We start from the raw sequence: 142,793 nt of genomic DNA, 5'->3' as shown, positions 1-142,793 counted from the left end.
CCACATGAGGAAGAATTATTTCAATGTGTGGCCTCCTTTGCAATGGTGAGACCTTATGTAGAATGGGGAACCACTTCGTCAAACACTGTTGCATCATCCATCACAAAAATTGGGATTTCCCTATAGCCACCCATTTCAATTTCATTTTCTATTTCCATCCTGACATGTTATTCCATGGCCTCGGTGAGGACATTCTTATGCTGGAGGAGCAACACTTCATACTCCATCAGGATAGCCTCCAGCCTAATAGCTAGAGTATTGATTTCTCCCCCATCTCTCTTATTCCATTTCCCACTCTGGTTCTCCTCCCACCTCCTCACTTCTCCTCACCTGCTCTTCGCCTCCCTCTTGTGCCCCTTCTCCTTTCCATTCTCCCATGGTCCACTGTCATGTTCTATCGGATTCTTTCTTCTTCAGCCTCTTCCACCTATCACTTCCCAGCTTCTCATTTCAAACCCCATCCCACCCACCTATCTTTCCCCTTATCTGGTTTTGCCAACTTGTACTCCCCCTCCCCCACCTTCTAATTCTGGTTCGTTTACCTTTCCTTTGCAGTTCCGATGAAGGATCTTGGCCCGAATTTTCGACTGCTTATTCCCCTCCATAGATGCTTCCTGACTTACAGAGTTCCTGCAGTGTTGCTCAAGATTTCTAGTATCTGCAGAATCTCTTGTGATTGTTATTTTAATGTGCCCAGTTTTGACTCAAGGATGCATTCACAGCTCACCTTTTCAGTCTGTGTGTTGGATAGGAAAGTCTGAACAGCTACCAAAGTGTTGAAGTTACGTGGTCACATGCTTCAAGCAGCAAGCTTTGCCAGAGTCAGGTCATGGTTACCTATAACCTGCAACGCAGTGCAAAGGTGTACAGCTTCTCGCTGGTGATTGTTGTACTGTGGGTAATGTGATTTGTAGTTGCTTGGAGAAAGGAGAACTGCTTTTGCACTGGATTTTCTATGAACTCTTCAACTGGGACTATTGATTATGTATCACATAATTCAATTATAACCATGGATTTGCTTTTAATTAAAGAGAGCAAAACAACTAATGCTCTGGTTGGAACCAGCTTCTGCTGAATACTACAGTGTTCCAAATTCTTATCAGGACATTGAATTAGGACACTGAAATAGGCAGACCTAATTGTAAAACAGCATGGTTTCTGATTTCAGCCATTCAGAAATTTATTTAAAATGTAAAACTACAAATCTTTCTCATTATACTGAATTTGTGTCTGTTAGCCAGTTTTGATTGCTCGGCCTGTAAACTGATTGAAATTAGAAAATGATAGAACAAAGATTGAAAAACCAGTTTAGACCATGTCCCTCAAGTAGTCTTGAAAATTCCAGACCTCGGGGGAAGGGATCCAGCCAAGTACAGGGGCCTGGTTTCGAGCATAGAACATAGAGCAGTATGGCACAGAAACAGACTCTTCGGCCCACAATGTTGTACTGAGCCAATCAAATTAGTGATCAAGAGGCCAACTGAACTAATTCCTTCTCCCTACACAATGTCTATATCCTTCCAGTTCCCTCACATTCCTGTGCCTATCTAAATGTCTCCTAAAAGTCCCTAACGTGTCTGCCTCTACCACCACTCCAGACACCCACAACTCTTTCTGTAAAAAAAACTTGCCCCTCACATCTTTTTTGAACTTACCTCCTCTCATCTTAAATAAATACCCTCCGGTATGAGGCACTTCAACCCCGGGAAAGAGATACTGTCTGTCTACTCTATCTATGCCTTCATAATCTTATAAACCTCAATTAGCCTCATGTGAGAAAGACACGTCTGGGGAAAGGATGGGGCCGCAAGCACTGTGAACAAGGCAGAGCTGGGAATGAAGTGCCACTCAGTGAGCTGTATTGGGCCTGGGCTGAGTAACACTGGAAATCAGGTAAATGACTGCGACAAGCAGGGAGTGGAGATCTAATGGTAGTAAACAGGAGCTGAACGCCTGGCCTCCATCACGGGCCTTGGGCATTCAGCAATATTGTCTGAGATAAAGAATGTGGGCATCAGGGGTTTAGTGAGGTTGGACTGGAAAACGCCAAGATCAGTGGGTCAGGTGGGGAGGGTGGATGGTGGCTGTGACGTTGGTGATGTGTAGGTAAAGGGAATGAGATCCCAATCCAGTGCCATAATGTAAATAACCTACTAGCCCTGTCAGTGGCAATGATGGTCACTTCCTGAAACAACTGGTTTAATTTCTCCAACAATGGTCCAAGTGTACTATTACCCTAGGACTGATGTTGATGCGTGATTGACCCAGGAATCTCGTCAGGCAGTAATGTTAAAGTACGACAGGAAGTGTCCATTCAGTGCTAAAGTTTGATCCTGAAATAGGCACAACTGCTTTTCACTCTGGAAACTGTCAGCTCAGACATGCAGTTCAAGACAAAAAAGTGCCGAGCTGTGATCTCCGTCGAAGTCATGTCTCAGACTTAGCTTTTTCAAGTTTGTAGGGATGTTTTTAGGGACAAAGAGTGGAGTTAGGGGTCAGGTGAAGGTTTAGGGACAGGGATATAGGAGAGTTAACAGTCAGATTAGGGTGGGGACAAGGAAGAGTTAGAGGTCTCCACTCCACACTCGCTTTCAAAGACCAGCAGCGTGGACGGATGATGTTCAGAGCCTGTGCCTCTGCTCTGCACTCCATGCTTGATGGTCAGCAATGTGCATATGGGACGAAGGACATCCAAAGACTAGGCCTCCTCTCCATGTTTGAAAGCTCTCCTTGTTGTGTTCTGTTTTGATGAGTTCTCTATTGCTCTGACAAGCATCATGGGGGTGAAATTTTACCGCCAGAATGTCTAGCGACATTTGTGGGCTGCCCCGGCGTATCCTTAGGTTGTGCTGGCTATTAACACAAACAAGGCATTTCACGGTATGTTTCCATGTGCAGGTGATAAATAAATAAATGAATTCATCTCATCTGAGTTCTTCAGTTGTAATGTGCTTTCCATTTAAAATTGTCCGTATCTTTTATCCTTCATGGCTTGAATCATATTGAGATTATTTTCCTTAACTAGCCTTTGGCAAACCATTTTTATTGGTTTGCCCAAACCGCCATGTGATTCTGTGATTTGTTCAGCGTGTGTAACTTGAGTAATTAGCCCCTACAAAAGAAATGAGGAGAAACAAACACACACAGCATCTCATCTACATTCATTACACTTTAAATGATAAAGACAACTAAAAGCTAAAATTGAACTTATTATGTTTTGTAACTTCAAAAGCTATCAAAGGTAAAAAGGGATATGTGTTTACTTAGCTTTACTTTCCTCTTCTTTAGTGAGGTGCTCACACATGGCGTGGTGGCGTAATTCTTACATATAACCCATAAGGAATTATGCAAATACAAAAAGAAGGTTTAATCAAACAGTATTACTGAAATATTAAATACACTACACTGCTCCTTGCTTAGCTATAAACTCCAACTCAATCTAGTGGTTCTGACAGCTCAAGACACATTGCTTCTGGATGTATTGGCGTGGCAAGCTCTGCTATCTGCTGATCGATCCAAGGCCACCAGAGAAAGCTTCGAGCCAATGCTTTCATGTTGACCACACCTAGATGACTAACGTAGCTCCGTCAACACTTTAGCCTTCGTGCTTAATGGAACACCCTTCTAGGAATTGAAAATGGACACTTGTGGTTAATGATCAGTAATGAGGGTAAACTCTCTCCCACAAAAGCAATTGTTGAAATGTTTTACCCCCAAACCATATTCAAGGCCTCTATGTCGATCTGCGCATAATTTTTCTCTACAGCGGTAAGGGAACGTGATGTAAAACTATGGGGCTTTCACTTCCATCACTCATAATATGGGACATAACTGCCCCCGTACCATCAGGCCAGGCATCATAGGCAAGCTTCACTGGATGACGTGGACCACAAAGTGTGAATACAGGGTCTGACCTCACCCTTCTTTCAGAGAGCTGGCTTTGTCCATTGCTATTTCTTCCCATTCTGTAGTAATGAGCTCAAGAGGTGGAGCAGAGTAGCCAGGTTTGGCAGGAACCTTTTACAGTAGTTGACAAATCCTAAAAAGTACCACAACTGTGACAAATCCTTTGGTCTTGGGAAATCCAACACTGCTTGAACTTTCTCAGAACACCTGTGCAAATTCTAGTGAACCAATGGTGTGACCACAGTAAATGGTGCTTGGTTTGAAGAATTCACACCGATTGCATCATGCTGTGAGCCCATAATCTTCTAATCTTTTTTACACTGTCTTGAGATGAAGGAGATGTTCCTTGCCATCCTTACCGGTAACAATGACGTCATCTAGGTAACACTGAGTGCCTGGGCAGCCATGCAGCTCCTGGTCCATAGCTTTCTGCACAAATGCAGGTGCAGATGCTCATCCAAATATAAGCCTATTATAGTGATAGAGCCCTTTGTGAGTGCCTATTGTGAGAATCACTTTGGACTCTTCTTCTATCTACATCTACAGGTAGGCCTCAGCTAAGTCCATTTTGCTGAAATGTTTTCCTTCAGAAAGGTTTGCAAAGATATCCCCTACCCTGGGCAGAGAGTATTGATCTACTTTCAGTACTGGGTTGATGGTGACTTTAAAATCACCACAAATCCTGACAGACCCATTGTTCCTGGCTACTGGGACCACTGGTGTTGCCCATGGGCTCCACTCAACCTTGGAAAGAATTCCTTCAGCCTCCTTGCAACCTAGCTCAACAGCTACTCTTTCACAGATGGTATGAAGAAATGGATTGACTTTGTAGAACCTGGGTGTAGCATTTTCATTTGACACTATTTTATCCTTAATATGTTTGAATTTTCCAAAGCCATCCTTGAACATTGTTGTTGCATCATCCAATAACTTTTTTAATTCGCTTTCAGTTGATGCTCTTGCAGGGGGTGTGGCATGCAAGTGGTAGATGGATCTCCAATTGAGTTGTAGTTGTCTCAGCCAATCACCATCCCACAATGCTATGATTTGACCGTACACAAGCTCAATATTTTAAATATCATTCCCACAGGGGTTATCTTTTCTGCAGCATAAGTTCTTAGTTGGACATCAGCAGACTTCAGATCAATACCTTTGAAATTACATTCAAACGCATTTTGTGGTGGGACTGAAACAGCCAAAACAGTGCCCTTTTAATTAATTTGCCATTCATTTCTGGTGTAAGCTATACTGTTTGTCTATTGTTAGTTTTCACATTGTAAATCTCTAGGCTCCCAGTCCTGTGTCAATCTCACCATTATAAGATTTCTCATCAACTGCATGTGGATTAGTGCTCTTTTTGAAATAGCTTGACTTTTTTTTTTACCTTTTTCTCTTCCAAGTGCAGTCCACTTATTTTTATGTGGACCCCCGCCACAGCAGTAACACAATTTGCTCAGCCATGCAGGTTTCTGTTTCACACAGGGGAAACACACGTAGTCACATGGGGAGAACATACAAACTCCTGGCGAACAGTGGCAGGAATTGAACCCCAATCACTGACCACTGGCACTGTCAAGCAATTGCCCAAGCCACTATGTTACTGTGTCGCCCAGTCATCCTCCATCTGCTTCTGATAAACTCAAACAGACTGATTTGAAGGTTAGTTTCTTTCTCACCCCCAAAGCATTCACTTCATAGTGACACTTAAAACTAAATGAAGAAAGGTTTCAAAGTCACAAACAAGAGAAGATCTGCAGATGCTGGAAATCCGAGCAACACACTCAAAATGCTGAACTCAGCAGGCCAGGCAGCACCTAGGAAAAGAGTACAGTGGACGTTTTGGGCTGAAACCCTTTGGCAGGACTGGAGAAAAAAGATGAGGAGCAGACTTAAAAGGTGGGAGGAGGGGAGAGGGAAACACAAGGTGATAGGCAAAACCTGGAGAGGGAAGGGATGAAGTAAAGAGCTGGGAAGTTGACTGGTGAAAGAGGCAGAAGCCCAGACTCTCACAGCTGTCTGGACTAAACCTCGTCCCACCCTGTTACTTGTAAAAACACGATCCCCTTCTCTCAATTCCTCCATCTCTGCCACATCTGCTCTCAGGATGAGGCTTTTCATTCCAGAATGAAAGAGATGTCCTCCTTTTTCAAAGAAAGGGGCTTCCCTTCCTCCACCATCAACACTGCCCTCAACCACATCTCTTCTATTTCACACTCATCTGCTCTTACCCCATCCTCCTGCCACCCTATCAGGGATAGGGCTGTCCTTGTCCTCACCTACCACTCCACCAACCTCTGCACCCAACATATAATTCCCTGAAACCTCTGCCACTTACAACAGGATCCCATCAACAAACACATCTTTCCCTCCCCCCCACTTTCTGCTTTCCACAGGAATCACTGCCTACGCAATTCCCTTGTCCATTCGTCCCTCCCTACTGATCTTTCTCCTGGCACTTATCCTTGCAAGTGGAACAAATGCTACACCTGCCTCAACACCTCCTCCTCACTACCATTCAGGGCCCCAAACAGTCCTTCCAGGTGAGGTGACGCTTCTTCTATGAGTCTGTTGGGGTCATACACTCTGTCTGGTGCTCCTGATGTGACCTCCTGTATATCAGTGAGACCCGAAGTAGATTGGGAGCATCTACACCCCATCCGCCAGAACAAGTGGGATCTCCCAGTGGTCACCTATTTTAATTCCACTTCCTATTCCCATTCCGATATGTCCATCCATGGCTTCCTCCACTGTCGTGATGAGGCTACATTTAGGTTGGAGGAACAACATCTTATATTCTGTCTGGGTAGTCTCCAACCTGACGGCATGAACATCGATTTCTCAAACCTCCAGTAATGCCTCCATCTCTCCGTCTCCCCCCAACTTCACCATTTCCCTTCCCCTTTTCCCTCTCTCATGTTACCTCCTTGCCCGCCAATTGCCTCCCCCTGGTTCCCTCTCCCCCCTCCCATTTCTTTCTTCTATGGCCTTCTGTCTCTTTCACCCATCAACTTCCCAGCTCTTTACTTTATCCTTCCCCCTCCAGGTCTGACCTATCACCTTATGTTTCTCTCCCGCATCACCCCACCTTTTAAATTTACTCCTCAGCTTTTTTTCTCCAGTTCTGCCGGAGGGTTTTGGGAGACATCGACTGTTTACTCTTTTCCTAGATGCTGCCTGGCCTACTGAGTTCCTCCAGCATTTTGTGTGTGTTGGAAAGATTTCTAGTTCAAAGTTAGAAGTAAATTTTATTTACAAATTACATAATTCATTTTCTTCTGGACATACACAATAAATCTAAGGAACAATAGTCATAACAGAACTAATGAAAGGCCACCCAACCAGGGTGCTCAACTAGAGTGCAGAAGAGAACAAACTGTGCAAATACAAAAGGAAGAAATAATAATAATAATATAAGCAATAAATATCATGAGATGACGATTCCTTGAAAGTGAGTCTATTGGTTGTGGGAACAGTTCAACGATGGGGCAAGTGAAGTTGAGTGAAGTTATTCCCTTTGGTTAAAAAACTTAATGGTTGAGGAGTGGTAACTGTCCCTGAACCTGGTGGTTGTTTCTGATGTAGATAAGTGATTTTTAAAAGTTTTTTTAACAATTTTGCAATCATGTTTAATGGGCCATAAATCTCTGGTGAAGCTCATTCATAACTATCTTGTCATTGAATATTGACACATTTGAAGAATATCAGTTTCATTCATATGGATAAAATTCTGCCTAATGGAAATTGCCAGAATGTTCGCTTTTGTCTTTTAATTGTTTACTAGCTAACAAAATGATTCTTAAAAATAGTTAATTTCAATACTGTAAATTCCCAGTGAAGGAGAAGGTTAAATCCATTACTAATCCTAGCCCATAAATATGTGTCTGTTAGCAATGTTAGTCAATGAAAAGTATTTCAGCAACAATTTTGTTGATAAGAAGGTAGAACAAGTTTGCTTTTATTAGCTCCAGTCATGCAAAGGAGTCAGCCAGAGGGCTGAAAAATAAGGGAGTGAATCAAGTTATAGAGTGTTACTCTTGTTAAAACTGGTTATTCCGGGTAGCTTAGTGAGGCAATACTTTGAAAAGCACAGCTCTGATTCAGCTCATTAAATGAAAGACATAAAAATGATTGCCAGAATGAGTATTCCAAAATCCAGAAATTCTTGTTAAGAAGAGGTCTTGTGGTCATGGGTTAAGGGTGAAAGGTGAAAAGTTTAAGGGGAACATGACGGGGAAACTCCTTCACTCAGAGTGTTGTGTGGGTGTGGAATGAGCTGCCAGCGCAAGTGGAGCATGCGAGCTCAATTTCAATGATTGAGAGAAGTTTGGATAGGTACATGGGTGGTAGGGTATGAAGGGCTGTGGTTCCAGTGCAGGGTGATGGGAGTAAACAGCTTAAATGGCTCAGCATGGACTAGTTGGGCCCAAGGGCCAGTTTCTGTGCTGTACTTTTCTATGACTCTGTGACTCAAAATGTGGTCAAAATCTCAGGCATAAGACAATAAGAGGCATAAATGAGTGGACAGCCATAAACTCTATCCCAGGGCGGAAATGGCTAATACAAGGGACTATAATTTTAATGTGATTGGAGGAAAAGTATGGGGGGAATGTCAGAGGTAAATTCTCTATGCAGAGACCAGAGAGTGTGTGGAACACCCTGCCAAGGGTGATGGTCAAGGCAGATATATAACAGGTAATTAAGAAACTCTTAGCTGGGCACATGGATGATAGAACAATGGAAAATTAAGTAAGAGGGAAGGGTTAGATTGATCTTACAGTAGGTTAAACAGTTGTCACAACATCGTGGGCTGAAGGGACTGTACTGTGCTGTAGTGTTCAACATTCTATGTTCTAAAATTGTTGGTCCATGGTACCAAAGATTACCAAAGATTACTCCCAAGGTTTTGACCTCAACTATGTTTGACTGTTTGTGCGCTAACTGTTTTGTGATTATCATTATGTATTGGTTATGAATGCAAGGACAGATTGTCAGAGGGTCTTTGTCCTGCCAGTGTTGAGTGTAGGATCCACACCTTCATATGCATCAGACTTGGACCTGACTTCAATGCAATTGTCTATGGACTGCAAGAGGATGTTTAAGGCTGGGTATCCTTGGCTCTGGGGTGCAATACTGTTTGCATTGTTTCTGAAGACCAGCTACTCCCGAAGGAAGTGTGTTAGGTCAGGAATGAAACGCTGCGGCAAGGAAAAGTTAGAAAGTGTTCTGGCGTCATTGTTTGACCTAGTCTTCACTAAGAATGCAGCACACACACAATGCTGGAGGAACTCAGCAGGTCAGGCAGCATCTACAGAGAAGAGTAAGCAGTCGACATTTTGGGCCAAGACCCTTCTTCAGGACTGGAAAGGAAGGGGGGAAGATGCCAGAACAAAAAGGTGGGGGGGAGGGGAATGAGGCTAACTGGAAGGTGGTAGGTGAGGCCAGGTGGATGCAAAAGGTCAAGGGCTGGAGAAGAAGGAATCGATAGGAGAGGAGAGTGGACCATAGGAGAAAGGGAAAGAGGAGGAGCCCCAGGGGGAAGTGATAGGTAGGTGAGAAGAAGTGAAAGTTCAAAGTGGAGAATAGAGGAAGGGTGGGAAGGGGAAATTTGTTCACCGGAAGGTGAAATCGATATTGGGGAGGTACCCAGACAGAATATATGTTGCTCCTCCTCCCTGAGGGAGGTCTCACTAAGAATGGTTCTGTTGTAGATCCAAGGACTACGATCACAATGACTGCGTGACAACACAGTACAAGCAGAAGTTATGGCCAGATTGTCTTAAGAAGCCAGATCTGAGAATGTAGAACATAGAACAGTGAAACGCAGAAACAGGCCCTTCAGCCCATTGTGTATCTACTGACCAGGATGCCAATCTAAATCATCCCATCTGCCAGTACATGGTCTAAATCCCTTTATTCTCTTCCTAGTTGTTTGCCTTTTTCAATCCCTCTTAAATGTTGTTTTAATATCTGTTTCTGCCAATTCCCCTGCTGTGCATGCCAGACACCCACCCTTTACTGTTTAAAAAAAATCCTACCTTGCATATCTCCTTTAAACTTTACTCCTCTTACCATAACCCCATGGCCATAGTATGTGATGTTTTCATTCCGGCTAAAGGACTCTGACTCTTTGTCTCCCATAACCTGACATACTTGCATTAGACCACAGCCTGTTCCAGTGGGAGATCTGCAGGGCGGCTGCCACACAACTCCAGTGATCCACATTCAAAGTTCAAAGTATATTTGTTTTAGAACTATGTATACATTATACAACCTTGAGATTTGTTTCCTCACATGCAGCCACAAAGCACAGAAACCCAAAAGAACCCATGGGAAAAAAACAACAAGCACTCAATGCGCAGAGAGAAAAAAAACTAAATCACTCAAACAATAAAAGTAAGGAAATGGCATTTAAAATGAAAGGGAATCCTCAGACACAAAGCCCGGAGCAACCGGAGCAAGCCCACAGCCTCAGTGCAGCGAGGAGTGGGGTAAACCTCACAGAACAGCGAGCAGAACCAGCCTTGCCTCTGGTCCCAACACCCAGTCTTTTCAATCCATATAGCCCGGTGCTTCACTTCTCCAAACATTGAGTCGTACCTCACTCTAGGACCTGGGTCTTGTTACATTGATATGCTCTGGGCCTGGACCCCACTGCCACCTTTCGGCCTCTACCTGACCTTTCCAAATCGGCCTGGTGCTTAGATCAATCAAACCTTGCTCTCAGTTTAGGTGGACGGGCCTCAAATCTGCCTCTCGTCCGCTCCGACTTTGCCCTGCTCCAGTGGCCCCATCTTTGTCTCGAATGTGCTTTTACCTCGTCTCTACTTCAGCACACACCCACACGGTTCGACCCTCAGCTCAGCCTTGCCTTCGATCGCCTCTCCATCATTCGCGGTGATTGCTTACCATAGTTTTTTTTTAACAGAAAAAGTGTTATTAATAAAGTATTTAGCTGTATTCCTTGTTTTGATAGTAAGCCACTGGCATTCAGCAGCACCACCTTAAATCAATCCTGACCCTCTGTACTGTCCGTGCGCACTTTGCACATTCTTCCTGTGACTGAGTGGGTTTCCTCTGTATGCTCTGGTTTACACTCACATAGCAAAACCTGGTCAGTTGGCTACTGGAAGTCACCCTTCCCTTAACTGGTATGTCACATTACTGTAGATACTAGATTAACAACTTATAGCACCAGTGACTGGGGTTCAATTTCCATCACTGTCCGTAAGGTACATACACCCCATGGGATTATAACACTGAAAGCATAGTGACAATTGCATGCTGGCCCCAACACATCCTCGGACTGTGCTGGTCATTGATGCAAACAATGTTTTTCACTGCATGGTTCAGTGTAAATGTGACAACTAAAGCTAATCTTTGAGCACCTGGGTCTTAAAAGAATTAGGGTGGTGTTCATAGTCATGTGAAAAAGAATAGGTTACATGAATCAAGAAATGTTATTAATGGGAGCTAGCATACCAGCACTGGGCTGAATGGCCTCCTTTATGACATAAGGAAAGATTAGAAATGTGAGAATAATGGAGTCCAAAGTTTGGTAGGATTGAGAAAGGTTAAATGTAGAGAAAGAACTAAATCTATGATTCTGTTTAAAGCCTAATGGAACAGTCAGACCTTGAGTGCAGTTAAATCATTCTGGGATTTAAGCTGTGGCTGAATAGGACGTACATCGTCCGCTAAAGGCTAGATCTGTGGCATTCAACTCCGGCAACCCAGGCCTGTACCAGAGAACCAGGTATGATTTGCGGAGGGCTATTTCAAGGGCGAAGAGACAATTTCGAACGAGGTTGGAGGTGATATCAGATGCACGGCAACTCTGGCAGGGATGACAAGACATTACTTCCTGCAAAGCGAAACCCAATAGTATGAATGGCTGTGATGCTTCACTACCGGATGAACTCAACGCCTTCTATGCACGCTTTGAAAGGGAGAACACAACTACAGCTGTGAAGATCCCTGCTGCACCTGAGGACCCTGTGATCTCCGTCTCAGAGGCCGATGTTAGACTGTTTTTAAAGAGAGTGAACCCACGCAAGGCAGAAGGTCCTGATGGAGTACCTGGTAAGGCTCTGAAAACCTGTGCCCACCAGCTAGCGGGAGTATTTAAGGACATTTTTGACCTCTCACTGCTATGGGCAGAAATTCCCACTTGCTTTAAAAAGGCAACAACTATACCAGTGCCTAAGAAGAATAATGTGGGCTGCCTTAACGACTATCGCCCTGTAGCACTCACATTGACAGTGATGAAATGCTTTGACAGGTTGATTATGACTAGACTGAACTCCTGCCTCAGCAAGGACCTGGACCCATTGCAATTTGCCTATTGTCACAACAGGTCAATGGCAGATGCAATCTCCACGGCTCTTCACATTGCTTTAGACCACCTAGACAACACAAACACCTACGTCAGGATGCTGTTCATCGACTATAGCTCAGCATTTAATACCATCATTCCCACAATCCTAACTGAGAAGTTGCAGAACCTGGGCTTATGTACCTCCCTCTGTAACTAGATCCTCAACTTCCTAACCGGAAGACCACAGTCTTTGCAGATTGGTGATAACATATCCTCTTTGCTGACGATCAACACTGGTGCACCTCAGGGGTGTGTGCTTAGCCCACTGCTCTACTCTCTATATACACATGACTGTGCGGCTAGGCATAGCTCGAATACCATCTACAAATTTTCTAACGATACAACCATTGTTGGTAGAATCTCAGGTGGTGACGAGAGGGCATACAGGAGTGAGATATGCCAACTAGTGGAATGGTGCCACAGCAACAACCTGGCACTCAACGTCAGTAAGACAAAAGAGCTGATTGTGGACTTCAGGAAGGAAGACGAAGGAACACATACCAATCCTCATAGAGGGATCAGAATTAGAGAGAGTGAACTGCTTCAAGTTCCTGGGTGTCAAGATCTATGAAGATCTAACCTGGTCCCAACATATCGATGTAGTCATAAAGAAGGCAAGACAGTGGCTATACTTTATTAGGAGTTTGAAGCGATTTGGCATGTCAACAAATACGCTCAAAAACTTCTTTTGTTGCACCGTGGAGAGCATTCTGACAGGCTGCATCACTGTCTGGTATGGAGGGGCTACTGCACAGGACCAAAAGAAGCTACAGAAGGTTGTAAGTCTAGTCAGCTCCACTTTGGGTACTAGCCTACAAAGTACCCAGGACATTTTTAGGAAATGGTGTCTCAGGAAAGCAGTGTCCACTATTAAGGACCTCCAGCACCCAGGGTATGCCCTTTTCTCACTGTTACCATCAGGTCAGAGATACAGAAGCCTGAAGTCACACACTCAGCGATTCAGGAACAGCTTCTTCCCCTCTGCCATCTGATTCCTAAATGGACATTGAAGCTTTGGATACTACCTCACTTTTTTAATATACAGTATTTCTGTTTTTGCACATTTTTTAAATAATCTATTCAATATATGTAATTGATTTACTTGTTTATTATAATTTATTTTATTAATTTTTTTTTCTCTCCCTCTGCTAGATTATGTATTGTATTGAACTGCTGCTGCTAAAGTTAACGAATTTCATGTCACATGCTGGTGATAATAAACCTGATTCTAATTCTGATTGTGGATCAGGATAAAAAAAACCTTAACTGAGGAAAGAAAACCAACAAATCTGTCAGCCCAACAACATGAAGGAGAAAAATGAAGAAAGGTAAAGTATGCAGGGATATACCCAGACATTTACGGTACCACCATCCAGGCCATGCTCTCTTCTCACAACTACCAGCTGACAGGAGGCACAGGAGCCTTTGATCCCACACCACCAGGTTCAGGAACAGTTATTACCCTTCAACCACCAGGCTCCTGAACTGACGTGGGCAACTTCACTCATCTCGTCACTGAACTGACTCCATAGGCTATAGAAGCACTTTCAAGTACTTTGCAAGTCACTGTCAGGAAATGCGGAGGAGGCTTGGCCCAAAAGCAGAGCCGTGGAGGCGATTTAGCAGTGAACAATATTTTACTAATAAACTGCAAAATCAAAAGACACGAGGGGTCACAAAACAAAAGAGAACAGATAATTAACACAACAAGGTATCTGAAGGTTACAAGTAAATGTTTTGTGTACTCTTTTTCTACCCTTGCTTGATAACTGTAAAATAGAAAGCAGTTAATAGGACTGTGAATTAACACTTAATACTTCTGCCAAAGATCAAAGGAGCAGAGGAAAAGTGATGTCTCACGCATAACTCACATTGACAAAGCTTATTAAAGTATGTGACCCTGCAACTTTGTTTCACATTAAGTAACACAAAACTTTGCCTTTAGTCACATCCTATTCCTGATACCTAATCAGTGTTGACAGAGCAAAGACTTAACAAATACCTAGTAATCTTTTCACCTCCTTTCTCTCTCCCACATGCACTCTCTCCCTCTGTAAATTTCAAATAAAACAGTTCAAAACTTGGAAACCCGAATCCATCATTTAAAAAAAATCATTCATACATTCTAATTAATCAGAAATTTGCTCTAAATGATTAACCAGAATCAGAAGATGCAATCACACACGCTAACGTTTTAAGGCTTTTGAGCAAAGGAATGCTAGGAGTTACTAACACATATATTTAGACACCCTCACCTTAACCAAACCTCCAAAAGTTTCCAAGACCTCAAGCTTTATAATCTCAGATCCTACAATTTTGGTCAATGGGCTTGGTCTTGCCATAATTATAACATGTTGCTGACCTGCTAAGGGGTGGAACAGACAAAAATATGCTGGGTCCTTCCACCAGGCTTACAGCTTTCCCTGATTTTGACTTTTAGCCTAGGGCAGTCTGTAAACAGGCTGTATCTTCTTAAGAAAAAATATCTTACAAGCAGTTTTATTTTTCCCCTGTGTCGAGTCTCACCAAGGTGTTTCTGCAACACCTTATAGATAGGAACATAGAAACATAGAAAACCTACAGCACAATACAGGCCCTTTGGCCCACAAAGCTGTGCCAAACATGTCCCTACCTTAGAACTACCTCAGATTACCCATAGCTCTCTATTTTTCTAAGCTCCGTGTACCTATCCAGGAGTCTCTTAAAACACCCTTTCGTATCCGCCTCCACCACTGTCGCCAGCAGCCCATTCCACACACTTACTATTCTCTGTGTAAAAAACTGACACCTGTACCTACTTCCAAGCACTTTAAAACTCTGCCCTCTCGTGCTAGCCATTTCAGCCCTGGGAAAAAGTCTCTGACTACCCACGCGATCAATGCCTCTCATCATCTTATACGCCTCTATCAGGTCACCTCTCATCCTTCATCGCTCCAAGGAAAATAGGCCGAGTTCACTCAACCTGTCCTCATAAGTTATGCTCCCCAATCTAGGCAACATCCTTGTAAATCTCCTTTGCACCCTTTCTATGGCTTCCACGTCCGTCTCTGTAGTGAGGCGATCAGAACTGAGCACAGTACTCCAAGTGGGATCTGACCAGGGTTCTATATAGCTGTAACATTACCTCTCGGCTCTTAAACTTAATCTCACGATTGATGAAGGCCAATGCACTGTATGCCTTCTTAACCACAGAGTCAACCTGCGCAGCAGCTTTAAGTGTCCTATGGACTCGAACCTCAAGATACCTCTGTTCCTCCACACTGCCAAGAGTCTTGCCATTAATACTATATTGTGGATGCACAACACGTTGAACTTTGCCGTGGATGAGTATAACAGCAGGTGAGCACAAACATACACTCTGTGATCGCTTCATTAGGTACAAAGGTATCTAATAAATTGTCCACTGAGTTAATACCACTGGTGTATATCACAGTGGCCTGGGCCTAATGACATTATATTAGCATAATCTCATATTCATGTTGTTTGCCCGTCAAGTTTAATGCCAGTTCTGAATGCAATCCGATCAGTTTCTTCCCCTGCCATCCATTCTATCAACTCCACACTGACGCTCCAATCTGCCATTCACCCTAAGGGTAATGTACAACTAATTGCCGATTTACCAGCCAAGCAGCAGACCTTTAGAATGAGGGAGGGAAGCACAGCACCTCTGGAAAACCATACCACAACACGGAGAACGCACAAATTCCGCACAGACAGCACCAGAGGTCGAAATCAAACTCTGCTCACTGGAACCACCAGGCAGCAACACTAGATGCTCTGCCACTTGATATCTTTTCAGCCTGCGCATAGATTTAAGAGTCAGCAGCTTTAAATTCTTCGGCACGATCATTTCAGAGCATCTGTCCTGGGGCCAGCACAAAGAAGGCACGGCATCGCCTCTACTTACGTCGAAGTTTACACAGATTCGGCACGTCATCTAAAATTTCTCTAGATGTACAGTGGAGAGTATCCTGACTGGATGCATCATAACCTGGTATGGAAACACCAATGGACAAGAATGGAAAAGCTTACAAAAATTAATGAATATAGCCCAGTCCATCACTAGAAAAGCCCTCCATATTGAGCATATCTACAAGGAGTGCTACCATAAGAAAATAGTACCTACCATCAAGAATCTCTATCATCCAGACCATGCTCTCTTCACGCTGCTGCTACTAAGGAGGAGGTACAGGACCCTCACGACCCACCCCGCCAGGTTCAAGAACAATTATCGCCTTTCAAACTCAAGCTCCTGAACCAGTATGGATAATCTCACTCAACTCAATGCTGAACTGATTCCACACCGATGGACTCACTTTCAAGGGCTCTACAATTCATCTTTTCAGTAATATCTATTTACTATTTATTTACTTTTATTATTGCATTTTTATATTCGCACAGTTTTGTCTTCTTTTGCACATTGCCCGTTTGCTAGTCCTTGTTGGAGTGTAGTTTTTCATTGATTCTAGTGTGTTTCTTTGTTCTAGTGTGAATGCCAGCAAGAAAATGAATCTCAGGGTAGTACATGGTGACATATACAGTATGTGTTTTGATAATAAATTTGCCTTGGCAATCAATGCAATCAGTGTGACTCCCCCATCCAGCTTGCACGTCTTATCCTGAACCTGTTTTCCTGTTATCTCGGAAAGATTAATTAAGACACTCCTTTAACTTTGGTATACGTGCACATACACAAGCTTCGTTTTCATACTGTCTTTAAAATTTCCCTGAAGGCATCTTATGTAGATACTCTGAAGAATCCTTTGGGTTTTACCTGTTAATCAAGGGCATCTGATATGCACGGTCATTTTTTTCCCCCAATTCATGCTATTTAATGTAATCTAACCTGAGGACTTGTTCATGAACAAGGATAAAGCATCAAATTTATGTATTATTATTATTATGTATTATTATTATTGTTATTATTACTATTGCATTTTTGTATTCGCAGTTTTGTCTTCTTTTGCACATTGCCTGTTAGTCTTTGTTGAAGTGTAGTTTTTCATTGATTCTATTGTATTTTTTGTTCTACTGTGAATGCCCACAAGAAAATGGGAATTTCAGTTTTGTGTATGGTGATATATATGTGCTTTGATAATAAGTGTACCTTTTTTGCATTAGCATTCAGACCCCAACCCTTTGTTCACAGAAATAAGTATTACAATCAGGGATTTTGATCAATTTAACCGATAATTTTTATTGCTGAACCATGTGCACCTTTTTTTACAGTGGAGCCCAAAAACAGGGCAAAATTGTAAAGCACGAAATGCTAAAGGCTCAAAAACTGTAATGTCAGCATTTTAGAAGTATTCATCCCCCTTTGCTCAGTACCTAGTTGAACCTCCTCTCGCAACTATTACAGCCAGTAGTCTTTTTGAATGAGTCTCTATTAGCTTTGCACAACGTGATGGAGCAAGATTTGCCCATTCCTCCTTACAAAATTGCTCAAGCTGTGTCAGGTTAGTTGAGGAGTGATGGTAGACAGCAGTCTTGAGGTCTTGAGATATTCAGTTGGGTTAAGGCCAGGACTCTGATTGGGCCACTCAAGGACATCAATTTTCTTCATTTGAAGCCACACCATGGTTGCTCTGTCAATGAGCTTTGGGTCATTGTCCTTTTGAAAGGTGAACTTCCTCCCCAGTTTAAGCTTTCTGGCAGAGGCTAGCAAGTTTTTATCCAGGATCTCTCTGTACTTAGCAATTTTCATCTTCCCATCAATCCTGACCAAATTTCCAGTCCCTGCTGCTTAACAGCACCCCCATTGCATGATGCTACCTCTACCACTCTTTGCAGTAGGGAGGGTGGGTGGGTGTTACCGAGCTAATGCACAGTATTAGATTTACTCCACAGATACCTCCTGGTGTTGTGGCCAAAAAGTTTCACTTTAGTCTCATCCGGCCACAAGACTTCTTCCACATCTTTACAGAATCTTCTCAGTGACACTTTGCAAAATCTTTATGGGCAAAGATATGCTTTTTTTTTTTAGCTTGGGCTTCTTCTTGTCAGTCTTCCATAAATACCCTTTTTGTACAAGGGCTTAGAGATTGTGGATCCATGAACTTCATCTCTAGTTGCTGCTACTGACTTCTGTAGCTCACTCAGAGTGATTGTTGATGGCACAAGTTCCATTCTTCTAAACTAAGTTTAGAGAGATGGCCGGACCCAGGCAGTGTGGCTGTGGTTTCACAGTGGACTGCACTGAGCTCTGAGTTATGTTCAGTGCCTTTGAGATGGTCCTTTACCCTTCCCCAGATTTCTGCTTCTCTATTATCATTTCTCCGGCTTGTCTTGAATGTTGTTTTGTCTTCATTTTGGTTTGGTCTGTTGAAAGTATATCATTCTGTTGGACCTTACAGAGAGGGTGGGTATTTATTCTTATAAATTCATTGAAAACAGCTGATCCTCCAATTTTCTACATCGCCAAATTGGGTAACTTGGTAAGGTAATATTATTTATTGCCTTTGAGGAAAATTAGTGTGCTAATTAAAAAGGAGATGAATACTTTTTTAGCCTCACAATTTTGGTTTTTAATTTTTAGTAAATTGTTTATTTGACATGCTTTGTAGATTAACTCAAAAAAATCCTACTTCAATCTATTTTAAATTTAGAAAATGAGAGAGGAAAATGTGAAAATAGCTGTGAGGGCTGAAGATGGCACCAGTGAACAATGCTACCAAGGGAGATATTCTCGGGGCAGTTTATGAAACTACTCCTTTCACCGCTTTTGTGTCTTCCTTTTATTTCAAATGTGGTTCTGGTACTGTTGGAGCCCATGATCTACTGTTCAAAACCTGTGATCTACATTCTGGTGTTGTGTTTTCGGGCTGATCGAGTGATCTGGTGCTTTGCTGTCTCCGAGAGGGTTTTTCCGAGGCAGCGAGCGAAACGTGTGGAGTGAAGGCCCAGAAGCCTGGAGACAGGGTGCGGGCCCATGATCAACTCCATCTCTCACCCATCTTGCTGAGTGAAGTGCCAATGAAGACTGAAGTCGTTGAGAAGAGCGTGGAGGACAAGCGAGTGCTTAGCAGCATGCTCTAGGAAGAGGTGCAGTCGACGCTTCGGGCCGGGACCCTTCATCTGCTGCGTTCACCAGCAACTTTGATGTGTGTTGCTTGAATTTCCAGCATCTGCAGAATTCCTGTTGTTTGCGCTGTTGAAAGCTGAGGTGTCTTGTGAGTTAGAACAGAACAAATTCCAGAACACCAGGAATCATTAAAAAAAATTCAAGTAGATTCAAGTAGTGAAGATATTTGAAATAAAAGCATATTAACAAAAATTATAACATATACTGAAAAACATTAAATAGTTTATTGTTGGCATGGTAGCATAATGGTTAGTGTTATGCTGTTACGTTATCACTGCCTCTGGGAAGGGAGTACGGCAAATGTCCTACACCATCAGGCTCAGGAACAGTTATTATGCTTCAACCATCAGGTTCCTGAAACAGTGAGGATAACGTTTCTCATATCAACACTGAACTGATGGATTCAGTTTCAAGGATTCTACAACTTACGTTCTCAGTATTAATTAATCAATTAAATCATTGTCTTATTTCTGTTTCCACAGTTTATCTTCTTTTGCACATTGGTTGTTTGTCAGTCTTTGTTTGCGTGTAGTATTTCTTCAGTTCTGTTGTATTTCTTTGTTCTACTGTGAACGTCTGCAAGAAAATGAAATAAAATATGAAATAAAGCTAATCTTTAATGTTCATCCAGCCTCTGACTTTCCCCACAAGGACAGCAACTCCCATCCTGCTGAATGTCTCTCGGCTAAACCAGATGAGACAGATACAAAGTGCAAACTGCGCAAAGTGTTGAACTGTTGGGTGCAATGATGAACCCAGAGGCAGAGACAGTGGAAGTACAGATGAACTAGCAGTTCCAAGCACACTATTTTCCAGCCCTGATGGTGTGGATCAGAGCCCTGATCCTGAAACGGGGCTCTGCTGGTTGTGACTGCCCCCAAGCTTCAGTGATGGGTTTCTTCAGGGATAATAACAGAACAGTGCGATCTGCTGAAATCTTCCAGCCCTCCAGCTGGTTGCTCTATCCCTGAGCATGTTCTGGGTTAATCCTGATCAAGTGCAGTGGCTGCTACTCACCTGAATGGAACAAAATTATCCTGGGAGAACAGTAAGTATGATTGTAGAATTTATTTTAAATGGTCTCAATGATTTCTTTTGATTTTTAGCATGGACATGTACTTACAGCTTTATCAATGCAAAGTGATTTTTAAATCAGAGTTTCACAATTTTACACTTTCAGATACGAGCATGAAAAATGCTTGCAAGGTTGCATTGACAGCTTTAACAGCCCCATGAAAGAGGGGGTTCTCGCTGGCCCTAAAGGAGTTCTGAGAGTCCAGCCGAGTGTCTGTGCTGAGACAATCTCTCTGCCATTCTGTGGACGGCTGTGCCAGCGACTAAGCATTTGCTCATTGGTTATTTGTCAGTCTGTGTGTCTAGTTTTTCACTGATTCTATTGTGTTTCTTTGTTCTACTGTGAATGCCTAAAAGAAAGCGAATCTCAGGGTGGTATTTGGTGACCTATATGTACATTGATAATACATGTACTTAGAACTTTTTGAAAATCAGAAACTTTCTGAGTGACACACAATAAGCTAACACATCTTTTGTGCCTGGATTTCCTGCAGCAATCAATATCCTGTTGCACAAAACAAGCAGGACACAGATCACAGGGAGAGGCTCCAAGGGAGGGGGCAGGGAAAGACAAAACTTCAATCAGGGTAGAGGAGGTGGGGCTGAGATAGGATGTAGATCCTGGATGATGAAACAGTATCAATAGGTGACAGAGGAGTTGAGTTCCAGTCAAGGGATTCAGAAGGGGACTAACTGCAGGGATAAAGTGGCATCAAGGTCTGAATGCAATAGTTAAAAAGGACCTACATTTTTGAGGATGCAAGGGTAGATTTCCTTGCCAGAGGCTGGTTAGGAAAGTCCCCTATGAAGTTGGGCAGCAACATGCCTCATTTGCCTTATGAAGGCCGACCTTTACACGAGCGGCTTAAACTGCTCACATCTGGGCCAATGAATGTGGCAGAACATGAGCTGAATGATGGTTGATCCCATTGTGCAGGTCCTGATCCCCCTCATGTGAACTAAAGCCTTTAACGAAACCGGCATCCTGCAAAAATCCTGCTTTTATTGTTTGCATGATCTGTGTTTTTTTTCTCTTTCTGTGCATTGGGTGTTTGTTAGTCTTCTTTTAATGGGTTCTTTCAAGTTCTTGTTTTGTGGCTGCCTGTAAGGAGATGAATCTCAAGGTTGTATATTTTATATATACTTTGATAATAAATGTACTTTGAACTTCGAAAATCATCGTAAGGTTCCAATCAGCTTTCATGATCAGCTTTCAGTTACATTTCTTTGCATTAGGTACCAAACAATAGCACTATATCATGGAATTTCCAAACCAGGGTACTTTTTTTCATGAGATCAAAGCAGTTAGAGGCTCTATTTTGCCTGGCTGGGAGGACTCCTGGTGTAATCTTCGTTGGTTCCTTGTGGTGTGGGAGCAGCTGGGAGACTGTTCAGGAGCTCCCTCTAGTGTTGGCTTGTTATTGGTGACATGGTAATAATCTTTACTATTACTCTGTTTGGGAACAAGCTCTTTAAATAGCAATAATAAAATTCATGCCAAATACAAATTACGAATTATTAACAATTAGATTCACAAATTTATCAGAGCTCTTAAGAACATTTTTCAGCATTGTAGATTAATATTCTGTATTGGCAGAGACACTGCAGCTTTGGAGATATCTGTTTGGAATTTCTATGAAGTTTCATCACACTTATATTATTTGTCCAGTATTTACATTAATCTTCCTGAGTTCAGTTTTACATTGAACATAGAACATTACAGCACAGTACAGATCCTTCAGCCCATGATGTTGTGTCGACCTTTTAACCTATTCTAAGATCAGTCTAACCCTCCCCTGTTTCATAGCCCTCCATTTTTCTATCATCCATGTGCCTGTCTAAGAGTTCATTAAATGCCCCTAATGTATCTGCCTCTACCCCACCACCCTGGCAGGATGTTCCATGTATCCACTACTTTCTGTGTAAAGAACTTACAGTATCTCCCTTATACTTTTCTCCAATCACTGACAATGATTCCCCCTTGTATTAGCCATTTCCACCCTGGGAAGTAGTCTCTGGCTGCCACTCAATCTATGCCTCTTCTCATATTGTACATCTCCATCAAGTCACCTCCTATCCACCTTCGCTCCAAAGAGAAAATCCCCAGTTTGTCTAATTTATCTTCACAAGACATGATTTCTGGTCAAGGCAGCACCCTGGTAAATCGACTCCATTTCTCGCTAATCTTGGCAACTAATACATCAAGGAAGATTGAAGTCAACAAGGATTCGTGTTTGTTTCCACTGGCCCATAAGTGACCAGTCTCTCTCTCGCTGCTCCTGGAAGAAGGTGCCTGCATTTGATCAGTTTCTCTCTCCCTCTCGCTCATTGCTCTTGGAGGATGGTGCCGGCGTCTTGTGTCTTGGACAAGGTTTAATCAATGGGGTTTGTGGATTGGATTCTGCAGTTCATGCTGTGATATGTTTCTGGTTTCTGATTGCTCCCTTTTTTGTTGCTATTTTGTGTGATTTTGATCGGGGCAGACTGGCTTTGCAGCCTGCAGTCAACGAGCAACACCGCGTTAGATTGAACTGAACTGAACTGAGCTGGAACTGAACATTCCTGGACTGTTTTGTGACTTTGTGGTTTGATGGTTTGTATTCTGTGTTTTTCACTCTTTTTTGCCATTTGCACAATTTGATCTATTTTTGTGTGTTGAGGGTTTGATGCTTTTCTTTGAACAGGTTCCATGGTTTTCTTTGTTTCGTGGCTGTCTATAGGAAGATGAATCTCGGGGTTAGATACATACTTTGATCACAGATGTACTTTGAATCTAAATCTCCTCTGTATCCTTTCTAGAGCCTTTTGTTGCATCTATCTGTGTGAATTGTTCTACTACCAGTACATCCAGTCTAAAACTGTTCTCCTTGTTTCTGTAATTAGGGAAAGCCCCTACTGCAGACTCAGATTTATTTGTCACATGTACATTGAAACATATAGTGAAATGCATCATTAGCATTAACAACCAATACACCCAAGAATATGCTGGGGCATATTGTTAGTAGGGAAGTGGTGTTAGGTAAATTGAAGGGATTGAAGGCAGATAAATCCCCAGGGCCAGATGGTCTGCATCCCAGGGTGCTTAAGGAAGTAGCCCAAGAAATAGTGGATGCATTAGTGATAATTTTTCAAAACTCGTTAGATTCTGGACTAGTTCCTGAGGATTGGAGGGTGGCTAATGTAACCCCACTTTTTAAAAAAGGAGGGACAGAGAAACCGGGGAATTATAGACCGGTTAGCCTAACGTCGGTGGTGGGGAAACTGCTGGAGTCAGTTATCAAAGATGTGATAACAGCACATTTGGAAAGCGGTGAAATGATCGGACAAAGTCAACATGGATTTGTGAAAGGAAAATCATGTCTGACGAATCTCATTGAATTTTTTGAGGATGTAACTAGTAGAGTGGATAGGGGAGAACCAGTGGATGTGGTATATTTGGATTTTCAAAAGGCTTTTGACAAGGTCCCACACAGGAGATTAGTGTGCAAACTTAAAGCACATGGTATTGGGGGTAAGGTATTAATGTGGTTGGAGAATTGGTTAGCAGACAGGAAGCAAAGAGTGGGAATAAACGGGACCTTTTCAGAATGGCAGGCGGTGACTAGTGGGGTACCGCAAGGCTCAGTGCTGGGACCCCAGTTGTTTACAATATATATTAATAACTTGGATGAGGGAATTAAATGCAGCATCTCCAAGTTTGCGGATGACACAAAGCTGGGTGGCAGTGTTAGCTGTGAGGAGGATGCTAAGAGGATGCAGAGTGACTTGGATAGGTTGGGTGAGTGGGCAAATTCATGGCAGATGCAATTTAATGTGGATAAATGTGAAGTTATCCACTTTGGTAACAAAAATAGGAAAACAGATTATTATCTGAATGGTGGCAGATTAGGAAAAGGGGAGGTGCAACGAGACCTGGGTGTCATTATACACCAGTCATTGAAAGTGGGCATGCAGGTACAGCAGGCGGTGAAAAAGGTGAATGGTATGATGGCATTTATAGCGAGAGGATTTGAGTACAGGAGCAGGGAGGTACTATTGCAATTGTACAAGGCCTTGGTGAGACCACACCTGGAGTATTGTGTGCAGTTTTGGTCCCCTAATCTGAGGAAAGACATCCTTGCCATAGAGGGAGTACAAAGAAGGTTCACCAGATTGATTCCTGGGATGGCAGGACTTTCATATGAAGAAAGACTGGATGAACTGGGCTTGTACTCGTTGGAATTTAGAAGATTGAGGAGGGATCTGATTGAAACGTATAAAATCCTAAAGGGATTGGACAGGCTAGATGCAGGAAGATTGTCCCCGATGTTGGGGAACTCCAGAACAAGGGGTCACAGTTTGAGGATATAGGGGAAGCCTTTTAGGACCGAGATTAGGAAAAACTTCTTCACTCAGAGGGTGGTGAATCTGTGGAATTCTCTGCCACAGGAAGCAGTTGAGGCCAGTACATTGGCTATATTTAAGAGGGAGTTAGATATGGCCCTTGTGGCTATGGGGATCAGGGGGCATGGAGGGAAGGCTGGGGCGGGGTTCTGAGTTGGATGATCAGCCATGATCATAATAAATGGCGGTGCAGGCTCGAAGGGCCGAAGGGCCTACTCCTGCATCTATTTTCTATGTTTCTATGTGTCGCCACACATTCAGGCACCAATGTAACATGCCCACAGTGTTTAGCAGACACAAGAACAAGGACAAACCAAACAATAGCAAAACAAGTTCCTTTCCCATTCCTCCTACCCACCCACCCACTCACACACACAAACAGGCCTGTGGGTTTGCTGTCCTTGGCCTCGGATTCTCAGACTTATAGGCATCAAGCCTTAACCGTCTGACTTCACCCTAGAGTTTGCTGATGACAGACAGGATTAACCTTCGGATACACATGGATTTTTGACCCCAATGACCTGGGTCCTCATGACTCCTTTGGGCCTCTGCATTTGGTCTTCTATTGATGTAACTGTGAGCAAAATCACCAGAGAGAAGCAGCTAGTGGATAGAAAAGTCTTTAGTTTGGACACACACACAAGCTGGCAGCCTTTGGAGTCGAGAGAGAGAGAGATGACAGCACATTTTTATATGTTAAAGAACAAAGTTAACAGGACCATTGCTGTAGTTACAATGTCCTCATAATGTTTTTTTTAAGTTACATGCCTTTTTTCCCACCAACCCATACAAAATGAATGTTAATTACTGTGGTCTTGTATTCATGCTATGGGGTGTTAATTGCATTAATCTCTATGCAGATATCTCAAGTCAATTGAATATCTCCTGTTCTGAGCTGCATTTTGAATTCAATCTACAATCCATATTTAGGTCTGAAGGCTGGTTGCTGTCAAAGTTGAATTAATATTTCTTATATTGCATCTCCAAAATATGCCCCAACAGTAGTTCAGGTTTCTACTGCCGGACTCACCATTCTCTGGCCTTTGACCTTTGATCTCTGGACTTCACAGGGTTTGACCTTTGAGTCTCAACTCTGACCCTGATAACCTTGGTGGGGGGGGATGTGATCAGTGTTCCTCGTGCCTTATGCCCATACCTGTGACTCGCCGCACATACAGATCTCCAAACTGGGACCAGTCTCTGACCTGGGAAATGCTGGTGTCCTCAGCACGTGCCAACAAGACTTCTGGGATTGCTGATGGTTTGACCACGGAGTACTTTGACCTGGACTCAAAGTCCTGACAAATTCTTCATTTTCTATCCCTGACATCTAACACCCCAGATTAACTAGCAATACAACCGACCAAGGAAATATTATAAAGAAATTGAAAAACAAATCAGCTCTTCACAACCAGCTTCAATAGGGTACATTCTAAAGAATATGTGGATGTTGGCTTAAGATTAGGTAGGGGTTTTTAAACCATGGAAATTGAAAGCACAACAGCAACAGCTCAAATTCATTGAGTTCGCAAATTTGCAACAGGTTTGTATCTGCATAGGTAAATTGCGCAATAGAATTGGGCTGCTGATTTACATATATTAACAATTCTGTTATTAACATGGCTTGTTAATTATAGTTCTTGCTCCACCCATATCCTTGCAATGATTGAGGAGTTGAAACCATGATGGGGAAATATGCCCATAAGTGTCAGTAATGGTAGCACATGGATACTGCAGAGATAAGGATTAGTACACAATACCTGTGCTGACAGCCTGTTTTGCCCATTTTGATGGCATCACCTCCACTATAGAAATTTGGTAGTCATTGTCAGTTCATAAATCTGATGGTGGAGGGGAAGAAGCTGTTCCTAAAATATTGGTCTAAAACAGGAGTCTTCAGGCTTTAGTACCTCCTCTCTGCTGGTTGTCATAAGAAGATGTCATGGCCTGGGTGGTAGGAGTCCTTAATAATAGATGCCAACTTTTTGAGGCATCACCTTTTAAAGATGTCCTTGATGGTGGGGTGGGGTGATGGAGCTGGCTGAATTTACAACCCTCTGCAACTTTATTTCAATCCTGTGCAGTGGCCCCTGCATACCAGGCAGTGAAGCAAACAGTTAGATTACTCAGGTGGCATGGATGCTACTTGTACTGAACTACACTGGACATCAGATAAAAATCAGAAGAATGAACAACTTGAGCTCACGGACCTGTAACCCCACAGGGCATGGAGAGAAGCAGCAGAGAAACTTACCTGCAGCAGCGTCACACTCACATGCTGTAGCATCAGAAACACGACATTCACAAAGAAGCATAGATTAAATTAAAATTATTCACACTTTTAGGGCTAAGGACATCATCATTGATTTTCTGGGCTAGAATGCTTGACCCCTACCAACCACAGTGCACACGCACACCAATTGTAGCCGACACCCCCACACCAACCGCATTCCCCCCATCTCAAAGCAATCCCCTACCAACCCCGGGCAATATCCCCATTAACAGTAAGTATCCCCACCAAACACATCCACTACATTCCCACATATTCACAATTCTAAACAAGCCCCTTACCCCAAAGCTCCTGCCCATTTCACCACCCTCCCCAACCTTGCACACACAAACATATAACAGTACCTGGCACTGCCACCCACTCTTAATAAGATAGATGATTAATTAACATAGATTCCAAGAAGGCAAGTGGAATGGGACCAGGCTAATCAAGGCATTGGCCAGGTCAAAGTGGCAGAGTCCAGCAATTTTGTAGTCATAGTTACATGATGATCCTCTGGCAACAATTCCAAAGCATTGTAGCTCACAAATTCTGAATAATGATTAGTTGTTTGCTAAGCCCCTAGTTATGCTAGGGTCTCAGGTTTGTGGCACTGGCTGGTTTTCCACAGGCTTAGGATGTTTGACATCACTAGAATATAAATAAATGGCAATTAAGGCACCATAGATGCCCCAGAAATGATTGTTAATTGCAAAGACCTCCACTCAATCGATGTGCACTGCAACTGACAACAAATTTACATATTCAGGAACTCTGAATCACCACCAGAAATATCATTGCACAAGACAATAGCAAACTAAAGATATATTTCAGGTGGCTGGATAGACTGAGAGATTCTTTGCAGTATGTATCAGGCATTTTTTTTTCTGTGCATTACCCATGCGCAAGGTTTTGCCCTGCAGGAGGACAAACATACAGAGCATTGAGTTTCTGCACAAAATGATTGTGCTCAATGTTGCTCATAACAGAGAGAAACACAAACTGACATTAACATTCTAGATTTGAGTAAGACTGACTTTAAGGCAGCTGTAGAAAATTCAGGAGGAGGAGGATGAGAGCAGTTCTGGAAGTAACTACTAAGCACTGGAAAGCTGCATCATGTTCAACACAGTGTAAACCCAGTAACTACAAACCAACCATTTTAACCTTGCTGATGGGGACAGTTGAATAAACAATAATGGGAACAGAATTAAAACACTCCCCTGGGCAAGTGTGCATTGAAATGGAAAACCAAGCAGGGAATTGTTAAAGTGAGATCTTGCTTCGCTAACTTGATAGAGATTTTTGATGAAGTTATAGTCTAGGAAATGCACTTGGTGAGGAATATATTCACTTCCAAAGGAGATTTGATAAGGTGCCCCTTCATTAGCCTTGTCATCGAGATTGAAAGACAACAGAATTACAGAAGCTGTAACAGGATGGTTAAAATGGCACAGTAGTGTAGTGATTAGCCCAAGGCTCTACCATACAGGCAACGTGGGTTCAGTTCCCACCGCTGCTTGTAAGAAGCAAGAACATTCTCCCCATGACCATGTGGGTTTCCTCCAGGTGCCCCAGTTTCTTCCCACAGTCCAAAGACCTACCTACTGGTTTGTAGGTTTATTGGTCATTGTAAATTTTGCTGTGGTTAGGCCAGGATTAAATTGGAGGATTGCTGGTCAGCACGGCTTGAAGGGCTGGAAGGGCCTATTGACTGACTGTGGGGTTTCCTAGGAATCCATTCTAGCACCCGATGCTAATGAAGAGAGAAAAAGAGTCAATATTTACAGATGAAACACCTACACCTATTGGAATTGGCCAGTTCTATTACAAACAGCGAGGGAAACCTGAAGTTTTTGAAATCGGTGCTAAATCCTGCGTCGATTATTATTATTATTCCTCTCCACACCTTGTGGCGCATCAGGCATCAACCTTGTCGTTGCTAAGCATTTTGTCTGTTTTTTTTTACAAGGCCAAATTGCTAGTTCGATGCTCAATCCAGCATGGCCAGATTCGAACCCGGGACCCCTCGCCTTGAAGTCCAGTGCTGATGCCACTACACCACTGGTTGGCTAAGTCCTGTCTTGAATATGACAAAACAAATGATGAGGTGCCACAACTAGACTTCCATTGGACTTGGTTATAATGGAGTCGTTGGCAAAGACCTCATTTTTATCTCTCTAACGTTCTTTAACTTCCCTCATTATCATCCAGATCGTTTAATTAACTGCTCGGCAGCACAACAACCCTAGTCTCACACTATCAGGAATATTCCCTTTGTTCCATCCTAGGAGTGGCAAATCTTTGTGAAAGCATATGCCCAAATTGGAGATAATCTTCTGAAAGCTTCTCTCATGTGCCATTGAGAGTTAGAGCTGAGATTATTAATGAATTACTAACAATAATTATGGACTTTTATTTAAAGGAGAAAGGACAAGCCCCATTTTACTATTAGTACATCTCACTGCTCCTGGGTTGTTAAAAAAAATCATTTGCTGATTCATTTGGCATTAATGATAATCATTACGTATCTTTTTATTTTGGGTGGGGTTTAAAGAATCGGGAGGTGGCACTGCATGCCACATGCCAGCAAAGATTTTGCATGTACCATCTTGGGCACACATGCCATAGGTTCACCAAACATTTTGTGTCCAATGCCCCTTTTCCTTTCTGCAACTTAAAACCAATCTATTTTCTCACTTCCCAGACCTGACCAAAAAATTTGATCTGTTTCTTTCTGCATCAATGTTCCTCGATTTGCTTTTTCCAGCATTTTCAGTTTTTATTTCAGATTTCCAATCTTTTGATTTTTTACAAAGATCTAAGAATTGTAAAACTTCTTTGTACCTCTTTTCTAGTCTTTGCTTCCTCTGATTTACACATGTATTGCTTTGCATTTCTATAGTTATAACAAATCCAAGTTTATGGTCATAGACATACGTAAAAATGTCATGAAAATTAGCTTTTCACAACAGCAGCACAATACATTACAAATATAACAGACATAAACTTAAATTAACATAAAATGCACAAAACTTAAATGACAAAATAAATGTAATGACATTATTTCAAGGTGAGTAGAGAAAAAAATATATAGTCCAAGGTAGTATTAGAGTTTTTTAGGTCAGTTCAAAAGCCCGGTGCATTTTGGAAGAAGCTGTTGTTGAATTTTGAAGTCTGGATCTTAGGACATCTGTACCTCCTCTTGATGGCAGCATTGAGAAGAAGGCTTAGCCCAGATGATAGGGGCTCTTAATCATGGAGATTGCCTTCCTGAGATATCACTTCTCGTAGATTCTTCAATGGTGGAGAGAGATGACAGAAATGGCCAAGTCCAATTTTCTTTTATTTATAAAACTCTCAACTTTCACATTAAATTTTTTCCCTTTTGAAATTGCTGGCAGTTTCTTATCCCTTGTTTAAGCTTTCCCTAATGGCACTAGAAAACCTTTTAGCTAGAATATTGTTCTTAGGACTGCAGAGGTAGTGTAATCTATTTAGTGTATGTAGGTCTCACTTTCCACCTCATTTGTAGAAGGATCGACAGATATTGACTGGTATTTTTAAAATCATTCAATGATATCATTGACGCTGGAACCAGGGAGGCCACATACCATCCTGGCTTCCTGTCTTTAGCCATTGAAGCACCTGTGTAACATCCTAACCATTGCTTCCCCTATTATTGTAGCTATGATTTCACAACCTCTTCATAAGCGCACAGACTAGCTGGATTTTCCTGTCACTTTGTCCAAAAATAAGTATATTCACTTAGACTTCAGTTTCTGCCCCACCTCATACCCCTCCCACAACACTCTCACTCCTTGTTCTGCCTAGTTGGCATCTATTCTGCCTCTGTTTTCAAGTTCTTAATTACAAAAGGTTTTCCTCCTGAGACATACTCTTCATGTAAACTCAGTGTCTCAAGTACACAGGCAATGGCTGGTCAATCCTGAACTCTTGTAGTTAGCAAAATTTTCTGAATATGTGGAAGTCAAGAATGTAAAAAGTAATAAGAACGTAAAAAGATCTCATCATTTTTTTCTTCAGTCCTGAGGAAGGGTCTCAGCCCAAAATGACAACTGTACTCCTTTCCATAGATGCTGCCCAGCCTGCTGATTTCCTCTAGCACGTAGTATGTGTTGCTTGGATTTCCAGCATGTGCAGATTTTCTCTTGTATGTAATAAGTATTCTCCGTTTTCCACACAGCATAAGATGCATTCTCTCATTCTCCCCTAACTTCAAGCAATCTCCTGATCACCAACCAATCCTGTACCATCCAATATTCTTTAACTCACTCCCAATCACCATCTCACTCTTCTCTCTCCCATCATCCATTTAGACTCTCATCTGGCAGATCCTCAGCCAAATCTCTATCAGCTATTCCAGACTTCAGTCACCATCACTCTAGGTGTCAATCTCGCTGATGGCGATGGTTGGTGTTTCCAAGTCAAAGGTTCCTTTTTAAGAAGACAGCGTGGCAATACTTGGGGTATTGGCAAGAGGGGTCCTGATAAAGTGATAAATTTTAAAGACAGTTTGGTTTATTCAATGAAATTTCTAAACATGACTAGCAGAATTTCGAGATGAATTTTCTACTCCCTGCAGCATTATCACCATAGAGGCATCTTCCCTCATCAATGTCATATTAGCAATATAGTGGAAAAGACTTTCTCTCTAAAAATGAAGAAAATTCAACATCCAGAACCTTGTGATTTTATACTGGATAATTGAGAAATTATTCCAATATTCCTTTTTTAAAATGAATTAATTATCAGAAACTTTTGTGAGCGTGCCTGTGATTTTCCGATAAAAAGCTCTCAGTGGCTATAACTTTTACCCCACTTTACTGTCATGAAGAGTAAATGCAAAACTTGAAGCAACTTCAATCTGATTTTTATCAATGGATTAGATTTAAAACAGATAATTAGAGGTATCAACAAATTTCCACAGGTATTTTTTAAACTTTGTGCTCTAGTCAACAGTGAAAGCCATGAGACTAAAATAAGAGAACAATTAATTGATTCCAAATGGTTCCAGACAAGGAAAAACTGATGCGAAAGAATTATCTCTAACTAAAGTAAGTGCAAGAACAGCTGCTAAAAGGGGGATCCCTATCAATAAATTAAGGTGATCACAGATTATAAACCCCTTTTTGTACTGATTACTATACACATAAACTGAGCTTTAATGTATTTCTGCACCACAGGTATAACAAACATAAATGGCTCCCTGTTGCTCAGCATGAGAAATTTAGATTGAACTTGCTAAGATCTTCCAAAAGCAAATATTCCACTCTACCCTTTTCTCCCTTTGAAGTGTTATGGTGGTTCAGATGTAGCAACCTCAATCTCCAGGTCAAAACTTCCTGGTTTCAGATTCCTATCCTGAGATTTGAATTTGGTCTGTACCTCACCACAGCACTTTAATGATCTATGTATATAGAACTCTTTGGACCTACACTGCAACAAACATTTTAGCTAGCACTTATATATTTAGGTATAATATGATTGCACTGAAATTTGTTTGCTTCAATTTTTCTGTTCATTTAATGAATTAATGTTAATTTTTAATATAAAATTTCCATCTGTTCTGTTTACAATTTAACCTCTTGGAATTATCAGCAAAATGAACTAGCCGCATGTTTTTTTACCCTAACATCTATTTCAGATCTTGACATCTACAGTGCTTCAGCTTTAGGTTCCACACCACCAAGTTCAGGAACAGCTCAACAATTAGGCTCCTGAGCTAGCATGTACTTCCTCAGTACTGAACTAATCACTGAGCACAACCCATGGACTCATTTTCAAGGACTTTACAACTCATATTCTGAGTATTTTTTTTTACAATTTATTATTATTATTTGTTTTTGTATTTGCACAGTTTGTCTTCTTTTGCACATTAGCTGTTTGTCAGTATTTGTGAATAGTTTTTTATTGATTCTATAGTGTTTCTTTGTTCTATTATGAACGTCTGCAAGAAAATGAATGTCAGGGTAGTATATGGTTATATATACATACTTGGATAATAAAATTTCCTGGAACTTCAAACTCTGATTTACCAATGAGTCTTTATGTCATTTATCAATAGTGCCCTATGGGTCACATCATGGCCAGTAGTCTCCTTTGTATCTGTAGCCAGTTTCATTTCATGACCTTCAGCTTAAATCCTCTCTTATGAAGGACTTGATAAAATGTTAACTGAGAGGCTACATTAACTTAAATGAGCCTGAAATCTGTGGATTTGAGACACTTGAGGAGAATATTCTCACATATGGTAAAGACCGATGAATAATAAGAAATTTCTCTCCCATATTTATAAAATATTTTAAAGTTGAGTTCAATATTGTCTGAGATTTTTCTCTACTCCTATACAACTTTTCTTAACTTACTCCTGTACCTCACATATGTGCAGTCACACAAGTTGATTTACTGGGCTAACAGTCAAAGATCTTGATTCAGAACTCAACTTTGAACCCGAGAAACAGAGTCAGCATTTAAGAATACTGAAGAAAGACCATCATTGACATTATTTCAATCTACAGATGCTGTCTGACCAGTTGATTTTCTTTTCCAGCACTTTCTGTTTTTATGTTTGATTTCCAGCATCTGCCTTTTGTTCAGGATTTCAAACACTGACTCATTTCTTGTTGGAATGAAGCCTGAAGTTCTGTTATTCATGTGTCATTGGTCTCTCCATTTGCCCATCATAGCATTAAGATTTTTCAACTTTGCTTTGAAGTAAAATCTACCAATATTTCCCCTGTATTTTTATCACTACCTTTGAAATTTTTATCGTTTTCTCACCTAATGTTTCTCAGTGTTTGGAGCTCAACACAATTCCAGTTTAGATGAATACTCCTATACAATGTTTTTCCAAATGAGGACAGAGTTGAACTTGGAGCAAAATCATGTGTCTGCTGCCTTTGTCCTTGATTGTAAGCTAGGCTTCAAATTTTAGAAATGTTTCTGGAGTAGGCTAGGCAATTAAGACTTCATCTGAATGACTTCACCTCTAACTATGTAGCACTGGAGTATAATCCTAGATGTCCTAATACTGGAGCATGGTAGCAACTTTCAGTGGGGCCTGGTAAATAAGCCTCAAGTGCAATCATGTTTGGCCTCTGCCCTCAGAATACTCTTTCAGCTTTAGACAGATAGCAAAGTTAGCAGTGCAACAGTACCCTCAGTCAAAGACTTTAAGGATTCAAAGAGTTTTTAAATGTATGTAGTAATTACAGGCAATCAAAACTATTCAATTAGTTACTAAATAATAATAGTTAACATTAGATATAATAGATATGAAATTATTTCATATATTTATCAAAATAACAATTACTAAATTCTAATCTCACTCAAGTAGTGGAAAAAGTCTGCTGGCATTTAACCTTTCTATACCCCTCATAGTTTTCAATACCACTATCAAATCTCCCCTCATTCTCCTATGCTCCAAGGAATAAGGTCCTAATCTATTCAACCTTTCCTTATAACTCAGGTCCACAAATCCTGGCAACATCCTTGTAAATTTTCTCCGTACTCCTTCAATCTTATTGATGTATTTCCTGTGGGCAGGTGACCAGAACTGCAAACAATACTTCAATTTAGGGCTTACCAACATCATATACAACTTCAACATAACATTCCAACTCCTGTACTTTGATTTATGAAGGCCAATTTGCCTATCTACCTGATTAAGAAGCCATTTTCAAGGGATTATGGATCTGTATTCCCAGATCCCTCTGTTCTACTGCACTCCTCAGTGCCCTACCGCTCACTGTGTAAGTCCTGGCTTGTCCTTCCAAAGTGCAACACTTCACATTAAATTTGCCTTTAAAGAAAAAAACTGGTTTCATTGGACTCTGTTGAGGAATAATTATTACAATTTACAATGTGCTGCTGACATTATTATTTCCCAGTGTCAACTTGTTTTATTTTAATAGAATTTAAACCTTTCTCCAGTTTTAGTTGATTCCAAGTGACCTGTAAAATTAAAAACATCTGAATTAGTTAAAGCCTTAGTACTGCAGAAATCCAGAAGGAAATTAAACTGCCTGTTCTATTCACAGTAGCTCTTCTTCTATTCCAACAGTATTTATGTAACTTTGACTGCTGTTGTAGTTTTTCCTTTAACAAAATATATCTGAAGCACAAAGTGTACACAGTTCTTGTAGCCATATGTATCCCTTTACTTGCTCATATGTTCAGAAGCTCCACAGTGTAAGAATAAGCTTAAAAAGCAGGTAGGATTCATGTGCATTTCACTCAAACAATGTCAATAAAATTATTTCTCCCTGAAAAAGAGCTCTAAAAACCATAAGATTTAGGAGCAGAAGTAGGCCATTCGGCCCATCGAGTCGAGTCTACCATTCAATCATGGGCTGATCCACTTCATCCAGTCATCCCCACTTCCCTGCTTTCACCTCATACCCTTTGATGCCCTGGCTAATCAAGAACCTATTTATCTGTGCCTTAAATACACCCAATGACTTGGCCTCCACAGCCACTCATGGCAACAAATTCCACAGATTTACCACCCTCTGACTAAAGTAATTTCTCCACATCTCAGTTCTAAAAGGACGCCCTTCAATTCTGAAGTCGTGCCCTCTTGTCCTAGAATCCCCTACCATGGGAAATAACTTTGCCATATCTATTCTGTTCAGGCCTTTTAACATTTGTAATGTTTCTGTGAAATTCCCTCTCATTCTCCTGAACTCCAGGGAATACAGCCCAAGAGATGCCAGATGTGCCTCATACGGTAACCCTCTCATTCCTGGAATCATTCTCCTGAATCTTCTCTGAACCCTCTCCAATATACTGTAGCCAGCAGTTTTCATGAGAAATGGCTGTTTGCAATGTTTTGACTGATAAAAGCAACTACTAATTTTAACCATGGATATCTTAAGTAGTTCAATGCACACTTCTAATCATTGAATCATACAAGTGTTTGAAGGAATAACTAACAGTATTAAGTCTTAAACGTGTTCTCATGAAATTAAAATAAGTCTTAGTCTTTCAGATTAATCTACCAAGAAGACATGGTATCCTCTGTACAAAGCTAAGTTACCAATCAATCCGTCATTAGATCATGCTTTTCTGTATGAGTAGATCTTCCCCTCATAATCTTCTCCAGTAACGTCAATACCTCTGATGTGGGGCTCGCCAGTTTCCTGGTTTGTCTCTGTTGCTCTTCTTAAATAAAGGAACAACACTGGTTATTCTCAAGTGCGCTGTGGCAAAAAAAGATCTATGAAAGCCTGACCATTCTCTTCTCTTGCCTCAGTCAATAATCTGGAATAGATTGCTTCAGGGCCTGGAGACTTTTCCATATTAATGTTCCTCAGCAGATCCTACATGTCCTCCTTAATATCAACATGCCATAGCTTATCAGCATAACCCTCCATGTTCTCAATATGCTCAATGTCCTTCTCCTTGTGAACACCAATAAGAAGTACTTGTTTGGTATTTTGGCTTCTTTCTCTGTTTCCAGACATAATTAATTCCCTCCTTTGCACTTCAGTGGTCTGACCTTCTCCCTAGTTATCTTCCTGCTTTTAAGGCATGTATGAAATGCCTTAACATTACACTCACCAAGCTACATTTCCACATCACACTAAGTCATTGAACTAAACAAACATAAAATATTGTCTGTATTAAAAGAACTGTAGGAGACCAATGGAATTTTCTGAGCTTTAGCTTTATGTACATTTTATGTAGCTTTATGTAATTCTGTTCATAGAAGCTCTGTATCGAGGGCAAATATTAATTTCATTCCTAAGTAAATCCATTTTAAAGGTACATTTTCTATTTTTTGTTACTTGTGCTTTTTTGTGACTCAAGTTGGTTTGCTCTGTGAAGTGTAATTATAGCTACTCATTTTTTAAGGTAGAACAAGCAGTAGTGGAACAAAACAAAGCCTGAGTAACTAAGTTATGTTACAGGACAGTTATCTAAATTATATAAATATGTAATGATGAACATCTTTGAAGAATGAGAATAGGTTGAAGGTTGCTTATGCTGTATGTCAAGCTGATTTGTAGTCAAATCCCAAAACAGGAAATATGTAAGTAAAGTTGAAAGAGTACAGAAAAAATTTACAAGGATGTTGCCAGGTCTGGAGGACCTGAGTTATAATGAAAGATTGAATAGTTAAGACTTTATTCCTTGGAATGTAGAAGATTGAGAGGAGATTTTATAGAGGTATACAAAATTATGAGGGGTATAGATAGGGTAAATGCAAACAGGCTTTTTCCACTGAGGTTGGGTGGTACTACAACCAGAGGTCATGGGTTAAGGGTGATAGGTGAGAAGTTTAAGGGGAACATGAGGGGAAGCTTCTTCACTCAGAAGGCGTGAGAGTGTGGAACGAGCTGTTAGTACAAATGGTGTATGTGAGCTAAATTTCAATGTTTAAGAGAAGTTTGGATAGGTACATGGATGGTAGGGGCATGGTGGGCTATGGTCCCACTGCTGGTCGATGGGAGCGGGCAGTTTGAATGGTTTGGCATGGACTAGATAGGCCGAAGGGCCTGTTTCTGTTCTGTACTTATCTATGACATGTATTGCACTGCTCATGCCTACCATCCACAGCTTTATTTATTTTCATCTAATAAATTTCTGGAATCATTTTTATGACCCAAAGGAAGGGAAAACCTAACTGAATGTAAAATGACCTGTCAATTTGTTTATCGCCTATTTCGATCTAGTGGAACCTGTTAAAATTGACATCAATATTAATTAAATTGTTCATTGTAATTTTGTCTGTGTATATTACATCTTTAATTTCAGACTATGAAAATAAATGGTCAGTAAATAGAAACATGTTAAAATAAATCTTTAATTTAAATTGAATTGAAAACATATCAAATTATACTTACAACCATTTCTATGTACATCACTTTAACAATCATAAGTTTATTAATTACTTAATAATATACAGCCTATGAGAGTTTTCACTGGCTTGGCATCAAACTTAACAATAAAGATTAGAGAATGATTACCAATGAATTGCACAACAGTTACCATAACTGGGTACAAAGTCATTGAATAACTTACTGCCAGATAACATTAATTTATTAACTACTTTTGTCAAATTCTGAATAAATTTGATGGCAACTGGATATAATAGCCAACAGCAGGACAAGTAGCATATGCTAAAACTTACTGACAGTCAGAAATGAACAAAATATGTAACTTATACTATTCTACTCTATGTAGAGCATCCAGTGGACAGATATTTCCAAATTCATTCTGTGGACCTCTGATGAATTCCATAATTTTGGAAACCAGCTGCTCCTTTTTGTCCCTCGTTCTCACAGAAACACCACGACACTTTAGCCAAGATTGAAGAGTGGCACTATTTACTTTAAACAGCTGTAGAGACAAATAAACTGAGATGACCAAAACTACTTTTCCAGTTTTTAAATCATGATCTAATTGTTCAATTGTATAAGATAATAAAATTTCAGAAAGGATAAAATAATTTTGCAAAATTTACATTAAGTAGCTTAAAGAACCTTCAGCGCTCATTATTACCACATATTAAATGGACACTCCACAATATCTAACTTGAAGCATCCATTTACCAGAGTAAGTCACTTTTATTTCTCCTCTTTACATTAGTACAGCAAGTTTAAAAGTATTTTTTCCACATCTAATATTGAATGTTGATGGAAACTCAAGAAGCTTCCATTGATGTTTTGCTGATTTTGTGATAGAAGTTCCACTTTAATATCAAAACTCCTTGCATTCTACAATGACCTTCAATCACATCCATCACTCTCCATACAATCCCCTCTCTGACATACTAGTCATTGTTTCACATTAGAATTATAAAAACATTACTCATCCAAGAAAGCAAAGCAGCTGTAGCAGCAACAGAAATGAACGAACTTTAACCATGCTTTGCCATCTAACATCTTGTTGTATCATGTGTTCAATGCAGTTTTTCACACAATTCTCATTCTTTCGAATTCCTTCTCAACCCCATTCCCCTGCTTTTTTCCTGTAACCTGTCAATCTCTGCCTTAAATATACCCAATGATTTGACCTTATTGTCCAAAGATGTTTATTTCCCCACCTTAAATGTACTTTTTATGCTTTAAATCAGTCTGGATTTATAAACCGCAATCCTATTCACTTAACACAAGTGAATAAATATATAAACATGCCCTTGCATAAAATCAGATAATTTTTACCATAGTTAAATATGAAAAAGAACATGTTTTCCACTGCTTTGATATTTTTACTGAAACAAAACAAAATCAGTAAGCTAAATAGAACAGATAACCTACTGCCCTTGTAGTGTATATGTACAAGGTTATAGAAACATAGAAACATAGAAAATAGGTGCAGGAGTAGGCCATTCGGCCCTTCGAGCCTGCACCGCCATTTATTATGATCATGGCTGATCATCCAACTCAGAATCCCGCCCCAGCCTTCCCTCCATACCCCCTGACCCCCGTAGCCACAAGGGCCATATCTAACTCCCTCTTAAGTATAGCCAATGAACTGGCCTCAACTGTTTCCTGTGGCAGAGAATTCCACAGATTCACCACTCTCTGTGTGAAGAAGTTTTTCCTAATCTCGGTCCTAAAAGGCTTCCCTTCTATCCTCAAACTGTGGCCCCTCGTTCTGGACTTCCCCAACATCGGGAACAATCTTCCTGCATCTAGCCTGTCCAATCCCTTTAGGATTTTATACGTTTCAATTTGATCCCCCCTCAATCTTCTAAATTCCAACGAGTACAAGCCCAGTTCATCCAGTCTTTCTTCATATGAAAGTCCTGCCATCCCAGGAATCAATCTGGTGAACCTTCTTTGTACTCCCTCTATGGCAAGGATGTCTTTCCTCAGATTAGGGGACCAAAACTGCACACAATACTCCAGGTGTGGTCTCACCAAGGCCTTGTACAACTGCAGTAGTACCTCCCTGCTCCTGTACTCGAATCCTCTCGCTATAAATGCCATCATACCATTCGCCTTTTTCACCGCCTGCTGTACCTGCATGCCCACTTTCAATGATTGGTGTATAATGACACCCAGGTCTCGTTGCACCTCCCCTTTTCCTAATCTGCCACCATTCAGATAATAATCTGTTTTCCTATTTTTGCCACCAAAGTGGATAACTTCACATTTATCCACATTAAATTGCATCTGCCATGAATTTGCCCACTCACCCAACCTATCCAAGTCACCCTGCATCCTCTTAGCATCTTCCTCACAGCTAACACTGCCACCCAGCTTCGTGTCATCTGCAAACTTGGAGATGCTGTATTTAATTCCCTCATCCAAGTCATTAATATATATTGTAAACAACTGGGGTCCCAGCACTGAGCCTTGCGGTACCCCACTAGTCACCGCCTGCCATTCTGAAAAGGTCCCGTTTATTCCACTCTTTGCTTCCTGTCTGCTAACCAATTCTCCACCCACACCAATACCTTACCCCCAATACCGTGTGCTTTAAGTTTGCACACTAATCTCCTGTGTGGGACCTTGTCAAAAGCCTTTTGAAAATCCAAATATACCACATCCACTGGTTCTCCCCTATCCACTCTACTAGTTACATCCTCAAAAAATTCTATGAGATTCGTCAGACATGATTTTCCCTTCACAAATCCATGCTGACTTTGTCCAATGATTTCACCGCTTTCCAAATGTGCTGTTATCACATCCTTGATAACTGACTCAGCAGTTTCCCCACCACCGACGTTAGGCTAACTGGTCTATAATTCCCTGGTTTCTCTCTCCCTCCTTTTTTAAAAAGTGGAGTTACATTGGCCACCCTCCAATCCTCAGGAACTAGTCCAGAATCTAACGAGTTTTGAAAAATTATCACTAATGCATCCACTATTTCTTGGGCTACTTCCTTAAGCACTGTAGGATGCAGACCATCTGGCCCTGGGGATTTATCTGCCTTCAATCCCTTCAATTTACCTAACACCACTTCCCTACTAACATGTATTTCGCTCAGTTCCTCCATCTCACTGGACCCTTTGTCCCCTACTATTTCTGGAAGATTATTTATGTCCTCCTTAGTGAAGACAGAACCAAAGTAATTATTCAATTGGTGTGCCATGTCCTTGCTCCCCATAATCAATTCACCTGTTTCTGTCTGCAGGGGACCTACATTTGTCTTTACCAGTCTTTTCCTTTTTACATATCTATAAAAGCTTTTATAGTCAGTTTTTATGTTCCCTGCCAGTTTTCTCTCAATCTTTTTTCCCCTTCCTAATTAAGCCCTTTGTCCTCCTCTGCTGAACTCTGAATTTCTCCCAGTCCTCAGGTGAGCCACTTTCTCTGGCTAATTTGTATGCTTCTTCTTTGGAATTGATACTATCCCTAATTTCTCTTGTCAGCCACGGGTGCACTACTTTCCTTGATTTATTCTTTTGCCAAACTGGGATGAACAATTGTTGTAGTTCATCCATGCAACCTTTAAATGCTTGCCATTGCATATCCACCGTCAATCCTTTAAGTGTCATTTGCCAGTCTATCTCAGCTAATTCACGTCTCATACCTTCAAAGTTACCCCTCTTTGAGGTCAGAACCTTTGTTTCTGAATTAACTATGTCACTCTCCATCTTAATGAAGAATTCCACCATATTATGGTCACTCTTACCCAAGGGGCCTCTCATGACAAGATTGCTAATTAACCCTTCCTCATTGCTCAAAACCCAGTCCAGAATAGCCTGCTCTCTAGTCGGTTCCTCAACATGTTGGTTCAAAAACCCATCCCGCATACGTTCCAAGAAATCCTCTTCCTCAGCACCTTTACCAATTTGGTTCACCCAATCTACATGTACATTGAAGTCACCCATTATAACTGCTGTTCCTTTATTGCACACATTTCTAATTTCCTGTTTAATACCATCTCCGACCTCACTACTACTGTTAGGTGGCCTGTACACAACTCCCACCAGCGTCTTCTGCCCCTTAGTGTTACGCAGCTCTACCCATATCGATTCCACATTTTCCCGGCTAATGTCCTTCCTTTCTATTGCGTTAATCTCTTCTTTAACCAGCAACGCCACCCCACCTCCCCTTCCTTCATGTCTATCCCTCCTGAATATTGAATATCCCTGAACGTCGAGCTCCCATCCCTGGTCACCCTGGAGCCATGTCTCCGTGATCCCAACTATATCATAATCATTAATAACAATCTGCACTTTCAATTCATCCACCTTATTACGAATGCTCCTTGCATTGACACACAAAGCCTTCAGGCGCTCTTTTACAACTCTCTTAGCCCTTATACAACTATGTTGAAAAGTGGCCCTTTTTAATGCTTGCCTTGGATTTGTCGGCCTGCCACTTTTACTTTTCTTCTTACTACTTTTTGCTTCTACCTTCACTTTACACCCCTCTGTCTCTCTGTTATGCAGTGAGTTAAACTCTTTCTCAAGAAGCATTCAAGACAGAAGCTTTCTTCAGGATTTTTAATGAGATCTATCTTGTGAAACTGCAGAATTCAATATAGGATAGTCACACACCTGAATATATTAATACTGTTGATTATTCTCACAATTGGTGTGAACCAAGGTGATACACACACACACACACACACACTCTTCAAAATTATGCTGTGTAAACAAGAGTAAACTAAAAACGCAACAATATCTTAATAACAATAAGCGATAAACACAATATTTCCTTCAAAATATATCTACTATATGTTTACTAGTATTAGCAAAGCTTAAGACTCACAGATATTAACTAAGAACATAGGAAATAGGAGCAGGAGTAGGCCATCTGGCTTGTCAAGTCTGCTCTGCCATTCAATAAGATCATGGCTGATCTGGCGATGGACTCATCTCCACCTACCTTCCTTTTCCACATAACTCTTAACCCTACTATGCAAAATTCTACCCAACCTTGTCTTATGTATATTTACTGAGGTAGCCTCCACTGCTTCATTAGGCTGAGAACTCCACAGATTCACCACTCTCTGGGAAAAGCAGTTCCTCCTCATCTATGTCCTAAATCTACTCTGCCAAATCTTGAGGCTATGTCCCCTAGTGCTAGTCTCACCTACCAGTGTAAACAACTTTGCTCCCTCTAGCTTACCTATCCCTTTCATAATATTATTTGTTTCTATAAGATCTCCTCTCATTCTTCTGAATTCCAGCAAGTACAGTCCCAGGCAACTCAATCTCTCCTCTTAGTCTAACCCCTTTATCTCTGGAACCATCCAGGTGAACCTCCTCTGCATTGACTCCAAAGCCAGTATATCGTTCCTCAAGTATGGAGACCAGAACTGCACACAGTACTCCAGTTGCAGCATAGCCTCCCTGCTCTTAAATTAAATCCCTCTAGCAATGAACATTCCATTTGTCTTCTTGATAGTTGCACTTGAAAACCAGCCTTTTGCGATTCATGCACAATCACTCCCAAGTCCCTCTGCACAGCAGCATGCTGCAATTTTGTTACCATTTAAATAACAATCTGCTCTTCCATTTTCCTTCCGGTGGATGACTTTGCATTTACCAACATTGTACTCCATCTGCCAGACCCTTGCCCACTCACTTAACCTATCTATATCTCTCTTCAGACTCTGTATTTTCTTCACAATTTGCTTTTCCACTCAATTTAGTATCATCAGCAAACTTCAATACATTACACTCAGTCACTATTGGTACACTACTGCTGTTTTAAGGGCAATTGAAGAAAGAATGGAGATCGATGTCTTTCCACCAGGTGCTTTAAAAATTAATCCAAATTAACCTGCGCAGGCAATGATTTTAAAACAGCTTATGTACCAGAAGTGATATTCATACAAAACAAACTGCTCCTCTGGAGGACATAACAACTCCATTTCCCCTCCCCATCTGGCATCCATAGGATGTCAAGCTTAACGACTGAAATATTGAAAGTAAAAGTCAAAGGATCTTTTGATTAAGTTTTTGATAAAGATGGATAGTTTCAAAGGCTAGCCTTGAAATCAGTCTTACTGCTTAACTGTTTTCACATCGAAAATACCAGCTTTGATATTGTTCCTGGTAGATATCAGCAAGAAATGTGGGGCCAGTTAACCATGAAAAGAGAGTGAGCTGATCAGCCAGGTTGAGATCAGTAGGAACATAGCTTCATTTGCTCTTCTAAGTTGATCGTCTGATACATTGGAACCTATTATGTACATGAACATAGTATCTCCTTGTTTCATTAAATATATAATCGAGCACAACCTTGTTGTTGGTAAAGAACTTGAATTCATCTACTTGTGTGTCCAGATCTTCGGTTATCATCTCTGTCATCTCAACTGCTAGAACAGCAGCACCAAGTTCAAGCCTTGGTTTGAGATCTGGTTTGGAGCAAGCTTTGCCTTGCCCAGGATCCAACTTAACTATATCCAGCAGCATCTGTGACCTTCAGATGTGCAACAACACTAACAGCTTTAATTGATGCATCATAGGAAGTGCTGACCTCTTTCTTTTGAGCTGCAGATAGCAGAATTGTTGTGTGGGTTCTTGGAATCTTCAAGCTTTTAAGATCCTTAAGGGAAGAACACCACTACTGCCACTGTCCATGCTTCTCTTTAGGGAGTGGGACATCTCATCCACAAATGTCCAAGGTCAACTCTCTTAACATGAAACATCCCTGGATACTGACTGGAGCAGAAAATCCAAAAGGGTCAAATAGATTGTTGGTAGTCGATAGCACACCACAATGCATAAAGAGTATTTCAGTATCAGTGACCTTTAAAGTAAAGGCTTCAGTAATGAGGTCCCATCCAAGGCCCAGACTATGCCGCATAGGAGGGAGGTACTATTAAAATCAAGATTCTGTAGACTTTTGACCAGGTCTTCAGGTGGGAAATATTACATGGTTGGATACAATCTTATACTGCTAAGATCAGACTGCAGCAACACGTTCTGTGCAGCTTTCAGCATACTCACAGCTTCTTCTGCACTAGAAAATTACTTAAGACCATAAGACAAAGGAGCAGAAGTCGGCCATTCGGCCTATCGAGTCTGCTCCGCCATTTTATCACGAGCTGATCCATTCTCCCATTTAGTCCCACTCCCCCGCCTTCTCACCATAACCTTTGATGCCCTGGCTACTCAGATACCTATCAATCTCTGCCTTAAATACACCCAATGACTTGGTCTCCACTGCTGCCTGTGGCAACAAATTCCATAGATTCACCACCCTCTGACTAAAAAAATTTCTTCGCATTTCTGTTCTGAATGGACGCCCTTCAATCCTTAAGTCATGCCCTCTCGTACTAGACTCCCCCATCATGGGAAACAACTTTGCCACATTCACTCTGTCCATGCCTTTCAACATTCAAAATGTTTCTATGAGGTCTCCCCTCATTCTTCTAAACTCCAAGGAATACAGTCCAAGAGTGGACCAACGCTCCTCATATGTTAACCCTCTCATTCCCGGAAATATTCTAGTGAATCTTCTCTGTACCCTCTCCAACGTCAGCACATCCTTTTTTAAATAAGGAGACCAAAACTGCCCACAGTACTCCAAGTGAGGTCTCACCAGCGCCTTATAGAGCCTCAACATCACATCCCTGCTCCTATACATCAATATAGAAATGGCTCTCTATGTACCTCCACGCTTCAGTCTTGAACTCTTTATCTTCCTCGAAAGCTGTCTTAAGGCCATAGCTTGCCACAGATAGTGAGGGAATACATAAACTCTCATGTGATACTGCAGAATCTCGTTACTCAGTTGGTGGTCACGAATCCACAAAAACCTGAGGTTGTCTCGCTGATCTTCTCTCACTAGGAAGCTGTGGAACATTTGCTTGATGTCTGCCATTACTGTGAGGGACTAAGTTCTGTTGCGCAAAAGGACCCCAAGCAAACTGTTATTGATGTCTGGACCCTGCAAGTGCGCATTTTTCAGTGATACACCTTTGAAATGTTACTTTACTGTCGCCAAACAATTGATACTGGAGCGATACTGAATCATCACAGCGATACTTGATTCTGTGCTTCATGTGTACTTAAATCAAAGACATTTCATATTTGTGCAGGTTTCTGGGTGTGGTAAACACCAAAGGTGGGCAAATACTAGTTATCTTTACTGGGATCGGGTGGAGTCACTAACTCTGCTTGATTGAAGAGTCACTCTATGAACTCTGCATAATGACCTTCCATTTCTGGTTTCCTTCTCAATGTGTGACTGAGGGACATGAGGGCCTGCTCTCTGTTGTTTCGTTGGAGTTGTTGTGGAAAGCAGAAAGGAAGGGGAACTACCAAACTGTTTGACTTCTTTGCTAAACTCTGTTCATGATTTGAAGGAAGACCTCATTTTTGATGGAAGGTGCCATCTTAAAATTATCTTCTAAGTGACAGAAGATCAGCTTGGTTGAGCAGAGGCAAGTATATCAGAGCACTTGGCTTGCATATTCACAATCTTCTCTTTCATCCAGATTCTATCTTTGCAGAGTTTGAAATGCCCTGTTCTCTGGGACTTTACTCTTAAATGTGCTGACAGTGGGCTGATGGCACCATTGAGGCAGACCACCCACTATAACCCAACCCAGGTCATGTCATTGGGCATAAGGTGCACTGTGTCAACCATTGTGCTGTTCACATACCTCATGTGCATGGATGATGTCTCTGCTAAGTAACAGTAGTATCTCACCAAGAGTCAAGTGAGGGAGTCTTGTCAGTTATAGACTTAAGATAGGAATGACCCCGTGCAGCTTCAGGAATTGGGATTTCATCTCTGTTGTTGAGAATATGGTCGCTTTCAATGAGGGTTGGCAAGGGTGAGCAGACCTCCCCTCCTGTTGACTTCATGACAAATCCACTGACTTTTCTTCCAGCATTTTCAGATATTCCAGAACGTCTTTAGATTGTATGGGGAAACAAAATTTTGTTTACCGAATGTCAAAGAACGTTGATGATGGGAACGTTGTGATGGGAACACTTTGCACCTAGTGATGCCATTAGTTTCAACAATCTGGATGATAATGTAGTAAACTGGATCAGCAAGTTTGTGGTTGACATCAGGCTTGGGGGTGTAATGGACAGTCAAGGATTGTCAGAGGTGACAGAGAGGCCAAGGAAGCAGATTTGTTCCTTGCTGCTTGCACTCATAAAAATGACAACACGAGGGAACAGTAAAAGCAATGCTGCTTTAAATCAAATGTAGCAAGCAGCTTTGAATAAGTTAGCATCCTGGCTCACAGCATGATCACTGCACTGTTAAAATATGCTTTAACCTTTTTGATTGACCTGATTCTCGATCCCTTATACACAAGAGATATCAATTGTGATTAGAAAATTCTGAGATATTTAATTACTACAATTGTCTTACTGATTATATGCAAAAGTCTCTTCCGATCTACATATACTTTCATATTTGATTAAAGTTTCAATGGAAATTTTAAGTTTCAAAGTATTTCTCAGAAACCTGATCATTTTTTGCATGCTTTTCCACATCAACATCCTGGATAACTGGCTTGGTCTTGGGTTTCTTAGGTTTTGAATCGGATGCTTTCTCCTGTTTTTGAGAAGCCACAAAGAAGAAAGAGTTTTTTAATGCGGGGGTGGGGGTGAACACATGATGGTTGCTCCGTTTAAAGTTAAACAATACCAGAGCTAACAGAAGTGCTGCTTTAATGAGGTTTCAGACTTTATTTCAAGTTAGGACCAACACAAACTATCAGAACACTAGAATGTAGGTCTGCTAGCCAAAAAAAAAGTTTATTTTCCTGTGTTAGACACAAATTAGATTTGTAGAGCAAGCCAAGCAGAGTTAGGGCTGGGAGCATAAGAGAATCTGGTGGAAACAGAGGAGTCTGGCAACCGACAGTAATCAGTGCTGCCAGTTTCAGCAGCGTCGTCAGCTCTCTTAGAGTGTGACGGCAGTGTCAGCAATAACAGGAGATGCACGCAGATGGTTGAGATGCTTATAGCAATGACCTACTATACATTATCCTTTTGTAAATCTAACAATAGGATCAAGTGACACTACGGCAAGTATGAGCTCATAATCATTATCAACACAACATCATGAGTTGAATGGCTTGTTCAGTGCTGTACTATTTTGTGTTTTATTGTCAGTTGAGATGCTTTTGGAAAAGTAATCTCAATTTTGAAATGACATGCAGGATTGTAAACATCAATCCATGCTTCATGTCCACCTACTTGAGAAATGTCTGCCATTCAAGATATCGTTGGGATAAGAATTTCATAAGATTAGAGATAGACATATCTGCTTATCTAGCAGATTGTTACTAAGTATAATGTATCTCTTTAATACAGGCTTTGTGTAAACATTATGACTCATATGAGGTATCAAAATTTAATCTTAGGTTTCTAATTTTACAGACTGATTTGCCAAATGGACTACAATGTTGAGGTTCAATTGCAATTTTAAATTAAACCAATGAGTACATTTCTTCATCATTGACATCTACTGCCTAAGTATCCCAAGAAGAGATTTGAAGTGTTCTTCTGACCTAATTGAACAGCCCTGCTATTTCATTTTATTCTGTTCATTAGTATCCACATTAACTGCATTTGGCAATTAGCTGAGCACCTGCAATTTTGCAAATGGGATGAACTGTTTGCCATGAAGGTATTTAGCCCATGAGATGGCATGAAAACAAAAGTTTTTCAATTATCTCAGAACATGTGACAATGATAAACCAATTACCAAATGTTAATTCAAGCTATGACAAGAGTTTATTTGTCTTGAAAAGTGAAGGCAATACATAGACAATGAGGAATTACGTTCATATCTTGGCAAGCCTTGATGTTGATGAAAATCCTGACTAATTATCTGGTTCTAAATAAGCCCTATTTTCAACATCTGCCTGACACCGACAACTAAAATGAGAGTTTCAGCCTGCGACAGCGCAGTGTTTGTGGTCATTTTAAACTTAACTTACTTTCAGTAAACAATAATAGTTTCATTAACACACACAAAATGCTGGAGGAACTCAGCAGGCCGAGCAGCGTCTATGGAAAAGAGTAAACAGTTGACATTTCAGGCTGAGACCCTTCATCAGTTTCATTAAGACTGCTCTATAAAGATAAAAAGTAATTAAATTGTATCATATTAACTGAAGACTATGATACTGCAGTGATTTAAATGACTGAACAAGTGTGATTGAGTTTAGAATGGATATGCAAAAGTAGATGGATATTATGGGGCTCAAGTAAAACATCAAAGAAATGAAAACAATTTCTTTTGGATTTAACAGGAAAGGTTATCTGATATTATGCAAGTGGGTGTCTATTTATATATCCATTTGTGTAATGCAAGAAAATAAAATTAAGGAGAAATATGATACAGAATGACTTAAAAACTGATAAGGATGAACATACTCTATACTGTTGGGCAATAAGGGAATCTTCACAGAATTTAGAACGGCATGGTAATGTAGTGGTTAGCGCACTGCTTCACTGCGTCAGCGATCACTAATCAGGGTTCAATTCCCACCACTGCCTGTAAGGAGTTTGTACGTTCTCCCCATGACTACATGAGTTTCCTCTGGGTGTTCCTGTTTCCTCCCGCATTCCAAAGACATAAGGTTAGGGGTAGTGGGCTGTGCGTATGCCCTGTTGGCACTGGAAATCTGGTGACACTTGTGGGCTGCCCATTACAATCCTCACCGATTTGATTTGATTCAAATTACTCATTTCACACCATGTTTCAATGTACATGTGACAAATAAAGCCACACTCACAACATGCTGGAGGAACTCAGCAGGTCAGGCAGCATCTATGGAAACGATGAGTCGACGTTTTGGGCCGGAACCCTTCGTCAGGACTGTAGAGGGAAGGGGCAGAGGCCCTATAAAGAAGGTGGGGGGAGGGTGGGAAGGAGAAGTCTGGTAGGTACCAGGTGAAAAACCAGTAAGGGGAAAGATAAAGGGGTGGGGAAGGGGAAGCAGGGAGATGATAGGCAGGAAAGGTGAAGAAGGAATAGGGGAAAACACAATGGGTAGTAGAAGGAGGCAGAACCATGAGGGAGGTGATGGGCAGCTGGGGGAGGGGGCAGAGTGAAACTGGGATGAGGGAAGGGAGGGGGAGGGAATTACCGGAAGTTGGAGAATTCGACATAGGGATAGAGGAAGGGAGGGGGACATAGGGATAGAGGAAGGGAGGGGGACATAGGGATAGAGGAAGGGAGGGGACATAGGGATAGAGGAAGGGAGGGGGCATAGGGATAGAGGAAGGGAGGGGGCATAGGGATAGAGGAAGGGAGGGGACACAGGGATAGAGGCAGCTGCCCATCACCTCCCTCATGGTTCTGCCTCCTTCTACTACCCATTGTATACCCCTTTGGATACTGTTGAGGAGGATGACCTACCTGGGCAAGGCAGCAGCAGCCAGACCAATAGCACTGTTTTTGGCTCTGAGCCTCAGAAGGGAAGGGTGAAGTCAGGTGGAGCAATAGTCATAGGGGACTCGATAGTTAGGGAGACAGATAGGAGATTCTGCGGCAGCAAAAGAGATGCCAAGATAGTGTGTTGCCTCTCGGGTGCTAGGGTCAGGGATGTCTCTGAGCGATTGTAGAATATATTCTTGAAGGGAAAGGTGAGCAGCTGGAGGTCATGGTACATGTTGATACCAATGCCATAAGGAGGAGAGGTCCTGTATAGTAAGTTTAGGGAATTAGAAAGGAGGCTGAAGAGCAGCACCTCCAGGGAGGTAATCTCCAGATTACTGCCGGTGCCACGAGCTAGGGAAGGTCATAACAGTAAGATAGCACAGATGAATGAGTGGCTGAGGAGATGGTGCAGGGGGCAGGGTTTCAAGCTGTTGGATCATTAGAACCTTCTCTGGGGAAGGAGCGATCTGTACAAGTGGGACAGGTTGCACCTGAACTGGAGGGGAACCAATATCTCAGGATGGAGTTTTGCTAATGCTGTTGGGGACTGTTTAAACTATATCTGCAGCGGGGTGGGAACCAAAGTGAGGAGGCAGAGGACAGGGCGGTTGGCACACAAGTACAGACAGCTTGTAGGGAGGTTGTGAGGAAGGGTAGGCAAATGATAGAGCAAAGTTGCACTCAGCCTGATGGTTTGAGATGTGTCTATTTTAATGTAATGAGTATCATAAACAAGGCGGATGAACATAGAGCGTGAATCAATACCTGAAACTATGATGTTGTGGCCATTACAGAGACTAGGATGTCTCAGGAGCAGGAAAGGCTGCTGAATGTGTCGGGCTTTAGATGTTTCAAAAAGGATAGGGAGGGAGGCAAAAGAGGTGGGGGATTAGCATTGCTAATCAAGGATACTATCAGGGCTGCAGAAAAGGAGGAAGTCAAGAAGGGATTGTGGGTCATTGTGGGTGGCAGTCAGAAACAAAAAGGGGAAATAACTCTATTATGTGTTCTTATAGAACCCCCTCCCCCCCAGAATAGTAATAGAGACATTGAGGAGCAGATAGGGAGGCAGACTCTGGAACGGTGCCATAATAATAGGGTTGTTGTGGTGGGTGATTTTAACCTTCCTAATATTGACTGGCATTTCCTTAGAGCAAGGGGTGTAGATGGTGTGGAGTTTGTTAGGTACGTTCAGGAAGATTTCCTGACATAATATGTAGATAAGCCAACTAGAGGAGAGGCTGTACTTGATCTGGTATTGGGAAATGAACCTGGTCAGGTGTCAGATCTCTCGGTGCGAGAACATTTTGGAGGTAATGATATCAACTCTATCGCCTTTACCATAGCGCTAGAGAGGTACAGGAGCAGAAAATTTGGGAAAACATTTAATTGGGGTAGGGGGTAATATGATACTATTAGGTGGGAACATGGGAACATAAATTGGTAGCAGATATTTTCTGGGAAATGCACGGCAGAAATGTGGCAAATGTTCAGGGTACACCTGCATAGCATTCTGCATAGGTATGTTCCATTGAGGCAGGGAAAGAAAGGATGGTAGGGTAAAAGAATAATGGTGTACAAAGAATATAGAAAATCTAGTTAAGAAGAAAAGCTTACAAAAGGTTCAAGAAACTAGGTACTGTTAGAGCTCGAGAAAATTACAAGGGTGCCAAGAAGGAGCTCAAGAATGAAATTTGGGGAGCTGGAAGGAGCCATGAGAAGGCCTTGGTGAGCAGGATTATGGAAAACCCCAAGCAATACCTTGCTTCAATATTTACCAGTGAGAAGAAACTTGGCAATTGTGGGGTAGACCTACAACGGACTTAAACGCTCGAGTGTATAGATATTAAGAAAGAGGATGTGCTGGGAACTTTTGACAGGTATTAAGTTAGATAAGTTGCTGGGACTGGAGGAGATATACCCCTGCAACACACATAAAATGCTGGATGAACTCAGCAGGCCAGGCAACATCTATGGAAAAAAGTAGAGCTGACGTTTCAGGCCGTAACATCAACTGTACTTTTTTTTGCCTGTCCTGATGAGTTCCTCCAGCATTTTGTGTGTGTTGCATGGATTTCCAACATCTTCAGCTTTTTTCTTGTTTGAGATATACCCCAGGCTACTGTGGGAAATGAGGGAGGAGACTGCCGAGCTTCTGGCGATGATCTTTGCATTATCAATAAGTATGGGAGAAATACCAGAGGATTGGAAGGTTGAAAACATTGTTCCCCTGTTCATGAAAGGGAGTAGAGATAACCCAAGAAATTATAGACCAGTGAGCCTTACTTCAGTGGTGGGCAAGTTGTTGGAGGAGATCCTGAGAGGCAGGATTTATGAGCATTTGGAGAGACATAATCTGATTAGGGACGGTCAGCATGGCTTTTTCAAGGGCAGGTCATGCCTTCCGAACCTGATTGAATTCTTTAAAGATGTAACAAAACACACTGATGAAGGTAGAGCAGTGGATATAGTGTACATGGATTTCAGTAAGCCATTTGATAAGGTTCCCCATGTAAGGTTCATTCAGAAAGTATTGAGCTTGGGATCCAAGGAGAACATGCTCTGTGGATCCAGAATTGGTTTGCCCACAGAAGGCTAAGGGTGGTTCTAGATGGTTTGTATTCTGCATGAAGGACGGTGACCAGTGGTATTCCACAGAGATCTGTTCTGGTACACCTCCTGTTTGTGATTTTTATAAATGACCTAGATAAGGAAGTAAAAGGGTGGGTAGGTAAGTTTCCTGATGACTCAAAAGTTGGGGGTGTTGTGGATAGTCTGGAGGGCTGTCAGAGGTTAGGATGCAGAACTGGGCTGAGAAGTGGCAGATGGAGTTCAAACCGGATAAGTGTGAAGTGGTTCACTTTGGTAGGTCAAATTTGAAGACAGAATATAATATTAATGGTAAGACTCTTGGCAGTGCAGAGAATCAGTGAGATCTTGGGATCCATGTCCATAGGACACTCAAAGCTGCTGTGCAGGTTGACAGTGTTAAGAAGGAGTATGGTGTGTTGGCCTTCATCAACTGTGGTCCTGTGTTCAAGAGCAGTGAGGTAAAGTTACAGCTATATAACAGCTTAGTCAGAATCCACTTGCAGTACTGTGTTCAGTTCTGGTCACCTCACTAAGGAAGGAAGTGGACACTTTAGAGAAAGTGCAGAGGAGATTTACAAGGGGCATGCCTTATGAGAATAGGTTGAGTGAACATGGCCTTTTCTCCTTGGAGGATGAAGGGTGACCTGATAGAGGTGTATAAGATGAAGAAAGGCATTGATTGTGTGGATAGCTAGAGGATTTTTTCCCAGGGCTGAAATGGCTAACTTGAGGGAGTATAGTTTTAAGGTGCTTGGAAGTAGGTACAAGGGGATAGAAACATAGAAAATAGGTGCAGGAGTAGGCCATTTGGCCCTTTGAGCCTGCACCGCCATTTATTATGATCATGGCTGATCATCCAACTCAGAACCCTGCACCAGCCTTCCCTCCATACCCCCTGATCCCCGTAGCCACAAGGACCATATCTAACTCCCTCTTAAATATAGCCAATGAACTGGCCTCAACTGTTTCCTGTGGCAGAGAATTCCACCACAGATTCACCACTCTCTGTGTGAAGAAGTTTTTCCTAATCTCGGTCCTAAAAGGCTTCCCCTTTATCCTCAAACTGTGACCCCTCGTTCTGGACTTCCCCAACATCGGGAACAATCTTCTTGCATCTAGCCTGTCCAATCCCTTTAGGATTTTATACGTTTCAATCAGATCCCCCCTCAATCTTCTAAATTCCAACGAGTACAAGCCCAGTTCATCCAGTCTTTCTTCATATGAAAGTCCTGCCATCCCAGGAATCAATCTGGTGAACCTTCTTTGTACTCCCTCTATGGCAAGGATGTCTTTCCTCAGATTAGGGGACCAAAACTGCACACAATACTCCAGGTGTGGTCTCACCAAGGCCTTGTACAACTGCAGTAGTACCTCCCTGCTCCTGTACTCGAAACCTCTCGCTATAAATGCCAGCATACCATTCACCTTTTTCACCGCTTGCTGTACCTGCATGCCCACTTTCAATGACTGGTGTATAATGACACCCAGGTCTCGTTGCACCTCCCCTTTTCCTAATCGGCCACCATTCAGATAATAATCTGTTTTCCTATTTTTGCCACCAGAGTGGATAACTTCACATTTATCCACATTAAATTGCATCTGCCATGAATTTGCCCACTCACCCAACCTATCCAAGTCACCTTGCATCCTCTTAGCATCCTCCTCACAGCTAACACTGCCGCCCAGCTTCGTGTCATCCGCAAACTTGGAGATGCTGCATTTAATTCCCTCATCCAAGTCATTAATATATATTGTAAACAACTGGGGTCCCAGCACTGAGCCTTGCGGTACCCCACTAGTCACTGCCTGCCATTCTGGAAAGGTCCCGTTTATTCCCACTCTTTGCTTCCTGTCTGCTAACCAATTCTCTATCCACATCAATAGCTTACCCCCAATACCGTGTGCTTTAAGTTTGCAGACTAATCTCCTGTGTGGGACCTTGTCAAAAGCCTTTTGAAAATCCAAATATACCACATCCACTGGCTCTCCCCTATCCACTCTACTAGTTACATCCTCAAAAAATTCTATGAGATTCGTCAGACATGATTTTCCTTTCACAAATCCATGCTGACTTTGTCCGATGATTTCACCACTTTCCAAATGTGCTGTTATCACATCTTTGATAACTGACTCCAGCAGTTTCCTCACCACCGACGTTAGGCTAACCGGTCTATAATTGCCCGGTTTCTCTCTCCCTCCATTTTTAAAAAGTGGGGTTACATTAGCCACTCTCCAATCCTCAGGAACTAGTCCAGAATCTAATGAGTTTTGAAAAATTATCACTAATGCATCCACTATTTCTTGGGCTACTTCCTTAAGCACTCTGGGATGCAGACCATCTGGCCCTGGGGATTTATCTGCCTTTGATCCCTTCAATTTACCTAACACCACTTCCCTACTGACATGTATTTCGCTCAGTTCCTCCATCTCACTGGACCCTCTGTCCCCTACTATTTCTGGAAGATTATTTATGTCCTCCGTAGTGAAGACAGAACCAAAGTAATTATTCAATTGGTCTGCCATGTCCTTGCTCCCCATAATCAAGTCAGAGGTAAGTTTTTCACACAGAGAGTGGTGGGTACGTGGAATGCACTGCCAGCGATGGTGGTGGAGGCAGAAACAATAAGGTCTTTTAAGAGACTCATAGGTAGGTACTGTACATGGAGCTTAGAAAAATAGAGGGCTATGCAGAAGGGAAATTCTAGGTAGTTTCTACAGTAGGATACATGGTCGATACAACTGTGGGCCAAAGGACCTGTAATGTACTGTAGATTTCTATGTTTCTATCTCTTAAAATAATAGTGTTCATCAGGGCTGAGAAGGAAAGGGGAAGACGCCAGAGTAAAAAGGTGGGGAGAGAGGAAGGAGGCTAGCTGGAAGGTGATAGGTGAAGCCAGATCAGTGGGAAAGGTAAAAAGGGCTGGAGATACAGGAATCTGATAGGAGAGTGGACAATAGGAGAAAGGGAAGGAGCAGGGGACTCAGAGGGAGGTGGTAGGCAGGTGAGAAGAGGGAAGAGGCCAGAGTGGGGAATCAAAGATGAGGGGAGAGAGTTTTTTTTTTTAACCAGAAGTAGAAATCAATTTTTATGCCATCAGGTTGGAGAAGGAATGTAAGGTGTTGCTCCTCCACACTGAGGGTGGCCTTATTTTGGCACAACAGGAGGTCATGTACTGAGATGTCAGAATGGGAATAGGAGTCAAAATTAAAATGTTGGGACACTGGGAAGCTCTGCTTTTGGTGGATGGAGTGGCAGTGCTCAACAAAGCAGTCCTCCAAATTACATTGGAACTCATCAATGCAGAGGAGGCCCTATCGGGAGCATCAGATACAATAGACGAGCCCAGTAGATTAGCAGGTGAAGTGCTGCCTCACCTGGGAGGACAGTTTGGGGCTTGGAAGGGAGGAGGTGAATGGGCAGGTGTAGCACTTTGGCTGCTTGCAAGGATTAGTGATGGTAAGGTGATTAGTGGCGAGGGAAGAATGGATAAGGGAGTCTAGGAGGGAGCAATTCCTATGGAAAACAGAAAGGGCGGTGGGGGGGGGGGGAGGTAAGCATATGTTTGGTGGTAGGATCCCTGTAGAGACAGTGGAAGTTGCTAAGAATGATGTGTTGGAAGCAGCAGGTTGTAAGGTTGTAGGTAAGAACAATAGGAATTCTATCACTGTTAAGGCAGCATTTTTACAAGAGACAGGGTGAGAAGAGGTACAGTCAAGATAGCCTTGCCAAATGATAGGTTTATAAAAGATACTGGTCAACAGTTTGTCTGCAAGAAAGGGAAGGGAGGTGTCAGAAATGGACCAAGTGAATTTAAGGGCAGGGTGGAAGATGGAGGCAAAGTTGATGAAATTGATGAGTTCAGCATGAAGCAGCACAATGCAGTTGTTAATATAGCAGAGGAAAAGTTGGGGAGCATTACTGGAGAAGGCTTGGAACATGGACTATTCTATGTAGCCAACAAAAAGGCAAACATAGCTGGGGTCCATGTGGGTGCTCATGACCATCTCTCGAGTCTGGAGAAAGTGAGAGGAGCTGAAGGAAACATTGTGGAGGGTGAGGGCTAGTTCTGCCAGACAGAGGACAGTGCTGGTGGAAAGGAACTGACTGATTCTTCTATTGAGAAAAAAATTGAGTTCTTTAAGGCTTTCTTGCTGAAGGATAGAAGTTTATAGGGACTGCACATCCATGGTGAAAATGAGGCATTCAGGACCAGGGAATTGAAAGTTAGTGAGGAGATTGACAGCATGAGTAGTGTCACGGATATACTGTAGGTAGGAAGGGACTGAATCAAGGGAGATAGAATGGAATTGAGTATGAAGACACTAGTTCAATGGAGCAGGCACAGACAGAGACAATAGGCCTACACGGATAGTTGGGTTTATGGATCTTGGATAGGATGCAGAAATAAGGGAACTATGAGTTTGGTGGTGATGTTAATTTAGTGTTAGTGGTGCCAGTTTATTTCATGGCTTTCAGTAGTCATGTGACCATCTTTAAAAGTAGGGACATTACCTTTCAAATATAAAGTCGTTGGAGACTTTAAGTATAGTGTACAATTTTGGTTACTGTCATGGCAATAGCTGGAGAGGGTGCAGAAGAGATTTACAAGGATGCTGCCCGGACTAGAGGACCTGAGTTATAGGGCAAGGTTTTCCATGCTGGACCTTTGTTCCCTAAAATGCAGGAGAATGATGGGCTGCCTCACAGAACTTTATAAAATCATGAAAGGATATGGATAAGGTCAACTTTCATAGTCTTTTCATAGGGTTGGAGAGTCCAAAACTAGAATTGGAGGGTTATAGATTGAATGTGGACGATTTAGGACTAGCAGAGACAATGCTGTGGCTGGCACACGCCAGTTGGGCATAAGGGCCTGCTTCACGCTGTATTATTCTTTGACTTTACTAGCCTTTAACTCTCCCTGTATGACTTTTAAAAGCTTCCCATTTGTCAGACATCCCTTTAACTGCTACCAGCCTCTTCCAATTTAACTTTTGGAAGTTCTTGTGCAATGCCATCAAAATTAGCCCTGCCACAATGTAGGTCTTTAACTTATGGATCAGTCTGGCCTTTCCCTAACTATTTTAAAACTAATAAAATTATGGTCACTGGTCCCAAATGGCTATCCCCATTGACATCTCTGCCACTTACCAAACCTCATTTCTGAAGAGCAACTCAAATGTTGCCTCCTCTGTAGTCAGACAATCTACCTGAGAAAACATTAATGAACACACTTAAAAAAAAAATCTGCCCCATCTAATTCTTCAGCACTATGGCACTTGCAGTCAATAAAAGGGAAGATAAAGTCACCTACTATTACAACAGGAATTCTGCAGATGCTGGAAATTCAAGCAACACACATCAAAGTTGCTGGTGAACGCAGCAGGCCAGGTAGCATCTGTAGGAAGAGGTGCAGTCGACGTTTCAGGCCGAGACCCTTCGTCAGGACTGACAAGGGTCTCGGCCTGAAACGTCGACTGCACCTCTTCCAACAGATGCTGCCTGGCCTGCTGCGTTCACCAGCAACTTTGATGTGTGTCACCTACTATTACATACCTATTATTCCTACAGTATTCATAATCCCTTTAAATATTTGTTCTTTTAATTCATGAAGACTTACTGGAAGGCCCACAGTACAAACCTATCCAAGTGATCATCCTGTTCTATTTCTGACTTCCACCCTTATAGCCTGACTGTATGTTTCTCCATGAATATCCCCTCAAAGTACGAATGTAATGTTCATCTCCTAATTGAAAATGTAATTCCCCATTCTCCTCTCTTTACATGGATTACACCTGCAGCATTTGTACCCCAGAATACTGAGCTGACAGTTCTCTTCATCTCTTAATCATGTTTCTGAACAGCCCTGTAAGGTTACTTGCAACAAAATAAATGCAGTTTCGCCAATCCTCACTCCTTGTCTTGCCTGTCTGTCCTGTCTTCTACATTTGCTCACTTTAATTTCACTATTTCCCTCAACCCTCTCATTTACTACAATACTACTTTGAATCCCATGACTTGCCAAGGCCTGAATGGTTCTAGCAAATTTCCTTGCCAGGGTTTTGGACCACCGTTCATCAATCATGCATTCATCTGTCTTTTATCCTTCTATCTTTTATCCTCACTAGTGTGTGACATCGGGAACAATGCGGAGATTACACCAGCTGAGGTCCTGCTTTTTAATCTTCTGCCTATCTCCCTATATTGAGCCTGCAAGAACCTTGTTGCTTTTTCTTCCAACAGTACCATTCTATATATTGACCTTTAGCTGCTCACCCTCCCCCTTGAGAATGCCACAGATTTCCATGACACTGGAACCCTGCAGGCAACATTCACAGCCCAGCAATTTCTGCCTGTTCTCCTAATGGTCAAGTCCCTATTATTACTGCTCTTCTTGAATCCACCCTCTCCAGTTGTGCATCAGTGCCAGTCACTGTGTCACAGATGTAGTTCCTGCTGCACTTCTGTTACTCAGGGGATTAGTTAAAAGGGAATCCTGAATCCTCTTATACCCTCAAGCTTTCCTAATCGTCACCTAACTACCTGCTGCCTGGACCACCTCACTAAAGCTCCTTCTATGGTGATCTCAACATCACAGATACTCCTGAATGAGTTCAATTGCAGCTTCAGCCACTCAATCAGAATATACCATTTGAAAATTGAGTAAACAACAAATCACAGGCTCTGTACTTCTCCATGATTACCAAATGCATCTGCACTACTACAGCAGGAAACAGTAATGTATGCACATAATGTATGTAATTACAAGATGGTGATAAGGATGCAACAAATGGATTTTGTATGAAATAATAGAATAGATATCATGTCAAGTAGAAAGGTTTACTTGCAACAACAGTGATGTTGACCACAATGCCTACCTGAGAAACCTGAAACACTAGGACAGCAAACTTTGAATATATATCAGCCAGGTGTGGGCATGGCAAAAAGCAATACTTCAGATTTATTTGGATTGAAAGCCATTTGCCAATCCTCAGCCCATACACTCAGCTGACCAAGATCTGCTTGTAATTTTTCATGACCCTTAGACACTATCCACAACACCATCTGTTTTACTATCATCCACAAATTTAGGAACTATGCTTGTACATTTACATCCAATCATTTATATAAATTAGGGACAACATAGGCTCCTGTGGCACACCACTCAGACACAAGTCTCCAGTCTCAGAAACAACCGTCAACCATCAGCTTCTGCTTCTTAGAACTGAGCCAATTATGAATCTTGGATCCCATGCGATCTAACCTTCCAGAGTAGTGTGCCATGTGGGACTTGTCAAAGACTTTGCTAAAATTTATATAGACCAAGTCTACTACTTTGCCCTTGTCAGCCCTCTTGGTTACCTCTTTGAAGAACTCTGAGATCTGTCATACATAATTTCCCACCCATAAAGCTATGCTGACTGTCCTAAATCAGACACTGACTCTCCAAGTGTTGGCTGACCCTGTCCTGACACTGAGATGGGATCGGGAGTGTTAAAAGGATATAAATACTGAGAGATATACATACAGATTTGATGACCTGCTGTAAGTGGTGATGACTCATGACCTGGCAAATCAAACAGTATGGCTGTGAACATGGGCAGCTGAGGTTATCTAGGGAATAAGAAAGCAGTGTTTCTAGTAGGGTGGAGCTTAGGAGGATGATGGCGCCTAACGGCGACTCCTTTCCTTGCATCTTCAGAAGCAGCTCTGTTTCTACCTTTGATATCTCTTTTTCTCCTTTTAAAGGATCGTTTGAAGACCCTGACCTGGATTACACGTGGACTTCAGTTCTTTGCGAAAATGGGACCCGCTCTTGGGGCCTCACGACTGGCTGCTTTTCGATATGCCAAGGATGCAGGCTGGAAGACTAGCATGCCTTCAGAGTGCCAGATTTTCATGGCTCTGGAGGCAGGTGGTCTGAAGGCCTGTGTCGCCGCCTGATGCATCGTGAGAGACGGAAGATCGTAAGCAGTGAGCTGCTGCTGGCTGTATGCCCAGAGACCCAAGTTCTTTGAGCACAGAGCTCGGAAAAAGCAACACAACAGGCTTTTAACACCATAAATCAATGAGTTGCTTTGTTATGTCTCCCCTCTCGCTGTGACACAGGGCCACCTCTTCTTCCTTTATTAGGGAGTGGGAGAGCTTGTGGCATGTCGAATACCGGGTGAACGAGCAGTCTTTGGGGTACTGCAAGTCTTGACCTTATTGATGCATTTCTGCATGCTTGAGTGCCTAGTGGGGGGTGCTGATGTTTTTTTGTTGGGAGGGAGTCATTGCTTTGCTACTGCTTATGTGCAGGAGGGGGAAGCTGGCGGGGGGCTGTGGGGTTCTAACATTTAACTAACATTCATTCTATAGGGCACTCCTCTGTTTTCGTGGATACTTGCGAAGAAAAAGAATTACAGAATGTTTATTGTATACATTTCTCTGACATTAAATGTACCTATTGAAGCCTATTGATGAATTGAGCAGAAAGTTATAGTTCAGAAACTATGAAGATACCATGGTTAGGAATTTGACTGATAATGGAATAGGAGTTGAAAACAAAGATTTAAAAGTAGTGAGAATAATGGAAAACAGTGAGTTGTTCAAATAAGGAAAAAGAGAAATGGAGGAAATGACCAAGGTTAGATTTGATAATAAGAGTCAATGAACTATCTCAGCAATGTTAACAAAGGTAGCTAGATTCAGATAAGAAGGCCTCATTGAGGGAAAAGATGTTAGGTGATTCCACTGTATAGACTTGGTGAAATCAGCTACGTCTTCACCAAGTCTATACAGCTGAATCACCTAGAATAAACATTTGGTTGTCTAGATATTTTTCACAAATGAACTGACATCTGTAGAGAAGGTGCTGGTAGGACAGTTAGCTAATTCCTTGACTGAATCTACTGAGTCAGAAAATGAAGGGTTGAATAAATTGAGAAAGAGATTGTCAAGATTTCATAATGTGGAAAAAAAAACAATGAAAGAAGGCTTTGCAGCTCATAAAAAGATAGTTTTTAAAAAAGCTTTTGAGCCCACTGGCCTGCTTTGACAGGTTGGTTATGACTAGACCGAACTCCTGCCTCAGCAAGGACCTGGTCCCAATGCAATTTGCCTATCATTACAATAGGTCAACGGCAAACACAATCTCAATAGCTCTCCACATGACTTTAGACCACCTAGACAACATAAACACCTACGTCAGGATGCTGCTCATAGACTATAGCTCAGCATTTAATACCATCATTCCCATAATGCTGATTGAGAAGTTGCAGAACCTGGGCCTCTGTACCTCCCTCTGCAATTGGATCCTCGACTTCCTAACCAGAAGACCACAGTCTTTGTGGATTGGTGGTAACACATCCTCCTCGCTGACGATCAACACTGGTGCACCTCAGGGGTGTGCGCTTAGCCCACTGCTCTACCCTCTACATACACATGACTGTGTGGCTAAGCATAGCTCAAATACCATCTATAAATTTGCTGACGACACAACCATTGTTGGTGGCATCTCAGGTGGTGATGAGAGGGTGTACAGGAGTGAGATATGCTAAATGGTGGAATGGTGCTGCAGCAACAACAACCTGGCACTTAATGTCAGTGAGACGAAAGAGCTGATTGTGGACTTCAGGAAGGGTAAGACGAAGGAACACATCCCAATCCTCATAGAGGGATCAGAAGTGGAAAGAGTGAGCAGTTTCAATTTCCTGGGTGTCAAGATCTCTGAGGATCTAACCTGGTCCCAACATATCGATGTAGTTATAAAGAAGGCAAAACAGTGGCTATGCTTTGTTAGGAGTTTGAAGAAATTTGGCATGTCAACAAATACTCTCAAAAACTTGTATCGTGGAGAGCATTCTAACAGGCTGTGTCACTGTCTGGTATGGAGGGGCTAAAACACAGGACTGAAAGAAGCTGCAGATGGTTGTAAATTTAGTCAGCTCCATCTTGGGCACTAGCCTACAAAGTACCCAGGACATCTTTGGGGAGCATTGTCTCAGAAAGGCAGCGTCCATTATTAAGGACCTCCAGCACCCAGGGCATGCCTTTTTCTCACTGTTACCATCAGGTAGGAGGTAGAACAGGCTGAAGGCACACACTCAGTGATTCAGGAACAGCTCCTTCCCCTCTGCCATCTGATTCCTAAATGGATATTGAAGCTTTGGACACTACCTCACTTTTTTCCCCCAAATATACAGTATTTCTGTTTATGCACTTTTAAAATCTATTCAATATATGTAATTGATTTACTTGTTTATTTATTATTATGATCTTTTATTTAATTTATTATTATTATTTTTCTCTCTGCTAGATTATGTATTACATTGAACAGCTGTTGCTAAGTTAATAAATTTCACGTCACATGCCGGTGATAATAAACCTGATTCTGATCACATCTTTCCCCATATTTTCAGATTCAATGAGAACTACATGCAATCATGTTACCCAAAACACCAACTATTTATTCCCCTCTATAGATGCTGCCTGACTTGCTGAGTTTCTCCAGCATTTTGTGTATGCTGCAGTTACAGTCTTACTGTCATTTAATTTAGGAGGCAATATAATGAATGGGAGGGGTATGAAGGACAATGGTCCAGGTGCAGGTCGATGGGACTTGGCATTTTAAATGGTTTGGTACAAACTGGATGGAGCAATGACTCTATAAAATGGAAATTGCCTTGCTGCATCCTCACACAGTTTCTCTACTTTACCAGCCTTCATAGCATTTTATAATGTCAAAGAATATCCATAGTTTTCATTTCCTACATCATATATGTTTGTTATTGCGTGTTTATGATGGTGCCTTCATCTCATCCTTTGGAAAATAATTTGATACAACATGCATTCTTCTACTTTGGATAACTCTTTGGAGAGTCTAATACAAAGACATAAGAAAATAGGAGCCGTAATAGGCTATTAAGGCCCCCCAAGATTGCCCTGCAATTCAAAATGATGATGGCTGATTTATGCTGTGCCAGTTCATCTCCTCTGTGCCAGTTCTCCATAACCCTTAATTATTTGATATTCCATCTTAAATATATCTAATGACCTGACCACAACCACCTGTGGAGCAGAATAATCCAGATTCACTACCCTCTAAGTGAAGAAATTTCTGTGCTCCTCAGTTTTAAATAACTGGCCTCTTAGTTATCTCTCACTAATGAAAACATCTTAACATATTCTGTGTCAAGACCCTTAGGGTCATATATGTTTGAATAAGGTCGGTCCTCATTCATCTTACCTCCAAAAGAACATGTGAACAAACAGTCTAATCTTCTTTGATTGGGCAATCCTCTCATCTATGAATTAGCTTCTGGAGCTCTTTTATCTTGCCTCCTATGCATCAATTTTCTTTTTTTAAGGTAAAGGATTACAACTATGTGCAGTATTCCAATTGTGGCATCACCAAAACTCTGTACAATACTAATAAGCCACCCCCTCCCCATTCTTAAATACCAACATTTTGCAATAAAAGAGACCATGCTGCTTGCCTGAACAACTTGGTTGGATCTACATGCTAACCTTTTGCGATACATGTGCTAGAACTTCCAGATCCCTCTAATCTTCACTCTTTGCAGATTCACTCCATTAACAGTAACTTGCCACAAATGTGAAATGTGAGTTAACTCCCAAGATTCAGTAGGTTGGCTAATTTCTACATTGGAAAGCACAAACTTGACGACATATCAGTCTTATAGTCCAAAAATTGGAAAAACAACGTAATATTCTAAAATTAAATACAAACATCGTTCAAAGAATGGAGCTTACTTCACATTTCCTTTTTTCTGTTCCTTTATCAGAATAATTCAATCCCGTCAGAGACTTTGAACTGAGCTGTTGAAAATTAGTTTGCTTTTCTTGCTTCTTTATATCAAACACACCAGATACCTGAAGCACAAAATACAAATAAGTAATAACACATGCTATAAATATTACTTGTAAATTTAAAACTGTGGAGTAAGATAGTTGGTGGATCCATATTCAGGAACTATTTGATACTGATTGCCTAATTAAGCTTATGCTTTGTTTTATTAATTTCTATTTGTCTCTCTCATTTTGCTTCATTTGTGCTTAGTATGAAGATAGGTACATCAAATAAAATTGGGCTAATAAATTAAAATGGTGTTGATACAAAAAGTCAGCACAATGGTGCAACTAGTACAGCAGCACCCTCATTGCACCAGCAGTGAGTTCAGTGCTGATCTCAGGTGTTGACTGTATGGAATTTTCTCCCTGTGACCGAGTGAGTTTATCTCTGGTGATCTCATTTTTCCCACATCTTAAAAGTATATGGCTTAGTAGGTCACCTGTCTACTGAAGAGTAGCTGTGGTAAGGGGAGGGTAACCTGATGAAAATACAGGTAAAATTAAAAAATGGGTTAATGTAGGATCAGCGTAAATGGGTGGCTGATGGTAGGCAGAGATTCAGTGGGCCAAATGGCCTGTTTCAGTGCTGGATGTCTCTATGTCACTATAAACAGGTATGAAGAACCAAATTGCTATAATTTGCTTCCCTTTCTTAGATTACGGTTTGGTCATCTTTGATTCATAAGTTGGAGTTCACATGTTGGCATTGGAGTTCGGAGTTCAATTTCGGCGTCATCTGTAAGGAGTCTCTATGTTCTCCCTGTGGAATATGTGTGTTTTCCCCTAACATTCCAGTTTCCTCCCACAGTCCAACAATGTACCAGTTAGTAGGGTAACTGGTCATTGTAAATCGTCCTATGATTAGGCTAGGGTTAAATCAGGGCTTGCTGGGCAGCATGGCTCGAAAAGCCCGAAGGGCTTCATCTGTGCTGTATCTCAATAAATAATTTTTTTTAAATGTTCCATGCATAACAACTAATTACTAAGTCCATATAAAATTTGGGACACTAACAAGTATATCCAGAAAATGAAATAGTATATGTTTCATCAGTTTGTGTTTTGTATGTCATGCATTATTTCTTTTAAGCTGACAGAATAAATTAAATGATTAATTTCTTCATATCACACATTTCATGCAACGTAATGTCCAATGAGGACTCTATTACTAAGTGGCCTGCATTCGGCCAATAAATCTAACTGTTGTAAGCATTGCCTGAGTTTAGTCAGAACTCAATTTACTCACAGATTACAATATGTTGGCCAGTTTAAAATGGTAGAATCAGTATGAATTTTCAGGTTGTTTTGTTCATGTAATGTACATTTTTAATATACTAAATTAAATAAATGTAACGCACTGTGAGGTTTCACTGCTAATGTAATGGTTTCTCTGTAGCAGCAGTGTTTGGATTATGACTAGAGATAATGGGGGCTTAGGAATGTGCGCCATCCAATGAGAGACGTGTTGTTTCTTTCCCGTGCGTCTGAGAGAAGGTAGTCACGGTCTTTTGTTGGCGAGAGAAGAAGAGAGAAGATGCAAGTGGAGAGAGTTGGTAGACCGCACAACTGTGCGGGCTTGGAATGAGGGTCCAGGGGTCGATGACACTCAGAGGAAGTTGATGGGGAACCAATGGATGGAAAATCATGAGCTTCAATGCGCACTTTAGACTGTTTAATTAAAATGGGCCCTTTTTCTTTTTGTTTTCTTTACTAATCCTATAGTCAAATTAAGAATTATAAAGCTCAATCATTTAATTGCATATGGTGTACTGTCTGATATTTTGTGGTACGAATTTGCAACTGAGCAACATATCATGCAGCATCCACACAAACAAGATTTCTCAAGTTTGGCTGTGCCAGAGGCTGTCTTCTCCTAGACTAACACAAGCTAGCTGAACCTGGGGGTTACATAAAGAAATAAGAAAATTAAGCTATGGAAATGTTCAACTTCACCTGTATCAAGGATTTAAAAAATAACTAACAATTGATGCATAATTTTTAACCATACTGATATTTTTATAATAGGTATATCACCAAATAGCTGCTTTAAAGTAGTTACTTTCATCTATGAAAAATCTTATATGAGGAATTATATGGACAAGAAATTACTTGCATCGTAAGTGCATCTATTTTTATAATATGTTTAAAATAGCAAGCAAATTCAATGAAAGCAATAGAAAACTCAAATGATTTGAAATAAGAAAATACCTCACTTGTTTCTGTTCATTTCCCAATAGGTTATGAATCCACTTACGTGATCAAAGGTTGTAGGAACTGTTGTATTTTTATCTCCAAATTGTGTATTTATATTGCTCTGTTCTTGGATATTTTTTAATTCTTTAAGTGTCGTATCTCCAGACTTCAGCATTCTTGGATTTGACTTGAGAAGCAGAGTATCCTTGCGTATGTTTACCATGGATTCTGAACTTGAATTCTGTAGCTGTCTAATAGTTGGTGTTGTTACATTTGTATATGTATTTGTGTCTTGCTTTTGGGCTTCATCAAACAAGTCGACTTTTTTATTACTGCGTTCCCTCTCTTGTACATTCATTGGAGTTTTTACATTTATATTAGCATTTGATAAATTTGATGGTTTTTTGGAATTTTCATCTTGCTTAGTTTTCTTCTCATTAATTCTTGAACTTAAGGAATTACCTTGCTTCAGTAGCCTGCTTTTAAATATGGGTATAATCCTGGAAGCCTGGTTAGTTGAATTAGAATGCATTTCCATCTGATGGTACGTGCCTGAGCCAGCAAACTGGATTGTTCCTTTTTGCAAATTCTGGAAAACCACTTCAGGTTTTTCTGTTGATTCGAATATACTTTTACATAATCCAGTAGCACGTATTGGTGCTGCATCTAAATTTGCTTTTCTATCCAATTTCTGCTCATTGTCTAAAACTGTGGTCTTTTGACTTCCATTAATTGAACAAATAGAAGAGGTTTTACTGATAGTTATTTTGGCAGTTGGAATTTGTATTAAGTTATTCTTGAAGATAGGATTAGTTGTCAGATTTGGAGGCCTTGCCTGAACTGCCTTATTTAAAAAAACAAAGAAAGAGACATATCATCATGTTAGCCAACAGGTAGACACTATACAAGTATTTATATTTATTGAAATGATTCACCAGATGAAAATCTATTTGAAGGAAAAGTTGGACGAAAGAATGACAATGTTGTTGTAAGCTAAATTGCCACTCCCAGCGAGTAACTATTGATCCCTTCAGTTTAACAAAACTTTTAAAATCGATTAACACCTATCAAAGTTGCTGGTGAACGCAGCAGGCCAGGCAGCATCTCTAGGAAGAGGTACAGTCCACGTTTCAGGCCGAGACCCTTCGTCAGGACTAACTGAAGGAAGAGTTAGTAAGAGATTTGAAAGTGGGAGGGGGAGATCCAAAATGATAGGAGAAGACAGGAGGGGGAGGGATGGAGCCAAGAGCTGGACAGGTGATTGGCAAAAGGGATATGGGAGGATCATGGGACAGGAGGTCTGGGGAGAAAGACAAGGGGGGGGACCCAGAGGATGGGCAAGGGGTATAGTCAGAGGGACAGAGGGAGAAAAAGGAGAGTGAGAGAAAAAATGTGTGTATAAAATAAATAACGGATGGGGTACGAGGGGGAGGTGAGGCATTAGCGGAAGTTAGAGAAGTCGATGTTCAGGTTGGAGGCTACCCAGACGGAATATAAGGTGTTGTTCCTCCAACCTGAGTGTGGCTTCATCTTTACAGTAGAGGAGGCCGTGGATAGACATGCCAGAATGGGAATGGGATGTGGAATTAAAATGTGTGGCCACTGGGAGATCCTGCTTTCTCTGGTGGACAGAGCGTAGGTGTTCAGCAAAGTGGTCTCCCAGTCTGCGTCGGGTCTCGCCAATATATAGAAGGCCACATCGGAAGCACCGGACGCAGTATATCACCCCAGCCGACTCACAGGTGAAGTGTCGCCTCACCTGGAAGGACTGTCTGGGGCCCTGAATGGTGGTAAGGGAGAAAGTGTAAGGGCATATGTAGCACTTGTTCCGCTTCCAAGGATAAGTGCCAGGAGAGAGATCAGTGGGGAGGGATGGGGGGGACGAATGGACAAGGGAGTCGCGTAGGGAGCGATCCCTGCAGAAAGCGGGGTGGGGGGGGAGGGAAAGATGTGCTTAGTGGTGGGATCCCTTTGGAGGTGGCAGAAGTTACGGAAAATAATATGTTGGACTCTGAGGCTGGTGGGGTGGTAGGTGAGGACCAGGGGAACCCTATTCCTCGTGGGGTGGCGGGAGGATGGAGTGAGAGCAGATGTGCGTGAAATGGGGGAGCTACGTTTGAGAGCAGAGTTGATAGTGGAGGAAGGGAAGCCCCTTTCTTTAAAAAAGGACATCTCCCTCGTCCTGGAATGAAAAGCCTCATCCTGAGAGCAGATGCGGCGGAGACAGAGGAATTGCGAGAAGTGGATGGCATTTTTGCAAGAGACAGGGTGAGAAGAGGAATAGTCCAGATAGCTGTGAAAGTCAGTCGGCTTATAGTAGACATCAGTGGGTAAACTGTCTCCAGAGACAGAGACAGAAAGATCTAGAAAGGGGAAGGAGGTGTTGGAAATGGACCAGGTAAACTTGAGGGCAGGGTGAAAGTTGGAGGCAAAGTTAATAAAGTCAATGAGCTCAGCATGCGTGCAGGAAGCAGCACCAATGCAGTCGTCAATGTAGCGAAGGAAAAGTGGCGGACAGATACCAGAATAGGCACGGAACATAGATTGTTCCACAAAGCCAACAAAAAGGCAGGCATAGCTAGGACCCATACGGGTGCCCATAGGCACACCTTTAGTTTGGAGGAAGTGGGAGGAGCCAAAGGAGAAATTATTAAGAGTAAGGACTAATTCCGCTAGACGGAGCAGAGTGATGGTAGAGGGGAACTGATTAGGTCTGGAATCCAAAAAGAAGCGGAGAGCTTTGAGACCTTCCTGATGGGGGATGGAAGTATATAGGGACTGGACATCCATGGTGAAAATAAAGCGGTGGGGGCCAGGGAACTTAAAATCATCGAAAAGTTTAAGAGCATGAGAAGCGTCACGAACATAGGTAGGAAGGAATTGAACAAGGGGGGATAAAACCGTGTCGAGGTATGCAGAAACAAGTTCGGTGGGGCAGGAGTAAGCTGAGACAATAGGTCTGCCAGGTCTTCCCGGTCAGGGAATTAAAATATCCTCTCATATCCCCTTTGCCAATCACCTGTCCAGCTCTTGGCTCCATCACTCCCCCTCCTGTTTTCTCCTATCATTTTGGATCTCCCCCTCCCCCTCCCACTTTCAAATCTCTTACTAACTCTTCCTTCAGTTAGTCCTGACGAAGGGTCTTGGCCTGAAACGTCGACTGTACCGCTTCCTAGAGATGCTGCCTGGCCTGCTGCACTCACCAGCAACTTTGATGTGTGTTGCTTGAATTTCCAGCATCTGCAGAATTCCTGTTGTTTGCGTTTTTAAAATCGATTCATTGTACTGGGGGAAAGTAACTTCAATAAGAAAAAGTGATATGCTGACCTGTTCAGAAAATGAAGAACATAGGCAGGACACACCAGAAATTCAAATGGCAAATATATGTATAAGAGTGAAATGCCATGAGTACATTGTACAGTTAGTTAGAAGCACAACATAATGGAGTGACCGAACCAAACATTAAGCTCTTTGTTTCCTATTAGAGTGTCCAAGAAATAACTTCATACATACATAATTTTGGTCCTGGTATAACCTTTTTGGCAATGATATTGCAAGGGGCCTCCTGATGTAGAAAAAGCATATTTCTAGTCTTACCTGAGAAACACTGAATTCATTGGTAGCATAGTAGGGTTTGCTGGTTATTTTTATTGGTAATCCACAGAGACTAGAGAATGTTATTTTTAAGTCAGAAAAGAAAGATGTTAGTACTGATTCCAAGTCCACTCTCGGGTAAAACTGAACAGGTTCACTTCTAATACAACAAAAAGGGTAACTGAATTATTATGTTAAGGATGTTCACTGTGATAGTATTTAGCACATATTTACGAATCAGATATGTAAAGACTCCAAATTTTTTTAACTTCTTTATGTCCACTGATATAATACTTTCAATAAATATGCTGTACTACTCTTCAGTCCATAAATTAACCTACCAGTTCAAATCAGTTTTCTTCTTTTTAACAGAACTGAATATCATCCTAAGTAGGACATCATTGAAAATCATCTATGTCAAGAAGGAAACTTACCGTCCAATGTATCACCAGAGTACTACAGCCTCATGAAAATACTAGTTAGTAAATCAATAATAGTAATCTGAAAGTTTACGTAAACTAATTACACCACTGTTTACGCTTAACAGAAGTAATTATGAAATATACATGGCTCTTCATAAACAAAATATTCTTGCTTTAATTTCTTCATACTCGTTAGCTACAGATGTCTGACAGGTCATGATATCATACTCTTCTGTACAGTATAGTAGAAGGATTCTATGGGCTCTGAAAACTATGCTGATGAGAATGGAGAGAATACCTAATAAATGAGCTCACCTCCCTAATATCAACACAAAACTCTTGAGCTAGAAAATTCTGGAGCTGGGGTTCAAACTTCCTAACAGTATTGCCACAGGACTGAAGTCAATTGTCAGTAAACATCTAAAGTAAGAACAATTAATACTGGAAGCAGTTAGGTCTAATGGAGTATGCGGAGGCAAGAAGTTACAGTTTCAGGCAAGAAGTATCAGTCAGATCTTTTGATGATCGGCAAAACACCAAAGGTCACTGGTCACCCAGGCACACTCTTCTATTGAAAAACTGGATCCCAGCAGATCAGCAAGTCATGGGACAATTTTCTGGATGAAATTTCACTTCACTACGTTTGTTACAGTGTAACTATGGCAGTTGCAAGGGTCCTGATGGAGTCTCAGAGGAGGCCAGGAGGGAAAATTAAGAAAAAGAGATGAAGAGAACATGAAGGATTGGAGCAATTGAAAATGCTCCAGTGAGGGGGAGGGGGGAGGAAGTTGTTTGAATATGGAATTCAGGAAACTGAATTGCTTCCATTCATGGTAAGTTCTTGGTCTTCTTTGTTGCAACTAATCCTGAAGTCTGACTTCTATAAACTCAGACCACCATGGGTCTTTATAAATGGATAAAGAATGCCTCTTGTTTATCATTACCTAAAATGCCAGATGATGCAATGCTGGCCAGCAAAGAATGCACACATCTTGGCTACGATGCTGGTGCCTCGTTAATGTAGATAATGGCCTAACCAAAATTGTGCAGACCATTTTGCACTTCTACGTAGGCTGTGCTCTACTAAATATCTTTCAGCATGAACATTATTTGGTTAAAATCCCACAAATCAGCACCTTAAAGAATACTGAACTGGACAATTTTGATTACTTTCCTTGAAGGAGTTTGTTTTATACTTTATAATTTAACAAATAAGTTTTGCATGGATTTGGAATATAAAACTGTCTATAATTTTAATATAATCTTTTTATATCAAGGATACGTAAACAGCTTCTCTCCAATTAACTTGAAGTACACAGTATAGTAAAGAGCCATGTCACTATTAATCTCTGGGAGATTATAACCATACTGCAAATAGAAAGAATAATTAGTACCATTCATTATTTTTAGTCAATTTAGAATAAATTTATTATTAAATAAAGTAATAATTTTTGACTTGATATTTCAGCCTTATTTTGTTGGTTAAGGTAATTTGCAGAAAAATGAAAATAAGAAAGACACTTCTTTCAAGACACATAAATGTAGTTTTTGCTTCCCATTAATAAAGGTAAGGAATCCTTTGCTGCATTACTGTTTATTACTATCGACCATACAAGTCTCTTACAATGGAGTTCTTTGAAAAGGCATTCACTTTTGACAGTTAGGAATTCGAAAAATCATTGCTTGGAATAAGTCTTTGTACGAATATGAAAAAACATATTAAACATTTGTTAAAAGTGAATTCAAGTTACTACTGCCTATTATCTAGAAGATGGCCCTCTACTTTGGTAGATCTGAACTGACTCAAGTTGTAAATTGTTCAAGAATGGAATCGGTACTGAAATAGCTCCTCTTCATTAGTGCAGTCATGGCAACACAACCTATTTACACAACAAGACAGTTCTTGTAACAAAAGTTGAGTAGAGCTGTTTTTGGAATCAGATGCTAACAATGAAGAGCTGCATTCCTAGGTGCACTAGTTAAAGATAACTTAAGCCAATGATCAATGACACTTTCATTTTCTATCGATGAAAATCAGGAAGTGTAGGTCTCAATTTCTTTATGATTTAGGTGATAATCTTTCCACGTCGGCAACCACTATGTCGAGAATAAACGATTTATAAACTTAAAGTTACTGTTTTGATTACAAAGAATAAACTCAATTGATTTCCAAAAATGTGACCAAAAGCATAATGAATTAATACAAGAAAATTTAGCTAGTCTGATGTTCAACAAGAGGTTTTGAAAACATAAGTATCTAAGTGGAGGTTGGAGAGGATATTTCAGAGAGAACATTGCACCAAAGAGGAAAGAAATTGCAAATGAGGTTGGCTGCATGAATATTGTACGTAGACACTTGAAGCTGCAGGAGCAGCAAACAATAGAAAACTATCAAGCCATAAAAACAATGTACAAGCAGGTATTTTAGTTGGGATTGTAGATGGATAGAAATATGTAAACAATTGTGTTGTAACATTTAACATACGAGGTGCAAATAGATGTTTAGTACACTGCAGGCCTGTAAAGAGGAACACAGGGGTTCAACATCAGAGTGTTCTGATGGATGTAATGTGTATTTAATGTCATCAGGAAGGGTGAGGGCTCTTTGCTTCTGCCTTTAATAGAGGTTTCTCTCCACCAACACACTAATTTACCTGGCTGAACTCATGATGATATTGAATATATTCTCCTTCAACTCCATTCACTTTCTCTAAATCAAATATGCTGCTATAGATTCAACCTACAAGTGTTGTCTTGTGTAACACATGCAATAACATTTACTTCAGTCCCTCTTGGTGTCCACTCTTTCCTAAATTTGTGAAGAAGTAGAACATTTTATTGTTTTAGCTGCTAATTTCTACTTGCCGTCACATGACACTTCTGACGCTTTCTTCCCCATCCTGGACCTGTCTACACCTCAAGGGAGAGGGTAGCCACAAACATCCGTTACAAGCTCACAGACTCCCACAGCTTTCTTGACTGTACAATACTTCCTCATACCCCTTTCCTTGTAAGGACTCCATCCATTCTCCCAGTATTTGGTCTCCATCACATTTGCTGAAATAATGATACATTCTGCATAGATGCCTCTGAAATGTGTTCCCTACTGCGAACTTCCATTGTTGATGGAGACCTTAACTGCAACTCATCTATTTCCTGCGCCTCTGCTTTTGTTCGTCTTCTCCTGATGTTCTGTTCACAATTCACTGGTCCACACTTCCATCCCTGTCTTTTGGCACTTTCCCAAACAATCACAGAAGATGCAACATCTGTCCCTTCACCTCTTCCTTTCCGACCATTCAGGGACTGAAGCAGACTTTCCAGATGAATCAGAAATTCTCTTGCACTCCTTCCAAACTACTGTATTGCATTTTCCGTTCACAATATGGTCTCAACGCTAGAGAAACCAAATGAAAAGTGGGTGATTAATCTGTGCTCAGTTTCCAGTTGCCTACCACTTTAATTCCTCACCCACTCTCACTGACCTGTCTGTGGTCGTTTGCACAATTACAATGAACAATGCCTCATCTTCTCTCTGGGCACGTTGCAGCATTCTGGATTGACTATCAAATTCACGCTACAATTAACTTGTGCTTCCTTTCTATTTTAGAATTGAGCATTTCTGTGTGCTATTTATCTATGAATTTGGTTCTTTTTCCTGTTTCTATTTGTAATGTCTAATCTTATTAGCAATGCATCACACAGACAATTAAGTACAATATTATTCTAATTGCAGCATTAACTCTTTTGCCCTCACACTATCAGAGGCATTCACTTTGTAAATCCATCCTTCCCCCACCTTCTCTGCTTCTTGTACCTAATTTATTTTCTCTCTTACCCACTTCCGAAGAAAGGTCTCAACCTTAAACATCAACAGTTTTTCCTTCCACACACACTACCTGACATGTACCTGTAAGACTGTTTCTTTTTTAATTTTACATTTCAAACATCAGTAGTTTTTCATTCAAGTTTAACATCTCTATATGTTAATCAGATATAATCGATAACCTGAAATGCTTGGATGCTTGGATAAATATCTACTTCAATAGTAACATTTATAATTCTAATCATATCAAACACTTGGCCAGTTTTTCATAGATTTTGAGAAAAAATACTTGGAGTTAAAATTTTTCAGAGGGACAAGTACCACTCACTTCTTTGCACCTCACATCATGTCATTTTAGAAACTTGACCAGGTGTCTTATGAGTCAGAAGCTCTGGGCAGGTCAAGAAAGGTACCTTGAGCAGTTTGAGGGATGCCAACAAAGATAAAGAGGGGAGCTGTATGCTTGCTTAAGGGAGCGTCATGGAGAAGAAGTGATAGGAGAGTAGGAAAATAATGAATACTGAAGAGTTGGGACAATGATTTGGTTGGGCAGATCTAGAAAGCATGAAATGAAAAGAAAAACAAAATAGAAGCCACAGCAGTATAGTGGTTAACACAACACTATTATAGCTCCAGGTGTCGGAATTTGGAGCTCAACTCTGGTATCCTCTGTAAGAAAGTCTGTACGTTCTACCCGCAAGTGTGTGGGTTTCCTCCCACAGTCTAAAGGCCTACTGACTGGTGGATTAATTGGTCATTGTAAATTGCCCTGTGATTAAGCTAGGGTTAAATAGAGGGGTTGCTGGGCAGGGTGGCTTGTTGAGCCAGAAGGGCCTGTTCTGCTAAATAAATGACCAAATAAACAAACAAACAAATAACTAGATAAATGATTAAATAAATAAATATATTTTGGAAAAGATAAGGCTCAATTTCAGAGAAGCAATCAAAACTTGCAAGGAAATGGACAAGAAATAAAGTCAAGTTACATACTGTAGTAATTATGAGGGCAGGTACTGTTTGGTAATAAAAGGGAAAAGAAGGCCATCAGATTTCTGAGAAATATTCATTCCACAAATTTCCTCCTGACAAAAATAAAGTTAGTTTTGTATGGTTTAAAGTTGTGATATTATGGCCTGTTTAGACCTCGAAAAGATTAATTATTCACTTCTTAATTCGGACATAAAGTTTCATAAGGTGTGGGGACCTTTTCCTGAATATTTCCATAGTTCTTCTTTAGGGTAAGTTTATCCTTTTTTTTAGTATGCTACTATCCCTTACTTTCAGCTTTTTTTTCCTTGTAAGTTATACGTTTTTTTGTTATGAATTATATTATACTTTTGGAGTCCGCATTATATTATTTTTTCCTTTATATATTTACAGTTCTCTGGGGTTGAATGTTCTGATTGATTTTTTTTTCATATGTAAAGTGGTTGGCCTGGGTTTTTCTTTTTTCAGTGGGAGGTTGGAGTGGATATTAATTTTACATAATTCTCTTTTGGGTGCTTTTTTTTACTGTTATGAATTATATATATTGGAGTTGTTTGTTTTGCACTGTATAAATCTCTGTTTTGTTGTTGGGTTCCTCTTTGTAGTTTCACTGTAGAAATGCATAAAAAATTAATTAAAAAAATAAAGTTGTAGAATGAAATTAATAAACTCAATGGGATAAACATTACATTTACTACAGGAATATTGAAGAAGCCCTGAGAATTATTGACAAATTGTTTTCTATGGAAATAAAAATAAGGTAGCTGTTACCATGAACAATTAACTCACATGAGTAACAAATAGATAGATGACTCCACTCTTCTTAAGCAAAAATAATTCATTTTCCTAACATTTCTATTTTCAATCATTGTCAAATAAAATAATGCCTACCATTCAAAATATGTAGCTCAGGAAAACATCAGTTCCATTGTATTTTGTTAACTTATAGCTGCTTTTACAGATAATTCTGTACTATTCTGTACTAGTTGTTGATCAACAATGCATATAACGTGGCATGGAATCTTTTCCAAGGTAAATCAGCACAATTAGCTTTAGGACATATCTTCAGAAGAATGTTGCTCAAAATTATTTTAATTTTATGCAATAAATAAATGAATAAGATCAAGTAAGAATTTCTATGAAATAATGTTAAATATGTTGCCTCACCATACTTTTCCAATGTTTCTGAAAATCTCCATAAGACCGAAAAGGACAGTCTGGTGGAATCTCATAGCCGATGCTGACAATTTGCCCCTTCTTCATACTTCATTTAGAAAAAAGAAATTTGATGTCCAAAATAATCTCATTACTTTCTGAGACATTTCAGTAAGTACTGACACCTGAGAGAAAAGGTAACTCTGCCTAAACATTCTACTGCACCATTTTGGGACTGGAGGAATAAAAAAGGCTGCAGTTACGAGGTTCAGCCCTCAGGATCATGATTAGTGGGTTGCTGTGATAGGATCGTTCAAATGATCAAGGGTAGCTCCTAACTTACATGCATTCTGATCTGAGCTGCTTTACTAATACATGACATGTGAATAATGATAGTCACTTCTAAGACAACTTGGTCTTAGATCAATCCCATCCTCCACACCACCCAACATTATCCTGAGAAAAGAAAAAAAAGGTTAAGTAATTGAATCTCCAGCAGGCATATTTCAATGCTGATCATTCTGAAGTCCACTGATCTTACAGAAATTTCTATTTTTAAATATTTGTTTTCCAGTAATATAAATGGGTTTAATTTTTTTCCAAGGATGAGGGAGAAGTACTTAAGAAATTGGAAAGAAATGGAGCTTCGGTTAAAGTAAGTCAGACTGATATTACAACTCAGATTGTAGCTTAATCAGATAATAGTTCAGTAGGTGCGGTGACAACAAAGCAACTTTATTTCAGATTGTCGATGAAGAATGTATTTGACTGCCTTACTATCTGAAGTCAAGTTTGGTGAAATCAACTTTTATTTAAACAAAGCATCATCTATTGCATATCTATAGCCACAAGAAATAGCTCACAAGAAACATAGAAGCCAACTTTAAAAGCTTCTGCATGTATATAAAAATGTGCCTTTGATAGCCTACATTCAGTGCAGTAAAAATCTGGTAATATGTTACCCCACTTTATGGGAATCCCAATGGTTTATCTTCTTGATCACTCCCGCTCACCCTCAGACTCACTGGGGCCCCATTTTCTGTTCCCACTCTGATGCATCTGGCTCCAGTTTCCATACTCGCTCTAAACCAATTGCGGCTTTGCTAGCTACAGTCCGTCTGACATGTCCCAGTTTGGGTGTCATGCCTCAAAGCTTACATAGTGCTGTTTCCCACTCTCCAATGAAACCTACTGTATTCTGTTTCCTGTGCTACCTTGAAATTTACAAGTTTCTCTGGAAAATGTGGTATTCCACTTTATGAAGAGCCTTCCAGATTTCAACTGCCTTGTGGTTGGAAAAAAAAATTCTTTCTCCAATCTCTTCTAAATATCCTACCCCTTACTCTAAACCTGTGTACTCTGCTTATAGATACTTTTGCTTAGATGAAAGAGTATTCACTTGCTATCATATCTATGACTTGCACTTTTGACCATGAGAAAATTTTTCAAGCTTGAATTTATGTTGTGTTTTTAAAATGCCCCATGCATTTTATAGACCTTCTCTTTTATATTAAGTGTACATTTTTATCATTTTACTCATCCAAAAAGAAATACAGTGAATGGAAAGCTCAACAAAAGATCTAGAAAATGCAAAGGTACTTCATAATAAAAATACTCCAGTATGAACGAACATTCACAATAACGATTTACTGAGTTATATTGCCATCTTGTAAAACTGATAAAAATTACCTGGGAAGCACATAGCACCAATTACTTGCAATAAAATGTTTTGGAATTATAGCAATCCTTTTGCTGTGGAAATTCTTCAGTACTCCTGTTGATATGTCAAAATCTTCAACCTATGGATTAGGTAAGATTTGTTTATTATAATCAACTAAATATGTAAAGTTAATCATTGTGGCCCTGTCCACTGGAAATCAGGACCGAGTCTAGTCTTCCAGTAAATTAGGCAGTATGGAATAATGGAACAGATGTAAAGATACATGACTGACAAGCATTATTTCTAGGAAGCAGAAGAATACAAAACCAAGTTATTACTTTCTCATAACAAACCAAGTATCAACATTGTATGAAAAGTAAACAAAAATTCTAAATGATTACAGAAATTTATATTGAAAAATACTGATATAAAAATATGTCAAGTTATAATAAGTTAAGATTTATAAATTATACACAATAGGGCAATACAAACATATCTTTCATTAATGACTTGGTTGTGAATTGTTGGCAAAGTCCACTTTGTGGGTTCGGTCAGCTTTGATTTCATTAGTCAAGAGGGGAAATGCAGGTCACAGGCAGGTGATGTGATCTTACTGTGTGCCTCCCGAGTTACCACTGAGCCTAGGAGGTGGAGGCCTAGGTAAGCCATCAGGGTTGGTTGGAACATATAGTGCAATCGTGTTCTTTGAATGGAGTTATTGTCTTTAATTGAACAGGAAATTTCAGATATTGTGTATTGTTTTACTTTGTGCTTTAGTTCATTTTGCCTACTTGCAGGTATTTAAGTAAATTGATTTATTAGATTTTTGATTAATAATAATTATTTAAATCTATATTGTTTTTGAATTATTCTGATTATCAGACATATTCATTTTTTTTCAGAAGCCTTGGACTGTAACAAGCTGTCCTCAGTCTGAGACCAATATACCTCTGTGGTCACTTTATTAGGTACACCTGTATACTTGCTTATTAATGCAAATATCTAATCAGCCAGCCAAACATGCGGCAGCAACTTAATGCATAAAAGTATACAGATATGGTCAAGAGGTTCAGGTGATGATCAGACCAAACACCAGAATGGGGAAGAAATGTGACCTAAGCGACTTTGACTGTGGAATGATTGTTGGTTCCAGATGGGATTACTTGAGTATCTCAGAAATTGCTTATCTCCTGGGATTTTCACACACAACAATTTCTAGAGTTCACAGAGAATGGTGAGAAAAACAAAAACATGCAGTGAAGAGCAGTTCTGTGGGGAAAAAATGCCTTGTTAATGAGAGAGGTCAGAGGAGAATAACTAGACTGGTTCAAACTGACAGTAAAGTGACAGTAACTCAAATAACCTCGCATTACAATAGTGGTGGGTAGAAGAGCACCTCTGAATGCATAACATGTCAATCCTTGAAGAGGATGGGCTGCAGCAGCAGAAATTCGCAATCATACACTCAATGACTACTTTATCAGGTACAGGAGGTACTTAATAAATTGGCCACTCCATGTATAAAAAGAGCAAGATCCTCAGAGATGCCTTCTAGTGTTTACCTCCTGATAGGGTCATCCATGGCAGAAAGGTCAAGGTGGAGGCTACAGACAAAAAGCGACCCAACTATGACCTCGATTTTGGAGCTGACTGAAGATGATGCCACATCACAACATCAGCGAAGGCAGAGGAAGTCAGCAACAGTGAAGTGTCCCCAGTCGTCTTGCACTCCATGCCACCAGGTCCTAGCCCCAATCTGTCAATGATCATATGGTGGCTGCCCATGCATCAGCATCCCCACATTAATAAAGTCACATACAGGAGTTCTCCATTAAGGGAATGCACCCCAATATCCCAGACTGAATCCCATGGCGATCAGCAAGTGGCAAAGGGAGAAGAACTGTGAAGTCTGGAAGCCCTTAGTCATGAACTGGGGCATTGGCCGGTAGGTGTTTGATTCAGTTGGCGGGCTTTTGGTCTGAGGGAGAAAGAGCCCTTCGGCAGCTGCACCCAAGGCTGAGCAGCCCTATTTAAGATCCACTCTGCTTACCCCACTGGGGGAAGGGGCTGGAAAAGATACCCTAAAAATAATCTGCTTTGAAACTTTCTGACTGGATTACTGCATCCAGAATGATCAAAAAGGATTGAAGACAAAGAAATATGACCTTTGGAGCTTGGAATGTGCACACTCTGATAGATAGTGCAACCGGTCATCAACCAGAGAGAAAAACTGGCAACCATTTGAGAGAACTGAGGAGATGCCAGATTGATCAAACTTGTCCTTCTGAAACCCATCTGGCAGACAAAGGGAACTGAAGAAGGAGAAGGGTGGTTGCAACTTCTTCTGGAAAAGGAAGGCAGCTGACAAGCCCAGGATCCATAGTGCTCTCTGAATTTCCAATGGGGATCAGTGAACATCTCATAACTATCCATTTGTTGCTTGCCAAAACTAGATGGCAACCATCGTGAGTGCTTATGCATCTACTCGGGATTCATATGACAATGAAAAAGAGGCCTTCTACACTTGCCTAGATGAGACACTGTCAAGCATTCCAAGGAGGATAAGATAATTCTCATAGGGGACTTCAATGCCAGAGTCGGTCAGGACTTCAAATTTTGGAAGGGTACCATAGAAAAGGAAGGCATGAGCAACAGCACTGAGATGGAGAACTACTTCTCACCATATGTGCTAAGCACAATTTTAGCTTCATAAACACTCCCTTTGCCAGAAAAACAAATTCAAGGGGTCTTGGTAGGACCCCCAATCTAAACAGTGGCATCACATTAGATTCCATTAGACTCATGAAAAAGATGAGGGGTCATAAGAAGCAGACCAGGCCGAGATTAAAACTTGAGAGCCTGCTTGACAGTGCCATCCAACAGCACCTTCAGGCCTCGTATGAGGAAAACCTCCACTGGGGATACCCGGATGATAGTAAAGAACACCAGGGACTGCTTAAATCCACTATCCTAGATACCTGCAAAAACATCCTTGGTACAAGTTCATAAAACATCAGGATTGGTCTGAATCAGCAGAGGGTGAAGGAGCTACATATTATTTGGTGGACTGAGAAAGCCCTAGAAATCAAGATACCGACATACTCTGGTGAGATGAGAGGCTTCATCAGTGCCACTAAAGCAGTCTACAGTCCAAGTTGCTGCAGATTAATTCCCGTAGATTCAACAGATGGGAAGAACTTACAAAAGGATCATAAGGATATTAACAACCAATGGAGAGAGCACTTTTAAGAACCTTTTACGGTGATAGCACTGCTGAACCAAATGTTACTAACAAAATCTTCCAGAGACCTATGAGAAAAGACATGGGCGAAACCTCCCAGTATGAAAGAGGTCCATGAAGCCATCAGGAGCCTGAAAAGCAACAAAGCCACTGGTCCTGGCGAGATCCCGGTAGAGATCCTTAAGGAAAGTGGACCAGCACTCCTGCACCACATACACACCCTGCTCATGAAGATCTGGGAATAGAACCAACTATCCTTAGAGCTCAGAGATGCTTTACTGACCATATTCGAGAAGGGACACAAGGAAGATTGTGACAATTACAGGGGCATCTCTCTCCTATCAACAACAGGCAGAGTCCTTGCATATCTCCTTGTCAACTGGCTACTTCCACAATCTGAAGAAATACTCCCTGAATCATGGTGTGGTTTCCACCCATCTAGAGGTACCACAGACATGATCTTCACAGAATGCCAATTTCAGGAAAAATGCCTTGTACTTGACTTGCATAGATTTGACAAATGCATTTGACACAGTAGACTGCCAAGCTCTCTGGCATATACATCATCACCTGGCTGCCCTGACAAGTACTTAGAACTACTTCGATGACTGCATGAAAGTATGTCTCAATCATGTATAGAATGGACAACAGGCTTTTCAATCTTAACCGGTTCACGGGCAAGAACAAGGTCAGCACCACCACTATCAATATGGGGATGACAACATCATTGTAACATGCTCTGAAGAAGACCTCCAATGTATTCTGAATGACTTTGCTATGGCATATACAGCAATGGATCTTGTTTTGAATATAAAAGGTAAACAGGTCCTATATCAGCCATTGTCCAACCAGCCAGTTATCTAGACCTCCATAAAAGTTGACGATATCGCCCCTGAAAATGTAAACCACTTTCTCTACCTTGGCAGCATTCTCATCTTGAAGGTGGACACTGATTTAGAGATCAACTACTGCCTGACTAGTGTTAGTGGAGCCCAAGCAAGATTAAGGAAGAATCCCTGAAGATCACAACCTACAGATCCAGACAAGACTTTTGTTCTACAGAGCAGTCGTCCTTCCTACATTACTGCATGAAGACAAATCATGGAGCACCTACAGTAGGCACCTGAAAACTCTGGAACAATACCACCAAAGAGCTTTACGAAAGATCTTAGGGATTAGCTAGAAAAAGAGACACACTTAACGCCAGTCTACTAGCATCTCCACCACAATAAAGTAATACCAACTCCAGTGAATAGGTCATGTCATCATGTCATTCAGATGCCAAACTCACATCTCCCCAAACAGATCTTCTACTCCCAATTGAAGGAAAATCAGTGAGACCCTCGTGGGTAAAGGTAACAGTTCAAATATAGCATCAAAATTAGCCTGAAGAAATTCAACATTACATTTAAAAACTGAGAAGACATTGCACTCAATATATACACCTGGAGGAAATGGGTTCAAGAGGGACCTGCATTACATGAGAGTGACCTCTGCTGTATCGCAGAGAAAAAGCAGTAGCTGTGAAAGGAGAGACTGAACAACTAAACGATCTAACCACCAACCACAGCCACCACTTACTCATGCCCACATTGCACCAGAATATGTGGATCCCAGATCAACTTGTACAGCCACGTGAAGGCACATCAAAAGACAACCCCTTGGGAGAACATCTTATTCAACTTGACTGATCACACGACAATAAGAGCAAGATGATAAGTAAGTGAAGAATAAGGCTTTTTAAAAGATCAAAAAGGCAACTTAAATGTGAAAGTTTAAGTTCTGAGCATCACTGTTGATGATAACCAGATGACTGTAATTAAGGAGTGTTAAATATTGCATGGGGTAAATATCAACAACACAAGGACAGGCACAGGATTTTAGAATTTTTGAATGTCTATTCCTAAATGTACATCGTTAAGTCTGGATGAAATTTATTTGTTTGTTTGTTTGTTTATTTAGTGATACAGAGATACTTCTAGCCCAATGAGCTGCCCAGAAACCAGAACTGCCCAGCAACTCCACCTACTTAACCTAATCACAGGATAATTTGCAATAAACATTTAACCTACTAACCAGAGCATCTTTGGAATGTGGGTGGAAACCAGTGCACTGGAGGAAACCTACGCGTTCATGGGGAGGATATAGAAACTCCTTACAGACAGTGTTGGAATTGAACTTCAAACACCACCGCCCTAAATATATCCCTGGTTAATAATGGAAACAATAATCGAATCAGTGGAAACTATACTTAGTTTTCTATCTTCACTGACTATGTATGTACTTCCTGAAAACTGGAGAAGGTGAAAAGTTATATTGTTTCAAGGGATACATGCGCGAAAAATACCAGGAAATTATAGCCTAATGTAAGTGGTGGACAAATTGGTGAAGAAAGTGAATGCAATGTTGGCATTCATTTCTAGAGGTATAGAATATAAGAGCAGGGATGTGATAAGGCACTCGTGAGACCACACTTGGAGTATTATGTGCAGTTTTGGGCTCCTTATTTTAGAAGGAATACACTGACATTGGAGAGGATTCAGAGAAGATTCACAAGAATGATTGCAGGAATGAAAGGGTTACTGTTTGAGGAACATCTGGAAGCTCTTGGTTTGTATTCTCTGGAGTTCAGGAGAATGAGGGGGGATCTCAAAGAAACATTCCAAATGTTAAAAGGCCTGAACAGATTAGATACGGCAGTTATTTCCCATGGTAGGGGAGTCTAGGACAAGAGGTCACGACTTCAGGATTTAAGGACGTCCATTTAGGACAGAGATGCGGAGAAATTACTTTAGTCAGAGGGTGGTAAATCTGTGGAATTTGTTGCCTTGAGTGGCTGTGGAGGCCAAGTCACTGGGTGCATTTAAGGCAGAGGTAGATAGGTTCTTGTTTAGCCAGGGCATTAAAGTGTATGGGGAGAAGACAGGGGAGTGGGAATGACTGGAAAAATTGGATCAGCCCATGATTGGTGGAGCAGACTCAATGGGCCGAATGGCCTACATTTGCTCCTACATCTTATGGTCTAAGTTATCAGAGAAAGTTCTGAGGGTCAGTATTAATCATCATTTATATTCCATATATGGTAAACATAGAATAACAATTCTAATCATTCCATGGCTCTTTGTGAAGTTAATTTCAGTAAATCTATACTAAAAACTGTTTATCAATAAAAGGGGTCATTGAGGTAACAAATCGAATGACTCCCCAAGTAGTTCATTAATAATCTTCAATAGAAGATATCCTCCTTACTTACTTTGTGTTGATAAATATAATTCCAATCATGTACCAATCTTTAATAATCAGTCAACCCATTCATTTGTAGCACGTTATTACAAAAAAGGTTAGGAATAAAGCAGATACAAAATCCTGAAGCTAACTAGGTGTAAAGTTTGAATAAGGTGAGTCTATGGTGCCAGCCCATTACTTAAAAGTTTCCTTGCCAGTCACAAACCATTTTAGATATATTAATATTTATCATCATTGCAGGGTGAAGATCCTACAACTCCCTATTCCAAGTACTCTCTGGGAGCATATTCACCAGATTGGACAGCTAAAGGCATAAAAAGAAGGCTCATCAACACAGATGCAGAATATTCTTAAGATATGACGCTTGCAAAATGCAACACATTTATATTCAAATAGATAACTTTGAACTAATGGATCCCAGAACTCTCCATCTCCAACAATAAGCCTTCTTCAAGTCTTGGTTTCTTTCAAACCAACAAAAATCATTGATTGATTAACTAATAACTTTCCATAACAGTTCTGTAATATGTCAATTAGAACTTTCTTATAACAGGAATTCACAGCATTTAGGTTCACAATAGGTTCTTTAAGGTTGTCAAAGTCAGGGGAGATAGTGAGGATAAGCTACCTCTATCTATTAAATGTTCCCAAAGGCATGTGCCTCAAATAGCCTCTTTTAACCAAGTTCAGCCCCTGGCCTTCGCGTGTGGCTTAGCTACTAGGCATGGCAGAACTGTTTCCACTGACAGGAGTAGGGGAAAAAGCAGGTTACTGGCTCCTTAAAACCAGTTGCTTTGGGCAGATGCAGTCAGTTGTGGTTGGCAACACACCTAGAAGGAAAACTTACCTCAAACTTCTGCTGCCTTGCGGCTATACCCACAGATGGTGAAGGTTTTGGGAGTAACCCAGAGGAAAAGTCTTGAGCTGGAGTTTCCATGGCAGTCTAACATTGAGTTCAACGCTGACAGGCAATCCCTGTGATGCTGCTGGTGCGAAACTGTATCAGTTTCTGCCGTTCCTTTGGATTCATCAGCTGCATGGAGAGGAGGAGCTTGCTGCATGGGCAATAACCTGCTCTTCGTATCATACTGCCTGGCTTAGGTATCATGTAGACAGCTAGGATGCAACATCAATGGTTGACCTTGACCATACGAGGGCCTCAAGCAAGATTCACAACCACAATTTTTGAACTTGAATAAAGTAAGTTTTCCACCGTATTACATAGAAAATAGAGTAACACACAGATATTCTAAATCAAAGTTAAAGCTCCATTAACTATGTTAACACTTAAAAAGAGATGAAGGAATACCTTAGCCAGTGGCAATCGAACATTAGAAGCTTCCACACTAATGCACACCTGGGTCTCCGAGACATTCAACTCCATAACTGTATTAAAAAGTATATTGTGTCACTGATTAGATTAATAACTGTTTGGCATCATAATTAAAGTGCTTAGACAGTTTTTAAAATATGAACAATATTAGTGATTAAGATTTTTTAATGTTATCTCAGATTATTAATGTACTGAAATGTTATTATTGTAATCAAGGACATTTTTTGGATATTCTGATATTCAGTAATTCAATTTCAAAAATATTGCAAAAATTTATAGATGTTAAGAGCCAAAATCACAGAAAAAAATGACAAAAGGGATGTTGCATTTTAGACTTTAGGCCGGGAATTCTGTCAACTTGTTACAGAGAGTGGTTGAATATTAGCTTTTATTGTTTTGTAAGCTAATTACCAGAACCATCCCCAAAGACATGCCTATCAAGAGAAACAAGTGATCTGACAAGTGATTTGTAGAATTGCAGATCGACTCAAAATCATTTGATGTTAGATACAATTAAACTTGGTATTGATATCTTGAAGAAAAATACAACATCTGTGATATTTTTGCTCCAAACTGCAAGATGTTCTGGGTATCTGATTGACAAATAAAGGTGAAAAAATAAGGATGCCTTATAAAATTGCACACTGTAAAAATTCACCTATCATATGAAGATCTGCTCTAGAAAAGTAGTTTATCATGGTGACAACAACAAACAATAGCATTGCTTATCAGTTGAAAATTTATCTGTAAATAGAAAGTGGTATCACTTGAGTTTTTTTTATGTGGAATGTCATTTAAAGCAACCATGTCAGGACTATAAAGCATCTCCCATGCAGTGAGGTAACTGTGATGTAACAACTTCAGTGTAAGTGAGGAATTTGTCAATTTTATCCTGAAGGGCAATGACTGGACAGAATCCCACACATTTATTGTTTCATTAATAATTTCCAAGTTCCTTAAAGTACAGAAGCAACAGATCTTATAAACATAGTGCAAGCTGACCCTTCTTCCTTATCCACCATTTTTGAACTATTTTGATTGGTGATGTTTTGTCACAACAAGCAACAACTAGTCCAATTATATTTTCTGGAGAAAACTGCAGGATCCTGCCTAATCTGCCATGGCAGTAAAAGCCATTTTAAAATCCCTGTTATCTTTTATAGTTTCAGCTAGTGCACTCAACTATAGTGACCCGAGTACAACATTAATGACCAAATATCCAGATTGTATATTACCATAAAAAGAATAATTAATATCAGTGTTGGTTTTATTAGGAAGTCCAATGATGTACCATACTCAAAATTTTGAAATCCATCAGCTGTCAAGAGAATGCAAACTTTGTAAGTAAAAAGATGTATTCCTTATTACCGTGAATAATAATTCTTGTAAAAATAAAAAATAGCAACTACAGAACACTTAAATCATACCACAAATAGGGTTATAATATAAAAAATATATTAATATACCTTTAACTCTTGAAGCCTAGCAATCTATTTTCAGACTGCAAATTCTCATAATTTAAAAGAAATATGAATGAGGATTTATTTTAGAATTGTTCGTTAAGAGATAAATATTGGTCAAGACACTTATTTTTCAATAAGATAGTGAGACTGACTTGTAATGTTCTGTTGCAATGTCTTCATTTAAAACCACTGGCTGTGCTGTCTCTTGTCACCTTGGACTTTTACTTTCAAGACATCACAGCGGAACTCAGTTTCACAACATTTGGATCAGAGGTGACTCTAGCACAACCCCTACTGTATCATAACTGAAACTACAAAGAACAATGGGGATTTTAAAAAAATCTTCACAGATTGGATATGTTCTACATTATTTTTTCAGAAAATGCATTGAGCTTATTTTTCACTATTCAGACAGTCAGACACTAACAACCCAGAAAGTGGTCTACATTGCCTAAGTAAAGCATGTAATGAATAATGAGAGGGCATTCAATAAAAGTTCTGTTCAGTGAATTCTTACTTCTTATACAGTGCTTCAGGATTTAACAATAACTTGTTTTCACTCCAAGTCAGGAAACCAATTCTTTAGATTCTGCATCAGGTAAGGCAGGTGAGGGATGATGCAGAAAGTGCAAATGTAAGTTAGGGTATTGTGGATTCTGTTCATATAAGGCGACAGTTGCTCCTGCTGCGAAGACTCAACAGATTCTCAATGTTTCCCCAACTGCTTCTTCTCTATTTTGAATAGTAATAGACCAGAACTCTTTTTCAAGGAGCCTTTGAAAACATCCTTGAAACATTTCATTTCTTGCTTTCATGGAGTGTGGAGTTCTAGTTGGATATGCAGGTCCTGTGACCCACCCTTTGTAGTGTCTTCCCTATGGCCCCAGCCTCAATGCAAGGACATTGAAATTGGTTCTCCAATGAACTTGTAGAAAATTGGATAATATTTTTCTGGTTCTTCAAAGCTCTTATTGTAGACTGCGTAAGGGAGAACAAGGATCAATGTTCCTCAGTACACCAATAGCTTTGTGCTGGGCTTGAAATGTTGGCTATGCTAGAGGACCAGCAGCTATGATGAATTTCACTAATAATGTTTTCCTTCACTGAAAGTTGGCTCCTAAGATATGGAAAATAATCTATGTTTACCAGAACTTTACCTTGGATCCTAATGGTCAGTGGAGGTGTGTGGCAAATCAGATTACAGAAGCTCTTGGGAACCAAAGGACCGGGTCAGAAAGCGGAGGGATTGAGAGGAAGGTCAGTGTCATGAACACGAGATCTATAAGGAAGGACTGTCAGAAGCAAGGTAATATACAAACCCCATTTCCAGAAAAGTTGGGATATTTTCCAAGATGCAATAAAAACAAAAATCTGTGATATGTTAATTCAAGTGAACCTTTATTTAACTGACAAAAGTACAAAGATTTTCAATAGTTTTACTGACCAACCTAATTATATTTTGTAAACATACACAAATTTAGAATTTGATAGCTGCAACACACTCATCAAAAGTTGGGACAGAGGCATGTTTACCATTGTGTTACATTATCTTTCCTTTTAATAACACTTTTTAATCGTTTTGGAACTGAGGATACTAATTGTGGTAGATTTGCAATTGGAAATTTTGTCCATTCTTGCTTGATATAAGACTTCAGCTGCTCAACAGTCCGTGGTCTCCGTTGTCTGATTCTCCTCTTCATGATGCACCATACATTTTCAATAGGAGATAGATCTGGACTGGCAACAGGCTAGTCAAGCACACGCACTCTGTGTCTACAAAGCCACGCTGTTGTAGCCAGTGCAGAATGTGGTCTGGCATTGTCCTGCTGAAAAAAGCATGGACGTCCCGGGAAGAGACGTTGTTTTAATGGCAACGTATGTCTCTCTAAAATCCTAATATATGCCTCAGAGTCAATGGTACCTTCACATACATGAAACTCATCCATGCCGTAGGCACTGATGCACCCCCATACCATCACAGATGCTGGCTTTTGCACTTTCCACTGATAACAATCTGAATGGTCGTTTTCATCTTTGGCACGGAGAACTCAACGCTCGTTTTTTCCAAAAACTAGCTGAAATGTGGACTCATCTGACCACAGCACACGGTTCCACAGTCTTTCGGTCCATCTGAGATGAGCTCAGGCCCAGAGAACTCGCCAGCGTTTCTGCATAGAGTTGATGTATGTCTTCCTCCTTGTGTAATACAGTTTCAAGTTGCATTTCTGGATGCAGCGACGGACTGTGTTGAGTGACAATGGTTTTCCGAAGTACTCTCAAGCCCAGGTGGCTATACTTGTCACAGTAGCATGACTTTTCTGTGCACTTCTCAATCTTATTTTAACTCTGTCCCAACTTTTGTTGAGTGTGTTGCAGCCATCAATTTCTAAATTTGTGTATGTTTACGAAATATAATGAAGTTGGTCAGCAAAACTATTGAACATCTTTTCTTTGTACTTTTCTCAGTTAAATAAAGGTTCACGTGAATTAACGTATCACAGATTTTTGTTTTTATTGCATTTTGGAAAATATCCCAACTTTTCTGGAAATGGGGTTTTTACATGATGGGATGAGAGGGATGAGTGTGTTTATGTTAATGCAAGATGTTTTAAGAGTAAGTGAAATGAACTCAAGAATATGGATCAATCCATGGAACTATGATGTAGCGGCTATTACAGAGACTTGACTGAGAGAGAGACAAGATTGGCTGCATAATGTTCCAGGGTTTCAAATCATCAGACGAGATAGAGAGGGAGGTAAAAGAGGTGAAAGAATTACACTACTAGTCAGGGACCATATCATAGGAAATGAAGGGACATAATGAAGGGCTCTTCCACTGACTGTATATAGGTAGAACTCAAAAACAATAAAGATGCAACCAGTCTGCTCAGGTTATAAGACAGACTCCCTTCTCCCAATAGACACTGGGATATTAACCGACAGATTAACGAAAGATGCAAAAGTAATGGTTATGTGGTGAGTAACTTCAACTTCCCCAATATAGACAGGGATTCCCTTAGTACAAGGAGGTTAGATGGGGTAAATTTATTAGGTGCATACAGCAGAGCCTCTTAAACATTGTCTAACTAGAGGAAAGATCACACTGGACTCTGTATCGGGAAATGGGCCAAACTAGGTGATTGACTTTTCAGTTGGGAGTCACTTAGGAAACTATGATCATTACTCCTTGTGCTTTAGAATAAGTACAAGGATAAAAATGGTGAAGTATTAAGTTTGGGCAGAGAAAAAATTACTGAAGTATTAGGCGGAAGTTAGAGAGAGTTAATTAGGTATAGAAGTTCTGGGCAAGTCCACATCTGATATTAGGAAGATGTTTAAAGATCAACTACAGAGTATCCGACTGATATGTTCCAGTCTGAAGGAAGGTTGAGAATAGCAAGATATGAGTATCTTGGATGACAAGGGAGGACTGACAAACTTATCAGTCGTTTGACATACTCTGAGACTTTTGTGCATCATCTCTCTTAATAATATTGGAAAAATGAAATATATCAGCTAATGTGCATTTTTCTTCATGGTCAATGAAACAACCATACAACTTATGCTAGATTTTCAAGATTCAAGATTCTGAATTGTTTAATTTTATTTTGACTACACAAGTGTGAAGAGGAATTAAATAATTGTTACTCCAAATCTGGTGCAGCACAAAAAATACCATAATAATAATGAATAAAAATATGTAAGATAAAGATGCAAAGCACAGGATTATATGTACATAAGGTGACTGATAGGAAATGATAGTTGTGGTGGTTGGGGGTGTGAAGGGGTGTGTTAGTGAATGGGAGTATTGATCAGTCTTACTGCTTGGGGAAAGTAACTGCTTGTTGATGTTATGCAGCCTCCTCCCTGATGGGAGTGGGACAAACAGTCCATGAGAAGAGTAGGTGGGATCTTTCATGACATTACTAGTCCTTTTCAGGCACCTTTCTGTATGTATTTTCTTGACGGCGAGTAGGCTCGTGCCAGTGACACATTGGGCAGTTTTGACTACCCACTCTAGAACTTTCCTGTCCAACGCAGTGCAGTTTCTGTACGATGCAGCTTGTTAGGATGCACTCTACTGTGCATCTGTAGATATAGATCTGCATAGTTCAGCTCTCTACAGCTGCTTCAGAAAGTAGAAGCAGTGGTGAGCTTTCCTGATTGTGTATAATGTATTCCAGGACCATGAGAGGTTGTGGAAGGAGTTTGAAACAGCTTACAGTTTCCACCGTTGTGCCACCAAAATAAAGTGGGGTGTAAGAGGTGCGAGCTCTCCTAAAGTCAATAACCTTTATCTTGTTGATATTGAGAAAGAGGTTATTTTCCTGGCACCAGGCCTTGAGCTCTTCCACCTCCTCTCTGTAAGTCGTCCCATCATTGTTAGTGATGAGCCTCACCACAGTTGTGTCATTAGCGAACATGACAGTGTGATTACTCAGGTGTCTAGCTATGCAGTCAGGTGTAAGCAGAGTGTAAGCAATAGGCTCAGCACATAGCCCTAAGGGCCACCTGTGATAAGGATGATGGGAGGGAGGAGTGATTGTGGATCCTGACTTTCTGAGGTCTGTTAGTTAGGAAATCCAATACCCAGATCACAGTGGTGTATTTAGACAGAAGAATAGGAGTTTGTTCGGCAAGGTCTGTGGGACAATAGTGTTGAACGACAAACAGAAATCCATAAACAGCATCCTGTCCTTGTTTTTAGGTGTGTCTGGGACAGATGCATGAAAGATGCTATCACATATGTCATAAAGTGGTTCTGTCAGTAAGCATATAGGTGAGAGTCTGATGTGGCAGGAATGGAGTTCTTGATATATAACATGATGAGCCAAAGCACTTCATAATGATTGCTATCCTTGTCACCAAGCAGTAGTCATTTAGTGCTCAAGGTGTAGAGTTCTTTGGTACAGGGATGATGGTGGCTGACGTGAAACATGTGGAGCATGCAGACTGGATGAGTGCTGTATATACTGCAATGTTCCCACAAGAACTTTGTTATTCAAATAACAAGCCATGGGTGACAAAGGACATTAAGGACATCCTGAATGCTAAAAAGAGGATGTTTAGAGATGGAAATAGGGAGGAGCTGAGGGCAATACAGAGGGACCTGAAAGCCAGGATCAGGGAGGATAAAGACAGGTACAGGAGGAAGCTTGAGTGGAAACTCCAGCAGAACAACATGAGAGAGGTCTGGAGGGGGATGAGGACCATCACTGGGTTCCGGCAAACTAGCAACAGAGGAGCTGAAGGCAGTGTGGACAGGGCCAATGAACTTAACCTGTTCTTTAACAAATTTGACATTGTGGCCACTGCCCACCCCCCACATGAGCCATCTGTTGTCAGCCCCCAACCAACACATATTCCACTCTCCCCTCCTACCCCTCCTCACAGTGCCCCACCATGCTCTCATGACTATACCCCTTCCCCACACGAAACCACCACGGTGGGCTTCACAGCTGAACAGATGAGAAAACAGCTGAAACGTCTCAACCCAAGCAAGGCTGCAGGACCGGATGGTGTCAGTAACAGGGTGCTCAAAGCCTGTAACCCTCAGCTACGTGGAGTACTTCGCCATGTATTCAACCTGAGCCTGAGGCTCCGGAGGGTTCCTGTACTGTGGAAGACGTCCTGCCTCATCCCTGTGCCGAAGACGCTGCGCCCCAGCAGCCTCAATGAATACAGACTGGTGGCATTGACCTCCCACATCATGAAGACTCTAGAGAGACTTGTTCTGGAGCTGCTCCGGCCTATGGTCAGGCCACACTTGGATCCCCTCCAGTTCGCCTACCAGCCCCGACGAGAATGCCGTCGTCTACCTGCTGAACCATGTCTACGCCCACGTGGACAAGCCAGCGAGCACTGTGAGGGTCATGTTTTTTGACTTCTCCAGTGCGTTCAACACCATCCGCCCTGCTCTGCTGGGGGAGAAGCTGACAGCAATGCAGGTGGATGCTTCCCTGGTATCATGGATTCTTGATTACCTGACTGGCAGACCACAGTACGTGTGCTTGCAACACTGTGTGTCCGACAGAGTGATCAGCAGCACTGAGGCTCCACAGGGGACTGTCTTGTCTCCCTTTCTCTTCACCATTTACACCTCGGACTTCAACTACTGCACAGAGTCTTGTCATCTTCAGAAGTTTTCGGATGGCTCTGCCATAGTTGGATGCATCAGCAAGGGAGATGAGGCTGAGTACAGGGCTATGGTAGGAAACTTTGTCACATGGTGTGAGCAGAATTATCTGCAGCTTAATGTGAAAAAGACTAAGGAACTGGTGGTAGACCTGAGGAGAGCTAAGGTACCAGTGACTCCTGTTTCCATCCAGGGGGTCAGTGTGGACATAGTGGAGGATTACAAATACCTGGGGATACGAACTGACAATAAACTGGACTGGTCAAAGAACACTGAAGCTGTCTACAACAAGGGTCAGAGTCGCCTCTATTTCCTGAGGAGACTGAGGTCCTTTAACATCTGCCGGACGATGCTGAGGATGTTCTACGAGTCTGTGGTGGCCAGTGCTATCATGTTTGCTGTTGTGTGCTGGGGCAGCAGGCTGAGGGTAGCAGACACCAACAGAATCAACAAACTCATTCGTAAGGCCAGTGATGTTGTGGGGATGGAACTGGACTCTCTCACGGTGGTGTCTGAAAAGAGGATGCTGTCTAAGTTGCATGCCATCTTGGTCAATGTCTCCCATCTACTAGATAATGTACTGGGTGGTCACAGGAGTACATTCAGCCAGAGACTCATTCCACCAAGATGCAGCACAGAGCGTCATAGGAAGTCATTCCTGCCTGTGGCCATCAAACTTTACAACTCCTCCCTTGGAGGGTCAGACACCCTGAGCCAATAGGCTGGTCCTGGACTTATTTCATAATTTACTGGCATAATTTACATATTACTATTTAACTATTTATGGTTCTATTACTATTTATTATTTATGGTGCAACTGTAACGAAAACCAATTTCCCCTGGGATCAATAAAGTATGACTATGATTATGTATCTGTAAAGACATCAGTGAGCTGGTGTGCACACTCTGTCAGTACTCAGCAATAACTGAGCTCTCACGAGTAGGAGAAAAGAAATCTTGCAATAAAATGGCATCAATGAGATTAGTGCAAGTAGCATGGTGTTGAATATTGCTGCAGAGTATTTGGAGGAGAAAATCTACCTTATTCCAGGTTTCCAGTTATATTATGATCTACAGAAAAGACACAAAACCTTTTTAATGAAGTTTTAGAAATGGTTATAAGGGAAATGTGGTTGATTTCAGATAAATGGATTTCCAAAAGGCGTATGTTAAAGTACCAGATAATACAGCAATCATAAAGATTGAAGCCTATGGAATAAAAGAGATGGCAGCAGCATGAATAAAAAATTGAGAGTAGTTATGGACCTGGGTAAACAGAGCACAATTTCGAAATTTATGGATGACTCAAAACTTGGTGCTGTAAAGACAAGACGATAATAATAGACTCCAGGGAGGCATAAAGTGGTTGGTGTATTGGGCATAGGTGGCAGATGCAGAGCAATGCAAAATGTTACATTTTAGTAGGAAGAATAAGAATTTCACTGCAAAATAGGTAATATAATTTTAAATGGTAAATAAGATTAAAATTAATCATTGATGAAGGGACAGCAGTGGGTGTAGAGTATTTGGATTCCAGTAAGGCATTTGATAAGGTACTACATGCAAGACTCCTTCAGAAAGTAAGGTGGCATGGGATCCAAGGAGACCTTGCTTTGTGGATCCAGAATTGGCTTGCCCACAGAAGGCAAAGGGTGGTTGTAGATGGTTCGTATTCTATATGGAGGTTGGTGATCAGTGGTGTTCCACAAGGATCTGTTCTGGGACCCCTCCTCTTTGTGATTTTTATGAATGACCTGGATGAAGAAGTAGAAAGGTGGGATAGTAAGCTTGCTGATGACACAAAGGTTGGGGGTGTTGTGGATAAACTGGAGGGTTGTCAGAGGTTATAGCAGGACATCAATAAGATGCAGATCTGGGCTGAGAAGTGGCAGATGGGCTGGGCTGAGAAGTGACAGATAGGTGTGAAGTGTTTCTTTTTGGTAGGTCAAATTTGAAGACAGAATATATTATCAATGGTAAGACTCTTGGCAATGTGGAGGATCAGAGAGATCTTGGGGTCCGTGTCCGTAGGACACTCAAAGCTGCTGCGCAGGTTAACAGTGTTGTTAAGAAGGCATATGGTGTGTTGGCCTTTATCAACCGTGGAATTGAGTTCAAGAGCCATGAGGTAATGTTACAGCTGTATAAGACCTTAGTTAGACTCCACTTGGAGTACTGTGTTCCATTCTAGTCACCTCACTACAGAAAGGATGTGGATACAAGAGAGAGAGTGCAGAGGAAATTTACAAGGATATTGCCTGGATTGGAAGGCGTACCTTATGAAAATAGGTTGAGTGAATGTGGCCTTTTCTCCTTGGAGTGACAGAGGATAAGAGGTGACCTGATAGAGGAGTATAAGATGATGAGAGGCATTGATCGTGTGGATAGTCAAAGGCTTTTTCCCAGGGCTGGAATGGCTAGCACGAGAGGGGCAGTTTTAAGGTGTTTGGAAGTAGGTACAGAGGAGAGGTCACGGGTAAGTTTTTCCACACAGAGAGTGGTGGGTGCATGGAATGCACCGCCGGCGATGGTGGTGGAAGTGGATACAATAGGGTCTTTTAAGAGACTCCTAGATAGGTACATAGAGTTTAGAAAATTAGAGGGTTATGTGCTAGGGAAATTCTAGGCAGTTTCTGAAGCAGTTACATGGTTGGCACAACATTGTGCGCCGAAGAGCCTGTAATGTGCTGTAGGTTTCTATGTTCCAGAAAGGTTCGAGGGAATATGTGCAGAGTTAATTGAAAGAGACTTGAGAAATGGGTAAGAAAAAAAAACAATTAGAATCCTGGGTTTTATTCTGAGGCAGAATATACCTTCATAAAATATAGGTTTGCCCACATCCGAGATAGTAGATCCAGTTCTGCATGCCACTTTTGGAAATACGTAAAGACTTTCAAAACATTACAGAAAATATAACATAAATTATTCCTGTGGCTTATGTTGAATAGTTGGAGAAGCTGAGGTTGTTCTTGAAACAAGAGTAGATTAAAATAAAGTCTGAGAAGAGTTTTTAAAAATCATAAAGTATAATATAGCAAAGAGATAGCAATTGCTACCCTTGGTAGAAAGATGAACCAGGGAAAATAGAAATAAAAGCAATTGGCAAAAAATAAGGAGATGAGAAAAAAACAAAGTGTATTGCCAGGGATAATAGTAGAGGCAGTTACAATCACAGTATTTACAGGGAAGCTGGATGATTTCTTAAATCATTTTTTAGGTATCTGAGCAATGATGGCAAAGTCTGAATTTGTTACCCATCCCTAAATGCTCACTAGAAAGTGAAATGCCTTCTTAAACTGCTGCAGTCCTTCAGAAACTGTTGCGTATGGACTACCACAATTTAGACGCAGTGAACTTGACAAAATGGCAATGCATTTCAGAATCAGAAAGGGTCTGCTTTGGGGGAGAACCTGAACATGGTGGTGCTCTATCAGCTTGTCCTTTATAGTGGTAGATGTTGTGGATTTGGGAGGTGTTGCTGAAATAGGATAAGTGAGTAACGTCAGTGCATTTTTTAGCTTCAATATCAGTGGTGGAAGCATTGAAATTGTAGGGTGGAGGATATCATATCAACCAAGAGGGACTGCCTTGTGTCCAGATTCTTCAGAGATTTTGGAGCTGCACGCAGCCAGACAAGTCTGGATATTCCAACTTACTCTGGCTTTTGTGTTGTAGATGGTGGATGGTGTTAGGAGTGTCAGGAGGTTTGTCATTTGCTACAGTATGCCCTGCTACTGACTCCCACTTTCAGCCATAGCATTTATGTGGCTACTCCAGTTGAGTTACTGATCAATGGCGAGCCAGAATGTAGATGATGGGGGATTGGGAGTGGTAAATATTATGGGCAAGTGATTACTCATCTTTAAGACGATCATTGCCTGGCATTTTTATGACACAAGTGTCAGCTGTTGCCAAATGTTGTCTTGGTTTTGTTAAATACAGGCCTGGGCTCCTTCATTTGGTGAGAGAACCAAACATTTTGTAAACATCCCTGCATCTGACCGAAGGAAGATCTTTAATTAAACAGTTGAAAATGGTTAGATCTACAACACTACCCTGACAAATTCCTTAGTCAGATCTTCCGGTTGCGATGATTGACCTTCAAAAACCACATGAATACAGTCTAAAGCGGCTGGAGTCCGCAGAATGAAAAAGGACACACAGAGATGGCCGTGGAATGGAACTAGTTGGTCAGCATTTCATTTAAACTTGGATGGACTTGATGGGGTGAATCTCTTTTTCTCTAAATATTATGCAAGAAATAGCTAAACTTTGACTGTATGCTGCTTTACATGTAACAGCAACTACCCAGGATTTCAGGCTGAAGCCTGTTTTAATGATATCATCAAGATATTCTGATTTAGCAGAATACTCTTCCCAGAATTCTTCAATTTGTGCTTTATAGATATCATCTCTCAAAGTCTCCCAACAGGGCCATGCTTACAGAAATAACAAATACATCAAAAATTTATGTGAAAGCAACTCACCAACTGCATTCTGTTTTCCTTCATTCCTCAAAAAGTCCTTCCCTTAAGCAAAATTAATGTAACTGAGCAATGCATATATTAGCAATGTGTTATTAATAGCAATCATAATGTTCTATTAACTGTAACCATTACTATCAGTTAGGCAATGCAAATTAGTTTATAATTCCAAGTATGAGATCCCAGTATCAAATATGTCAATCAAAATCACTAGTAAAATAAACAAATACTTATTATTTCACCTGTAATATATTCTCTGCCTAAACCCTAACAGTAATAGTGGAACAAACAGCATGATACAACATTCTGTTGCAACTAACATTCATGTTACACAAAACACTAATGTTTAGTCACCCTTTGTGAAAGGTACTCTCTGCAAATGGAGGCAAATTATTATATAAAGTACAAGCATATATTTTCAAATTTTAAATAGCCACTCTGAGTGTTTTAATTACAGCATTTTATTAAACTGATTTATATAAAGGGCTTGATTTTTCATTTTACTGTTAATAAATAGAAAACTCTACTTAATACACACTCAGTGGCCACATTATTAGGTACAGGAATAGAACCCAGTGTGGTCTTCTGCCACTGTGGAACATCAACTTCAAGGTTCGACATATTATGCATTCAGAGATGCTCTTCTGCACACCACTGTTGCAACACGTGGGAATTTGAGTTACTGTCAGCTTGAACCAGTGTGGCCATTCTTTTCTGACCCCTCTCATTAATGAGGTGCTTTTGCCCATAGAACACCTGTATGCATTTTGTTTTTACAACCATTCTCTGTAAATTCTAGAGGACTGTTGTGCATGAAAATTCCAGGAGATTAGCAGTTTCTAAGATACTCAAACCACCCCATTTGGTATCAACAATCACTTTATGGTCCAAGTCACTTAGGTTACATTTCTTCCCCATTGGTCTGAACAATAACTGAACATCTTGACCATGTCTGCATGTTTTTATGCATCGAGTTGCTGCTACACGAATGGCTGATTAGATATTTGCATTAATAAGGTGTACATGTATACTTAATAAAATGACCTCTGAGTTAGTGAGTCAGACTATTGGTTTTATTTTTCTTAGTCATAGTAGTAGTCATACTTTATTAATCCCGAGGGAAATTGGTTATTAAATTAAATGCATCGCTAATTAAATACATTGCTTGGAAACATTGTCTTTTTCTAACCAGACCAAATTAATCAAACAACATGTGCTGGTAATTACCATGAATCAGTAAGTGTCCTGCTCTGTTCCAGTTGGGAGAAAGCCTTGCCACCAAAGTAAAGGACAAGCATATCTGCAGGACTGCAGGGATCACTCTTTGTGGTATATCCACCTGTCATTATTGAAAAACCGTATTAAATATTTCACATAGACACAGTATCAGGCAATATGCCTCTCATACATGCTCCATTCTTCATTAAGAACAAGGCTGATTTTTTACATCAGTGCCATTTTTCTACTCTAACTCTTAATATGTTTAAAACCTAAAACTCCTATTAAACTTGCCATCAAAGGTGCCACATGAAAATCAAAATGTAACACAAAGTTCTGAACACCTCAATATACTGTAGATGACACTGGCAGAGTTAATCGAACTGAATTGATTTGTGATAACATGTTAGCTCTTTTTAACTCCTGTCATTTTCCGTGAATCTCCCAATTGAACATATGGAAATTGCTACTATTTTGGTAACAAGCTATTAACAAAATCATCATATAAAGTTTAGAAAGTATCTTTACGCGCTTCATAAATAGGTACATGGAAAACAGGTAAGTCAAGAAGTAGTGAGAGTTTAGTTTTAAGTAATCAAAATCTAAAACATGCATTTTGTGGCTTAATAAAATGCGCGCAAACGCACGTGGCCGTTCCAAATGATATCAATTATGTGTTAACAATCCTGATTTGATGGAGACAGCCGTGAGAAGCACGGAGGAACACCTGGAGAAACTTCTGAAATGCCTGCTTCGCTGCTGCTGCTACTGTGCGATTGAGAATCTCTGGAAGGGAAGGCCCCAAATCCTCAGCTTTGCCTATTGCCAGGGCTGGGGTCGAAGCGCTCGGCAGAGATGGTGCTCGGTGCTCGGTATCGGAGAACTGGTCGGAGGCTTAGAGTATTCGGACGGACTCAGAGTCGGACTGTGGTTGGATGCTTCCAGGGTGCTGCATCGGCAAGTTTGTGGCGCTGGAGGTTCACTGTCTGCATGAGATGACGGGACTTTCGAGAGACTTTAAGACTTTTACCATGCCCATGGTCTGTTCTTATCAAATTACAGTATTGCTTTGTGCTGTTTTAACTATATGTTATAATTATGTGGTTTTTGTCAGTTTTTAAGTCGGTTTGTCATGTGTTTCTGTAATATCATTCTGGAAAAACATTGTATCATTTCTTAATGCATGCATTACTAAATGACAATAAAAGAGGACTGCGTGTCCTCATAATCTAATCTAATCTAATATGTTTTTCATGTTTGGAAACTGATACTTGTTTTAAAAAAGAGGAATAGACTGCTTGGTAAAGCAAAGCACCTTTAGGGTGGAAAAATTTAAGACAATAAGACTGGTAACTGGTTATGCCTCCAGTATTACAACACAGCATTATAGTTGGGAAGCATAATTTTCAAAAGGTTGGCGAGCACAGGGTGTGGCGTCACAAAAGAACTCTCTAATCAAATTCTTTGTGGAGTCTTGATGATTAAATGACTTGGTTACTGAGGATTTCATAAACCTTTCAAATTATATTTCAAAGTACTATCTGGTTCCATATACTATCATGAGATTTATTTTCTTGCAGGCATTTGCACGGAAAAAATAAATACAATATAATTTTATGAAAAGCTGGACATAAACACACAAAAACTGACAAACAACTAATTTGCAAAAGACAAACTGTGCACATATAAATACTGAGAACATACATTGTAAAGAGTCCTAAAAAGTGAGTCTGTAGGTCATAGAATTAGTTCAAAGTAGAGGTAAATGAAGTTATCAGTTTGAGAATCTGATGGTTGAAGGTTAATAAGTGCTCCTGAACCTGGAGGTGTGGGACCTAAAGCTTCTGTACCACCTGACTGACGGTAGTAGCAAAGAGGGAATGGCCTGGATCGTGGAGGTGTTTAATGATAGATAAGAATCATAATAAAGTTTAACATTACTGGTATGTTGTGAAATTTGTTGTTTTGTGGCAGCAGTACAGTGCAATGCAGAATAAAACAATAAATTATAATAAGATATACACACACACATATTAAGTAAGTAGTGCAAAAAGAGAGGGATAGTGAGGGTTCATTGTCCATTCAGAAATCTGATGGTGGAGGGGAAGAATCTGTTCCTAAAATGCGGAGTCTTCACACTCCTGACCTCCTCCTTGATGGTAGCAATGAGAAGAGGACATGTTCTGGGTGATGAGGATACCCCTTTCCCTTTAAAAAAAAAAGTCCACTGAACGTCTGTTGCTTAATGATGGATGTTGCCTTTTTGAAGCATCACCTTTTAAAAAGGTCCTTGATGCTGGGGAAGGTAGTGCCCATGATGGAGCTGGCTGAATTTGCTACTTTCTGCAACATTTTCCAATCCTGTGCAGTCGCCCTTCCAGGCCTAACAGTGATGCACCCAATTGGAATGCTCTCCACAGTACATCTAAAGAAATGTGCTAGTCTTTGGTGACATACCCGACCTCTCAAAATCTTAATGAAATATAGTCACTGTTGTGTTTTCTTTGTAATTGCATCAATATGTTGAGCCCGGGATAGATCTTTAGAAAATGCTCACCCTTTCCATTGCTGATCCCTCGACGAGGACTGATGTGCAGTTCCTCAACTTCCTGGAATCCGCTATCAATTTGTTGGTCTTACTGATGCTGAGTGCAAGGTTGTTACACCACCACTCAATCAGCTGATCTATCTCCTCATAACCATCTGCAAATCTGTCATCAGTAAATTTATCGGTGGTGTTTGAACTGTGCCTAGACACACAGTTGTGTTGGTAGAGAGAGTACAGCAATGAGCTAAGCACACATCCTTGAAGTGCACCAGTGCTGACTGTCAGCAAGGAGGAGATGTTACTTCTGATCTGCACTGACTGTGGTCTCCCAATGAGTAAGTCAAGGATGTCATTTTCTTGCAGCAGCGCTCTATGTAAATGTACTCAATGGTGGGGAAGGTTTTTCCTGTGCTGCAGTGGGTTATAATCACCATTTTCTGTAGACTTTTCAATTCCTGGGCATTGATGTTTCCATAGCAGGCCATGATGCAACTAGGTCAGCTACCTTCCATTACACATCTATAGAAGATTGTCGAAGATTTGTAGTGACATACCAAATTTACATGAACTTCTAAGGAAGTAAAGGCACTGTTGTGTCTTTGTGATGACACTTACCGCATGCGTTCTTCCAAGGAAAAAGCATCTAATGTGTTATTATCAAGGAATTTAAAGCTCCTGATCCTCTCCATCTCCATTTTTCTAGTGAGGACTGGCTCATGGATCTACAAGTTGGATAATCAACTCTCTGGTTTTACTGATGTTGAGTGAAATGATTTCTTAAGCTGATACAGATCCTTTACTTCTGTGATTTTGATCAGGTGACAGAGGCCAATTATCCACTTACTACTTAAAGATGACTTGCTTCAACTCTACCCAATTACCAAACTTATCCCATAACACAGCTTGAAATAGTGGTGTCAGGTATGCAAACGTGACGGCCAATTCTAGGAAGCCATTTGAGTGTATCAGAGTTCACAATGAAGTGAAATGCTGCCTGGGAGAGAACATGAGTCTGACAAAATCCTAGACATGGACCATTTTTGCAATTCAGAATCCACCTCCCAGTGAAGGAAGACTAACTGTTTACTTCTGTCTTTAATGTCCCAGTACAGCCTTTGGTCAAGTGAGGAAAAGGATATTTGAAGTTCAAGCTCTTAACACAAAATTCAGTCCACTAGACATCAGTGAATCCTGTCTTTTAAAGTCCCCTGAGATGTGGAGCACCTATTGCACTTAAAGACATTACTGCAATATCCTCCAAATTCAGTGGAACAATAAGCAAACCAATGTCAAGCCAACTATAGCACTCTGATCCCCAGGTAAACACAACAGATTGCATCCTTAGAATGGATTATACCTATGATTTTTTTTTTGTACATTGAGTTCAGCCACTGACACACAAGTAGCAGCCTTGGAAAAGTTCTGAAGTTGAGCTTACTGAAATATGCACAAGTACAGTAAAAAACTAACTCGCAGCAGCATCACCCACACATATCATATAAGCAATTAAACATGAATAAGACACAATCTTTACAAGAAAGAATAAAACAATTGAGTGCAAAATAATCAGTGGTTATGGTGTCTGAAATGCCTGCTTCGCTGCTGCTGCAACTGTGTGGCCCAGAATCTCCAGAGGAGAAGGCCCCGAGTCCTCGGCTTTGCTTGTTGCTCGGCGGCTGGGGCGGGGTCAAAGCGCTCGGCAGAGGATGGTGCTCAGAGAGGCTGTGTCGGAGGCTTGAAGTTTTCAGGCAGACTCAGAGTCCGCTGCAGTCGGGTGCTTCCAATGGTGCTGCAACGGCAAGTTGGCGGTGCTTGGAGGCTCATGGCAGGGAGAGTTTCACCCTTCTGCCTCCTGCGTGAGATGATGAGTCTATCGAGACTTTGAGACTTTTTTTTTACTCTGCCCATGGTTTGCTCTTTATCAAATTATGGTATTGCTTTGCACTGTTGTAACTATATGTTATAATTATGTGGTTTTGTCAGTTTTAGTCTTGGTTTGTCCTGTGTTTTCTTGTGATATCTTTCTGGAGGAATGTTGTATCATTTTTTAACGCATGCATTTCTAAATGACAATAAACGAGGACTGAGTGTCTTCATAATCTAATCTAAAAAAAATTCTAGTGATTAAGGTAGCATTGACTGGTTCAAGAACTAAATGGTTGAAGGGAAGTAGCTGTTCCTGTCGTGTGGGTCTCCAGGCTTCTGAACATCCTGCTCGATGTCAGGAGCAAGAAGATGGCAGGGTCCGGATTATGGAGATCTTTGATGATGGATTAACCTGCAGATAATAATGCTGGGGGGGCGGGGGGGGGGAGGGTGTGCCTGAAATATATTGGGTGGAGTTCACTTCTCTCTGCAGCTTCTCAAGTTCTTGCACATTTGAAATAAGACTATAACACATAAGAACTAAATTGGAATATTCAGCCCAATAAGTTTGTTCTATTATTTGATCACGGCTGATTTATTTTCCCTCTCAATCCCATTCTCCTGCCTTCTCCCCATAACCTTTGATATCCTTACTAATCAAGAACCTATAAGTCTCTGCTTTAAATATACTCAATGACTTGGCCTCCAAAGCCATCTGTCACAATGAATTTCACAGATTCAACACCCTCTGGCTAAAAATATTCATCATCTCTGTTCTAATGGGAATTCCATCAATTCTGCAACTGTGCCCTCTGGTCCTAGACTCTCCCACTACTAGAAACATTCTATCCACGAACACCCTATTCAGACCTTTTAATACTCAGTAGGTTTCAATGAGATCTGCCCCCTCCCCTCTTTCTTCTAAACTCCAGAGTCTACAGGCCCAGAGCCATCAAGCGTTCCTCATATGTTAACTTCTTCATTCCCAGATTTATTCTTGTAAACTTCCATTGGACCCTCTGTAATGCCAGCATATCTTCTCTTAGATATAAGGCCCAAAACTACTCACAATGCTCCAAATATGATCTGACCAATGCCTTATAAAGTCTTAGCATTACATCCTTGCTTTTATATTGTAGTCCTCTGAGAATGAATGCTAACATTGCATTTGCCTTCTTTACTATCAATCTGACGCTAAACTTGGGGAATCCTATACCAGGATTCCCAAGTTCCTTACAATTGCAATAGTCCATCTTCTCTTAGATGATTAATTAACACTCTCCCATGAATAAGAATAATTGGAAGTAGTACTTAAGCTAGCAGAAAAATCAAGTGTGGTTTGGTGTCACCATCATTGTCAAAACTGGTCAGGTCCTGAAGTTCAGAGATACCAGCTTCAGTCTGCAGCAGGTCATGACCATTCACATTTGGAGGGATAAGACTACTTGTATCAATCTACCAATGATACATCCATCCAAGTAATCACCACATAGTTCTTGTGAGTCGAAGTTCTGTCTTACAATCTATAATTGTGCTGTATTGCATAAACAGAACAGATCTGGCAATTCAAATCCATCAATGCTTACATTTGTTCATTACACCTATTTTATTTAACTGCAGCATTTTGAAGACCTTGTATTTTGCATTGAGATTTACAAAACATGATCCCTATGATAACAGTAGAACATTAGAACTTCAAGAAATGATTCAATTCCTGAATTCCATGATAAAGAGCTTCACACATGAAAAAAAGGAAAGAGCAATGGGCTGGGACAACACAAGTATTAACAAAACAGCAGCAGCCAACACAACAACAAAAGTACTGCATTATGCAGCATCTTTCATAGCTTTGAAATGCCCCTTGAGACTTTACTTTTGAAGCTGAACTTTTAAAGACCTTATTTTGAGTGCACTCATGAAGTGCAATGACCAGATAATCGATTTTTGGTAAGTGACTGAAAAATACATTCCAAATAAACATCCAGGTTAACTCCTGGAGCAAACATTGGCGAGAAGATTACTCTTCTTTGAAACATGCTCACAGATCTTATACCCACTGATCATGTAGATCAGGGATTCCCGACCTTTTCTATGCCATGGACCCCCACCATTAACTGAGAGGTCTGTGGACCACAGGTTGCGAACCCCTGAATGGTTGCTTGTTTACTACTCATTCAAATTTGGCATCTCCAACAGCACAAAATTCCTCAGTACTCTGCCTTTGTTAGAATTATGTTTGTGGTTCTGCGTTGTCAATTCTCAACCTTTTTAACTCAAAGAATGCTGCTAATTGAAGATAAGAGAAGTGTCCAACTATTGGTTGATAATCAGGACTTAAAATGTTGGCATACAAGAGTTAGAGTCTTAGTGTCGAGAGATACAACATGGGAACAGGCCCCCTCAGCTCACTGCACTGATTATCAGCCACCTACCTACATCAATCCTACATTAACCCCTTTTTTTCACTGTTTCCACATTCTCCTCAACTATCCCTAGATTCTACTACTAACCTACATTCCAGGGACAATATATAGTAGCTGGAAACTGGAACACAGTGGAAACACACACAGTCACAGGGAGAATGTGCAGCTCAACATAGGCTCAACTCTGACCTTGGAGTGCTGCCTAAGTCTCTGGATCCGTGAGACATCAAATCTGATAGATGCACCACTGTGTGGTTTAATTTGTAAGTCTCCTTTTTATACAATTATAGCTTTCAGAAAAGGAGAAAAGTTGTTACTAAATTATAACATTCAGTTCCCTTTCCCTTCACTATATCAAACCTAAAGTGACAGTGAACACTGGCATACAGCACTTGAATTGAGTGATCTGTTTCTGTGTAGTATCCTGAGTAAACCTAATATAGCTGGATTATTTACCAGGATATTACTACCTTATTTAGTGCATATGAAGTATTACCATGGAATGCTAATGAAGTAATTTCTAAAAGTAGTCATTGTTGCATTATGTACAAGAAGCTGGCAGAAACACCTACCCTGTCCATTGCAGCACATGCCATGAACCAAGCATGAATCTATCCAGGATTTGTGCAGAACAATTGCCTGTGAAGGCTGGTATGGAACTAGCTGGGTCATGCAATATAGGTGCCAAGACATGGGGCTCAGGGCTGCACACCAGGTTCCATAGATGAGAACTGCCAGCACCACCATTTCATGGTGATGGAAAATAATGTTTCCTGTTTTCTTTGCTTGATCACACTCTTCTCCCAGCTTGGAAATCACAAAATAGGAGTTGAAAACAGCTTCCATCACGTGCAACAAGAGCGGATGAGAGTGCTTCCAAATCCCAGAAATAGTCTATGCTTACCAACCCTGTTAGTGTGTAAAATTTGAGTCCCACACCTTAAATCTGAGAGAATATTTTGCACACTTGAGTCCACTCAACACCTATCCTCTGTGACTGTCTGATCATACATTGAGCCATGGGTCAATGCATTACCAGAGGAACATCAGAAGAGGGGAAAGATTTGCACCAGGTTCTAACATAGCCCTGAGGAGTTATCCTTAGTTTCTTCAATATTTATTTCTGAATCAACATTATCAAAAATGCTTATAGGTCCTCCAATCTGAACCTTCACAGGCGTATAGCACTGTAATTTTAAAAAGATATCCACTAATGCTGTGTGCTGTGTGTCAGCATTGCGTGTGGCAGATCTACATGGGCTACCACTGTAGCATTCAATATCTGTGAAACATTGCCAGTAAAATGATGCATACATGAAATACTATTTCAATATCTTACATGATTTCAATGATATTCTGCAATTTACCTTTCTTCTGTGTTTTTGAGCAAATGCCTGAATATTTCCACTCTTGTAAAATGCTATCTAAAAAACATAAAAAGCAACTTTTAGCAGCATGGGGAATAAAATCTTACTTCTACAGTGTCAATGCCAATTATATCTTTCAGATCTATTGTTGTGCAAGATTAATATTCAATACCTTTCATCAATATTCCTCAGTCTAGAAACAAATCTTTTGTTCCAAAAGTATACTTAATAAAATATGCAAATATACAATACATATTAATAATGTTCACATTCATGGTACATTAATATATAAAGAAATGTAATTTTACATATATTCTATGAACATAAAGTCTAAGAAGTTTTTATATAGTCCATAATAAACAGCTGGAACTCAAGCACAAAACGGCACAGAAAAGTGTATCTGGTTTGCAGAATAAATCCAATAAAGCAGAAAGGCTCTGAGCTGAATTCTCCACAAGATGCTCCTGACACATATTTACCAACCATAAATGCCTATTTCATACTTTAGGTCACTCTTGCTATAAATATATCCCTGACATCTATATTGTCTTCCTTTCTTTTCATTATACTCAACTCCAAGATAGATAAGGGACAAAATGTAACCATGGAATACAACATGTACTCTTAAAAACAAGAACTCCCTCCTGACATTGTGCACATGAAAGGTCACCTAGTTTTATTTGATAAATTAGATCTATGATTGTTGTAGTGATTCCTGTGTGTTCTCAATATAAGTAAACTGGTATCTCATTTTCTCAGTGGCCAACTGTCAACAGATAAACCTCAAAAGATCTTGATACTTGGCTGTTAAAATTTACTAGCTGCACTCTGTTATTTTGGACCCTCCAGGAACAAATGATTCAGGAAATTTCCCGTACTGTAATTTGTAAGACAGATTCATAAAGTGACTGTTCCTGAATCCACAACCTTCTCTGGCAATTCATTTCAGATACCAAATACAACTAATGTAAATATTGTACCTCCAAGATCCCCTTTAAACCCCCCTCCCTCTCAAATATGCCATCTAGGTTTGGACATCCTACCATGGGAAATAGACATTTGTTATCTACCCATTATATGCCTCTCATAATCTTACGTATCTCAATGCTCAAGAGAACACAAAACCCCATAAATCCTGCTTCTCTTGATAACTCCAAACTCTCTAATCCAGGCAACATTCTTGTGAATCTTACCTGCATCCTTGCTACTTTAACCATGTCCTTCCTATAATGTGGCTACTTAAAGTGCACACAGAAATTACAAATGTGGTGTTGTGCAAAGAACCATTAACATCTTCCCCAAATAATCAATATCTGTGCTTGTACCCAGGCACAACATCAAAACAATGATCTGCATTTGCTTCTCGCCTGGCACCTCCTCAAATTTAGGATTCTCTGCTTTTGCTCAAATTTCTTGCCAGCCTCACTCCAATCAACATCTGTGATCTCCTAAGTCCTTCAACCCATTGAGAAACATGCTCCTCTAGTTCCGGTCTCCTCTGCATTGCAGTGTTTGAACACTCCATTTTTCCCAGTTCTGTCGTCAGTTGTTGTGCCCAATATCATTAAGTATCCGAGTGCCAAATTTTGCCTGAAGCTGCTTCTATGAAATTTTTATTTTATTGTGTTAATGGTGCCATATAAAAGTAACAATATGCAGAAAAATAAACCCAATGAGAATTTTGGGATTCATGAAACTACTATTAAGGTTAAAGGTGATTTAGAGGAGGTTTAAGGCAGCCTGAGAGATGTTGTTTTCACACAAAGAGCAGTTGGTATCTGGAATGGGATTTTCTTTTAAAGGGAGAAATCGCAAATAATTTTGGCAAAGCTGTATTTTACATCCATTTTGACAATCCACTGCCTTCTATCCCACTTCAGAGACATGTAGAGCCTGTCAATGCTGTTTACACTACTGTTTTTGGAGCTGTGATCAGTTTAGAAACATAGAAACATAGAAAATAGGTGGAGTAGGCCATTCGGCCCTTCGAGCCTGCACCACCATTTATTATGATCATGGCTGATCATCCAACTCAGAACCCTGCACCAGCCTTCCCTCCATACCCTCTGATCCCCCGAGACACAAGGGCCATATCTAACTCCCTCTTAAATATAGCCAATGAACTGGCCTCAACTGTTTCCTGTGGCAGAGAATTCCACAGATTCACCACTCTCTGTGTGAAGAAGTTTTTCCTAATCTCAGTCCTAAAAGGCTTCGCCTTTATCCTCAAACCGTGACCCCTCGTTCGGGACTTCCCCAACATCGGGAACAATCTTCCTGCATCTAGCCTGTCCAATCCCTTTAGGATTTTATACGTTTCAATCAGATCCCCCCTCAATCTTCTAAATTCCAACGAGTACAAGCCCAGTTCATCCAGTCTTTCTTCATATGAAAGTCCTGCCATCCCAGGAATCAATCTGGTGAACCTTCTTTGTACTCTCTCTATGGCAAGGATGTCTTTCCTCAGATTAGGGGACCAAAACTGCACACAATACTCCAGGTGTGGTCTCACCAAAGCCTTGTACAACTGCAGTAGTACCTCCCTGCTCCTGTACTCGAATCCTCTTGCTATAAATGCCAGCATACCATTTGCCTTTTTCACCGCCTGCTGTACCTGCATGCCCACTTTCAATGACTGGTGTATAATGACACCCAGGTCTCGTTGCACCTCCCCTTTTCCTAATCGGCCACCATTCAGATAATAATCTGTTTTCCTATTTTTGCCACCAGAGTGGATAACTTCACATTTATCCACATTAAATTGCATCTGTCATGAATTTGCCCACTCACCCAACCTATCCAAGTCACCCTGCATCCTCTTAGCATCCTCCTCACAGCTAACACTGCCGCCCAGCTTCGTGTCATCCGCAAACTTGGAGATGCTGCAGTTAATTCCCTCATCCAAGTCATTAATATATATTGTAAACAACTGAGACCCAGCACTGAGCCTTGTGGTACCCCACTAGTCACTGCCTGCCATTCTGAAAAGATCCCGTTTATTCCCACTCTTTGCTTCCTGTCTGCTAACCAATTCTCTATCCACATAAATACCTTACCCCCAATACCATGTGCTCTAAGTTTGCACACTAATCTCCTGTGTGGGACCTTGTCAAAAGCCTTTTGAAAATCCAAATATACCACATCCACTGGTTCTCCCCTATCCACTCTACTAGTTACATCCTCAAAAAATTCTATGAGATTCGTCAGACATGATTTTCCTTTCACAAATCCATGCTGACTTTGTCCGATGATTTCACCACTTTCCAAATGTGCTGTTATCACATCTTTGATAACTGACTCCAGCAGTTTCCCCACCACCGACGTTAGGCTAACCGGTCTATAATTCCCCGGTTTCTCTCTCCCTCCTTTTTTAAAAAGTGGGGTTACATTAGCCACCCTCCAATCCTCAGGAACTAGTCCAGAATCTAACGAGTTTTGAAAAATTATCACTAATGCATCCACTATTTCTTGGGCTACTTCCTTAAGCACTCTGGGATGCAGACCAGCTGGCCCTGGGGATTTATCTGCCTTTAATCCCTTCAATTTACCTAACACCACTTCCCTACTAACATGTATTTCACTCAGTTCCTCCATCTCACTGGACCCTCTGTCCCCTACTATTTCTGGAAGATTATTTATGTCCGCCTTAGTGAAGACAGAACCAAAGTAATTATTCAATTGGTCTGCCATGTCCTTGCTTCCCATAATCAATTCACCTGTTTCTGTCTGTAGGGGACCTACATTCGTCTTTACCAGTCTTTTCCTTTTTACATATCTATAAAAGCTTTTACAGTCAGTTTTCATGTTCCCTGCCAGTTTTCTCTCATTATCTTTTTTCCCCTTCCTAATTAAGCCCTTTGTCCTCCTCTGCTGATCTCTGAATTTCTCCCAGTCTTCAGGTGAGCCACTTTTTCTGGCTAATTTGTATGCTTCTTCTTTGGAATTGATACTATCCCTAATTTGTCTTGTCAGCCACGGGTGCACTACCTTCCTTGATTTATTCTTTTGCCAAACTGGGATGAACAATTGTTGTAGTTCATCCATGCAATCTTTAAATGCTTGCCATTGCATATCCACCGTCAATCCTTTAAGTGTCATTTGCCAGTCTATCTTCGCTAATTCACGTCTCATACCTTCAAAGTTACCCCTCTTTAAGTTCAGAACCTTTGTTTCTGAATTAACTATGTCACTCTCCATCTTAATGAAGAATTCCACCATATTATGGTCACTCTTACCCAAGGGGCCTCTCATGACAAGATTGCTAATTAACCCTTCCTCATTGCTCAAAACCCAGTCTAGAATAGCCTGCTCTCTAGTCGGTTCCTCGACATGTTGGTTCAAAAACCCATCCCGCATACGTTCCAAGAAATCCTCTTCCTCAGCACCTTTACCAATTTGGTTCACCCAATCTACATGTAGATTGAAGTCACCCATTATAACTGCTATTCCTTTATTGCACACATTTCTAATTTCCTGTTTAATACCATCCCCGACCTCACTACTACTGTTAGGTGGCTTGTACACAAATCCCACCAGCGTTTTCTGCCCCTTAGTGTTATGCAGCTCTACCCATATCGATTCCACATCTTCCCAGCTTATGTCCTTCCTTTCTATTGCATTAATCTCCTCTTTAACCAGCAACGCCACCCCACCTCCTTTTCTTTCATTTCTATCCCTCCTGAATATTGAATATCCCTGAACATTGAGCTCCCATCCTTGGTCACTCTGGAGCCATGTCTCTGTGATCCCAACTATATCATAATCATTAATAACAATCTGCACTTTCAATTCATCCACCTTGTTACGAATGCTCCTGGCATTGACACACAAAGCCTTCAGGCGCTCTTTTACAACTCTCTTAGCCCTTATACAATTATGTTGAAAAGTGGCCCTTTTTGATGCTTGCCCTGGATTTGTCGGCCTGCTACTTTTACTTTTCTCCTTACTACTTTTTGCTTCTACCCTCACTTTACACCTCTCTGTCTCTCTGCACTGGTTCCCATCCCCCTGCTGTGAACTAACCTCCTCTTGCCTAGCCTCTTTAATTTGATTCCCATCCCCCAACCATTCTAATTTAAAGTCACCTCAGTTGCCCTCGCTAATCTCCCTGCCAGGATATTGGTCCCCCTAGGATTCAAGTGTAACCTGTCCTTTTTGTACAGGTCACGCCTGCGCCAAAAGAGGTCCCAATGATCCAAAAACTAGAATCCCTGCCTCCTGCTCCAATCACTCAGCCACGCATTTATCCTCCACCTCATCGCATTCCTACTCTCACTGTCGCTTGTTTTAATTAATCAGTTCAGCATTTGTTTTTAAATGTCGCCATTTCATGTGGCAAATAGAACTCAAATTATTGGAGATATTCATTCTCCACAGGCCCACTCCCTCAGTCAGTTTAGTCACATGTGAGAAGAACGATGTGCAGGATTATCCATGTGTCAGTCTGCTTTTAAAACCTGTTCCAATTTTGACTGTGCTATGTTCATTGATATTGCTTTCTTACAGGTAGATCATATGACAAAAGCACCTCCAAACATGAAATCTCAGTCTTTCTTAACCAAAAGGTGAAATTAGGGAATAACTTGCAAATTTTTGGCATTGGTTTCTTAAGTAAATAAAGTGGTCTTGATCACAGGACAATAAAACAGAGGTAAGAGCCATCCAACAATTCAGCAATTAAGAGGCAGGTAAAACAAAGTCATGTCATCTGCACATGCTTTAAGAAATGGAAGTTGAGAAATGTATTTACTTATTTACTCCTTTTATTGACATAATTTTCATAAGGTGAATTTCATTCCATATCTCAAAATTTGGATAGTGGTTTGTGAATTTTGCAAGGGCACAGAGGTGACCTATATAGGGAATTATTTTCCCTATATTATATTATTATATAGGCAATTATTGGAAGATATAAAGCAACGCAACACTAACATTAAAATCCAAGACATCTTATCAACCCAAGGTACCATCATGGCAGCCGTCTTGGCATGTCCATTGAGATCATTAAGTTTTTGTTGTTCTATCCTCAAGCCAGTTAACAATATTGGTTGTGCTACATAAGTTGTCATCTTCTTCTTGGTATCCTGACCTACAGAGCCAAATGTACAATGGCCTGCCAGGAGAGAAAACTCATTTTCCATCAATAATGTTCCAGTAACAATTTTTCAGCCACACTGGAGAAGCAAAGAACAAGGCTTATTCACTTGGCTGTTAGTTGACATGGAAAAAGGATAACAATCATTTTTATTTAGCATTTCCTAAACATGCAAAAGTGCTCCTTTATATGAATGCAATCTTGTAAATCTTGCAATTTCACTACTGATAGCTAAACTAGCAGGTTCTTATCTATGCAAGCACAAAGAAATCTGCAGATGCTAGAATTTCAAGCAACACACAAAAAAGTTGCTGGTGAACACAGCAGGCCAGGCAGCATCTCTGTTCACCAGCAACTTTGAGGTTCTTATCTATTTCTTGCCTAGAAATGCAAAACTATACTAAACTCATGGCTTCTCATACTTCCAACTACAAATCTAAATAGAACCCCACTATTTTTCAAGAATGGGAGTACCAGGAACAAATTAATCTTTTCACTGAGAACTTAAATTTATATCGTAAGATGTCCTAAGCTATTCCACAGTATTATAATAACTAATACATCTGGTTTAAATGACTTGATTTAGGTATAAACTTAATCATCCAATACTTATCAAAGCTATATTTAATTAGTTTTTGCAGTTTTACAAATCTAGAGTACTATGCATACCATCTCTTCAAAATCCATCAAAAACACTGAAATTCATACTCACAGGCATTATTACAATAATTTCTTTATGTTCTCCGGGAGCAACAAGAATGTCTGGATAAAGAAATAGCAATTCCCTGCAAAAAAGCAGCCTTAGTTCATTAGGTTGGCAATAAAGGACAAACTGACAATGTGGTTGAAAAGGACAGAGCATTAATATTTTCTTATTGTCACTGTCCAAAATTTAGAATTTTACAAGTAGTGTTTGTATAGGTTATATTTTAATTCCGAGTTGGTTACAGTCTATCCCTAGGAAATGACTGGTTTCTACCTTTATGTCCATAAAGTTTGTTCAGAAGTCAGACAAGACAAAAATCACTTGATTCAATATCCATACCTCCACGGTACTATAATTAATGGCATCAAAAGCATGTTAAAACTGATAAGGGAAAAAAAAGCTGTTAAAAGAGGAAAGAGGAGACTGGTTCTATCATTCATAGGAATTATTTTTTGTATATATGACAGACTTGAATTTAATATTATAGGAGCTCATTCATCTGTATTAAGTGTTCATAACTCTGGTATGGACTGTAGATTGGAAAAGGATACTGTCATAGTGCCAAATAGCACAACATGTCTTCAAACAAAGTATTTGACTGAAAAACTCTGGAAATTTTAGTTTCTTCTTTGGTTTTTGATTTATTATACACATACCTTACATGATTAATTCTATGGTAGAATCATTCAACAGTGACACAAGTGTATTTAATATCCAGCAAATAATACTTTAAAAAATGAATCTCTGATTGAGAACTATAAAATTTCAATTCCCCAAACTGAGGCAAGTGCTGTAATGTAGTCTTAAAGTTAACTCTCTTTCCACAGAAGCTACCTGAACCTTTGAGTATTCCTGCATCTGCAGTTTTTGATTTTCAACACAAAATGTATAATAATCTATTAATTTTAACATTTGTGACACCGTCAAAAAGATAATGTACCATGTACTGAAAGTTACATTTTGATATTTGACTTGATGTTTTACACAAACAAACCAGAGAAAGCTGTTGACTGATATTAATGTCCCTTCGTTTGTGGCAGAGGAAGATAGCAGAAGCAAACATAAAATTGCACTCCTTAATTAGTACGTATTAATATACTTGTTGTACATGTTTACAGACAGCACAGGCATAAGTAGATTTCATGCCCAATACATTCCTTTTAAAGACCAAAATGCACATTTTTCGTTTTGCTGTAAACCATAAGAATACTGAGAAGGCCAAAGCATTGAATAGTTTTAGCCCCAGGAAGTAGGTGAAAATTCTAAATTCAACTATAAATTTCCAAAGTTCTCATGATTCAGGCTTGATTTCTTTATATTGGAAAACAGTGCATATTATTATGTAGGAAATGTAAAACCAAGAAGGTATTGCCCAGTCAGAATGATCAAAGAACTTGTATTGAGGTACAATGAAATTCAAATCACAACTCTTGCTCCAGGTTCCATACAAGAATCATTAATTTTCACTCCCTGAATAGAAATCAAATCAAAGTTCAAAGTAAATTTATTCTCAGACTACATACAGTATATGTCACTATATACTACCTTGAGGTTCATTTTCTATCAGGCACTCACAATAGAACAAAGAAATGCAATAAAGATCAATAAAAAAAATTGCACACAAACACAGATGGGCAAACAACCAATGTGCAAAAGATAAGCTGTGCAAACAAGCAAATAAATAAATAAACAAATACTAAGATTGAGCTGTAGAGTCCTATAAAGTTAGTCCATAGGTTGTAGAGTAATTTCAGAGTTGAGGTGAGTGAAGCTAATTAAAAAATCTTACAGAGGCAAGTGGTTAAACACTGCTGGGGCATTTGAGGGGAGGACTTTGAATCTCGGTATACTCTGTGTTTTCTGGACATCTGTTACTTTGGCCTTTTAGGACTGGATCCAGGATGACCTAGTTCAACATCTTTCTTGTTAAAGAATAAAGGTGTATTTTTAATGTGCGTACTTGTGCCCCTAAACAATTTCAGAAGGGCATTCTCTAAACAACTTGTTTTCTCTTGAGATGGTCTTGGATATTCAACTTCCTATGCAAGTTGTTGAGAAATGCCCTTCTGAAATTGCTTAGGGGCACAAGTACACATATTAAAAATACACCCTTATTCTTTAACAAGAAAGGTGTTGAACTGGGTCATCCTGGATCCAGTCCTAAAAGGGTAAAGTGACAGATATCCAGAAAACACAGGGTATACCGAGACTCAAAGTCCTTCCCTCAAATGCCCCAGCAGTGATTTTTTAATTAAGAACTTCCCAATGTCTCAGATGGAATTATTTAAAATCCCTTTGAATTGATTACAGTTCTTTAAATAAGTTTTAAAAATAAAATCGTTTAAAACATAGAAAAATACTAATAATACTTTAAGGCTTTTAAATTACAAGAAAAACTTCAGCATAAGGATCTCCAGCATCTACAAGATTTTCTTGTGTTTGTGATTCAAACAGCGTACGCCATTTTACCAATCTGGTGGCGACCTCATTCAAATTTGCACTTTCCTTGTCTGCAGTACATCATTTTTCCAACACCAGACACAATGGTAAGCCCAGCCATAGAAGGGAATCACTGCACATATACACAAGATCCAAAACATGCTAAGACACTAAGAGCACTTACTGAGCAGGCAATCTGCCATCAGTCAGCATTAATTAAACCTCTGACTGAGCTGCAGAAGTCAGTGGCAGCCAGCTAGAGATGAAGCTCATGGCTCCACATTCTCTAAGGCCTTGCACGAAAAGGGATTTATGGAAGAATGGCAAAGAAAAGCATATCCTTGCCCGTAAAGACTTTGCAAAGCATCGCTAAGATACTGTAAGGACATGGAAGAAGGTCTTGCGGTTGGATGAGACAAAAGTGGAACTTTGTGGCACCAGCACCAAGCAATACTTGCGGCATAAATCTGATACTACTTCTCAACCAGATTTCACCATCCCTACTGTAAAGTATGGTGGAGGTAGCATCATGCTATGGGGAAGCTTTTCAGCAACAGGAACTGAAAGTCTCTTCTGGATTTATGCAAAGAGGAATGCTATTAAATGCAGTGAGATCCAAGATAAAAACCTGCTAGCCTCTGCCAGAAGGATTAAACTGGGGAGAAAGTTCAGAAGTTCACGTTTCAGGGCAAAGACCCAAAGCACACTGCCAGACCAACCACGGAGTGGTTGCAAATGAAGAAAATTGATGTCCTTGAGTGGACCAGTCAGAGACCTGACCTTAACCTGATCGAACATCTCTGGCAAGACCTCAAGATATCTGTTCACCATCATCCCCCAACTAACCTAGCACAGCTTGAGCAATTTTGCAAGAGGAATGGACAAATCTTGCACCATCACATTGTGCAAAGCTAATACAATTTATCCAAAAAGATTACTGGCTGTAATAGCTGCAAGAGGTGGTTCAACTAACTACATAGTGAACAAAGGGGAATGAATACAGTACTTTTGAACAGCTGACATTTCAGCTTTTGAATTTTTAGTTGTTCAGACTTTAGCATTTTCCCTATTTTCTGGGCTTTGTAAAAAAAAGAGCTCATGATTTACAAATAAAAATTCTCAGTTAAATTGCTTAAAATCCCTGGTTGCAATACTCATTTACGTGAACAAAGGGCTAAATACTTTTACAAGGCACTGTACATAACATGTCATTAAACAAGTTTTGTCTTTAAAACAATCATACTTCCATTTGAATTACCTGCACGTTATAGTCTGCAAACTTTTTGCGTCAGCATCATCACAATTTAAAATCATAGTTATGCTACATAATTTTCGAAGATCAGGTAGACCAACGAAGAACAGGGACTGAAATCTATAATTCTCTTTCATCTTGTAAGGCACTAAACTCTGATATCTCTGTGAAATGGAAATTTTAAATGATGTAAAACATCTTAAACTTGCTGTACACATTTATACATTTCTTTACTGAACCATCCCTAAGATGTTTCAGAGGCATGAAAATTAACACACTGCGATGAACATGGTTTAAGTGGTTAGCACTATGTTTTACAGTACAAGTGACCTGGGTTCAATTCCCGCCATTGCCTAGAAGGAGTTTCTACGTTCTCCCTGTGACCATCCTCCCACAGTCCAGAGGTTAATTGGTCATTGTAAATTGTCCTGGGATTAGGCTCAGATGAAATTGGAAGATTGCTGGGTGACATGGCTCGAAGGGCTTATTCTGCACTGTATCTCTATAAATAAAAATAAATAATAGGATAAGGCGTTCAACGATCAACACACTAGAGAAACTCAGCAGGCCAGGCAACTTCTGTGAAGGGAAATGCAAAGTCAGGCTGCGATTCTTCATCTAAAAAGCTACTTCACTGAATAAAATGGTCCTTAAAAGGGATGAATTGTAAAGCCTGAGGTAAAAAGCTGAACGGGCATCATTGAGTTGAGGCATGGGTAACACAGTAAAGAAGCAAGGCCCGAGAGGAAACCAGATAAATACACGAGTCATAAGGCATAAGGAGTGTATTAGGCAGGAAACAAAAAGCCTATTTTAAGTGAGTGGGCAGTATTGGGTAAAAGCTTAAACCTGTGAACAGAGGAAGATAGTTCATTAAAAGCAGCAAAGTATAGTCAGGTATACAAAAGGATTAAAGAATTGCAGAAGACCCTGATGTAGGGGTTCCTCCCCCACCCCCCACAGATGCTGTTTGCCCGATGAGTTTAACCAACAGATCGTTTGCTGCTCCAGATTCCAGCATCTGCAGTCTCTTCTATATCTCAGAAAGGCTTTTTTTTAAGTTGAGAAAGGACTGATGTAAGATGAAAGCATCCAGTCACGGGTGTACTGCAGGGTCTCTGGCAGTCGAACTGCGTGCTCCCACAGACAGACGGAACGATGACCACATCATTTGCTTTGGTAAAAGTAGCAAGACTTTGGTTAAATAGTTGATAACGTTGATAGTCCCCTTACATCAAGGCTAAACCTCGCCTATAAAACACCCTCGGACAACCTCTTCTCCCTATCCCACTAACCAAAGCCAAGTGAGAATGGAACCCATCCCTGCTTTGAAACACAAGTTCAAGTACATCAAGAATGAACTGAAATGGGAAGCAACATTAATACTATGCTCTCCTCGGACTCGAACAGAGTCTCCTCACGTCTCCCTGTCTCTCACGCACGCCTTGCACAAACAGCGCTGCCGCCAAATGTGTGCGCGCGCTTCGCTACACGTCATCGAAGCACCTCCCACTTGCGAACTGGACGGCGTCTCTTCCGATCGCGCCTGCGTCGCGACTCGCGGCCGTTCCTTTTCGACCGCGCCTGCGCTGCGGTCGGTCTTTCGCAAGTCTGGGGCCTCGCTATTCGGGTTTTAGTCTCAGTAAGGTAGAGATGGTCCCTATTTTGGCTGATTTTGTTACACTCGTGAACCCGAGACTCTTGCACTCACTAGTGGGGTATTACAGTCGCTCAAATCGACGGCATTGGTCGACCACCTATTATCGCAGCAGAACGCAAAGGATTTTGCGGATGATGGAAATCCAGAGCATCAGGCAAAAATGCTGGAAGAACTCATCATGGTTCACTCTCCTCCCCTAACCAATTCCTTCTTCTCCAGCCTTTAACTTTTTTCACATTCCACCTCCCAGCTTCTTATTTCATCACCCAGCAGGCTTCACCTATTTCCTTACCCTCCCCCATCCCCATACACATGCACACCTTATTCTGTCTACTCCCCCTTCCTTTCCGGTTTATTCATTTCCATAGGTGCTGCCTGAACTGCTGAGTTCCTCCAGGCCACCTGTGGGCTGCTCGCTGTAAGCAGGGGCGATGGAGCAGAGAAAAGTGGAGGTGCCAGCAGCACACACAAGATACTGGAGGGACTCAGCAGGTCAGGCAGCATTTATGGAAAAATGTACAGTCGACGTTTCGGGCTCTGGCAGAACTGGTTCACACACTCAATAACTTCTCTTTTGGCTCTTCCCACTTTCTTCAGACTAAGGGTGTAGCTATGGGAACTCACATGGGCCCTAGCTATGCCTGCCTCTTCGTTGGTTCTGTGGAACAGTCTGTGCTCCAAACCTATTCTGGTACTGCTCCCCAACTTTTCCTTCGGTACATTGACGACTACATTGGTGCTGCTTCCTGCACCCATGCTGAGCTCATCAATTTCATCGACTTTACTTCTAACTTCCACCCAGCCCTCAAATTCGCTTGGTCTACCTCGAACACTTCTCTCCCCTTTCTCGATGTCTCGGTCTCCGTCTCTGGAGACAGACTGTCCACTGACATCTTCTACAAGCCCACTGACTCTCATAACTACCTCGACTATACCTCTTCCCACCCCACCACATGCAAAAATGCCATTCCCTATTCCCAGTTCCTCCGTCTCGGCGCATCTGCTCCGAGGATGAGGTTTTCCGTTCCTGGACATCTCTAATGTCCTCTTTCTTTAAGGATCGTGGTTTCCCTTCTGCTGTCATCAATGATGCCCTCACCCGCACCTCCTCCATTTCCCACACTTCGGCTTTCACCCCATCCTCCTGCCACCACAACAGGGACAGAGTTCCCCTTGTCCTCACCTACCACCCCGCCAGCCTCCGGATCGAGCACATTATCCTCCACAACTTCTGCCACCTTCAACAGGACCCCACTACTAAGCACATCTTTCCTTCTCCACCCCTCTCTGCTTTCTGCAGGGATTGGTCCCTCCGCGACTCCCTGATCCACGCGTCCCTCCCCATGGACCTCCCACCCGGTACTTATCCCTGTAAGCGCAAGTGCTACACCTGTCCCTACACCTCCCCTCTTGCCACCATTCAGGGCCCCGAACAGACCTTCCAAGTGAGGCAACACTTCACTTGTGAATCTGTTGGGGTCATCTATTGCATCCGGTGTGGCCTCCTTCACATCGGTGAAACCCGACGCAGATTGGGGGACCGTTTCGTCGAGCACCTCCGCTCTGTCCACCAAAACAGACAGGATCTCCCAGTAGCCACCCACTTCAACTCTGCTTCCCACTCCCATTCAGATATGTCCATACATGGCCTCCTCTACTGCCATGATGAGGCTAAACTCAGGTTGGAGGAGCAACACCTCATATATTGTCTACGTAGTCTCCAGCCCCTTGGTATGAGCATTGAATTCTCCAACTTCTGGTAATTCCCTCCCCCTCCCTTCCTCCATCCCTATGTCACTCTGCCCCCTCCCCCAGCTGCCTATCGCCTCCCTCATGGTTCCGCCTCCTTCTACTACTCATTGTGTTTTCCCCTATTCCTTCTTCACCTTGCCTGCCTATCACCTCCCTGCCCCCCCTCCCCCACCCCTTTATCTTTCCCCTTACTGGTTTTCCACCTGGAACCTACCAGCCTTCTCCTTCCGACCCTCCCCCCACCTTCTTTATAGGGCCTCTGCCCCTTCCCTCTACAGTCCTGACGAAGGGTTCCGGCCCGAAACGTGGACTCATTGTTTCCACGGATGCTGCCCGACCTGCTGAGTTCCTCCAGCGTGTTGTGAGTGATGTTTCAGGCTCCTCACCATAACCACCATCTTCACTACTGGTACCCTGACTATCCAGCTTCAGTCGTCTAAATACCTGATAGACAGCTCCCTGGACTGTCGCTGCAAATGCAGCTCACCAACAGGGAGGGCAGGCAATCCACCCTTGAGGCAGTCACACTGAGAGCCAGGAGACCAGAACCTGTCTGCTTGGAGAAGCATTGCCAGGGAAGGAGCATTATCTCACCAAAGTTGCTGATTACTCACCAGAAATGGAAGTACAGACAACAGTTCCATCACAGTCATGGCCTATTACCTGTCTTGAGATCAGCTGCAATCAGTTCCATCGGCATAGTACAGCACAGAACCAGGCTCTTGAACCCATCTAGTTCATGTTGACTTGATCTGCCTAGTCCTATGGACCTACACCTTGGCCATAGCTCTCAAAACCCCTCTCATTCAGGTACCTATCTAAACCTCAAATATTACAGTGGCTATCACATCAACCACTTCTATTGGCAGATTGTTGCACATTCACTACAGCCCTCCAGTTTTGTCTCAGGTTCTCCTAAATGATTCACCTTTCATTGTAAATGTATGACCACAGGTTCTAGTCTCACCCAACCTGAAGAGAAAACATGCCTTATTCTCCTGCATTCCAAGGAATAAAGTCCTAGCCTATTTGACCTTTCCCTATAACTCAAGTCCTGGGAACATCCTTGAAAATTATCTCTGCACTCTTTCAAGCTTATTGGTGCCCGTTCTGCAGGAAGATGACCAATATAACTCAAAAACTCTCCATCCAAGGGGCTAACAGCAATCAAAGGGAAACGGGTATTGGGGCTGGGACTTTGGGAAGAGAGCTGGAAGTTAGGGCAGAGGGTCATAGATTCCGATAGTGATACTCCACTGATTCATGGGCACGTGATGGATGGTCAGGGGAATGAACTGAATGTGTTCGAGGGATCAGGTGAGCAATTACATTTGGAGGCTGGGGGAGGCCTGTTTCAAGATTGTTTATTGTCATTCTCTGGTACCCGAATGTAAGGGAGAGCAAAATAATTGTTGCCCTGGATCCAAAGCAGTATTAAAAAAACAATAAAAATGAAAGAAATACTATAAAACACAATGCACAATGAACTGCCAAACACAGAGACTAACTGAATGTAGATAAATTGACCCCAGGTGATGTGTAGTGGGGATTCATGGGTTGATCAGCCTGACTGGGGGGTTGATAGAAGTTTATAAGATTATGAGAGACATAGATAGGGTAGACAACTGGTATATTTTTCCCAGTCATGATACTAGAAGACGTGCAAGGTGGCAAGTTCAAAGGATGCGTGTATGGCAAGTATTTTTTTTAATGCAGAGAGTTGTGAATGCCTGGAAGGTGCTGCCAGGGTGGTGCAGGAGGCAGGTACAACAGAGGTGCTGAAGGGACTCTTACATAAGCCAATGGATGGGCAGAGAATGGAGGGACATTGTGTGCTAAAGTGCCTTTCGCTGTGCTGTACTGTTTAATGTTCTATGTTATAAGTTAAAGAGCATCTGCCTGAGTTGTGTTTCCAGTGCTCACAGAAGCCTCCTTTAATTGTGCAAAGAAATGCAAAAACAAGGCTGATTGGATTATCCCACAATGATCTGGCAGTTACTTAATGGGCTGAATGGCATCCAGCAGTACTGTAATAATTCTCATTCTATATCCCCTTCTGGCTTTTTGGTAGAAGATTATTGCAGTAATTGAGGATAATGGGTTCTAGAGCCTTGCCCTGACAACCTCCTACAGCAATGTCCTTGTGCTAAGGTAGTTGACCTCCAGTGACCACAGCTATCTTTCTTTGAGCAGTGGATAATTTTTGACCTTGGTGCTCACTGCCAAGTTTTATCAGAGCTCCTTGATGCTTCACTTGCTCAAAACCAATGATATCCAGGACCGTTGCTCATTCATCTCTAGAATTTTGGCTATTGTCCACATCTGTGATCTGCAGCTGAGTCCTGTAAGCTCTAAGTTAAACTTTGGTGAGCAGGCTATATTGATCAGTAGGGCAATTATGGAATTATTGATCTCCAGGGAAATTAGGGAAGGGCTCTGTCTGCAAGCCCACATCCCATGAATGAATAAAAGTGTTGTTAAATAGCACTGGCAATGATAATCCATTATTGTATTGAAGGTTGAGAATAGATTGAGGTGATAGTAATTCACAAGATTGGATTTCTCATGCTTCCTTTGGGTGGGATGTACAGTGCCATGTTAGGGAAATTAATTTGCGAAGGAAATTCAATTTAAGTTAATCACAAGTAAATTAGATACGGACTTTGATGTAAAGAGAACTTTATTCACGATGTCGTGGGGAGTGGAACCTCTAACAGTGGGTTTCAAACAACAAGTAATACAGAGGTCACAGCTGCTTTTATACATGTACAAATCAATTGCAAAAGCAAAGGCTGTTCGATTAACCCTGTGAATTAGAAAAGATAAGTTAGGTTCACATGCAAGCAACACACACAAAGTACTGGAGGAACTCAGCAGGCCAGGCAGGCAGCATCTATGGAAGAGAGTACAGTTGACGTTTTGGGCTGAGATGGGTCAATACTTCAAAAGGGGTCAACCTAGTGGTCCTATTAATGAATTCTCAAGGTATACAGAACAATCAGCAGCATCTCGGGACATTTCAGTCCCGCCTTTGGCATACTTTGGCCAGAATGTCTTTCAGTATTCCATTCATCCTTTTCATTATTCCAGTTGATTGTGGTTGATAGGGCACATATCACTCCCAGGAGCATCCCTGGCCTTGCCCAGTGCTTCAGTTAATTTCCCCATGAAGTGATTCCTTACAAGGAATCCCAAATCAGGGAATAATCTTCTTCATCAGTAATTTAACTACTGTCCTAGTGTCACCTTTTTGTGTGGGAAAGGTCTCTATCCACTATGACTAACAGATATTATATCCCCCATAGCTGGCATATGTAAAAAGTCTATTTAGTCAAAGCACAGACTCATAAATTGTACCGTCAGCTAGGATGCAGGCTCTAGTGAGAGCAAATAGCTCAGCTACTTGCTTGATGTTCCTGAAGGGAGATAACCCGCTTCCAATACCTCATGACAAGTCACCAGGGCATACCCAGCTGGTGTCTCAAAATCATTAGGTTTACACGATCAACCATCAGTAAAAATAATTAGATCTGGGTTATTTAAAGGGGCAGAACTCACATCAGGACCAGAGTAGGTAATGGCTTCTACAGTTTACACACAATCATTTTGTATGGCGTCATCGTGAATGGTAACAAGGGTGCTCTTTTAAGAAGCAAATTTGGCTTTGATAATAGCAAACACTGTTTGCCTTTCTGCTGTAAAGTGCTGTTAGCCGCTGAATTGAGGAGTAGCATTACTGCGTCAGGAGTCAGTACTGTGCAGAAGTGTTCCAATATTATAGGCGTTGCCTTTTCGATCATCGCTGCTGTCGCCGCTGTAGTTCGTAGGCAGCCAGGCAGGCCACGTACCATGGGTGGTAATTGAGTGGAGTAATATGCCACCGGTCTCTTCAAGCCACTGTGTTCCCGAGTCAGCATGGCGAGGGCAAATCCCTCCTTTTCATTAGTATATAACTGGAAGGATTTAGAGTAGTCAGGAATGCCCAAGGCTGATGCGTGGAGCAATTCCTTCTTTAGAGCCTCATATGCCTGTTCCATTTCTGGGCTCCAATGGATTTGTGACGGTGCCTCCTGTAGTACAGCTGACCATAGCACAGCATCATAGGTCCTGTATTCAGGAACAGTGTCGACAGTAATCTGTCATTCCGAGAAGTGCATCTCTTTTTTGACATTTTCTGGTCTACGAGATTGTGTGATAGCAGACACACGTTCAGGACCAAGTCTCCCAGTGCCTTGCTGCAGAACATAGCCCAAGTAGGTAGCAGTTGTTCGGCAGAAATGTATAGGCTCTCGGTATAGCCCTGTGGTAAATTCGTCCAGGTATATTTTTGTTCATTATACATAAAGGCGAACAGGTATTAACCGTCCTTGTGCAGAGGGACCAAAAAGAATGTACACTGAATGTACTGTACACCTTTTTCTCAGTATGTTTATTCATCGGACCCTTTGTAGGTGGATCGGCAGGCCTCAAGGCTGTGTTTCTTATCTGCGGCACAACACTGGTGGTATTTGCATATTTACTTTCATTACTACCCATTCTTACCTGTTAGTTTTAGGTTAACCTGTAATCAAATTTGGCTTTCAATCACAATACAATTTCCTTATCCTTTTCTTGCCAGAATTTATCTCAGTCTTCGAAGTCCCTATTGCCCTTTAATTTGACTATCCATTGGACTCGCTGTGGGTCTCGGACCCTGTCTTCCATCTTCCGTCTTGCTCCTCTCCAGGAGCTCAGGGATGGTCATCCCCGGAGACTCAGAGCGCCTCACGGTCAAACGTTCCCACGAATGTTTCCCGCATTGTCAGAGAAATTTGCTATCGCCCCGGTTATTTGGACCCATATCTCTTGGGATCCCATTCCTGTCGCCAAATTGTTAGCAAATTAATTTCTCTAACAATGGCCATAGCTGCAGCATTGTCTTTCTCAGCTGTTCTCTGCAGTCTTGATATCACATTGATTGAATCAAATTGAGCATTGGCTTCTTGTGCTAGTGAGAATCTCAGGATGGATCAACCAGATGATGTTTAAGGCTGGGCTTTGTCTTTGGCAATCACATGCTGGCTCTGCTTTTGCTGAGCATTAAGATATTCTTGGAGATTTTCACCATCTCTTTATGGTATTCTTCAGTCATTCACACCTGAATGTGGTATTGCTGCAGAGCTATGATTTGATGCTTTGGTTGAGGGATTGTTTAGCTCCATCTTTTCCATTCTGTTTTAGCTGTTAAGCACATATGTTTGGTGTTGCACATTCACCAATTTCACGCCACATTTTATTTTTAGGCATACAGTTGATTGCAGTTAATTGGGATACATCAGGACCTGTACATGAGAACATAAGAAACAGGAGCAGGAGTAGCCCATCTGGCCTGATGAGCCTGCCCCGCCATTCAATAAGATCATGGCTGATCTGGCCATGGATTCATCCCCAACTAACTGCCTTTTCACTATAACCCTTAATTCCTCAGTAAATATATTTAAGACAAGATTGGGTGCAAAAATCTATCCAACCTTATTTTAAATATATTTACTGAAGTAGCCCCCACTGCTTAATTGGGCAGAGAATTCCACAAATTCACCACTCTCTGGGAAAAGCAGTTTGTCCTCATCTCCGTCCTAAATCTACTCCTCCGAATCTTGAGGCTATGTCCCCTCATTGTAGTCTCACCACCAATAAATTCCTATATCTTATTACCCCTTCATAATTTTATATGTTTCTATAAGATCTCTTCTCATTCTTCTGAATTCCAGCAAGTACAGTCCCAGGCGAATCAATCTCTCCACATAGTCTAACCTCCTCATCTCTGAAATCAACCCAGTGAACCTTCTCTGCGCCACCTCCAAAGCCAGGATATCCTTCCTCAAGTAAGGAGTCCAGAGCTGCACACAGTACTCCAGGTATAGCCTCACCAGTACCCTGTACAGTTGCAGCATATTCTCCGGCTCTTATATTCAGTCCCTCTAGCAATGAAGGCTAACATTCCATTTGCCTTCTTGATTGCCTGCAGCTCCTACAAACCAACCTTTTGTGATTCATGCACAAGCACTGCTAAGTCCCTCTACACATCAGTATGCTGCAAATTTGTACCATTTAAATAATAATCTGCTTTTTATTTTCCTTCCAAATTGGATGACCTTGCTTTTACCAACATTGTACTCCATCTGCCAGACCCTTGCTCACTCACTTATCTATATTTCTCCGCAGACTCTCCATATCTTCTGCACAATTTGTTTTTCCAGTTAATTTAGTATCATCAGCAAACCTAGATACACTACACTCCGTCCCCTCTTCCAGATCGTTAATGTATATCATGGACAGTTGCGGGCCCAGCACTGACCCCGATGGCACACCGCTCACCACTGATTGCCAACCAGAGTAACACCCATGTATCCCAACGCTCTGCTTTCTACTTGTTAACCAATCCTCTATCCATGCTAATACATCACCCCCAACTCTATGCATCCTTATCTTATGAATGCCTTTTATGTCGCACCTTATTGAATGCCTTCTGGAAATCCAAGTAAATTTAATGTCCATCTGTTTCCCCTCTGTCCACTGTGCTCATTGTATCCACAAAGAACTCCAGTAAGTTTGTGAAACAGGACCTGCCTTTGCTGAATCCTTAGTACATCTGCCTGATGGGTCCATTTCTTTCCAGATGCCTTGCTACTTCTTCCTTAATGATTGCTTTAAGCATTTTCCTAACTACAGATGTTAAACTAACTGGCTCTGTTTACCTGCCTTTTGCTTATCTCCTTTTTTGAAGGGTGGCATGACATTTGCTGTCTTCCAATCTGCCAGGACCTGCCCAGAGTCCAGAGAATTTGGTAAATCATCACCAAAGCCTCTATTATGACTTCTGCCATTTCTTTCAGTACACTGGGATGCAATCCATCAGGACCAGGGGACTGAACTAACTTCAGGCCCACAGGTTTGCTCAGCATTACCTCTTTAGTTCTAGCTATTGTATCGAGGTCCTCACCTCTCATTGCATCCATAACATCGCTCTTTGGCATGTTAGATGCATGCTCCACCATGAAGACCAACACAAAATACATTTTGGCCAAATTAAGCAGCTTCCCCAATCAGTCAGAGTTTCATGAAAATAGTTAAAAGGTTTAAAAAAGACAAATAACTATTTAACTCAGTAACAAATTATGTATTTAAATGAAATACAGAACAAATTAGAACACAACCAATGCTACTGCAGTACCATAAATCTGTGTATTAGTTCCTAATAGTTATCGACGGAGGTATTCATCCAGTGTATATTGCCGTGTATGGGGTGTCCAGGGAGGGGTCACACCTCTGGTGAAGGCACTTGTGTCCATTCTGGGGGAGCTCACACACCTTTGGTCCCCACTGGACACTCATCTCTCACCTGTGGCTCCAAGTAGCTGTTTGCTTGCGACAGCAGCCACACACCAGTACACCACTTTGCAGGCAGTCTAAACCACAGGAGGATAGCCAGAAATCCTCATACCCTGGTGAAATAGGGAAGTTCATATGAAGTCAGCTTCAGCTGACTGGGAGGATAAGATCACCAATAATGCATTGATGAGATCGATGGCCAAGAAGATGGTTCTGCATCACTTTGTGATAAAGCACAGAAGAAGTCATGATTATCTACTGTAACCAAGGAAGACCCCAGTTTGTGACAACAACTCGTACAACTGCACCAGGCTTCTGAGGTTGAGAGTGTGGAACTGTCCCAGTGCAATGGCTTTTCCATTTTCAAAACTTTGCTGCACAGGTTTTGCATTCACTGCCATATACGACGGACAACCAACACTTTTGATTGACTGTAAATGAACAAAATTAACCAGTGCGGATAATGGACTGTCTTCATACAATGCTTTTGACGATTGCATCCTTATCTTCATTTTCCTTGTAACTTACAAAATGTTTGTGATACCTCCAAATTCTTTGTAGTTCCTCACTTGTTGAAATAGTAAAGTTGTTTCATTTTCTCTCCCAGCTGTTTCTAGCATCTCAAAGCCTGAATGCTTGAAACCACAGTGAGCAAAGCAACTCTTAAATTGTTTTACTATTTATTTCTCGCCAACTATCACTGACAAAAATCACTGCTATTTGAAGGCACACAAATAAACCTGTTTAAAAATTGTTTAAGGATAGTGTAGTGTCTAACTATCCTCAACTGATGCTAGCTAGTTAGAAACTGTTCGGTAATAGTCTCCTGTCCCAATTAAGTGGCATAGTGTCCCAAATAAATGAAGGGAATCCTGGCTATCTTCTCGATTAATTTTCTTCTTTAAGAGTTGTCCCAAATAATCAGTGCCCTGATTAAATGATGGACCAATTAACCAGAATTCAGTATACTCAGCACTATTCCCAGTATATCTGACTGAATTACTTGTTATGTTATGATGTACCTTGTGGCATGATAGGTATTGGTACAGTGAAGGATGTGACAAAACAATGTGATAGATGGTGATGAAATATAATTGTCTGACACGGTAGCTAACTAGTAACCATGCACAATAGTCAGCTTTAAACGCTGTTTTATTGAGTCTGTCTCAATTTGCATAATATTTATGCCCCATAATGTGATAAAGGATTATCTCAGTATAAAATACTCAAATTAATGAGCTAAGGGCTGCTGGAAAAAATGTTTTTATTTTTCTGAGAGTTTTGAGGTAACTCTCAAGTTCTGAAGATGTCCATGCATCAATACTGCTTGCAAGCGTCTATATAAATAAATACTCCTTTCTTTTGACCACAAATTTTTTAATGTTATAATAATCTTTGCTGCAAGGATAATGTGTACCCATAACCCTTTGCATAATTTCCTTCCAATATGTTTCAGTGTTTTAGGCATCTTGCTGACGTCTACCGATGCTGGCCAGTTCTCTTCTATCTCATGCAGGTGTTCATAGTTCATATGAGTTCTAAAAATAGGTGCTAATGGGCTGAACCATGGTAAAAAATATTCTTTTGTTTCCAAGAAACGCATTAATCTCTTTTCCTTTGTTCCAAAAATAATGTGCGATTGTCATAAAATTCTTTACTGGCCAAGCATGACTGTTACGGCTATGTTACAATTCTCCTGTCTAAAAGAATGTGTTTAATACAGCCATATTTGTCTACACTTTTTGCTCATGTCCAACAACTGCAGTAAGAGGGCTGACACCGGAGGTTTCCACACTGGAGCAGAGGTTGATTTCTAATGCCAGATTCTGTTATGGATTGTTGCTAACTTTATGTGGACTCCTATCTGACAAGGTTAGATTGGCTTCATACAGTCAGATTCAATATCCTTTACATTAAACTTTCCTGTTAAACGTTAACACTCAGGATTGTGGAGCACATTATCTATCCATGTGCATCTTGTGTTTTGAAGTCAACCCTGCACAATCAATGCCAAATTTACCTTAATACTATGAAATGAGGAATTAAAGGCACGAACACTGGTCAGCAATTTAAACTGCTTTACTTAGCATTTCCTGGACAAGTGTAACAAAAGTTATCTACCTGACATAAAAGAATTTGATAGAAATGCTATCAGTACCAAAATGAATATTGGAATTAGCCATTTCAGACAATTAACTGTTCTAGACTTGAACCTCATATTGCCAATATTCATCTCTTTTAACAAACGAGAAAATCTGCAGATGTTGGAAACACACACACAAAATGCTGGAAGAACTCAGCAAACCAGGCAGCATCGATGGAAAAGAGTACAGTCAAGATGGTGCTAAACGGTGATTCCTTTGCTTGCATCTTCGGAAACAGCTCTATTTCCATCTTTAATATCTTTATTTTTCCCTTTCAGCGTTCTTTTGAAGACCCTGACCTGAAGTTACAGGCTGACTTCGGTTCTTTGCAGGAATTGGACCCGTTTTTCGGGGGTGTCATTGTTCAGCACGCCGAGGGGTTGGCTTGAGAGGCAGCCTAGTGTTTGGAAGCCTAAGATCTTGAGGCTCTGGAGATGGGCGGATCGCGGGTCGGTGTCACGGCAGGAGACTCGTGTGTCGTCGGGGAGGAAGGAAAGTCTTTTGCTGTGGGCCCAAAGACCCAAGATCTTTGCGATCTTTGGGCACAGACCTCGTAAAAAGCAACAAAACAGACTTTTTAACATTGTAACACAGTGGGTTGTTGTTATGTCTCCAGCTTGCTGTGAAAATGGAGGACACCTGCCTCTCCCTTTTTAGGGAAAGAGAGAACCTGTGGGTTGCCGAATGCCGGATGAATTGCAATAGTCTTTGGGGTATCTGCAAGGTCTGTGTCTTTGCTATCGCTTAGCTCACGCTTGTGCTCGGTACCAGTTGCACTTTTTGTTTTGTTGGTGGGGGGAGGGGGGATTGTTGCTCGCCGCCGCTTATGCCCGGTGGGGAGGTACTTTGGGGCTCTCACGTTTAACTGTTGTTCATTCTTTGGGGCACTTCTGTTTTCATGGATATTTTGTGAAGAAAAAGCATTTCGGGATGTATATTGTATACATTTTTCTGACATTAAATTGAACCTTCGAGTTGACATTTTGGGTTGCGGCCCATCAGCAGGACTGGAGATAAAAATATGAGGAGTAGAATTAAAAGGTGGGGGAGGGGGCTTGTTTTTTCTTTATCCCCTTTATCCCTCTCAGGTAATTTCTGATGAATCTGCCCTCCTATTCAAATTTACCAAATGCCATTCTTACTCATTAGCAAACAACCACTTTCAGCAAGTGCATTGTAAAATGTATAGCAATCTCTCCTAGCCTCCACCGTTATATATCTTATGTTGTGTTCTTTCTTTCCCTTTTTATTTCTAACCATTCTCAGTTATGATGAAAGGTCATTGACCTGAACACTGTTTCTTTCTCCATAAGTCCTTCTTGACTTGCTGAGTAGTGTCTGATAAGTAAAATTGTAATATTAGTTATTCTCTAACTATTCATCTTTACCAGATGCAACAAGATCTAAGCTGGGCAACAGTTTGGCAGAGGACTTGTGCTGTCTGCAATAGGCAATCAAAGCTCCCTTTTGCATGCTATTTCAATTCCCCTTCCAATTCCCACTCTGCCTCACCGCTGCCAGGGTGAGCTCAATTCTAATTCCCACTCTGCCTCACCGCTGCCAGGGTGAGCCCAATTCCAATTCCCACTCTGCCTCACCGCTGCCAGGGTGATCCCAATTCCAATTCCCACTCTGCCTCACCGCTGCCAGGGTGAGCCCAATGCAGACTTCCCACTCTGCCTCACCGGTGCCAGGGTGAGCTCAATTCCAATTCCCACTCTGCCTCACTGCTGCCAGGGTGAGCCCAATTCCAATTCCCACTCTGCCTCACCGCTGCCAGTGTGAACCCAATTCCAATTCCCACTCTGCCTCACCGCTGCCAGGGTGATCCCAATTCCAATTCCCACTCTGCCTCACCGCTGCCAGGGTGAGCCCAATTCCAATTCCCACTCTGCCTCACCGCTGCCAGGGTGTTCCCAATTCCAATTCCCACTCTGCCTCACCGCTGCCAGGGTGATCCCAATTCCAATTTCCACTCTGCCTCACCGGTGCCAGGGTGAGCTCAATTCCAATTCCCACTCTGCCTCACCGCTGCCAGGGTGATCCCAATTCCAATTTCCACTCTGCCTCACCGGTGCCAGGGTGAGCTCAATTCCAATTCCCACTCTGCCTCACTGCTGCCAGGGTGAGCCCAATTCCAATTCCCACTCTGCCTCACCGCTGCCAGGGTGATCCCAATTCCAATTCCCACTCTGCCTCACCGCTGCCAGGGTGAGCCCAATTCCAATTCCCAATCTGCCTCACCGCTGCCAGGGTGATCCCAATTGCAATTCCCACTCTGCCTCACCGCTGCCAGGATGATCCCAATTCCAATTCCCACTCTGCCTCACCGCTGCCAGGGTGAGCCCAATGCAGACTTCCCACTCTGCCTCACCGGTGCCAGGGTGAGCCCAATTCCAATTCCTACTCTGCCTCACCGCTGCCCGGGTGATCCCAATTCCAATTCCCACTCTGCCACACAGCTGCCAGGGTGATCCCAATTCCAATTCCCACTCTGCCTCACCACTGCCAGGGTGAGCCCAATGCAGACTTCCCACTCTGCCTCACCGGTGCCAGGGTGAGCTCAATTCCAATTCCCACTCTGCCTCACCGCTGCCAGGGTGAGCCCAATTCCAATTCCCACTCTGCCTCACCGCTGCCAGTGTGAACCCAATTCCAATTCCCACTCTGCCTCACCGCTGCCAGGGTGATCCCAATTCCAATTCCCACTCTGCCTCACCGCTGCCAGGGTGATCCCAATTCCAATTCCCACTCTGCCTCACCGCTGCCAGGGTGAGCCCAATTCCAATTCCCACTCTGCCTCACCGCTGCCAGGGTGATCCCAATTGCAATTCCCACTCTGCCTCACCGCTGCCAGGGTGATCCCAATTCCAATTCCCACTCTGCCTCACCGCTGCCGGGGTGAGCCCAATGCAGACTTCCCACTCTGCCTCACCGGTGCCAGGGTGAGCTCAATTCCAATTCCCACTCTGCCTCACCGCTGCCAGGGTGAGCCCAATTCCAATTCCCACTCTGCCTCACCGCTGCCAGGGTGAGCCCAATTCCACTTCCCACTCTGCCTCACCGCTGCCAGGGTGTTCCCAATTCCAATTCCCACTCTGCCTCACCGCTGCCAGGGTGATCCCAATTCCAATTTCCACTCTGCCTCACCGGTGCCAGGGTGAGCTCAATTCCAATTCCCACTCTGCCTCACCGCTGCCAGGGTGATCCCAATTCCAATTTCCACTCTGCCTCACCGGTGCCAGGGTGAGCTCAATTCCAATTCCCACTCTGCCTCACTGCTGCCAGGGTGAGCCCAATTCCAATTCCCACTCTGCCTCACCGCTGCCAGGGTGATCCCAATTCCAATTCCCACTCTGCCTCACCGCTGCCAGGGTGAGCCCAATTCCAATTCCCAATCTGCCTCACCGCTGCCAGGGTGATCCCAATTGCAATTCCCACTCTGCCTCACCGCTGCCAGGATGATCCCAATTCCAATTCCCACTCTGCCTCACCGCTGCCAGGGTGAGCCCAATGCAGACTTCCCACTCTGCCTCACCGGTGCCAGGGTGAGCCCAATTCCAATTCCTACTCTGCCTCACCGCTGCCCGGGTGATCCCAATTCCAATTCCCACTCTGCCACACCGCTGCCAGGGTGATCCCAATTCCAATTCCCACTCTGCCTCACCGCTGCCAGGGTGAGCCCAATGCAGACTTCCCACTCTGCCTCACCGGTGCCAGGGTGAGCTCAATTCCAATTCCCACTCTGCCTCACCGCTGCCAGGGTGAGCCCAATTCCAATTCCCACTCTGCCTCACCGCTGCCAGTGTGAACCCAATTCCAATTCCCACTCTGCCTCACCGCTGCCAGGGTGATCCCAATTCCAATTCCCACTCTGCCTCACCGCTGCCAGGGTGATCCCAATTCCAATTCCCACTCTGCCTCACCGCTGCCAGGGTGAGCCCAATTCCAATTCCCACTCTGCCTCACCGCTGCCAGGGTGATCCCAATTGCAATTCCCACTCTGCCTCACCGCTGCCAGGGTGATCCCAATTCCAATTCCCACTCTGCCTCACCGCTGCCAGGGTGAGCCCAATGCAGACTTCCCACTCTGCCTCACCGGTGCCAGGGTGAGCTCAATTCCAAATCCCACTCTGCCTCACCGCTGCCAGGGTGATCCCAATTCCAATTCCCACTCTGCCTCACCGCTGCCAGGGTGAGCCCAATGCAGACTTCCCACTCTGCCTCACCGGTGCCAGGGTGAGCTCAATTCCAATTCCCACTCTGCCTCACCGCTGCCAGGGTGAGCCCAATTCCAATTCCCACTCTGCCTCACCGCTGCCAGGGTGAGCCCAATTCCAATTCCCACTCTGCCTCACCACTGCCAGGGTGTTCCCAATTCCAATTCCCACTCTGCCTCACCGCTGCCAGGGTGATCCCAATTCCAATTTCCACTCTGCCTCACCGGTGCCAGGGTGAGCTCAATTCCAATTCCCACTCTGCCTCACCGCTGCCAGGGTGATCCCAATTCCAATTTCCACTCTGCCTCACCGGTGCCAGGGTGAGCTCAATTCCAATTCCCACTCTGCCTCACTGCTGCCAGGGTGAGCCCAATTCCAATTCCCACTCTGCCTCACCGCTGCCAGGGTGATCCCAATTCCAATTCCCACTCTGCCTCACCGCTGCCAGGGTGAGCCCAATTCCAATTCCCAATCTGCCTCACCGCTGCCAGGGTGATCCCAATTGCAATTCCCACTCTGCCTCACCGCTGCCAGGATGATCCCAATTCCAATTCCCACTCTGCCTCACCGCTGCCAGGGTGAGCCCAATGCAGACTTCCCACTCTGCCTCACCGGTGCCAGGGTGAGCTCAATTCCAAATCCCACTCTGCCTCACCGCTGCCAGGGTGAGCCCAATTCCAATTCCTACTCTGCCTCACCGCTGCCCGGGTGATCCCAATTCCAATTCCCACTCTGCCACACCGCTGCCAGGGTGATCCCAATTCCAATTCCCACTCTGCCTCACCGCTGCCAGGGTGAGCCCAATGCAGACTTCCCACTCTGCCTCATCGGTGCCAGGGTGAGCTCAATTCCAATTCCCACTCTGCCTCACCGCTGCCAGGGTGAGCCCAATTCCAATTCCCACTCTGCCTCACCGCTGCCAGTGTGAACCCAATTCCAATTCCCACTCTGCCTCACCGCTGCCAGGGTGATCCCAATTCCAATTCCCACTCTGCCTCACCGCTGCCAGGGTGATCCCAATTCCAATTCCCACTCTGCCTCACCGCTGCCAGGGTGAGCCCAATTCCAATTCCCACTCTGCCTCACCGCTGCCAGGGTGATCCCAATTCCAATTCCCACTCTGCCTCACCGCTGCCAGGGTGAGCCCAATGCAGACTTCCCACTCTGCCTCACCGGTGCCAGGGTGAGCTCAATTCCAAATCCCACTCTGCCTCACCGCTGCCAGGGTGAGCCCAATTCCAATTCCTACTCTGCCTCACCGCTGCCAGGGTGATCCCAATTCCAATTCCCACTCTGCCACACCGCTGCCAGGGTGATCCCAATTCCAATTCCCACTCTGCCTCACCGCTGCCAGGGTGAGCCCAATGCAGACTTCCCACTCTGCCTCACCGGTGCCAGGGTGAGCTCAATTCCAATTCCCACTCTGCCTCACCGCTGCCAGGGTGAGCCCAATTCCAATTCCAACTCTGCCTCACCGCTGCCAGTGTGAACCCAATTCCAATTCCCACTCTGCCTCACCGCTGCCAGGGTGATCCCAATTCCAATTCCCACTCTGCCTCACCGCTGCCAGGGTGATCCCAATTCCAATTCCCACTCTGCCTCACCGCTGCCAGGGTGAGCCCAATGCAGACTTCCCACTCTGCCTCACCGGTGCCAGGGTGAGCTCAATTCCAATTCCCACTCTGCCTCACTGCTGCCAGGGTGAGCCCAATTCCAATTCCCACTCTGCCTCACCGCTGCCAGGGTGATCCCAATTCCAATTCCCACTCTGCCTCACCGCTGCCAGGGTGAGCCCAATTCCAATCCCCACTCTGCCTCACCGCTGCCAGGGTGATCCCAATTGCAATTCCCACTCTGCCTCACCGCTGCCAGGGTGATCCCAATTCCAATTCCCACTCTGCCTCACCGCTGCCAGGGTGAGCCCAATGCAGACTTCCCACTCTGCCTCACCGGTGCCAGGGTGAGCTCAATTCCAAATCCCACTCTGCCTCACCGCTGCCAGGGTGAGCTCAATGCAAACTATTGGAACAACACCTCATGTCATTGGGTTGCAAACTGTCCAAGGGAAATACGAACACTGATTTTCCATATTAGATAACCCTCCTCTGCTATGTGTTTTCCTCCTTTTACCTCCATCTCTTTCTGATCTTTCTCTGCTCCTCCCATTTTTTCCCCAACACCCATTTTTGTCTCTGCCTCCTTATTTCATCCACCTGCCTTTCCATATTTCACCCACAGTCTTCAGCCACATCCCCTTTTCCCACCTCATTCTGGATCCACCTGCTCACTTCTTCTCTAGTGGTTCCCATTATGATCTCGGTAACTTATCAAATCCCAAGACCGGGGCGTTTGTGTTCCCGTTTATAACCTTCCAGTATCCATCTCAAACTTCACAGTCTCCCGACTCCCCCAGTACTACATCTGCCCTTCCTCCAAACATGCATGTGCCCCTGTCTCCAACTGCACTATCTCCCGCCTCAAGTAGACCCTCCTCAGTTTATCATTCACCTCAGGCCCCTGTTTCATCATTCTCCTGGCTATCTCTCATTTACAGTTGATTATAATGAAGGGTTTTGACCTGAAATGTTAATAATTCTCCCACTGCTGCAGTTTGACCAACTAAGTCCCTCAGCAGATTGTTTGTTGATCTAATCTTCACTGGTGTCCCTTTTTATGATTTTCAAACAGGTTTGATGTCCCTACCAATACAATGAATGGTGTCCTTTTGGCAGGCATCTGACTGTAGGAAGGAAGGGAGAATCAGATGGCAGCAGCACAGAATTCCTATGCTGAGCTGCTAACCTTTGATCGACTCTCATTTGAGTCCAAATGGCATAACTGCATCTGAGGAAAGAGGCCTGGGGGAGAACCTTGAGAGCTGGATCACAGGAGAGATTCTGTCATAGGACCTTAAATCTATAGTCTGCCAATTGGACTTGTAAGAGATCAGTCAGAGAATGTCAACTATCTGCAAATGTTTAAGTTGAGCTATAATCACCATAGCCTTCAGTCCAATTCCAAGCCTGGTAAGTCAAGTTTTGAGATATGACAAAATACTCCGTACTCCCTGCGCTGATGTCTAATGACACATCTTCATTTTCCTAAAGAATAGCAATCTGTTTTTGCTGGATATTATTTTGCTGTGTGATCATGATCAGCAGAATTCTGCTGCACCCAACTAAGGCAGAAACTTGCTCCATCCAGTATTATGTTTCTTGAACATCTGGGCCAGCAATCCTGACTGAACCAAATCACTGTCTAACCAAGATAATAGCTGTCCTTTCTGATAAACATTAACTCTATTTCAGTTTGTTTCTCCATATGTAGTGCTTGACCTGCTGAATATCCCAACATTCTAATTTCTATTTTGGCTTTCTTTCCAGCCTTTCTGGTGGCACCCGTTTCTCCATATGAATTGTGCTCCTAATTTGAGCTTCTTCACAGAGCTTATATAGTATAACTGCCCAAAGCATTATCATAAACACAAGAGATTCTATAGATGCTGGAAACCAAGAGTGATACTCATGAATTAGTGGAGGAACTCAGCAGGTCAGATAGCACATTTGGAAATGAAGAAAGAATCAACATTTTGGGCCAAGACCCTTCATCAGGACTGGAAAGTAATGGGGAAGATGCCAGATAGGAAGTTGGAGGAAGGGGAAAGAGGACAATCTAGAACATGATAGGTGAAGCCATGTGGGTGGGGGAGGATGGTGAAGTAAGAAGCTGGGAGGAGATAGATGGAAAAGGTAAAGGGCTGGAGAAGGAGGAATCGGATAGGAGAGGAGAGTGGACCATGGGGAAAAAGGAAGGAGGAGGGTCACCAGGACAAGGAGATTGGTAGTTGAGGATAAGAGGTAAGAGGCCAGGTGGGCCAGAATTTGGAGAAATCAATGTTCATGCCACCAGTTTGGAGGCTGCCTAGACAGAATATGAGCTGTTGCTCCAGCTCTTTAAAGTGTTCTCATGGCAGAATAGGAGGCCATGGACTAACATGTCAGAACAGAAATGGGGATGGGAGTTAAAATGGCCACTGAGAAATCCCGGTGGATGGAGTGGACGCACTCAACAAAGCAGTTCCCCAATCTACATCGCATCTCACCAATGTGGAGGAGGCTGTTTCGGGAGCACCAGATACTCTTAACAACCCCAGCAGATTCACAGATAAAGTATTGCCTCATGTGGAAGGAGTGTTTGGGGCCCTGAATGGAGGTGAGGGAGGAGGTGAACTCAAGGTGTAGCCATGGGCACCCACATAGGCCCCATCTATGCCATCCTTTTTGGTGAAGCAATCCATGCTCACAACTCTCTGTGCTACGTTAATGACTGCATTGGTGCTGCTTTAATGCGCCCATGAAGAGCTCATCAATTTTATCAACTTTGCCTCCAACTTCCACTCTTCCCTTAAGTTCATCTGGTCCGTTTCTGACACCACTCTGGAGACAAACTGTCTACCAATATCTTTTATAAACCTACTGATTCCTACAGCTATCTTGACTATAGCTACTCCCACTCTGTCTCTTGTAAAAATGACATAAAATGATATTTTCCTTCCTTCTTCCCTGCTGCATCCATTCCCAGCATGAGGCTTTCCTTTCCAGGAGATGTCCTCCTTCAAAGAGTTGGGTTTCCCTTCTTCCACCATTGATGCTACTCTTACCCACATCTCCTCTATTTCCTGGACATCTGCACTCGCCCCATTTTCCTGCTGCCTTAACAGGGATAGTATTCCTCTTGTCCTCACCTACCATCCCATGAGACTCTGGATCCAACACAACATTCTCCGCAATTTCCACCATCTTCAACAAGCCCCTATCACGAAACACATCTTTACTTCCCACCACACACCTCTCTCCCCCGCCCCACTACCACTTTCCACTAGGAACACTCCACCCATGATTCCCCTATTCGTCAGCCTGTCCTCACTAATCTCCCTGCTGGTGCTTATCCATTTAAGAGGCAGAAGTGCTACGCCTGCCTGTTGACTTCCTTTTGGTAGTGTAGCAGTTAGCATGACACTATTACAGCTTGGGCTGTTCCATAGTTCACAGCTTAATTCTGGTGCCGCTCTGCGAGGACACTCTGTACATTCTCCCCGTGGGATTTGTGGGCTTGCTTCAGGTGCTCCGGTTTCCTCCCACAGTCTCAAGACATACCGGGTGGGGTCATTGGTCATTGTAAATTATCCCGTGATTATGTTAGGGTTAACTGGGGTTGTGGGGTGGCTGGGGTGGCATGACTGAAAGGCCGGAAGGATTACTCCGCCCTGTATCACTAAGTAAATAAACTTTAAAAGTGAATTTTGTTGCCTCATGGCTTGATGTGGAGTGAAACACCATGGTAATGTGTAAAGTCTGCCGGTGAGGGTTTGTGTTGAAGTGGCTGGGGCAAGCAGTGTAGCTGTTTGTTGCTGAGATTTAGAAGTCAGTTCTGCACCCTGGCAGCCAGAACTATTTTGAGGGGAGGCAGGTTTTCTTCAGGGACTGGTAGCAGATGTCCAGATGTTTTCAAATGGACAGGACTAGCATCTCTCTCATCACCTCCTGTTGAATGTGATGGAAGCTGTTGACTTTCCCTCTCATGGTGTAGTTATCCTTGAAGCCATGTATAGAAAGGAGGTGGTGGAATCTGAGCAAATTGTCAAAGTTACTTGGCAGAATGGCTCATGACTAGACATTTCAAAGCAGCATCAAGACTCTGCTTGGATAAAGTTGAGAAGAACCTTTCCTATTGAACTCTTAATGCTCTGCTTGAATCTGATCAACAATGCATCCTGCTCTTGAGGTGACTGCATTGAGTAAAAACCCATTATTTATCGCCTAACAAATAAGATTAGAAAGCAAAGCAATGATTTTTTTTAAGGTTCATCCTGAATAATTGTACAACATTGGACCCTGTGCTCACCAGGTTGTCTCGGGAATTCATATTAATACAAACATTAACTAGTGCTGGGAAATAATCAACTCAGGGGAAGATGACCTCTGATCTACCTGAAAGTTACTGGTCTTTCAGTTCAAGTAGCTTTTCCTGAACAAATGGTGTAGACTGTCATGTTTCATGGTCAGACAATGCAGACAGATACAGAGGGTAGATGTTTGATGAGGATAATTCAAGCCAAGAGCTATAGTAACTGGGCTAAAGGAATACCAGTAGATTATGGTGGTGTATGGAGAGGCAAAGAGCCAAGGAGGGAAAAGGGAAAGTTAGTTTGATTCGCTGATAGGAAACAGAAAAATCTGTGAGGGACAAATGAGCAGGATTAGGAAATACAAACAAAGAAAAAAAAATGGCAATTGGCTTGAGCTCAGAGCACTAGCCAATATGTACACATCGATAATACTTCTATTTATTTAAAAAAATTGAGTGCCAATGGCAAGACCCAAAATTTCTGTCCTTCTTTAAATGTCCTGTAGAATAGTGGATGGGGTTAACTATAGGGAAGCACTAGCTGTAAGTGACTGATTCAAGAACTAAAATTTAAAGGTAATGATCTAAGATTAAAGGCAAAGTGATCTCCTTAGTAACTTTGAGAAGGATTCAAAGCTCTCTGCTTCTTTCTTAACAAAAGAACTAGCTAATTCCCCGCCACCATCTGGCAAGAACTGGTCTTCACCCTCAACAAATTTCCTTTGGCTCCTCCCACGTCCTGCAGACTCAAGGGATAGCCATGGGCACCTTCACAGGCTCCAGCTATGCAAGCCTCTTTGTTGGTTACGTAGAGCAGTCCATACCTCAGGTCTTCCACAGTAATACTCCACAACTCTTCCTCTGCTACATCGATGACTGCATTGGTGCTGCTTCATGCACACATGTTGAACACATCAATTTCATCAACTTTGCCTTTAACTTCCACGCTGCCCTTCAATTCATTAGGTCCATTTTTTGGCATCTCCCTTCCCTTTCACAATCTTTCTGTCTCCATCTATAGAGGCAAACTTGACTGACATCTTTTATAAACCTACCGGTGCACCTTATTATCTTGACTATACCTCTTCCCAACCTATCTTCTGTAAAAATGCTATTCTTTTTTCTCAGTTCTTTTGCCTCTGTTCCCAGGATGTGGCTTTCCTTTTCAGGACATCAGAGATGTCCTCCTTCTTCAAAGAACAGGGTTTCCTTTCCTCCACTATTGATGCTGCCCTCACCCGCATCTCCTC

The 142,793-nt window shown here is 41.7% G+C and overlaps 1 protein-coding gene across 1 annotated transcript; it reads right to left on the bottom strand.

The window, feature by feature from the left end:
* Positions 1-38,283: 38,283 nt before the first annotated feature.
* c1h18orf63 (chromosome 1 C18orf63 homolog) lies at positions 38,284-118,626 on the bottom strand. The gene is given in 15 exon segments (XM_072274400.1): positions 38,284-38,457; positions 47,460-47,549; positions 64,741-64,860; positions 67,050-67,090; positions 67,093-67,873; positions 70,627-70,804; positions 72,328-72,413; positions 77,026-77,122; positions 78,703-78,812; positions 86,470-86,546; positions 98,580-98,621; positions 99,804-99,915; positions 107,999-108,055; positions 114,805-114,877; positions 118,496-118,626. Coding segments are annotated over 15 exon segments (2,169 nt in total).
* Between the last annotated feature and the right edge of the window lie 24,167 nt (positions 118,627-142,793).

Source organism: Mobula birostris, chromosome 1 (genome assembly GCF_030028105.1).
Source record: "Mobula birostris isolate sMobBir1 chromosome 1, sMobBir1.hap1, whole genome shotgun sequence".
Taxonomy (NCBI): Eukaryota; Metazoa; Chordata; class Chondrichthyes; order Myliobatiformes; family Myliobatidae; genus Mobula; species Mobula birostris.
This window is presented reverse-complemented; position numbering and strand designations above follow the sequence as displayed.